The sequence below is a fragment of the Pristiophorus japonicus genome, chromosome 12, assembly GCF_044704955.1.
Source record: "Pristiophorus japonicus isolate sPriJap1 chromosome 12, sPriJap1.hap1, whole genome shotgun sequence".
NCBI lineage: Eukaryota > Metazoa > Chordata > Chondrichthyes > Pristiophoridae > Pristiophorus > Pristiophorus japonicus.
The window spans coordinates 108,026,753-108,170,931 of NC_091988.1; the positions used below are offsets into that span (position 1 = coordinate 108,026,753).

Genomic DNA, 144,179 nt, shown 5'->3' on the forward strand with positions numbered 1-144,179 from the left:
CTCGCACCCATTCCCACTCACCCATCACTCTGTGCCCTAACACACCCAGTCCCGCTCACCCATCGCCTTGTGTCCTAACGCATCAGTGCCACTCACCTATCACCCTGTGCCCTAACTCGCACCCATTCCCGCACACCCATCACCCTGTGCCCTAACTCGCACCCAGTCCCGCTCACCCATCACCCTGTGCCCTAACACACCCAGTCCCGCTCACCCATCACGCTGTGTCCTAACGCACCCAGTCCCGCTCACCCATCACCCTGTGCCCTAACACACCCAGTCCCGCTCACCCATCACCCTGTGCCCTAACACGCCCAGTCCTGCTCACCCATCACGCTGTGCCCTAACACACCCAGTCCCGCTCACCCATCACCCTATGCCCGAACGCACTCAGTCCCGCTCACCCATCACGCTGTGCCTAAACGCACTCAGTCCCGCTCACCCATCACGCTGTGTCCTAACCCACCGAGTCCTGCTCACCCATCACCCTGTGCCCTAACTCGCACCCATTCCCGCTCACCCATCACTCTGTGCCCTAACACACCCAGTCCCGCTCACCCATCACCTTTTGTCCTAACGCACTCAGTCCTGCTCACCCATCACGCTGTACCCCAACGCACCCAGTCCCGCTCACCCATCACCCTGTGTCCTAACACACCCAGTCCCGCTCACCCATCACCCTGTGCCCTACCTCGCACCCATTCCCGCTCACCCATCACCCTGTGACCTAACTCGCACCCATTCCCGCTCACCCATCACCCTGTGACCTAACTCGCACCCAGTCCCGCTCACCCATCGCCCTGTGCCCTAACACACCCAGTCCCGCTCACCCATCACCCTGTGCACTAACACATCCAGTCCCGCTCACCGATCGCCCTGTGTCCTAACGCACTCAGTCCCACTCACCCATTACTCTGTGCCCTAATGCACCCATTCCCGCTCACCCATCACCCTGTGTCCTAACACACCCAGTCCCGCTCACCCATCACCCTGTGCCCTAACTCGCACCCATTCCCGCTCACCCATCACTCTGTGCCCTAACACACCCAGTCCCGCTCACTCATCACCCTGTGCGCTAACACACCCAGCCCCGCTCACCCATCACCCTGTGCCCTAACGCACCCAGTCCCGCTCACCCATCACCCTGTGCCCTAACGCACCCAGTCCCGCTCACCCATCACCCTGTGCCCTAACACACCCAGTCCCGCTCACCCACCACCCTGTGCCCTAACTCGCACCCATTCCCGCTCACCCATCACCCTGTGCCCTAACGCACCCAGTCCCGCTCACCCATCACTCTGTGTCCTAACTTGCACCCAATCCCGCTCACCCATCATCCTGTGCCCTAACGCAACCAGTCCCGCTCACCCATCACCCTGTACCCTAACGCACCCAGTCCCGCTCACCCATCACCCTGTGCCCGAACACACCCAGTCCCGCTCACCCATTACCTTTTGTCCGAACGCACTCAGTCCCACTCACCCATCAGGCTGTACCCTAACGCACCCAGTCCCGCTCACCCATCACCGTGTCCTAACTCGCACCCAATCCCGCTCAACCATCACTCTCTGCCCTAACACACCCAGTCCCGCTCACCCATCACGCTGTGCCCTAACGCACCTAGTTCCGCTCACCAATCACCCTGTGTACTAACTCACACCCAGTCCCGCTCACCCATCACCCTGTGTCCTAACTCGCACCCATTCCCGCTCACCCATCACCCTGTGTCCTAACTCACACCTAGTCCCGCTCACCCATCACCCTGTGTCCTAACTCACACCCAGTCCTGCTCACCCATCACTCTGTGCCCTAACGCACCCATTCCCGCTCACCCATCACCCTGTGCCCTAACTCGCACCCAGTCCCGCTCACCCATCAACCTGTCTCCTAACTCACACCCAGTCCCGCTCACCCATCACCCTGTGCTCTAACACACCCAGTCCCGCTCACCCATCACCCTGTGGCCGAACACACCCAGTCCCGCTCACCCATCACCCTGTCTCCTAACTCGCACCCAGTCCCGCTCACCCATCACCCTGTTACCTAACTCGCACCCAGTCCCACTCACCCATCACCCTGTGCTCTAACACACCCAGTCCCGCTCACCCATCATCCTGTGCCCTAACTCGCACCCATTCCCGCTCACCCATCACCCTGTGTCCAAACGCACCTAGTCCAGCTCGCCCATCACCCTGTGTCCTAACGCACCTAGTCCCGCTCACCCATCACCCTGTGCCCTAACGCACCTAGTCCCGCTCACCCATCACCCTGTGTCCTAACTCACACCCAGTGCCACTCACCCATCACCCTGTGCCGTAACACACCCAGTCCCGCTCACCCATCACCCTGTGCCCTAACACACCCAGTCCCACTCACCAATCACCCTGTGCCCTAACACACCCAGTCCCGCTCACCCATCACCCTCTGCCCTAACGCATCTAGTCCCGCTCACCCATCACCCTGTGCCCTAACGCACCTCGTCCCGCTCACCCATCACCATGTCCTAACTCACACCCAGTCCCACTCACCCATCACCCTGTGCCCTAAGGCACCTAGTCCCGCTCACCCATCCACCTGTGCCCTAACGCATCTAGTCCCGCTCACCCATCACCCTGTGTCCTAACTCACACCTAGTCCCGCTCACCCATCACGCTGTGCCCTAACGCACCTAGTTCCGCTCACCAATCACCCTGTGTACTAACTCACACCCAGTCCCGCTCACCCATCACCCTGTGTCCTAACTCGCACCCATTCCCGCTCACCCATCACCCTGTGTCCTAACTCACACCTAGTCCCGCTCACCCATCACCCTGTGTCCTAACTCACACCCAGTCCTGCTCACCCATCACTCTGTGCCCTAACGCACCCATTCCCGCTCACCCATCACCCTGTGCCCTAACTCGCACCCAGTCCCGCTCACCCATCACCCTGTCTCCTAACTCACACCCAGTCCCGCTCACCCATCACCCTGTGTCCTAACGCACCTAGTCCCGCTCACCCATCATCCTGTGCCCTAACTCGCACCCATTCCCGCTCACCCATCACCCTGTGTCCAAACGCACCTAGTCCAGCTCGCCCATCACCCTGTGTCCTAACGCACCTAGTCCCGCTCACCCATCACCCTGTGCCCTAACGCACCTAGTCCCGCTCACCCATCACCCTGTGTCCTAACTCACACCCAGTGCCACTCACCCATCACCCTGTGCCGTAACACACCCAGTCCCGCTCACCCATCACCCTGTGCCCTAACACACCCAGTCCCACTCACCAATCACCCTGTGCCCTAACACACCCAGTCCCGCTCACCCATCACCCTCTGCCCTAACGCATCTAGTCCCGCTCACCCATCACCCTGTGCCCTAACGCACCTCGTCCCGCTCACCCATCACCGTGTCCTAACTCACACCCAGTCCCACTCACCCATCACCCTGTGGCCGAACACACCCAGTCCCGCTCACCCATCACCCTGTGCCCTAAGGCACCTAGTCCCGCTCACCCATCACCCTGTGCCCTAACACACCCAGTCCCACTCACCAATCACCCTGTGCCCTAACACACCCAGTCCCGCTCACCCATCACCCTCTGCCCTAACGCATCTAGTCCCGTTCACCCATCACCCTGTGCCCTAACGCACCTCGTCCCGCTCACCCATCACCGTGTCCTAACTCACACCCAGTCCCACTCACCCATCACCCTGTGGCCGAACACACCCAGTCCCGCTCACCCATCACCCTGTCTCCTAACTCGCACCCAGTCCCGTTCACCCATCACCGTTACCTAACTCGCACCCAGTCCCACTCACCCATCACGCTGTGCCCTAACGCACCTAGTCCCCATCACCCAGTCCTGCTCGCCCATCACCCTGTGCCCAACGCACCTAGTCCCGCTCACCCATCACCCTGTGCCCTAACACACCCAGTCCCACTCACCAATCACCCTGTGCCCTAACACACCCAGTCCCGCTCACCCATCACCCTCTGCCCTAACGCATCTAGTCCCGCTCACCCATCACCCTGTGCCCTAACGCACCTCGTCCCACTCACCCATCACCATGTCCTAACTCACACCCAGTCCCGCTCACCCATCACCCATCACCCTGTGCCCTAACGCACCTAGTCCCGCTCACCCATCACCCTGTGCCCTAACGCACCCAGTCCTGCTCACCCATCACCCTGTGCCCTAACACACCCAGTCCCGCTCACCCATCACCCTGTGTCCTAACTCGCACCCATTCCCGCTCACCCATCACCCTGTGCCATAACTCACACCCATTCCTGCTCACCCATCACCCTATGTCCAAACGCACCTAGTCCCGCTCACCCATCACCCTGTATCCTAACGCACCCAGTCCCGCTCACCCATCACCCTGTGCCATAACGCACCCAGTCCCGCTCACCCATCACCCTGTGCCATAACGCACCCAATCCCGCTCACCCATCACCCTGTGCCCTAACACACCCAGTCCCGCTCACCCATCAGCCTCTGCCCTAACGCATCTAGACCCGCTCACCCATCAACCTGTGCCCTAACGCACCAAGTCCCGCTCACCCATCACGTTGTGTCCTAACTCACACCGAGTCCTGCTCACCCATCACCCTATGCCCTAACGCACCTAGTCCCGCTCACCCATCACCCTGTGCCCTAACACACCCAGTCCCGCTCACCCATCACTCTGTGCCCTAACGCACCCAGTCCCGCTCAACCATCACCCTGTGCCCTAACGCACCTAGTCCCGCTCACCCATAACGCTGTGCCCTAACGCACCTAGTCCCGCTCACCCATCACCCTGTGCCCTAACGCAGCTAGTCCCGCTCACCCATCACCCTGTGCCCCAACGCACCTAGTCCTGCTCACCCATAACTCTGTGCCCTAACGCAGCTAGTCCCGCTCACCCATAACTCTGTGCCCTAACGCAGCTAGTCCCGCTCACCCATCACCCTGTGCCCTAACGCACCTAGTCCCGCTCACCCATCACGCTGTGTCCTAACATACCTAGTCCCGCTCACCCATCACCCTGTGCCCCAACGCACCTAGTCCCGCTCACCCATCACCTTGTGCTCACTGACTTTCATTGGCTCCCGGTGAAGCACTGCCTCAATTTCAGAATTGTCCCCTTGCTTTAATACAAAGTGACTATTTGTGCTGTGCTTTGGCTGTGGAATCCCCGCCCGATGCTCAATCATTCCGCCCACGGTGCCCGCTGAGCCCCCGACCGTCAGCCCTGAGCCTGAAGATCATGTCTCTCTTTCTCGAGCCGCTATTTCCCCGGTGATTTAGCGGCCCCAAACCCCGCACTTGGTGGCTTCAGGAAGTCACAGTGGACCGAGTTACTATTTGCGAAGTCTGAGACCTTCGGCTGGGCGGTCCCAGTGACACATTGCTGTCACACTTCAGGGTGTGTCTTATCCTGCAAGGGGACCAATCAGAGACAAGCAGCGGCCTTTGAACAGTAAAATATACTCCTCCCTAAACCACGCCCAACATGGCCTCGTTCCACAACCAATGTTCCCTCTCTGTTTTTTACGTACGTGTCCCCCTTAAATTTGCTGTTTTTCTGGGTGAGCAGCCTGCAGTCGATGCACACACATGCACCTTACGGGAAACATTGCTCCCGGGGCAGGTACAGGAGGTTAGATACAGAGTAAAGCTCCCTCTACACTGTCCCATCAAACACTCCCAGGGCAGGTACAGCACGGGTTAGATACAGAGTAAAGCTCCCACTATACTGTCCCATCAAACACTCCTAGGGCAGGTACAGGGGGTGAGATACAGAGTAAAGCTCCCTCTACACTGTCCCATCAAACACTCCCAGGGCAGGTACAGGGGGTTAGATACAGAGTAAAGCTCCCACTACACTGTCCCATCAAACACTCCCGGGGCAGGTACAGCACAGGGTTAGATACAGAGTAAAGCTCCCACTACACTGTCCCATCAAAGACTCCCAGGGCAGGTACAGGTACAGCACAGGGTTAGATACAGAGTAAAGCTTCCACTACACTGTCCCATCAAACACTTCCAGGGCAGGTACAGCACGGGTTAGATACAGAGTAAAGCTTCCACTACACTGTCCCATCAAACACTTCCAGGGCAGGTACAGCACTGGTTAGATACAGAGTAAAGCTCCCTCTACACTGTCCCATCAAACACTTCCAGGCAGGTACAGCATGAATCATACACAATTCTTACAGAGCTTGACAGGGTGGATGCAGGGAGGGTGTTTCCCCCTGGGCTGGGGAGTCTAGAACCAGGGGTCACATTCTCAGAATAAGGAGTTGGCCATTTCGGACTGAAAGAGGAGAAATTTCTTCACTCAGAGGGTGGTGAATGTTTGGAATTCTCTGCCCCAGAGGGCTGTGGAGGCTGAGTCTTTGAGTATATTCAAGACAGAGATCGATAGATTTTTGGATATTGAGGGAATCAAGGGATATGGGGATCGGGCAGGATAGTGGAGTTGAGGTAGAAGATCAGCCACGATCTCATTGAATGGTGGAGCAGGCTTGAATGGCTCACTCCTGCTCCTGTTTCTCATGTGCTTATAAATGTCTGTAAATGAAGGAGAAATGGAGATTGTCAGGGAGTGTCTGTAAATGGGGGGAAATGGTGACTGGTCAGGAAGTGTCTGTAAATGGGGGGAAATGGTGACTGGTCAGGAAGTGTCTGTAAATGGGGGGAAATGGTGACTGGTCAGAAAGTGTCTGTAAATGGTGACTGGTCAGGAAGTGTCTGTAAATGGGGAGAAATGGTGACAGGTCAGAAAGTTACTGTAAATGGTGACTGGTCAGGAAGTGTCTGTAAATGGGGGGAAATGGTGACTGGTCAGAAAGTGTCTGTAAATGGTGACTGGTCAGGAAGTGTCTGTAAATGGGGAGAAATGGTGACAGGTCAGGAAGTGTCTGTAAATGGTGACAGGTCAGGAAGTGTCTGTAAATGGGGAGAAATGGTGACAGGTCAGGGAGTGTCTGCAAATGGGGAGAAATGGTGACAGGTCAGGGAGTGTCTGCAAATGGGGAGAAATGGTGACAGGTCAGGGAGTGTCTGCAAATGGGGAGAAATGGTGACAGGTCAGGGAGTGTCTGTAAATGGGGAGAAATGGTGACAGGTCAGGGAGTGTCTGCAAATGGGGAGAAATGGTGACAGGTCAGGGAGTGTCTGTAAATGGGGAGAAATGGTGACAGGTCAGGGAGTGTCTGTAAATGGGGAGAAATGGTGACAGGTCAGGGAACGTCTGTAAATGGTGACTGGTCAGGGAGCGTGTGAGAAGGAAGGAGAAACATTAAATTGTTAGGAGGATAGTAATAGACCTCAGGGGGACGCAAACAGACTGGTGCAATGGGCAGATGAAGATTAACACAGAGAAGTGTAAAGTAATGCATTTTTGGAAGGTAGAACAAGGATAGGCAATATAAACTAAATAGTACAATTCTAAATGGGGTGCAGGGATCTTTGAAAATGACGGGACAAATTGTTAAACTAGTATACGGGGTCATTGGCTTTATTCACAGAAGCATAGAGTAAAAAAGCAATGCTAAACCTTTATGATTCACTGGTTAGTGGATTGTGTCCAATTCTGGGCACCACACTTTAGAATAGACTACAAGGCCTTAGAGAGGTTGCAGAGGAGATTTATCAGAATGGGGTTTCAGTTATCTGGAGAGACTGGCGAAGCAGAGATGGTTCTGCTTTGTGCAGTGAAGGAAAGGGGGTATTTAATAGTGTTGTTCAAAATTATGAGGAGTTTTTGTGGAGTAGGTAGGATAGTAGATGTTTCCACTGGCAGGAGGGTCAGTAACCAGAGGACACAATTAAAATAATTGGGCAAATAGCCAGGGAGCAGTTGTGGAGAGATTTTTAAAATCAGTGACTTGTTATGATCTGGAATGCATTGCCGGAAAGGCTGGTGAAGCAGATTCACCAGCAACTTTCAAAAGGGAATTAATAAATACTTTCAGAGGAATATTTTCCAGGCCTATGGGGAAAGAGCAGGGAGTGGGACGAATCGAATGGCTCTTTTAGAGAGCTGCACAGGCAACGTGCTGTATCAGTCAATGAAATAGTGATGGTCAGAGAGTGTCTGCATAAGGTGCTGAAATGGAGAGTGGTCAGGGAGAGCCCATCACCAAAACAGGGAGATATTAGACGGGGAGGGCTAGTGTTGGAAAGAAGATAAGAAAGCACAGACACCCAGCCAGAGTCAGACCTTCAGGGAAGGAGCAAACGTTGACCAAAATGAAAAATGTTGGAGATGGTGTGCTGAATGGAGTGTGTGTGATGTGGATGTGAAGGCTGTGAGTTTGCGGCCTGTAAATGCTGCCCCCCTTCTCTCACAGCCTGGAAGAAGAGTTTACAAAAGCCCTGACTGTGAGCCCAGGATAGAAACTCACAACATTCTCTCCTCCTGGTTCCTGGCCCAGTGAAAGGCCGCGCATGCGCCCTGCTGCCCCTGCCCCAGCAAGATGGCGGCCGCTCCCCGGGCCTGTCACCGGGAGAAAGCCCCGCAGCTGCCCCTCCCCCGGGGGCCCCGCTCGGGGCAAAGGCCGGAGGCCCACAGCGGGTGTGTGTGAAGCGGATAATGCGGAGTTTGCTGTGGGGCCTGGGCCGCACTCGGTGTGTGTGAAGCCCGCATCCCCCCGGGGTTTATTAACCCGCTCCCTCCGCCCATCCCTCACCCGCGGCTCCGCCCACAGTCACCACCACCACCTTTATTAGCCGAGGCATAAAATCAGAGCAGAGAGGTTATGCTTGAACTGTATAAAACACTGGTTAGGCCACAGCTGGAGTAGTGTGTGCTGTTCTGGTCACCACATTAGAAACATAGAAAATAGGTGCAGGTGTAGGCCATTCGGCCCTTCGAGCCTGCACCACCATTCAATGAGTTCATGGCTGAACATGCAACTTCAGTACCCCGTTCCTGCTTTCTCGCCATACCCCTTGATCCCCCAAGTAGTAAGGACTTCATCTAACTCCTTTTTGAATATATTTAGTGAATTGGCCTCAACAACTTTCTGTGGTAGAGAATTCCACAGGTTCACCACTCTCTGGGTGAAAAGTTGCTCCTCATCTCGGTCCTAAATGGCTTACCCCTTATCCTTAGACTGTGACCCCTGGTTCTGGACTTTCCCAACATTGGGAACATTCTTCCTGCATCTAACCTGTCTAAACCCGTCAGAATTTTAAAAGTTTCTATGAGATCCCCTCTCATTCTTCTGAACTCCAGTGAATACAAGCCCAGTTGATCCATTCTTTCTTGATATGTCAGTCCCGCCATCCCGGGAATCAGTCTGGTGAACCTTCGCTGCACTCCCTCAATAGCAAGAATGTCCTTCCTCAAGTTAGGAGACCAAAACTGTGCACAATACTCCAGGTGTGACCTCACCAAGGCCCTGTACAACTGTAGCAACATCTCCCTGCCCCTGTACTCAAATCCCCTCGCTATGAAGGCCAACATGCCATTTGCTTTCTTAACTGCCTGCTGTATCTGCATGCCAACCTTCAATGACTGATGTACCATGACACCCAGGTCTCGTTGCACCTCCCCTTTTCCTAATCTGTCACCATTCAGTTAATTGTCTGTCTCTCTGTTTTTACCACCAAAGTGGATAACCTCACATTTATCCACATTATACTTCATCTGCCATGCATTTGCCCGCTCACCTAACCTATCCAAGTCACTCTGCAGCCTCATAGCATCCTCCTCGCAGCTTACACTGCCACCCAACTTAGTGTCATGCGCAAATTTGGAGATATTACATTTAATCCCCTCGTCTAAATCATTAATGTACAGTGTAAACAGCTGGGGCCCCAGCACAGAACCTTGCGGTACCCCACTAGTCACTGCCTGCCATTCTGAAAAGTACCCATTTACTCCTACTCTTTGCTTCCTGTCTGACAACCAGTTCTCAATCCATGTCAGCACACTACCCCCAATCCCATGTGCTTTAACTTTGCACATTAATCTCTTGTGTGGGACCTTGTCGAAAGCCTTCTGAAAGTCCAAATATACCACATCAACTGGTTCTCCCTTGTCCACTCTACTGGAAACATCCTCAAACAATTCCAGAAGATTTGTCAAGCATGATTTCCCTTTCACAAATCCATGTTGACTTGGACCTATCATGTCACCTTTTTCCAAATGCGCTGCTATGACATCCTTAATAATTGATTCCATCATTTTACCCACTACTGATGTCAGGCTGACCGGTCTATAATTCCCTGTTTTCTCTCTCCCTCCTTTTTTAAAAAGTGGGGTTACATTGGCTACCCTCCACTCCATAGGAACTGATCCAGAGTCTATGGAATGTTGGAAAATGACTGTCAATGCATCCGCTATTTCCAAGGCCACCTCCTTAAGTACTCTGGGATGCAGACCATCAGGCCCTGGGGATTTATCGGCCTTCAATCCCATCAATTTCCCCAACACAATTTCCCGACTAATAAGGATTTCCCTCAGTTCCTCCTTCTTACTAGACCCTCTGACTCCTTTTATATCCAGAAGGTTGTTTGTGTCCTCCTTAGTGAATACCGAACCAAAGTACTTGTTCAATTGGTCTGCCATTTATTTGTTCCCCGTTATGACTTCCCCTGATTCTGACTGCAGGGGACCTACGTTTGTCTTTACTAACCTTTTTCTCTTTACATATCTATCGAAACTTTTGCAGTCCGTCTTAATGTTCCCTGCAAGCTTCCTCTCGTACTCTATTTTTCCTGCCCTAATCAAACCTTTTGTCCTCTGCTGAGTTCTAAATTTCTCCCAGTCCCCAGGTTCACATTACAGGAAAGATGTGACCGTACAAGAGAGGGTACAGATTAGATTTACAAGGGTGTTATCTGGACTGGAGAATTTTAACTATGAAGAAATATTGGATAGGCTGGGGTTGTTTTCTTTGAAACAGAGGAGGCTGAGGGGAGACCTTATTGAGGTGCATAAAATTATGAGGGGCTTGGATAGAGTGGATAGGGAGGACCTGTTTCCCTCAGCAGAGGGGCCAATAACCAGGGGACATAGATTTAAAGTAATTGCTAGAAGGTTTAGAGAGGATTTAAGGAAAATTTATTTCACCCAGAGGGTGGTGGGGGTTTGGAACTCACTGCCTGAAAGGGTGGTAGAGGCAGAAACCCTCATAGCATTGAAAAAGTACTTGGATATACATTTGAGGCTCTGTAACTTACAAGGCTCCGGACCAAAAGATAGAAGCTGGGATTAGGCTGGATAGCTCTTTGTCGGCGACGCGGACACGATGGGCCAAAAGGCCTCCTTCCGTGCTGTAAATTTCTATGATCGAGATCTGACAGAGTCACTCGATTTGTCAGGGACCCAATATCAGCGGCCTTTCACTGTGGAAGGAGAAATGTTTGTCTGTTCTGTCTGTGGGGAAAGATTTCAAACATCAGTGTGACTGGAGAAGGCTCGAGACACACACACCCGAGTGAGAGTGTTCCAGTGCACTGACTGTGGAAAGAGCTTTAACCAGTTACACAGCCTGAAAACATCACCATTCACAGCGGGGAGAAACCGTACACGTGTTGTGTGTGTGGACGAGGCTTCGACTGATCATCCAACCTGGAGAGACACAAGGACACCCGCACCACGGAGAAACTGTGGGAATGTGGGGACTGTGGGAAGGGATTCAATTATCCATTTGAGCTGGAAACTCATCGACGCAGTCACACTGGGGAGAGGCTGTTCACCTGCTCAGAGTGTGGGAAGGGATTCACTCAGTCATCCCACCCGTTGACACACCAGCTAGTTCACACGGGACAGCAGGGGTTGGATTCTGCTGTCAGTGGTGCTGCTAATCACATACAGAAAGAATTGCATTTAAATAGCGCCTGTGGCCTCAGGGCGCCCCAATGTACTTTACAGCAAATGATGTACTTTTGACGTCTCGTCTCCGTTGTGATGTAGGAACCACAGCAGCCGATTTGCGCACAGCAAGCTTCCACAAAGAGGAATCTGATAATGACCTGATAATGTGTTTCTATTCAGGACTGAACCATGTTCATTCTGGCAGTTGTGGTTTGTTTGTGATGTTAGTGGCTCGTATCACTGTGCTGGAGTTTAATTTTCTGCATATTTGTCCATAAATCAGCTTTGTGTCAAACAGTGTGTCGCGTCCTTGATGTCTCCAAGATAAGAGACTAATTGGTGCCCTGTTACCCACTGGTCCATTTTTGGGCCTTTTCTCTTCTCTAACTCGAGATTATTTCAGTTCTCATACCTTTGGTTACTCTCATGGACAAGTCCCAGCTCCCCATACCTCCCAGAGTGCCTCCCCCAGCCTTGGGATCAGTGAAGGTCCTGGTAACACGCCCAGGATCACGAAACACAAAACCCAGTCTGTTAATCACTTTCAGCGACTGGACTTAGCGTGTGCCCCACAGCATCTCTCTCACTTTCGACGTGTGAATCATGCCTGAAAACCTGGTTTCAATTTAAATTCACTCGGCAAATGTATTGAACAAAAGATGAACAAGGAAATACATCACTGCCGATTAATGCAAACAGCGTGTGATCGGGACTCGCGGCAGTGATAAAAGAGCGGGAGAGAGACGACCAGCGGGACTCCAAGCAGCCAGCCCGGAGCAGCACCAACTCACCTGGGAGGGTAAGAAATAAAAAGAAACCAAAGTGTGACGTCACAGGGTCCGTATTAAGCTCTTTCTCTTGGGCATTGGTTTAATTTAAGAGCAGGATTAAAAACTAAATATTCAAAACTTCAAAACTTAATTAATTAAATAAAATACATTAGAGATGGCAGGGCAGGCGATGTGTTGCAACTGCAGCATGTGGGAGCTGGTGGACACCAGTGTGATCCACATTGACCACATCTGCAGTAAGTGTCTGCAGCGCGAGGAACTTCTGCTCCGTGCTGATGAGCTGGAGTCTGAGCTTCAGACACTGCGATACATCAGGGAGGGGGAGAGTTACCTGGACGCTGTGTTCCAGGAAGCAGTCACACCCCTTAGATTAAATAATTCAAAGTTGGTCTGTGGTCAGGGACAGGAGGGTGTGACTGCGAGTGAGGAAGGTATGGGAACCCCGGATGTAGTGATGGGAGGAGCCTCGGCCCTTGCTCTTGTCCAACAGGTTCGAGGCTCTTGCTCCCTGTGTGGACGAGAGCAGGGATGCAGGGAGGATGAGCAAACTGACCACAGCAACGTGGTACACGGGGCCATTCAAGTTTGGGGAATAAAAAGAATTGTTGAATGGGTAGGGGTCAATATAGTCAGGGGGATAGATACTGTTCTCTGCAGCCGAGAGCGTGAGTCCTGAAGGCTGTGTTGCCTGCCAGGGTTAAGGATATCTCCTCTGGGCTGGAGAGGAAATTGGAGTGGGAGGGGGAAGATCCAGTTATTGTGGTCCATTTAGATACCAACAACATAGGTAGGACCAACAAAGAGGTTTTGCTGAGGTAGTATGAGCAGCTAGGGGCTAAATTAAAAAGCAGAACCACAAAGGTAATAATCTCTGGATTACTACCTGAGCCACGAGCAAATTTGCATAGGGTAAATAAGATCAGAGAGTTAAACACGTGGCTCAAAGATTGGTGTGGGAGAAATGGGTTCCAAACCATGGGGCACTGGCCCCAGTACTGGGGTAGGAGCGAGCTGTTCCGTTGGGATGGGTTTCACTTGAACCAGGCTGGCACCAGTGTCCTGGCGAATCGAATAACTAGGGCTGTAGAACGAGCTTTAAATTAAATATTTGGGTGGGGGGGGGGGGAGGGATTAGGTGAATGGAAATTTTAAAAAGTCAAAGAAAAAGGAGAGGGCAAAAGTGAAGGGTGGCGATAGGGGAAATGATAACCAGAGCGTGACAGGAAGGGACAGAGCATATACACATAAAACAAAATGAAAAGCTCTTTATCTGAATACACGCAGCATTCATAACAGGATAGATGAGTTGACGGCACAAATAGAAATAAATGGGTATGATCTGATATCCATTACAGAGATGTAGTTGCAAGGTGACCAAGGCTGGGAACTGAATATTCAGGGGTATTTGCCATTTTGGAAGGATTGGCAGAAAGGAAAAGGAGGTGGGGTAGCTCAGTTAATACAGGATGAGATCAGTGCAGTAATGAGAAATGATATTGGCTCAGAGGATCAAGATGTAGAATCAGTTTGGGTGGAGATAAGAAATAATAAGGGAAAAAAAGTAACTGGTGGGCATAGTCTACAGGCCCCCTTAACAATAGCCACCCTGCAGGACAGAGTATAAATCAAGAAATAATGGAGACTTGTAAGAAAAGTACGGCAATAATCATGGGCTATTTTAATCGTCATATTGATTGGAGAAATCAAATTGGCAAAGGTAGCCTTGAGGACGAGTTCATAGAGTGTATGCGGCATGGTTTCTTAGAATAATACCTTGTGGGACCAACCAGGGAGCAGACTATTTTACATCTGGTAATGTGTAACGAGTCTGGATTAACTAATGATCTTGTAGTGAAGGATCCTCTTGGGAAGAGTGATCATAGCATGTTAGAATTTCAAATTCAGTTTGAGGGTGAAAAAGCTAGGTCTCAAACTAGTGAACTGAACTTAAATAAAGGCAATTATAAAGGTATGAAGGCAGAGTTGGCTAAAGTGGACTGGGAAAATAGATTAAAGGGTAAGACTGTAGATGAGCAGTGGCAAACATTTAAGGAGGTATTTCATAACTCTCAGCAAAGATACATTCCAGTGAGAAATCAAGACTAAGAAGGATGAACCATCTGTGGCTAACTAGGGAAGTAAAGGATGGTATCACATTGAAAACAAAGGCATAAAATGCTGCCAAGAATAGCGGATTGGGAAATGTTTAGAAACCAGCAGAGGACGACTAAGTAAGCAATAAAGAGAGAGTATGAGAGTAAACTAGTAGGAAATATAACAACAGACAGTAAGAGTTTCTACAGGTATATAAAAAGGAAGAGAGTAGCTAAAGTAAACGTTGGTCCATTAGAGGATGAGACTGGGGAATTAATAATGGGAAACAGAGAAATGGCAGAGACTTTGTTCAAATATTTTGTATCAGTCTTCATGGTAGAGGACACTAAAAACATCCCAATAATTGATAATCAAGGAACTATTGGGAGAGGGAACTTAAAACTATCAGTAGAGAAAAAGTACCAGGCAAACTAATGGGACCAAAGGCAGACAAGTTCCCTGGTCCTGATGGCCTGCATCCTAGGGTATTAAATGAGGTGGCTACAGGGATAGTGTTTGTAATCTGCCAAAATTCCCTGGATTCTGGGGAGGTCCCAGCGGATTGAAAAACCGCAAATGTAACGTCTCTACTTACGAAAGGAGACAGAAAGCAGGAAACTATAGACCAGTTAGCCTAACATCTGTCGTTGGGAAAATGCTGGAGTTCATCATTAAGGAAGCAGTAGCAGGACATTTAGCAAATCATAATGCAGTCAAGCAGAGTCAGCATGGTTTTATGAAAGGGAAATCATGTTTGACAAATTTGTTGGGAGTTCTTTGAGGATGTAACGAGCAGGGTGGATAAAGGGGAACCAGTAGATGTCATGCATTTGGATTTCCAGAAAGCATTCGATAAGATGCCACATAAAAAGGTTACTGCACAATGGTTGGGGGTAATATATTAGCGTGGATAGAGGATTGGCTAACTAACAGAAAACAGAGAGACGGGATAAATGGGTAATTTTCAGGTTGTCAAACTGTAACCAGTGGGGTGCCGCAGGGATCAATGCTGGGGCCTCAACTACAATCTATATTAATGACTTGGATGAAAGGACCGAGTGTACTGTGGCCAAATTTGCTGATGGTACAAAGATAGGCGAGAAAGTTGTGAGGACGCAAAGAATCTGCAAAGGGATAGAGATAGGCTCAGTGAGTGGGAAAAAAATTGGCAGATGGACTATAATGTGGGAAAATGTGAGGTTATCCACTTTGGTAGGAAAAATAAAAAAGCAAATTATTCTTCAAATCAGAGAGGTTACAATATGCTGCATTACAGAGGGATCTGGGGGTCCTTGTGCATGAAACGCAAAAAGTTACTATGCAGATACAGCAAGTGATCAGGAAGGCAAATGGAATGTTGGCCTTTATTGCAAGGAGGCTAGAGTATAAAAGTAGGGAAGTCCTGCTACAACTGGACCACACCTGGACTACTGCAGACAGTTTTGGTCTCCTTAGTTAAGGAGGGATATACTTGCATTGGAAGCAGTTCAGAGAAGGTTCACGAGGTTGATTCCTGAGATGAAGGGGTTGTCATATGAAGAAAGGTTGAGCCTATACTCATTGGAGTTTAGAAGAATGTGTGATGATCTTATTGAAGATGATCTTATTGTAAGATTCTGAGGGGGCTTGACAGGGTAGATGCAGAGAGGATGCTTCCCCTCGTGGGGGGATCTAGAACTAGGGGGCATAGTTTCAGAATAAGGGGCCGCCCATTTAGAACTGAGATGAGGAGGAATTTTTTCTCTCAGAGGGTTGTAAATCTTTAGAATTCTCTGCCCGAGAGAGCTGTGAAGGCTGGGTCATTGAATATATTTAAAGGGGAGATAGACAGATTTTTGAGTGATAGGGGAACTAAGGGTTATGGGGAGCGGGCAGGGAAGTGGAGTTGTGGCCAGGATCAGATCAGCCATGATCTTATTGAATGACGGAGCAGGCTCGAGGGGCCAAATGATCTACTCCTGCTCCTATTTCTTATGTTTTTATATTCATAGAGGAAGGTCTGTTATCTAACTCAAGTGGACAGAATAAAGAAAGCTCCAACTCCTAAAACCTCTCGAATTCATAAGAACATAAGAATTAGGAACAGGAGTAGGCCATCTAGCCCCTCGAGCCTGCTCCACCATTTAACAAGATCATGGCTGATCTGGCCGTGGACTCAGCTCCACTTACCCGCCCTCTCCCCGTAACCCTTAATTCCCTTATTGGTTAAAAATTCAATGTAAGAACATAAGAATTAGGAACAGGAGTAGGCCATGCTGCCCCTCGAGCCTGCTCTGCCATTCAATAAGACCATGGCTGATTATCGACCTAAAGTCCACCTTCCTGCCTGATTCCCATATGTCTTGATTCCCTTAGTGTCCAAAAATCAATCTATCTCTGACTTGAACGACTGAGCACCCAAAGCCCTCTGTGGTATAGAATTCCAAAAATTCACAGCCCTCAGTGAGGAAATTCTTCCTAATCCTGAGGCTATGCAACCTCGTTCTCGACTCCTCAGCCAGGGAAAACAACCCACTGGCCTATTCCTGCTCCTATTTACTATGTTCTTTAAATTATTCTCATTCTGCACATGGAAGTTGAAGTTTTCAAGATATTAATTGGAACTGGTAGATATTTGGTTGGAGAATCTCAGGCTAGGGGACTTAGCCTAAAAATGAGAGCCAGGCCTTTCAGGAGTGGTTGGGAAACACTGCTACACACAAAGAGTGGTAGGAGTTTGGAACTCTCTTCCGCAAACAGCTGTTGATGCTGGGTCAATTGTTCATTTTAAATCTGAGATTGAAAGATTTTTGTCAACCAAAGGTATTAAGGGATATGGGGCAAAGGCAGGTATATGGAGTTAGGTCGCAGATCAGTCATGAATCATAGACATTTACAGCCCACTGTGCCTGTGCTGGCTCTGTGACACACTTCTTTGTCCGTAACCCTGCAGGGTCCTGATCCTCAAGTCCAACTCCCGGTTAACATTAGTAATGGAATCAGCTTCGACCACCTTTTCAAGTAGAGCATTCCAGATCTCAACAGCTCTCTGTTGGTACAGAAATTGTTGAACTCGATGTTGAGTCCAGAAGGCTGTAAAGTGCTCAAATTGAAAGATGAGGTGCTGTTCCTCGAGCTTGCGTTGAGCTTGATTGGAACAGTGTAGGAGGCCGAGGACAGAGGTCAGAGTGGGAGTTGGATGGAGAATTAAAACGGCAAGCGATCGGAAGCTCAGGGACATGCTTGTGGACTGAAAGGAGATGCTCAGCAAAGCGGTTACACAATCTGTGTTTGTTCTCCCCAATGTAAAGGAGACTGCATTGTGAGCAGTGAATACAGTATACTACATTGCAAGAAGTAAATCGCTGTTCGGTTTCATCCCAAGAAACCTGAGAATAGCCCGAAGGGATTGACTTTATTTGAAGAGTAAAGCTTAGAGTAAAGTAAACAGATTGCCAGAATATTAATCTCCAGCCCATTTATAGGGATTATCAGCAGAAACAAACCCCAACTGTCAGAATGAACATGGTTCAGTCCTGGATGTGATTAACAGCAGCAATAACAGCAGAATCCAACCCCTACAGTCACTTGTGAACTTGTTGGTGTCTCAGCACGTGGTGAGAGAGTAAATCCCTTCCCACACACGGAGCAGGTGAACGGTCTCTCCCCAGTGTGACTGCGTTGGTGTCTCAGCAAAACATTAGTGCTTTTAAAGCTCTTCTCACAGTAAGATTATTTAAACGGTCTATTTTCAGTGTGAACTCGCTGGTGTGCCAGGTTTGATGAAGCATTAAATCCCTTCCCATATTCAATGCAGGTGAATGGTCTCTCCCCAGTATGAACTTCCTGGTGTGTCACAAACTGCGATGACTGAGTGAATCCCTTCCCATACACAGAGCAGGTGAATGGCCTCTCCCCGGTGTGACTGCATCGATCTTGATGTGATGTTTGCTTTGAGTTTCCAGTCTACAAATCTTCCCCTTCTAATACCCTATAAAAGGAGTTTACAAAAGTAATCACTAAGTACAGGAAATTCAGAACAGTAGTAGTGAGGTTGGGGACAGCATCAAACAAGAAATAAGGGATGCGTGCAATAAAGGTACAGCAGTTATCATGGGCGACTTTAATCTACATATCGATTGGGCTAACCAAACTGGTAGCAATGCGGTGGAGGAGGATTTCCTGAAGTATATTAGGGATGGTTTTCTAGACCAGCATGTCAAGGAACCAACCAGGGAGCTGGCCATCCTAGACTGGGTGATGTGTAATGAGAAAGGACTAATTATCAATCTTGTTGTGCGAAGCCCCTTGGGGAAGAGTGACCATAATATGGTAGAATTCTTTATTAAGATGGAGAGTGACACAGTTAATTCAGAGAATAGGGCCCTGAACTTAAGAAAAGGTAACTTCGATGGTATGAGATGTGAATTGGCTAGGATAGACTGGCGAGTGATACTTAAAGGGTGGACGGTGGATAGGCAATGGCAAACAGTTAAAGATCACTTGGATGAACTTCAACAATTGTACATCCCTGTCTGGAGTATAAAGAAAACGGGGAAGGTGGCTCAACCGTGGCTAACAAGGGAAATTAAGGATAGTGTTAAATCCAAGGAAGAGGCATATAAATTGGCCAGAAAAAGCAGCAAATCTGAGGACTGGAAGAATTTTATAATACAGCAAAGGAGGACAAAGGGTTTAATTAGGAAGGGGAAAATAGAGTATGAGAGGAAGCTTGCTGGAAACATAAAAACTGACTGCAAAAGCTTCTATAGATATGTGAAGAGAAAAAGATTAGTGAAGACAAATGTAGGTCCCTTGCAGTCAGATTCAGGTAAATTTATCAAGGGGAACAAAGAAATGGCGGACCAGTTAAACAAATACTTTGGTTCTGTCTTCACGAAGGAAGGCACAAAGAACTTTCCGGAAATACTAGGGGACCGAGGGTCTAGTGAGAAGGAGGAACTGAGGAAGGACGTTCTTGCTATTGAAGGTTCACCAGACTGATTACCAGGATGACATATGAGGAGAGACTGGATCGACTGGACCTGTATTCACTGGAATTTGAAGGATGAGAGGGGATCTCATAGAAACATATAAAATTTGGACGGGACTGAACAGGTTAGATGCAGGAAGAATATTCCTGATGTTGGGGAAGTCCAGAACCAGGGGACATAGTCTAAGGATTAGGGGTAAGCCATTTAGGACTGAGATGAGGAGAAACTTCTTCACTCAGAGAGTTGTTAACCCGTGGAATTTCTTGTCGCAGAGTTGTTGATGCCAGTTCATTGGATATATTCAAGAGGGAGTTAGATATGGCCCTTACGGCTAAAGGGATCAAGGGATATGGAGAGAAAGCAGGAAAGGGGTACTGAGGTGAATGATCAGCCATGATCTTATTGAATGGTGGTGCAGGCTCGAAGGGCCGAATGGCCTACTCCTGCACCTATTTTCTATGTTTCAGACAATTCTACTTTCTATGGAACATTCTTTGGAACGAGGGGCCGTATGGCCTATTTCTGTTTCTATTTCTTATGCTCTTTCCTCTCATATTCCCACAAACATGTAATCCAATCAAACTAAATGAAGCCAAAATAAGCAACAAAAGCAAAGGGAACCTTCCCAACTCAGCCAGAATATTGTCACTCGTGTCCACGAGACACTCTGCACCCTGAGGTGTCACTGGTCGCGGAAGGCATTAAGTGAACTTGTGGACAGAGCAAGCTCCCTCTCCACAAGACAAAAGAATTAGGAGCAGGAGCAGGCCATTCGACCCCTCGAGCCTGCTCTGCCATTCAATATCATGGCTGATTTTTCTACCTCAATTCCACTTTCCCGCCCTATCTCCATATTCCCTGATTCCTCTAGAGTTCAAAATTCGATCTATTCTATCCTTGAATATATTCAATGCCTCAGCATTCACAGTCCTTTGGGGTAGAGAATTCTAAAGATTCACTACCCACAGAGTGAAGATATTCCTTCTCATCTCAGTCTTATATGGCCGACCCCTTATCCTGATACAGTGACCCTTGGTTCCAGACTCTCGAGCCCGGGGGAAACAACCTCTCAGCATCTACCCTGTCAATCCCCTCAGAATCTTATATGTTTCAATGAGATCACCTCTCATTCTTCTAAACTCCAGAGAATATAGGCCTGATCTACTCAATCTCTCCCCTTAGGACAATCTCCTCAACCCAGGAATAATTCTGGCCAGGTAGGTTGTAATTTACCAAAATTCCTGGATTCTGGGGTGGTCCCAACAAATTGGAAAACTGCAAATGTAACGCCCCTATTTAAAAAAGGAGGCAGACAAAAAGCAGGAAACTATAGACCAGTTAGCCTAACATCTGTGGTTGGGAAAATGCTGGAGTCAATTATTAAGGAAGCAGTAGCAGGACATTTGGAAAAGCATAATTCAATCAAGCAGAGTCAACATGGTTTTGTGAAATGGAAATCATGTTTGACCAATTTGCTGGAGCTCTTTGAGGATGCAACAAGCAGGGTGGATAAGGGGGAACCAGTGGATGTGGTGTATTTGGATTTCCAGAAGGCATTTGATAAGGTGCCACATAAAAGGTTACTGCACAAGATAAAAGCTCACGGGGTTGGAGGTAATATGGATAGAGGATTGGCTAACTAACAGAAAACAGAGAGTCGGGATTATTGGGTCATTTTCCGGTTGGCAAACAGTGACTAGTGGGATGCCGCAGGGATCGGTGCTGGGTCCTCAACTATTTACAATCTATATTAATGACTTGGATGAAGGGACAGAGTGTAATGTAGCCAAGTTTGCTGATGATACAAAGATGGGTGGGAAAGTAATTTGTAAATTGTTAGTATGCATGTACAGCAAGTAATCAGGAAGGCAAATGGACTGTTGGCCTTTATTGCAAGGGGGATAGAGTATAAAAGCAGAGAAGTCCTGCTACAACTGTACAGGGTATTGGTGAGGCCACACCTGGAGTACTGCGTACAGTTTTGGTCTCCGTATTTAAGGAAAGATATTGGAAACTGTTCAGAGAAGGTTCACTCGGTTGATTCCGGAGATGAGGGGGTTGACTTACAAGGATAGGTTGAGTCTATACACACTGGAGTTCAGAAGAATGAGAGGTGATCTTATAAGATAATGGTGGATGCAGAGAGGATATTTCCAATCATAGGGGAAACTAAAACTAAGGGACATAGTCTTAAAACTGAGATGTGGAGAAATTTCTTCTCATAAAACTGTAAATCTATGGAATTCTCTGCCCCAGAGAGCTGTGGAGCTGGGTCATTGAATATATTTAAGGCGGAGATAGACAGATTTTTGAGCGATAAGGGAGTAGAAGATTATGGGAAGCGGGCAGGGAAGTGGAGCTAAGTCCATGATCAGATCAGCCATGATCTTATTGAATGGCGGAGCAGGTTCGAGGGGCTGAGAGGCTGACTCCTGCTCCTGTTCTTAATCTAGTGAACCTTCGTTGCACTGCCTCCAAGGCAAGTATATCCTTCCTCAGATAAGACGACCAAAACTGTGCCTAGTATCCAGGTGTGGTCTCACCAAGGCCTTTTACAATTGTCGCAAGACTTGTACTCCAACCACATTGCAATAAAGGCCAACATGTCTTCCTCATTGCTTGCTGTACCTGCATGTTAGCGCTTTGTATTTCCTGTACGAGACCTAAATCTCGCTGAACACCAACAGTTATTAATTTTTCACCATTTTAAAAACTATTGTTTTTCTATTCTTTCTAGCAAAATGAATAATCTTACATTTACCCACATTATACTCCATCTGCCTGTCTATATCCCTTTGCAGGCTCGTTGTGTCCTCTTCGCAGTGTACTTTCTCACCTAGCTTTGTATCATCAGCAAACTTGGATACATTACAATTGGCCCCTTTATAGAAACATAAGAAATTTACAGTGCAGAAAGAGGCCATTTCGGCCCATCGTGTCCGCGCCGGCCGACAAAGAGCCGCACGGCCCTTGGTCAGCAGCCCTAAAGGTTACATATAAACCTATGAACAATGATGGAAAGGCAAAGAGCACCCAGCCCAACCAGTCCGCCCCACACAACTGTGACACCCCTTATACTGAAACATTCTACACTCCACCCCAACTGGAGCCATGTGATCTCCTGGGAGGCGCAAAAACCAGATTAAAAACCCAGGCCAATTTAGGGAGAAAAAATCTGGGAAAATTCCTCTCCGACCCTTCCAGGCGATCGAAACTAGTCCAGATCACACTGGCTGTATTCTATTCCCTGCAGTACTTACCATTATATCTGCGCCGTCCAACAAAAGGTCATCCAGTCTAATCCCAATTACCAGCTCGAAGTCCATAACCCTGCAGGTTACTGCACTTTAAGTGCCCATCCAACCATCTCTTAAAAGTGGCGAGGGTTTCTGCATTCACCACTCTTCCAGGCAGCAATTTCCAGATCCCCACAACCCTCTGCATAAAGAAGCCCCTCCCCCTCAAAACCTTCCATCAATCACCTTAAAACTATGCCTCCTCGAAATAGCCCCCTCCGCCAATGGAAATAGACCCTTACTATCCACTGTGTCCAGGCCCCTCATCCAAGTCATTAATATAGATTGTAAATAGTTGAGGTCAAAGCACAAGCATCCAACATGACTCTGTTTTCTGTCCATTAACCAATCCTCTATCCATGCTATTCCCCCCCAACTCCATGAGCTCTTACCTTGCATAGAAACCTTTTACGCGGCACCACATCAAATGTCTTTTAGAAATCCAAAAATATTACATACACTGGTTCCCCTTCATCCATCCTGCTATTTACATCCTCAAAAAACTCAAATAAATTTGTTAAACGCGATTTCCCTTTCATAAAACCATGTTGACTCTGCCTGATCATATCATGATTTTCTAAATGCCGTTATCACTTCTTCAATAATGAGTTCCAGCATTTTCAGGCTAACTGGTCCCATTTTCTCTCCCTCCTTTCTTGACGGCAGAAGAGAGGCAGGCAGCCAGAGTGACTCCGGCAGGGCTGGGCCGGAGAGCAGGTCCAGGAGCTGCTCCTCCGTCTTACCCACCCCGCTCGGCTCCGGGTGGTGAAAGATTAGGAACGAGGGGCTTAAGTGTAACCAGGAGTTGAGGAGCAGGCCCTTCAGGTAACTATCCAGGGGCTGCAACCTCTCACACTGAATATCTACATGGCCCATGGACCCCTCTAGGCCGCAAACATCACCTGCGGCCTGGGAGTGGGTGGAGGGGACCAATAACCTTTTGCCCAGAGTGCTCCATCTCCCGGACGCTGGGACCCGGTTGGGAACAGACACCCTGAAGCCCCGCCCACTCTTTGTTCCAGCAACAAGACAGCGCATACGCCGTGACCCCGCCCTGTCCAAGATGACGGCCGGGCCTGTCCCCGCGGGACAAACACAGGTCCTGAGGCCGACACCGGGTGTTTATAAAGATTCCCGGCCCACCTGCCGGTCCAGTTCCTCCCCACCGCCCACAATCTCCCGGAGCCGCCTGTCCTACCGAAGTCTGTCTCCGTCGCCCGCGCATGCTCAGACAGTGAGGAAGAGCCGGGCTCAGCCCCGCCCACACACACTCCGATTGGTTGGAGGACCAACCGCCCGCTCGGTCCTCCAGCCCCGCCCCCGCTCTCCCTATTGGTAGGGATCTGCCGTCAGTCACCCGGGCAGTGTGAGCTGAGCATGCGCGGAGGGGTGGGGCCGTGGGTGAGGGATGGGCGGAGGGAGCGAGTTAATAAACCCCGGGGGGACGCGGGCTTCACACACACCGAGTGCGGCCCAGGCCCCACAGCAAACATCCGCATTATCCGCTTCACACACACCCGCTGTGGGCCTCCGGCCTTTGCCCCGAGTGGGGCCCCCGGGGGAGGGGCAACTGCGGGGCTTTCTCCCGGTGACAGGCCCGGGGAGCGGCCGCCATCTTGCTGGTGCAGCAGGGCGCATGCGCGGCCTTTCCCTGGCCCAGGAACCAGGAAGAGAGAATGTTGTGAGTTTTTATCCTGGGCTCACAGTCAGGGCTTTTGTCAACTCTTTCCAGGCTGTGAGAGAAGGGGGGCAGCATTTACAGGCCGCAAACTCACAGCCTTCACATCACACACACTCCATTCAGCAGGGACCCAATATCAGCGGCCTTTCAATGTGGAAGGAGAAATGTTTGTCTGTTCTGTCTGTGGGGAAAGATTTCAAACATCAGTGTGACTGGAGAAGGCCCGAGACACACACACCCGAGTGAGAGTGTTCCAGTGCACTGACTGTGGAAAGACCTTTAACCAGTTACAAGCCTGAAAAGTGGTGTAAAAATGTCAGATTTCCAGCATCCGCAGTAATTTTCTGTTGTTTGATTGCCCGTGTTGCTCATAGAACGGAGTCCGGAAACACAGAAGGAACAATTCAGAGCTGTTTTGCATCGTGGTGGGCGCTGGATGCGGAAGTCGGTCCCTGACCTGTCTGGGTCTGTTTGTTGCATCAGTTTGAGCTGCAGTGGAGATGGAACAGAAGCTGCTGGGTTTCACCCCCACTACTGCTGAGCCCAGTGGTACCAACAGTTATCAATGTGAGACTGTCGACAGAGGTAAGTTCTAGGGGAGATAAAAGTGTTTTCTGAAAAGTATTTCATTAGAAGCTTTTATCAATTTTAAATATACAGCTTTGTTTCAATTCATTCTTGGGGATGTGGTGTCGCTGGCAAGGCCAACATATATCGCCAATCCCAAGTATTCCCACAATGCTCTTCGGGAGATAGTTCCAGGTTGTTCACTCAGCGATGATGTAGAAATGGCGATTATATGTACACGTCAGGATGGTGTGTGGCTTGGGGGGGAACTTGGAGGTGACAGATTTCCCATGCACCCGATGCCCTGGTCCTTCTAGGTGGTGGAGGTAGTGAGTTTTGGAGATTCTGTCAGTTATGGTCAAGTTGCAAATGGCTAAAGTCCCTCTACTTCGTCTCCTCCCATAGAGGTGAAAATATTGTGTAGGCCCAGACCAGGTGGCAGATTCCTTCCCTGAAGGACATTAATGAACCAATTGGGTTTTTACAACAATCTTGCAGCTTTCAGGATCACCTTTTTCTAGTGCTGGCCCTGCAAATGACCAGATTCACTCAACTCCATTTCATAACCTGCCTTTTTATGTGGGTTCTCTCACACACTTTTTTACATGTTTTAAATTCATTTTACAGGGCGTTAGAAGGAGAAGATTTGCAGACGGGAAACTTAAACCAAACATCACATCAACATCTGACAGAGTCGCTTGATTCATCAGACCTGAATATCATCGGTCTTGAAACATGGAAGCAGAAAGCACTATTCACAGCGGGGAGAAATGGTACACATGCTCTCTGTGTGGACGAGGCTTCAGTCGATCATCCAACCTGGAGAGACACAAGCGCAGTCACACCGGGGAGAGACCGTTCACCTGCTCTGACTGTGGGAAGGCATTCACTCACTCATCTGACCTTCTGAAACACCAGCGAGTTCACACTGGGGAGAGGCCATTCTCCTGCTCTGTGTGTGGCAAGGGATTCACTTGTTCATCTCACCTGCTGAGACATCAACGAGTTCACACTGACGAGAGACCTTTTAAATGCCCGGACTGTGGGAAATGCTATAAAAGTTCCGGGGAACTGACGTGCCATCAACGTGTTCACACCGGGGAGAAATCGTTCAGGTGCTCTCGCTGCGGGACTGGGTTCAGGCGGTCATCTGAGCTCACTGTACACCAGCGAGTTCACACTGGGGAGAAGCCGTTCACCTGCTCCGTGTGTGGGAAGGGATTTGCTCAGTCATCTGACCTTCTGAGGCACCAGCATGTTCATGCTGATAAGGGACCTTTTAAATGTTTTGACTGTAAGAAGAGATTAATGAGCAAAAGGAATCTGCTGAGACACCAGCGCACTCACACTGGGGAGAGGCCGTTCACCTGCTCAGTGTGTGGGAAGGGATTTATTCAATCATCCCACCTGCTGACACACCAGCGAGTTCACACCGAGAGACCTTTTAAATGTCCTGACTGTGAAAAGAGATTAATAAGCAAAAAGGATCTGCTAAAACACCAGCGAGTTCACACTGGGGAGAGGCCGTTCATCTGCTCTGTGTGTGGAAAGGGATTCACTCAGTCATCCGACCTTTTGAGACACCAACGTGTTCACTCTGGGGAGAGGGCGTTCAGCTGCTCCGTGTGTGGGAAGGGATTCACTCAGTCATCTGACCTTCTGAGACACCAGCGAGTTCACACTGGGGAGCGACCGTTCACCTGCTCCGTGTGCGGGAAGGGATTCACTAATTCATCCCACCTTCTGAGACATCAGCGAGTTCACAAGTGTAGGAAATAGCTATTGGATCCAAAAATGGGGTTTTAATTCTTAAGGAACAGAGAAGGATAATAAACTGAAGAAATGCAGCTAGGAACAAATGGCAGGAATGTCCGTGAGGACAGATAACAAGCAGCAAAGACAAATGGCTGAGGCCAGGGCATGGAGAGTGATAAAGTCGCAAAATACAAGACAGCACAGAATGGTAGAATAAATAAGAAACTCCTCCAAGACCTAAAAACTAAACAATATGGAGCCACAAGTCATAAAATGTCCTTAAAGAAACATAAGACATTTCCCAGAAAGATGAGAAAAGGCCTTGTCAGCTCGGCCAGGAAGGGACCATGAGAAATGCATAATATTTTTCAGTTAGAGCATCGACGGTGAATCACATTTCTCAATTTGATTATCGATGAGAGACAAATGATTGACACCAGGTAATCACCAGCCCACCGCGATAAAGTATAAAAAGAGGACTGAACGTGAAATAGTTCACGTAAGGGGTGAAGATTTCCTCGGGGTGGAAATCAATGCTGGCCAACACCTGATCAAGTTTAGCCTCGGATGAATCGATGCTGGTTAATAACCTAGCATCTCCAACAGCTCGAGAGACAGACCAGGAGAAGTGACTGTTGCTGCAGGCTGCAGAGATTTTCTGACCTGAGACCTCCGCGCTGTCTCATTGGGCATCTAACAGTCTGTCTGTCTGTTGTCAAGGAAATTTTAGCTTAAATTAACTCAGGCGGAGACTTTCAGAGTTGCACTTCGAGAAAATTTTATTTTCTAACAAGATATCTTGACGAGTCCGCTCAGTCCGCACTGAGGCAAAACTCTGAGTTTTACAAGCAAACCCGCTCTATATTTATACAGTCAAAACAGGAACTTTATCTAAAACACACCACACATGAACATTAATCATACATTCTGTAAATGCAATCAAAGCAGGAACTTTATCTAAAACACCTCATATGAGCATTAATCATACATCCTGTAAATACAAATGTCATTTCAGGAGACAGACTTTTATCTTGTCCTTGCATAGTTTCTCCCTGTCCGTATTCCGATAAGCAGGGTATCTGGAAACTCATGTAAACACTAGATAGTCATGTATTTGCAACATGCTTTGTTCCAAGATCTGAGAGGTTTGGGTGTTTTTTTTTCTAGCTCCACTAATTTAATTAACTCAGCAAGAAGTGAACTTAACCCTTTCCTTAAAAATAGGGCTTAGATCATTTTCTTCCACAATTCCCTCCTTGTTGATCTTTTACTAGATCAACACAGTTTCTTATATATTCTTTTCTTGTTCAAAAGGGGGTTCATACCCCTCAGGGTAGGGTCGCATTTTAAGACATTCCTCTTCATTGTAATCATCTACTTTTCCCTCTGCAATTTAACCTTCCTTTTATGGACACACTTTTCCTTTCTACTTGGGATACCAGGCTCATTACTTGACTAATTAATTTTTTCAACTTTATCCATATTCCACAAATGATTATTAATAATGTAAGCATCACTACACCCACGATTATTATGGGGTGTACAGCTAGCTTCAGTACTGCTGAAGCTTTTGGGGACCATCCGAAAAACACATCCCACCAGTGGTGTACTGTCAAAGAGGTGACTTCATCTGCGATTCTTACTAGTTGCCCCTTCTTGTAACTCATTTCGACTCTAAATTGGTGGATGTCTCTGCCTCGTTTTGCTTGTCATTACTTATCAAATTGTGCAGTCTGGTCAAATTAATTACAGGGGGTAGGGGTTCAATCTTGTGCACAGACAGATATTTTTCTACATTTTGCCATTGCCCAAAGGTATAAGTTCTTTTTTTTTCTTCTGAGTATGTAAAGTTATCTTGCTGCCTTGCCTTATCTCTTTTCCCCCACTCCATAATCTCCCTTCCATACTTTTCCTTCTTCAAGTAATTCTTCTTCCTGTCTGGCTCTCACTGCTAAAATGATCAGAACGCCCAATGTCCACTTATAGTTTATCCAAGAGTTCCGCCTCATCTTCCCTTTTCTGTTTACTTCTATAACACTCTTGAACTAATTCGTTACAATAACAACACGCAAGCACGATAGTAACAGTAACCCAAATAATAAAGGCCCAAACTGGCATACAAATGAGTTCTGACATTCGTCCCTGGACTTTTGGGTAACTATAGATACTTTTAAGTCCAAAATACACAATGAGTGAACACAAAATAAGAGCAGGTCCAGTTCTTCAGCGAGAAGATGGCTGTTTTCTTAGTCGGGCAACCGTAGCTCGTCCTGGTTCAATGCCTTTTCTTTCGGCTGTAATTCGTCGGGGAAATAATATTTACAGCGGGTTGCATGCACCCAGTTTGGGTGCTTTTCCAACTTCAAAGCGGTTCGATTTGTAAGAATTATCTGATACGGTCCTTTCCACCTAGGAGAAAAGGATTCTTTAATGTTTTTACTAACACTTGATCTCCAGGCCTGAAAGGGTGCATATTTCCTTCTGACGGGGGCACCTGTGTCTGCTTTATTTGTTCGTGCACACTCCTCGCTATTTCACACATGGCTTGAGCATACTTTAGTGATTTTTCATAATTCCAAATTAATGCTATTTTTTCAGCCACCAGTGGTGGTTTTACGCCGGTAGGCATGGGTCTTCCCAACAAGGCTTCATGTGGTGTCAAACCAGTGTTTCGGTTTTTTTTGGTCTCTAATTGTATACAGTACCAATGGTAAGGCATCTGGCCACTTTAGTCCTGTCTCCTGACATACCTTGGTGAGGGTAGATTTTATTATCCCATTTACTCTCTCTACCATTTCCGAGGACTGTGGTTGATATGGTATATGTAACTTCCACTGGAAACCTAATGCTTCTGCAAGATTTTGCACTATTTTTCCTTTGAAGTGTGTTCCCCCGTCACTGTTGATTCCCATAGGTATCCCATATTTTGGTACTATTTCTTTAAATAGAATTTTTACTACTGTTCGGGCATCGTCTCTCCTAGTGGCGTACGCTTCTATCCACCTTGTGAACATATCTACTATGACTAATAGGTACTTAAGACCTGATACTGGAGGCATGTGGACAAAATCAATTTGCAAATTCTCAAAGGGCATACTTGGCTGGGGTAGATGATCATATTCGGCAGGTGTTTTACCTCTGTTATTTTGTTGACAAATTTGGCATGTTCTAGCAACTTTCTCAATTACTACTGTTATTCCTGGTGCATACCACTGTGTATTAATAGCATGTATCATCCCTCCTTTGCCCATGTGAGCCTGACCGTGTGCTAGGCGAGACAGGGGCAAAAATAGAGATCTAGGGCAAACAGTTCACCCATCAGGGTGACACCAAATGTCGTTTTTGAGAAAACAACCCTGGTTTTCCCAAGTTCTTTTTTCTTGTATAGTAACTTGTTGAGCTGTTTTAAGTTGTTGGATGTCGAGTATCTGTGGAGGGGGGACTGCGACTGCTTGAAGGCAATCTACTTGCGCCGAAGCGGCCTGTTTGGCTGCTTCGTCAGCCCTCCTATTTCCTACTGATACTTCATCCTCACCGGTTGTGTGAGCTGTACATTTGATAACGGCTACCTTACTTGGCAACTGAATGGCATCTAATAGATTAAGCACCAGTTGAGAGTGCTTAATATGCTTTCCACCAGAGGTGATAAAGCCTCTGTTTTTCCACAGTTGTCCAAAATCATGGACCACACCGAATGCATATCTAGAATCAGTATAGATATTAGCAGTTTGATCTTTAGCTATTATACAAGCTCTAGTGAGGGCAAACAATTCAGCAGCCTGAGCCGAGGTTCCGGAAGGCAGGGCGAATGCTTCAACAGTTTCGTGGGGGTTTACAATAGCATAGCCTGCCAAAAGCAAATCATCCGATGATCCATCCGTATAGAGAATAAGATCAGGATTATCCATTGGCTCTGAGAGCAGATCGGGTCTTGGTAAGGTGGCTATTTCCACTGTTAACAGACAATCTTGCTGGTCTGGATCCTCTACTTCTCTAGTAGGAAGAAAGGTGGCTGGGTTTACTACCGGTGCACGTCGAAAGGTATAGTTAGGGTGTGACAGCAGTAATACTTCATAACCTGTTCTTCTAGACGCTGTAACGTGTTGTGTGGCAGCTGAATTCAAAAGTAACAACACAGCATGGGCTGTAATGACAGTACATGGATAGTCCAAAACAATAGGTACCGACTTCTCCACCATGACCGCAGCAGCAGCTACAGCACGTAGACACGCTGGCATTCCCTTACTACTGGTGGCAGCAAAACCGAATAATAAGCAACTGGTCTATTTCCCCCACCATGTTCTTGGGTTAGTACTGCTGTTGCAAATCCTTCTTTCTCATTCACATACATCTGAAAAGGTTTACCATAATTCGGAAGTCCCAACGCCGGAGTATTAGTAATGGCTTTCTTTAACTGTTTAAATGCCTCGTCTCTCTCTGGGGTCCACTCCACCTTGGGTGGGGCATCATTTAGGGCAGCTGATCTTAGGACCGCATCCCATTCTCGATAATCAGGGATCCATTGTCTACAGTACCCAACCATCCCTAAAAATGACAAGATATCCTTCTTTGTCTTCGGTATGGTGGCACTTTGTATTGTCTGAATTCTTTCTGGTCCTAGCTGCCTCTGCCCTTGAGATATGTGAAAACCCAGGTACTGGACTTGAGTCTGACAAAATTGTAACTTTTGTAACGACACTCGGTGCCCTCTTTCACATAGGTGCTGTAACAGTTTTAGGGAATCTTGCATGCACCTGTATCCGTGGCTAGAAGCCACAAGCAAATCGTCCGCATACTGCAACAGCACAGACTGGTCCGATAATGAACAATCTTCGAGGTCTCTTTTTACTGCTGCTGCATATACTGCGGGGCTTTCGGTGTATCCTTGGGGCAACCTGGTCCATGTGTACTGCTGTTTCTTGTAGGTGAAAGCAAACAGATACTGACTCTCTTGATTTAATGGGATGGAGAAAAAGGCTGAACACAGATCTACCACAGTAAAGACAGTTGCTGTTGGTGGGATAGCAGATAGTATAATGTTGGTGTCCGGTACCACAGGGGTGATAGGGACTACTATCTTATTAATAGCTCTCAGATCTTGCACAAATCTCCACTCATTCGGCCTATTAACCTTTGTTATGGGCAGTATCGGAGTGTTACCCGGGCTCTGTGTCTTTTCTAAAACTCCTTGTTCCAACAATGCAGAAATGACTGGCTCTATCCCATTTTCTGCCTCTGGAGGCAGTCTGTACTGCCTAATGCTTGGTAACACGGCGTTCTTTATCAATTGTACCCGATGGGGTACTGCAGAATGTACTTGCCCAACATGATTCTTATGCTTTGCCCAAAGTTCAGAAGATACTTGATTCAATGCCATTGGCAGCTTAGGGCTTGGTTGTTCCGGGGGTTGCTGTTTTTCAAAAGTGGAGGCATGACTTTTACCTTTCCACTGGAGAATCCCCCTGTTGTGGGTGATAAATTCTATCTCCGCATTTTGCAATTTTATTACTGCCCAAGGTTGATAGCCTTGTTGCTGTTTTTCTTTTTCTATTCCTACAATTATCGGACCCATATCTTTAGGTTTCGCTGGCGGTTTTACAGCCAATGTCAGATCCTTCTGGTCCAAAATAAATGCGGGGCGAAGCTTCTACTATTCTTTTTTTTTAAAAAAGGATTGTACCAGACACTGGTAAGTTTCAGCTTTTTGTCGAGTGTACCAGGCTGTACAGTGAAGCTGAACTGTCTCAAAGCTTGTCAAAATTATATACATCAATTCTTCAGTATTAGGGTCGATTTTAGCTTTTAAATTTTGTGTAACTTCATGTATCAAAGGGGAGTAGAAGTTACCATTCAATTGCCAACAATAGAGGGCAGCCTTTTCTTTGTTACCCTCCCTTTTCTCCTCTTCAATCCCATTAAAGAACTGATGGATTTTATTTGGAGGGAACTCCATGAACATCCCTTCCTTTGTGTAATAAATTGTGGCTCCTAGTTTGCACAAAGTCTGTCTTCCTAATAAAGGGAGAGGTGTTGTTTTAGAGACTATCAAAGTCTCATTATTAACTTGTCTTTATAGTTGAATAGTCCCTCCCTATCTGTATTGGCCAGTACTGTAATTGTCTCTTTCCAATCTTTTCCTTGCCAGTCCAAAACCATTATCTTGTATGTTCTGGCTTGTTGTGGCAACATACAATTTATCAAGGTTTGTGCTGCCAAAGGTTCATTTTGATCCATCGGTATTCCTGCATGTTCGTCCCAACTGTTTTTCCATCTGCCTGCAAAATCTATCATTGATTCTTCTGCTTTCTGCAAGCAGCGGGTGACTTCCCCTATATCCCCATGCCTTTTAGCCCCTTGCAGAATTGCGTTCTTTCCTCGGTGTTTCAGCCAATGGGTTAATGACTCATTGCCGTTATCCAGCAAGTCATCATTAACTCTCCAGTCTCCATTTTCCCTAGTGGGATGGGGAACATATCTTTTACTCCCTGCCAGGAAGAACCATAGGCCACTTGCAATAATAATTTAACATCTCCTGGGAGTGGATTGTAAATTGTACACGTTTGCTCAAGCCAGTTGTGAAATGCTATTGGTTTCTTTACCGGATTTGGGGCGGCTGAGATCATATCTCTGGCTTCTCCAGGGGACCAGGGTTTCAGAACTGCTGTAGTTCCTATCATTACCCTAGGATTTTGGTGGACGGTAGAGTCGGCTGCTTCTTTTGCCGTTTGTCACCTTGTTTGGTGAGGACCTCTTTTCCCTGTGTCCTGGTTTGCTACCCCCCCTCTCCTGCTTAGGCTTCCCCTGATCCTGATGCTCCCGGATCTCATCCACCGGCTCCTCCATTAGATGGCTGATCCGGAGGGGCTGCTAGTTCCCTCGGAACTTGATTTCTATGGGCAGTGATTATTTCTATAATTTCCTGCCAACTATCTTGTTTTGGGGGTTCTATGTGGGGATAGAGTCCTACTGCTGGTGCTGAGGGGATAGGAAGGCCCAGAGGACTATAAGAGGGAGGTTTTTCATTTTCCCTTTTTTCCTTTTCTTCTGATCTTAGGGGGTTGGTGCCTTTTAGCAAGCTCTGTCCATTTTTTAAAACAGTTTTCCATATCGTCCCTATCCCAAGTAGGGTCTCCCCCTCCTTCCTTGGTTGTTTTTCTCCATTCCTCAATCAAAGATAACTTAAAACTTCCTCCATATGGCCAATCCTCATCAGACCAACCGTACAAATCGCTGCTAAACGTTACCGCATATCTGTCATCTCCTGTTTCCTTAATTACAGTGTCTGCCGGCGAGCCGGGCGGCACAATGGGATCTCCTACCTTCTCTCGTTGCTTTACTACCTTACGGATTCTTTTCTTGGTCTTAGGATGTACTTTCATTCTTTCAGTCGAGAGGTCGTCTTTCTTTCCTTTTCTAGGAGCTGGGTGCGAGCGCCCTGCTCGACTAGAGCCGTTTCCCATTCTTCCGGGTGCAATGTCTCGCGATCTTTTCTGAAATGAGAGTTGGGACACTCCTACAAAATATACAATAATTTACAAAGCGCTCACTGGTGTTCTCTCTCCCGCTCAGCTCGGGGTCTCCTTTTGCCTTTTTGTTACTTTAGCTTCTTTACGGTAGCTACCTTAAATGCCTCACCCCCCGGGGATCTCGGCGGCTCGTCCCCCTTCTAGCTAGGACGGCCTAGGCACCTTCCTCCTTTTGGCTAGGAAGGTCCTTAAAATTCCTCTTTTCTTTTTAAAAGTTAAATTTAGTTCTTTCGGATCTCGTTTTTTAGAGATCCTGCCGACTACGCCAGAATCTCGAGGAAATTTTAGCTTAAATTAACTCAGGTGGAGACTTTCAGAGTCTCACTTCGAGAGAATTTTATTTTCTAACAAGATATCTCGGAGAGTCCTCTCAGTCCGCACTGAGGCAAAACTCTGAGTTTTACAAACAAACCCACTCCATATTTATAAAGTCAAAACAGGAACTTTATCTAAAACACATCACACATGAACATTAATCATACATTCTGTAAATGCAATCAAAGCAGGAACTTTATCTAAAACACCTCATATGAGCATTAATCATACATCCTGTAAATACAAAGGTCATTTCAGGAGGCAGACTTTTATCTTGTCCTTGCATAGTTTCTCCCTGTCCGTATTCTGATAAGCAGGGTATCTGGAAACTCATGTAAACACTAGATAGTCATGTATTTGCAACATTCTTTGTTTCAAGATCTGAGAGGTTTGGGTGTTTTCTTTTCTAGCTCCACTAATTTAATTAACTCAGCAAGAAGTGAACTTAACCCTTTCCTTAAAAATAGGGCTTAGATCATTTTCTTCCACAATTGTGCTTCGGGATCGTAGATCGCTCTACTGACACGGGTTGTATGTCTATTATACTTATCTTAACCACATGGAATATCGGATTATGCTTTAAACTGTAGCTCTTTAATAAAGTACCTTAAAACTCCTAAGACCCTTTGGGTGTCTGTGATGAATGATCCAAATCTTATACAAGTGAGTGCAGGCGTTGGATTCAGCTGTTATTGTTGCTGCTAGTCACATCCATGTTCACACTGACTGTTGTGGTTTGTTTCTGCTGATAAACTCCAGCCCAGTTATAAGGTTATTAATATATTTGACATATATCCAGAATATTATCATGGCTTTCAACACAATGTTGTATATTTTTGTTTTCCCCACCCCCTGAGTGTTTAGCATCACCTGGCTGGAGCTCAGCGAGGACAATCTGAGGGAGGATCGTACGGCGGGGGGAGGGGGGGGGGGGGTGGAACAGAACTTCTGCTGGACACGGTCCTTCAGGGCCACACTGAGAGGGGCAAACGGCACTTTGGTCTTTCTCATTTCTGCACTGATGGAAAAGTTGCTGTGCGAGTTAATCTCGAAGCACTCCACGTCCAGGTGATATTCACCCAAGGGTATTTAGAGAGATGTGACGAGTGCTCTGTGAGCCCCTTGCTCGTATGTTAAACAGCTCGATAGAGTCCGGGATTGTTCCTGAGATGGGAAGGTAGCTGATCTAGCTCCACTTGACCAAACTGAGTGACTCCTGCCAATGAACCAGAAGCTGCACAGAATCTCACTGGTCCTAATTTTACAAATACCGTTCACCACAACAGATGGGAGATCTGTGATGTGCTGATCTTATCACTAATTAACGTCTCATTAATGTGACTGTGGATGGATTCACTTAACCTTCTTTCAGTATTGTTACTATAGTTTGATTAAGAACATAAGAAATAGGAGCAGGAGTAGGCCATTTTACCGCCCGCCGCTGTTTTGACCATTTGGATGACAGAAATCGTCATGCATCGCTGCACGAGAACACTCGACTTCAGGCCATCGTGTGGAGGAGGAGGAGGAAGAGGAACCTGGCGTGGAACCCATGCCACCACCAGCACAACCACAGGGGAGGCATCATGGAGATTTTGCTGCTGCAAAAGCCTGATATCGGCAGCTCATAATTATCCACCGTTGTCTGGCCACTCTATCCCACCATGTTGACTCTTCCCACTCTTATTCTGCAAATGCGACACTACACAGGAATGGTTAAGGTGAACAAAATAATTTATTAAGCATTGTAAACTTTGTCAACTTTGTAAACTTAATTGTGAAACTTTAAAATAACAAATGAACTGAATCCAGCATCAACAACACAATCCAGAGCATCGTCATACAACATCAAACATAGGATGCATCGAGCATCAGCAACACAATCCAGCAACCCCTGCCCCACTATCCTTTACCACCAGCTTTTGCCAACCTTCCCCTTATCCCTCTCCCTTACCTGCTGCTCCTAACCCAAGTGGTACCGAGATGGTGTGCAGCAAGGCTGCCAGTCTCTGCTGTGTTGGTGGTGGGGGGGGGGAGAGAGACAATGGGGATGCCGCCTCGGGATACACTGGAGCAGCTCGTGGCGTGGAAGGCCCGGCTTATGACTGGCGAGTCTCTTCATCGGCGTTGACAATCACAGGTGGTTGGGATCTGGGTGTGACAGAGGGGAATGCAGAGAGTATGGCGGGAGCGTTTATGGACTGCATCACCTGCCCAAGCTGAAGCAGAGCTTGTGCCTGTGATGCGCCATATTTCGCAAGGCTTCGCGCCACAATCTCCGGGATTCCAGTATCATTGCTGGATGCTACCAGCCTTGTGTGGGCAGTGATGGTCTCGCAGGTTTCTCGGCTCGCACCGACAATTTGTGACCTTACCTCCGTAATGGTCGCAGTGAGACTCTCGATGCTTGCGGGAATCCTACCCAAGACATCAAGGAGCTGACGGGTGACCTGGATGCTCTCCCTGGACATTCCCACCATGTCCAGCTCAGCGTCTGCCTATCTGTCAGCAGACCGACTTTGTCATCTCACCCCTCCGGAGAAATAACATACGGGATTCGACCCCAGAACTGCGTTGATGCACGCCACTGGTCCTAGGAGCCCCGGATTCCTCAAACCCTGAGAACGTCATGTCGTCCCCAGAGGAGCTGAGTGCTGATGGTAAAACGGATGGATTGCAGCTGTCCCGGAGCCAGCTGATTGGTAAACTCCTCCTCCACACCATGGCCTGATGTGGAGTGTTCTCTTCAGGGAACAGATGAGAGGTTAGCAACAGGGGAGGGGACAGGGTGACGTGAGGAAGGTCACATAGCACAGGCTCATTTGAAGGACCGCCGCTACTCCATTATATCTAGTCCAGGACATTGCTCCAACCCCAGTCCACAGAGAGTGCATCACATTGCCCTAACCCAACCCAGGGAGTGTACAGGACGTACTCTCAGTTTCCGAGTGGGGATCAGTGTCCCCAGTGACAACTGCCCGACCTGAGACACCGATGAGGCCTGTCACTCGCTCCTTGATGTCAGTGAGTGGCAGGGTCTGAGACGGACCACCACCTGTCCACACCTGCTTCCACCAATTGTGTAACTTCTTTGCCTGCAAAGATGAAAATGGGAATGCTTACAAGAGGGTCCATCCGCTCTTGTGGCATAGATAGCCACCAAAGCACTTATGCCATACGGTGTATGTAATAGAGTCCTCTGTTTAATGGCCTTGGAAGTTGCACTTTGTTCATTAGGAGGACATTGAAGTGCGGAGACATCTTATGAGATCTCAGAAAGCAATCTTAATAATGTGTAAAGATCACTCATGGCAAATAGGGTGTTAAACTAAGCCTGCCTATGTGTCATGCATTTTAGGAGGCAACCCACAGAGTGCTGAGAGACAGCAACAGCATGAGAACAAATAGTGTGTCAGATTTATAATTGAAGTAATGAAGGAGTGCATCAATTAAAATGGTACCCACTCTGACCACCCTCGAAAGATCACCTGAGGTTCTCTCGGCACTGTGTGCCACTGCTGACTACAGTGTCTGAGGCAGAGACCTCGTCAGTGATGCACTTGAATATTGATGGCAGTGGTCTAGATCCACCCCGAAGATGCAACTCCTGCCATGTTCTTTCCACAGCCCCCACTCAAGCTTCATTAACCTTGTGGCTGAATCGCTTAGCACGCTGTCTGGAATTGTCGTCCTCCATTATCAAAATCCAAATGTAGAATGGCTGATTCAGCCCCGGGTGTACTGCGTGCATGTGGCCGTGGCCATGCCCTGCATTAGTGTCTGTGATCGGACAGCACATCAGAAGCACGGGAAGAAAAAGAAATTGCGCATGCGCAGAACGGCCAATTTATTTAGCGTTGGAACTTGGCTCTGGTGCAAAAATTGTGTGGTGCAACGCCAGAGTTAGCGCGAATGCTCATGAACTTTCATTTGGCGAAAGTTGTGCTAACGTTAACCCGGCACAAAATCTTTGAATCCGCCACAAATTGTGCCTGCAAACAGCCAAAAACGCAAACAGCCGAAAGTCCAGCCCTATACAGTATTATAAGGTTTAGATTAGCTATGGAAAAGGACAGGCAGGTAAAAATGCGTAATTGGAGGAAGGCAAATTTCAGTGGGTTCAGAACAGATCTGGCCTAGGTAAAGTGGAACGAAAGATTGGCTGCCTTTATAGGGGTGATGGTTCCGATATACTCGAGGTACTTTCCCACGAGGGGGAAACATAACAAAAGTAAAAGAAAAGCAGGAGTCGGCCATTTTGCCCCTCGAGCCTGCTCTGCCATTCAATAAGATCATGGCTGATCTGATCATGGACTCAGCTCAACTTCCCTGCCTGCTCCCCATAACCCTTTACTCCCTTATCGCTCAAATATCTGTCTAAAGTAGGGCAACGAAAGCCAGAGCTACCTAGATGATGAAAGAGAGAGTATGAAGCAGCAAAAAGAGGCGTATGACAGACGTCAGGTTGAGTAAACAAGTGAGATTCATAGAAACATAGAAAACAGGTGAAGGGGTAGGCCATTCGGCCCTTCGAGCCTGCATCACCATTCAATAAGATCATGGCTGATCATTCACCTCAGTACCCCTTTCCTGCTTTCTCTCTATACCCCTTGATCCTTTAGCCGTAAGGGCCATATCTACCTCCCTCTTGAATATATCCAATGAACTGGCATCAACAACTCCCTGTGGCAGGGAATTCCACAGGTTAACAATTCTGAGTGAAGAAGGTTCTCCTCATCTCAGTCCTAAATGGCCTACCCCATATCCTAAGACTGTGTCCACTGGTTCTGGACTTCCCCAACATCGGGAATATTCTTCCCGCATCTAACCTGTCCCGTCCCATCAGAATCTTATATGTTTCTATGAGATCCCCTCTCATCCTTCTAAACTCCAGTGTATAAAGTCCCAGTTGTTCCAGTCTCTCCTCACATGTCAGTCCAGCCATCTCTGGAATCAGTCGGGTGAACCTTTGCTGCACTCCCTCAATAGTAAGAACATCCTTCCTCAGATTAGGAGACCAAAACTGAACACAATATTCCAGGTGAGGCCTCACCAATGCCCTGTACAATTGCAGTAAGACCTCCCTGCTCCTATACTCAAATCCCTTAGCTATGAAGGCCAACATGCCATTTGTCTTCTTCACCGCCTGCTGTAGCTGCATGTCAACTTTCAATGACTGATGAACCATGACACCCAGGTCAGGTTGCACCTCCCTCTTCCTAATCTGCCGCCATTCAGATACTATTCTGTCTTTGTGTTTTTGCCACCAAAGTGGATAACCTCACATTTATCCACATTATACTGCATCTGCCATGTATTTGCCCACTCACCTAACCTGTCCAAATCACCCTACAGCCTCTTAGCATCCTCCTCACAGCTTAGTGTCATCTGCAAACTTGGAGATATTACACTCAATTCCTTCATCCAAATCATTACTGTATATTGCAAAGAGCTGGGGTCCCAGCATTGAGCCCTGCAGCACCCCACTAGTCACTGCCTCCCATTCCGAAAACAACCCGTTTATCCCAACTCTCTGCTTCCTGTCTGCCAACCAATTCTCTATCCATGCCGATACATTACCCCCAATACATGTGCTTTGATTTTGCATACCAATCTCTTATGTGGGACCTTGTCAAAGGCCTTTTGAAAGTCCAAATACACCACATCACTGGTTCTCCCTTGTCCACTCTACTAGTTACATCCTCAAAAAATTCGAGAAGATTTGTCAAGCATGATTTCCCTTTCATAAATCCATGCTGACTTGGACCGATCCTGTCACTGCTTTCCAAATGCGCTGCTATTTCATCCTTAATAATTGATTCCAACATTTTCCCCACTACTGATGTCAGGCTAACCGGTCTATAATTACCCGCCTTCTCTCTCCCTCTTTTTTTTTTAAAGTGGCGTTACATTAGCTACCCTCCAGTCCATAGGAACTGATCCAGAGTTGATAGACTGTTGGAAAATGATCACCAATTCATCCACTATTTCTAGGCCCACTTCCTTAAGTACTCTGGGATGCAGACAATCAGGCCCTGGGGATTTATCGGCCTTCAATCCCATCAATTTCTCCAAAACAATTTCCCGCCTAATAAGGATATCCTTCAGTTCCTCCTTCTCACTCGACCCTCGGTCCCCTAGTACATCGGGAAGGTTATTTGTGTCTTCCTTCATGAAGACAGAACCAAAGTATTTGTTCAATTGGTCTGCCATTTCTTTGTTTCCCATTATAAATTCACCTGAGTGCGACTGCAAGGGACCTACGTTTGTCTTCGCTAATCTTTTTCTCTTCACATCGGTGCTGGAGTGGACCATTTGGCCTTTCGAACATGCACCACCATTCAGTAAGATCATGGTTGATCATTCACCTCTGTACTCTTTTCCTGCTTTCTCTCCATACCCCTTGATCCCTTTAGCCGGAAGGGCCATATCTAACTCCCTCTTGAATATATGCAATGAACTAGCATAAACAACTCACTACGGTAGGGAATTCCACAGGTTAACAACTCTCTGAGTGAAGAAGTTTCTCCTCATCTCAGTCCTAAATGGCTTACCCCTTATCCTTAGACTATGTCCCCTGGTTCTGGACTTCCCCAACATCGGGAACATTGTTTCTGCATCTAACCTGTCCAGTCCTGTCAGAATTGTATATGTTTCTATGAGATCCCCTCTCATCCTTCTTAACTCCAGTGATTCCAGGCCCAGTCAATCCAGTCTCTCCTCATATGTCAGTCCTGCCATCTCGGGATTCAGTCTGGTAAACCTTCGCTGCACTCCCTCAATAGCAAGAACGTCCTTCCTCAGATTAGGAGACCAAAACTGAACACAATATACCAGGTGAGGCCTCACCAAGGCCCTGTACGACTGCAGTAAGACTTCCCTGCTCCTATACTCAAATCCCCTAGTTATGAAGGCCAACATACCATTTGCCTTCTTCACTGCCTGCTGTACTTGCATGCCAACTTTCAATGACTGATGTACCATGACATCCAGGTCTCGTTGCACCTCCCCTTTTCCTAATCTGCCACCATTCAGATAATATTCTGCCTTCGTGTTTTTGCCCCCAAAGTGGATAACCTCACATTTATCCACATTATACTGCATCTGCCATGCATTTTCCCACTCAGCTAACCTGTCCAAGTCACCCTGCAGCCTCTTAGCATCCTCCTCACAGCTCACACCACCACCCAGCTTAGTGTCATCTGCAACTTGGAGATATCACACTCAATTCCTTCATCTAAATCATTAATGTATATTGGAAATAGCTGGGGTCCCAGCACTGAGCCCTGCGGCACCCCATTAGTCACTGCCTGCCATTCCGAAAAGGACCCAACACACCAGGCAGCCCAGCGAGGGCCCAACAAATGATTCAATACTATCAACTTTCACACCGAGACGATCAACCAGGGCAAGAAGGTTGTAAATAGTTACACTATTGACTTTGGGGGGGAGTGTTGTTATATATGTAAACTTATATTTACTCTGTACAGCCACCAGAGGACTCATCCCCTGGAGTCCCAAGGAATCCCATAATCCCCTGGAGTCCCAAGGGATCCCATAATCCCTTGGGAGCACAGGTATTTAAGGAAGCTTCACAGGTTGGAGAGGTACTCTGGAGACCTGCAATAAAAGACTAAGGTCACACTTTACTTTGAGCTCACAGTGTTCAGTCTGACTCTTTCTCCATACACAACAACTGGCAACGAGATACAGATAGCGAATCCAAAGATAAAGAGAACAGTGGGCATCCTGGAGAAATTCTCGGAGGGAGATGATTGGGAAACTTTCGTAGAGCGACTCGACCAATACTTCGTGGCCAACGAGCTAGATGGGGAAGAGAGTGCTGCCAAATGCAGGGCGATCCTCCTCACCATCTATAGAGCACCAACGTATGGCCTCATGAAGAATCTGCTCACTCCAGCGAAACCCACGGAGAAATTGTACGGTGATATGTGCACACTGATCCGAGAGCATTTGAACCCGAAGAAAAGCGTTCTGATGGCGAGGTACCGGTTCTACACCTACAAAAGGTCTGAAGGCCAGGAAGTGGCGAGCTAAGATGCCTTGCAGGACATTGTGAATTTGACGGACATTTGGAGCACATGCTCAGAGACTTTTTCGTACTTGGCATTGGCCACGAAACCATACTTCGCAAACTTTTGACTGTCGAGACCCCAACCTTGAGTAAGGCCATAGTGATAGCCCAGACATTCTTTGCCACCAGTGACAATACGAAGCAAATCTCTCAGCACACAAGTGCTGCTACAAGTACTGTGAATAAAGTGATGTTGTTTTCAAATCGTAACATACAGGGCAGATCACACATACCTTCAGCTACACGTCCGCAGATGTCTCAGAGCCCACCATCAAGGGTCATGAACGCAAGGCCATGAACATCTTGATGGCGCTGTGGGGGTGATCATCATTTCCATTCATGCCGATTCAAAGAGTACGTTTGCAAGGGCTGTGGAACAATGGGACACCTATAACGAGTGTGCAGGTGAGCTGCTAAGCCTGTTAAATGTGCAAACCACCATGTTGCAGAGGAGGCCAGATCCACGGAGGATCACGACGAACCAGAGCCTCAGATCAAGGAGGCAGAGGTACATGGGGTGCACACATTCACCATGAATTGTCCTCTGATAATGCTGAATGTTGAATTAAATGGACTCCCGGTGTCAATGGAGCTGGACACGGGCGCGAACCAGTCCATCATGGGCAAAAAGACTTTCGAAAGGTTGTAGTGCAACAAGGACTCAAGGCCAGTCTTAACTCCAGTTCACATGAAACTAAGAACTTGCATGTAAGAATTGATTCCTGTAATCGGCAGTGCTACAGTGAAGGTCTCCTATGATGGAGCAGTGCATAAGCTACCACTCTGGGTGGTATCGGGCGATGGTCCCATGCTGCTCGGCAGGAGCCAGCTGGGAAAGATATGCTGGAACTGGGACGACATTCGAGCGCTATCGCCCGCTGACGACACATCGTGTGCCCATTTCTTAAACAAATTTGCTTCGCTGTTTGAACCAGGCATCGGGAAATACCAAGGAGCAAAAGTGCAGATCCACCTAATTTCGGGGGCACGACCCATCCATCACAAGGCGAGAGCAGTACCGTACATGATGAGAGAAAGGGTAGAGATCGAGCTAGACCGGCTGCAAAGAGAGGACATCATTTGCCTGATCGAGTTCAAGGAGTGGGCCAGTCCTATCATCCCAGTCCTATCGTCCCAGTCCTCAAGGGAGATGGCACCGTCAGAATCTGTGCCGATTACAAAGTAACTATCAATCGTTTCTCCCTGTGAGACCAATACCCACTACCAAAAGCCGACGAATTTTTTGCAACGCTGGCGGGAGGAAAGATGTTCACGAAGCTGGATCTAACTTCAGCCTACATGATGCAGGAACTGGAGGAATCATCGAAGACCCTCACTTGCATCAACACGCACAAGGGTCTTTTTGTTTATAACAGATGCCCATTTGGAATCCGATCGGCGGCAACAATATTCCAGAGAAACATGGAAAGCTTACTGAAGTCTGTCCCGCACACTACGGTCTTCCAGGACGACATCTTGGTCACAGATCAGAACACAGTCGAGCATCTGCAGAACCTGGAGGAGGTTCTTATTCGACTCAACCACGTGAGGCTCAGGTTAAAATTCTCAAAGTGCGCTTTCCTGGCACCTGAAGTGGAGTTCCTGGGAAGGAGGATTGCGGCGGACAGCATCGGGCCCACCAAAGCAAAGATGGAGGCAATCGAGAACGCACCGAGGCCACAGAACGTGACGGAGCTGCGGTCGTTTCTGGGACTCCTGAACTACTTTGAACTGAACTTCTTACCAGGTCTCAGCACACTGTTAGAACCACTGCATGTCTTACTTCGAAAAGGGGAATAATGGGTTTGGGGCAAAAGCCAAGAAAATGCCTTTGTAAAAGCGAAAAAATTGTTATGCTCAAACAAATTGCTTGTGTTGTATGATCCGTGTAAGCATTTGGTACTAGCATGTGATGCGTCGTCATATGGCGTCGGGTGTGTATTGCAACAAACTAATGATTTTGGGAAACTGCAACCAGTTGCTTATGCATCCAGGAGTCTGTCTAAGGCTGAGAGAGCGTAAGCATGATTGAGAAAGAAGCATTAGCGTGTGTTTATGGGGTAAAGAAAATGCATCAATATCTGTTTGGGCTAAAATTCGAATTGGAAACTGACCATAAGCCACTTATATCAATGTTCTCTGACAGTAAGGGGATAAATAAGAATGCATCGGCCCGCATCCAGAGATGGGCGCTCACGTTGTCCGTATACAACTACGCCATCCGCCACAGGCCAGACACAGAAACTGTGCCGATGCTCTCAGTAGGGGTGGAAATGCTCTCAGTAGGGGCAGATCTAGCCATGGTTATGGAAGCAATTGAGAGTGAGCAATCACCCGTCACTGCCCGGCAGATCAAAACCTGGACAAGCCAGGACCCCTTATTATCTCTAGTCAAAAGCTATATGCTTCACGGGAGCTGGTCCAGTGTCCCAGTGGAAATGCAGGAAGAGATTTAGCCGTTCCAGCGACGCAAAGATGAAATGTCTATACGGGCAGACTGCCTTCTGTCGGGCAATCGAGTAGTGGTCCCCAAGAAGGGCAAAGACACCTTCATCTATGACCTCCACAGTACCCACCCAGGCATCGTAATGATGAAAGCAATAGCCAGATCCCACGTGTGGTGGCCCGGTATTGATGTGGACTTAGAGTCCTGCATTCACAGATGTAATACATGCTCGCAGTTAAGCAATGTACCCAGGGAGGTGCCACTAAGTTTATGGTCTTGGCCCTCCGAGCCGTGGTCTAGGGTCGACTATGCAGGCCCGTTCTTGGGTAAAATGTTCCTCATGGTTGTAGACGCATACTCCAAGTAGATTGAATGTGAGATAATGTCGGCTGGCACGTCCGCTGCCACTACTGAAAGCCTGCGGGCCATGTTTGCCACACACGGCCTACCCGATGTGCTGGTGAGCAACAATGGGTCATATTTTACCAGTACTGAGTTCAAAGAATTCATGACCAATAACGGGACCAAACACGTCACATCTGCCCCGTTTAAACCAGCGGTCAGGCAGAGAGAGCAGTGCAAACCATCAAGCAAGACTTGAAGAGGGTAACTGAAAGCTCACTGCAGACTCGCCTATCCCGAGTCCTGTTTAACTACCACATGAGACCTCACTCACTCACTGGGATCCCACCTGCTGAACTGCTCATGAAAAGAGCACTTAAGACAAGGCTCTCGCTAGTTCACCCTGATCTCCATGAACAGGTAGAGAGCAGGCAACTTCAACAAAGTGCATACCATGATAGCGCAAATGTGTCACGCGAGATTGAAATCAAGGATCCTGTATTTGTATTAAATTATGGACAAGGTCCCAAGTGGCTTCCCGGTACTGTCATGGCCAAAGAGGGTGTTTCAGGTCAAACTTTCAAATGGACACATTCACCGGAAACACTTGGACCAAATCAAACTTAGATTTACGGACTATCCTGAGCAACCCACCTTGGACCCTACTTTTTTTGATCCCCCAACATACACACCAGTGGCAACCGGCATCACGAAGCAGAACCCATCATCCACAGCAGCCCAGCAGGGCCCAACACACCAGGCAGCCCAGCAAGGCCAGCTGCACAACAGCCCAGCGAGGGCCCAACAAATGATTCAACAAGACCAGCTTTTACACTGAGACGATCAACCAGGGCAAAGGCCCCAGATCGACCCACATTGTAAATAGTTACACTATTGACTTTGGGGGAGGGGGAGTTTTGTTATTTCTGTAAACTTGTATTTACTCTGTGCAGCCACCAGAGGGCTCATCCCCTGGAGTCCCAAGGAACCCCATAATCCCTTGGGAGCACAGGTATTTAAGGAGGCTTCTCAGGTTGGGGAGGCACTCTGAAGACCTGCAATAAAAAACTAAGGTCACACTTTACATTGAGCTCACAGTGTTCAGTCTGACTCTTTCTCCATACACAACAGTGACCATTGTTTAGAAAGGGAGGAAGGGATAAACCAAGTAATTACAGGCCAGTTAGTTTAACCTCATGGTGGGCAAATTATTGGAATCAATTCTGAGGGACAGTATAAACCTTCATTTAGAAAGACACAGATTAATCAAGGACAGTCAGCACGGATTTGTTAAGGGAAGGTCATGTCTGACTAACTTGATTGAATTTTTTGAGAATTTAACAAGGAGGGTCGATGAGGCCAGTGCGTTTAATGTAGTGTATATGGATTTTAGCAAGGCTTTTGACATGGTGCCAAATGATAGACTGATCGAAAAAGTAAAAGTCCATGGGATCCAAGGGAGAATCATAGATTCATAGAAATTTACAACACGGAAGGAAGCCATTTCGGCCCATCATGTTCGTGCCGGCCGACCAAGAGCTAGCCAGCCTAATCCCACTTTCCAGCTCTTGGACCATAGCCCTGTAGGTTACGGTACTAAGTGCACATCCAAGTACTTTTTAAATGGGGTGAGGGTTTCTGCCTCTATCTCCCTTTCAGGCAGTGAATTCCAGAACCCCACCACCCTCTGGGGGAAGAAATCTCCCCATATCTCCTCTAAGCCTCCCAATTACTTTAAATCTATGCCCCCTGGTTGTTGACCCCTTGCCAAGGGAAACAGGCTTCCTTCCTATCTGCACTATCTAGGCCCCTCCTAATTTTATACACCTCAATCAGGTCTCCCCTCAGCCTCCTCTGTTCCAAAGAAAACAGATCCAACATCTCCAATCATTCCTCACAGCCAAACTTCTCGAGTCCAGGCAATATTCTTGTAAATCTCCTCTGCACCCTTTCCAGTGCAATTTCCAGTGCAACCTTCAGGGATCTTCATGCACTCCAAGGTCCCTCTACACTTTTCAATGTTGTACCATTTAATGTGTATTCCCTTGCCTGGTTAGACCTCCCCAAATGTATTACCTCACACTTCTCTGGACTGAATTCCATTTGCCACTGTTCTGTCCACCTGACCAGTTCATTGATATCTTCCTGCAGTCTACAGCTTTCTTCTTCAATATCAACCATACAGCCGATTTTAGTGTCAACTGCAAACTTATTAATCATACCCCAACATTCAAGTCCAAGTCATTGATATATACCACAAAAAGCAAGGGACCCAGCATTGAGCCCTGTGGAACCCCACTGGATACATCCTTCCAGTCACAAAAACACCCATCAACCATCACCCTTTGCTTCCTGCCTCTGAGCCAATTTTGTATCCAACTTGCCACTTTGCCCTGGATCCCATGGGCTTTTACTTTCATGACCAGCCTGCCACGTGGGACCTGTAGGGGGTGGTTGTGGGGTCAGGTTCACCTCTGGCCTTCTGAGCGGTTCGAATCGCTCCCACTCCCTGGGTTCTAGACTTTGGATTTATTTGGGGATGTGACAAAGTGCAGCAGACAACTGGTTTTGGTGCAAGAAACTTTGATTTTATTCAGGGAAGAAAAGTAAACTGTCAAAACTTACAATCTCTAGAATAAGGAACACTTTATTGCACATACAACAGGGGTTACAGAAAATAATACACCTCCCACCTCCCAATGCCTAAATCTGACGAGGTTACACTCTAGGACAACAGGGATAATGCTCACCAATCCTCTTATTCACAGTTAGCGGTGGTTCGTGGTTTCGGGGTTCACTGGACTCTGTAGTTCTGCTTGCCGTACCCCGAACGTTGTGTAGTCTTTAGTTGGGTTGAGTCCGCTGATGCGGTAAGGTGCGATTTGGATTTATGGGGTGAGGAGTAGGGCTTTGGGTTACTTTAGGTAATGTTTCACCTGTTGTAAGCCAGGAATAGATTGTAGAGTGCAAAACTTTTGGATATTCGGTTTCTTCTCGAGTAGTTTCTTTCTTAGGATTTGTCGATCGCAGTGGTTCGATGTTACTTCGTTGGCTGTGGTCAGTTGTTGCCGCGATGAGTTGGTGATGTCCGACATCACTGGGAACTGCTTTTCTCTGCCTTTTTTGATGATGTTCTTCCTTCTTCTTCAGTAGCAGAGTAGTGTAACCCAGGAGTGCCGTCGAGGCCGAAGACACGGATGGATTGGATAGTGCAGTGAAGGTTCTAATTGCTCAGAGGTTCATCAGAAGGTTCCTCAACCCGTAAAACAGGGCCGCAATTATACTTTGAGAGCCTTTCTAATCTGGACGCCAAATCAAACCTGATTCTTTGTCTTAGTTTTGACGGGCTTGATAATTCTTTGTTAAATTTTGGCGGGTTCATTAACGATAACTTGTTTAAGATGTGTTGATCTATTGGATTTGACTTGCGATTGTAAAAATTAGTTTTGGTGTTTCCGTTGTCTGCCTAGGCCTGGGTTTTCCATGCAGGCCGGATAGGTGATTAACATTATGCATGTGCTGGATGGGCTTCATGCTTAGAGCTATGGCTGGCTATCTCTGGGTCAATTGTTGAAATGTTAATGTCTCCTAGGGAGCAGAGTTTTTAAGTTTACACAGTTCCCCAGACAATTTGATTAGCTCCAATATCCCAGACAGCTCCAATACCCAAAGACTGGCTTTTTCAGAAGTTTTGCAGCCCTTTCCCCTCGCATCTTTAAAAAATCCCGAAGTACATTTAAAGCGAGTCCAAAATGATCCTTCCTCAGGGTTTCTTCACATAGAGGGGGAATCTTTGAATTTTGAGAAAACTTCGAGTTTTACAGTCCCCCCCTGTGATACTCTACATGCTAGAGTCTCATGCTAAGTGAGCAAAATTCTTGATTCCCGAGAGCAACCTTCCCCTGTATTTACCTAGCTAAAACTTAATGCACATCCCTCTTTTGAAATGTAATGCAGTTTACAGGCAAATACAGTCCTTCCGATTACATTACAGCATAGAGGGGGGTCCCACGCCCCTCCATTACTCCAGTTTTACAGAAAAAGTACACAGTCAAAACACACAAGTAAAGCTCTTAGAACACTTGACCTCTGCGTTTTTACAGCAGGTAAAATCACAAAAACAAATCAGACATTACAATATGGTGTTTTCCTTCCTGATGCGATCCCCAAGTTTGGCCAGGGCGCATACAGCACCCTTTGGTGCCAGACTCGACGGCCTCTGCCTCTCACTCGGCAAGTGCTATACCACAAATAAAGAATAATCGCGAGTTGACAGACAACTAAAACATGGGAAGCTATTCTGACCCCGGCTGAGACTTCTATGTTTCTGAAAATGTCCCACCAAGGCGGAATTGTGATCTCCAGAATTTTCCTCCCTATCTCAATTGCTTTCTGTTCTAGAGTGTAGAAATGTTTCTGTGAGATTACTACAGCTTTTAGCAGAGCGGTAAGATGTTCGGGTAGAGGGGGGATTTCGTAGCCAAACTGTACAACATAATCCTGCAGGTTTGTAATGTTTTCTTCACAGTGAGGTGGACAGTGAAGGGTTCAGGAATGGGGACAATCCGTTTCTGGGCCACTTGAACTGATACCTCAGGTTTGAAGCAAAAACTGCTGTCACTCACCGGACACCAGAAGTGTCCATGTTGGTAGTGGGGTGCACTGGTGGTGACACAATATGTCCCAGCCCCTATGTATGCTACCTGTGGAGGGACATGGTCTTGTGTCATTACTTCCATGGTGCAGTTAATAGACTGTGTACCAGCAGCTTTAAACCCACACTGTGGTTTAGAATAGGTGTTCAAGTACTGGGGACACAGTATTACGTGTGCACCCCAACTCCGGCACCCGGAGAGGTCAGTACCCATTACAGCGTGCTCCCACTTTATGTCATAGCGTGCTCCCACTGCGAAACGAATGTGTGCACCTCCTTGAATGACTCCAATGTTCTCCACCTGGTATACCGGTGCAGGTCGGGCTGTCCCACCCATGATCGACATCCTTAGTACTATTCCCATAATGGTGTGGTTAGATTTCCCACAATCTACTGGGACAGGGTAGGCTTCAGAGGCTAGGCAGAGCTGGCATGGGCTTAGTGAATTGCTATATGGGTGGAGGGCTGCGAGGTGCTTGTTGCTGATTCAGGAGGGGTCTAAACCTTGTTTTAAATCCTCCAGGTTGTTATGGCCCTCGCACAACAACCATGCCCCATACAGCACGCACACCTCGTTCTGTGCAGCCTGGTCTGAAACGTTTCTTTCCTTCTGTATGAGTGCATTCACCGTTTGGGCGTGCCTTTCCAGCTCAGCGATAATCTCCTTTAAATGGTCCATCATAGCCTGGTCCTCATGTAGCTCTGAGCCTACCACTATGTTTTCCTCTTTTAGGATCTTTCGTAGTTGGTTCTTTAGACCATTTATTTGTGTTTACAATTCTATATCGTCCATGCTATTTATCACAGAGGATCCTGTATTATATGCAGTAAAAATGTCGTTCCAGATTCCCCTTCTTTGTCTCCCCGTGCCCATGGTATCCCTAGTGTGTAGCGTGTATAAATCTGCTTTGTCTACATTGCCAAAATCTAACTCGTAAAATTTCTTGAACATTTCTCTGAATAGGGCCTGGTACAGCTGCTCTATTTCCTTCGGGCACCAGTCGGGTAAGTGTACCTCGGTAAGGTTTAAAATAACTGAAGCTACTGCATAGTGTATCCCCTGGTATAACACCTTTTCGGTTCGTACCAATACTAATCCATTCCCTGGTCCCTTGGTGGTGGTAGGACACCTCTCTATTACTGTCCGTACTGGCGGGGTCGTGGGCAGGGGCTTCTTAATGCGTGCTACAAGTTCGGTGGCGTTGATTGGGAGCGGGGAGTGTGGGATTGTACAAGCTTGTAGGCTGGAATCCCACCCCATCCCTTCCCCGACATCTTGCCATTGCCTGGCGAAGGCAATCGACCCTCTCTGACCCCCACATGCAAACGTAAATCCCCTGTTCAGACTCCCAACACTTGTTCCAACACACGCTCACTCCTCCCTGTGTTCCCGTGATGGTCCGGTAAGTATCGTTACCGAGTCGTTCCCAGTCAGTTCCCTGCTCCCCCGAATCCTTGCTCAGCTTCCTGAGCCACCACCATCTATCCAGTGGAATCTGTCCTTTACAAGTCAAACACACACGTTTTCCCTCCGTAACACTGGGCTGCGCAGCAGCGACCCACATCCTGGGGCATGGGAAGGAGGCCTCCCCGAAGGTGAATCCCGCCTGGCTGGAGTATCGAGTGGAGTTAGACCCTGGCCACACTGGTCACCTTCCCTTGTGGAAATAAACGGCGAGCTCTTCCACACCCGGGGTGCCACCTCCTGCAGTCACGATCGGTGCTTTCTCTCCCGAGCACCCATAAGTGAGGGATTCTTCCACATCACCTCGGTCACCGATGCTCACCACCATCAGGACGAGCAGGAACAGGACCCTTTTCATGTCGATCTCCTTCTTGTAGGGACACATAAAATAGATAGCCCAGCCCTGAGAAAAGCTCTCCGGCTTGACAAAAGGTGATTGAGTTCCAACTTAAGCTTATTTCATAAAAAGCCCATTGTCATGTTTGTAACTACATGTAACACCACTGTATCACTGTATACACTCAACTTAGATGCACACCTTGACCCCAAGGGGTGAACTTGTGGGAGACATTCCTTACCTGATCACGCAGGTATATAGAGGGAGGTCCCACGCAGGGTCATCACTTCTGGAGTCCTGTAATAAACAGCTACAGTCACAGAGTGGCCTTGTCCCTGGAATGTGCCTTGTGTGGTTTCATTCTGTAGAGTAAGGACTTTACATTGGCGACGAGAAACGGGAATTCACGACCCACGAGAATGCCACCAATAGCACAGAGGAACGGTACTGTGTTGGGGAAGACTGGGATGATTTTGTCGAGAGGCTTCAGCAAAGCTTCGTAACTAAAGACTAGCTAGGGGATGAAGCAGCGACAAGCGAAGGGCTCATCTCCTGACCAGCTGCGGGCCAAAGACTTACGCGCTCATGAAGAACTTACTAGCACCCGAAAAGCCGTCGGACAAAACCTTTGAGGAGCTCAGCAAATTAATCGGGGAGCACCTCAAACCGGCGAGTAGCATACATATGGCCCGACACAGATTCTACAGCCACCGACGTCGTGAAGGACAGAGCATACTGGACTTTGTAGCGGACCTCCGGCGTTTGGCCAGTCTCTAAGTTCACAGATGCCTGCAGGGGGGAGATGCTAAGGGACTTCTTCATCGAAGGTATCGGTCATGCGGGAATTTTTTGCAAGTTAATTGAGACCAAGGACTTGACCTTGGAAGCGGCGGCGTTGATAGCTCAAACTTTCATGGCGGGGGAGGAAGAGACAAAAATGATTTACGCGCGCAATTCAGCCTCTAACGCGGCTATGGATCAGGGAGTCAATATCATAAATGCTACTCAGAGCCCCGCAGGCAGGCAGGGGCAGTCCGACATTTACCAGGCAGCAATAGATCCCAGAGCAGGATCCCAACAGAGACAATGGCAGGTTGAACAGACATTGACGCCATCACAGTGGACAATGCGGCCCGGGATGGGGCCATTGACACCCACTAATAGGGTACTTAAGAGCAGTCAAAGGGACAGTCAGCGCGGAATGCCTGGCCATAGTCCCTTTGTCCCCAACAATGGAAACTTTAACTCATACTGGAGGTGTGGGGAAAACATTCAGCCAGATCTTGCAGATTCCAACATTTTGTCTGCAGAAGCTGCAATCTCAGTGGCCATTTGGCTTGAATGTGTAGAAAACCTGAAACCAGACTAATATATGAGACAGATAGACCAGAAGAGGGTTCTGTGAGGCAGGATGATTTTTGGGGCAAATCTTTGGACGCCGAGGTTCAGCGGATCCAGGTGGCGAATATTCACAGTTCATACAGCAAAACGCCACCAATGATGATGAGGGTTTTGTTGAACGGTATCCCAGTACGCATGGAGCTGGACACTGGGGCCAGCCAGGCACTCATGGGCGTTCAGCAATTCAAGAAGCTATGGCCACTCAAAGCCAGTAGACCAAAGTTAGAACGTATTGAGACACAATTACGAACTTACACCAAGGAAATCATTCCAGTGCTAGGCAGTGCAATGATGGCTGTCACACACAATGGGTTATGAACCGGCTGCCACTCTGGATAGTCCCGGGCAATGGTCTCTCACTGTTGGGGAGGAGCTGGTTAGCCGAGATGAACTAGAAATGGGGGGATGTTCACGCAATGTCCTCGGTGGAGCAAAGTTCATGCTCACAAGTCCTACAACAATTCGAGTCACTATTTCAACCGGGCATCGGGACTTTCAAAGGCACTAAAGTGGTGATACACATCACCCCGGACGCCAAGCCAGTGCATACAAGGCCAGAGCGGTGCCGTATATGATGCGGGAGAAAATCAAGAGCGAATTGGACAGGCTGTTGCAAGAGGGCATCATCTCGCCTGTTGAATTCAGCGACTGGGTGAGCCCCATCATTCCCATTCTAAAAGCGGATGGCTCTGTCAGGATCTGTGGTGACTACAAGGCCACCATCAATCAGGTGTCCCTACAAGACCAATACCCGCATCCAAGAGCGGAGGACCTCTTCGCCACGCTGGCAGGCGGCAAGCTGTTCACCAAGTTGAACCTCACTTCAGCCTATATGACCCAGGAACTGGCCGACGAATCCAACTACTGACCACCATCACCACGCACAAGGGACTGTTTGCATATAACAGGTGCCCATTTGGCATTCGATCAGCGGCCGCAATTTTTCAATGTAACATGGAAAGCCTGCTTAAATCCATTCCTGGAATGATCGTATTCCAGGACGACATCCTCATCATGGGTCGAGACACCGAGGAACACCTCCACAACCTGGAGGAGGTGCTATGCCAACTGGACCGGGTAGGCCTGTGACTCAAGAAGTTTAAATGTGTGTTTTTAGCTCCTGAGGTTGAATTTCTGGGCAGGAGGGTTGCTGCAGATGGGATTTGGCCCACCGAATCCAAAACAGAGGCGATTCGACGAGCCCTGCAACACATTGGAGCTGTGTTAATTCCTGGGACTGTTGAACTATTTCGGGAAATTTCTGCCGAACTTGAGCACGTTGCTGGAGCCGCTACACGTGCTTCTGCGTAAGGATTATGATTGGTTTTGGGGGAACTGTCAGGAACAGGCTTTTGATCGAGCGCAAAATCTACTTTGTTCAAACAAATTGTTGACCCTATACGACCCCCGTAAATGTTGAGTTCTGACATGTGATGCATTGTCCTATGGAGTTGGGTGCGTGTTGCAGCAGGGTAATGCTGAAGGTCAGCTACAACCTGTGGCTTATGCCTCCAGGTCGCTCTCTCAAGCAGAATGGGGATATGGCATGGTCGAGAAGGAAGCGCTTGTATGTGTCTATGGTGTAAAAAAAATGCATCAGTACCTCTTCGGTAGGAAGTTTGAATTAGAGACAGAACACAAGCCAATCACATTCCTGTTGTCAGACAGCAAGGCTGTCAATGCCAACGCATCAGCTCACATACAGCGGTGGGCCCTCATGCTAGCTGCTTATGACTACTCCATCCGGCACTGGCCCAGCACTGAAAACTGCGGCGACGCACTTAGCAGGCTCCCACTGGCCACCACCGAGGGGGCAGCGGAGGGAAGTGTTGAGATGGTCATGGCTGTCGATGCCTTTGACAGCGCAGGCTCCCCCATTACAGCCCGCCAGATCAAAATCTGGACAAACAGAGCTCCCCTCCTATCCTTGATTAAGAAATGTGTCCTGACTGGGGATTGGGCGCCCGCACACGGAGCACGCCCAGAGGAGGTCAGACCGTTCCACAGACGGATGGATGAGCTCTCCATCCAAGCCGACTGCCTACTATGGGGCAGCCGGGTAGTTATGCCCCAGAAGGGCAGGGAGGCATTCATCAGGGAACTCCACAGCGAGCACCCAGGCATTGTGATGATGAAGGCCATTGCCCGGTCACACGTTTGGTGGCCTAGAATTGATTCAGACCTGAAACACTCTGTTCGCATTCACGTTGACTACGTGGGCCCGTTCATGGGGAAGATGTTCCTCATTTTAGTAAATGCATACTCGAAATGGATCGAGTGCATCATCCTGAATTCATGCACGTCATCCACCGCCTACGTGCGATTTTTGCAACCCATGGCTTGCCGGACATCCTGGTTAGTGATAATGGCCCGTATTTCACAAGCTATGAATTCTGGGAGTTTATGTCGGGTAATGGCATCAACCATGTCAGGACTGCGCCGTTCAAGCCAACCTCCAGTGGCCAGGCAGAACGTGCGGTCCAAATCATTAAGCAAGGTATGCTCAGGATTCAAGGACCCTCCCTACAATGCCACCTATCGCGTCTCCTGCTGGCCTATAGATCCCGACCGCACTCGCTCACGGGGGTCCCGCCCACAGAGCTACTAATGAAACGGACATTGAAAACTCGGTTGTTCCTCATCCACCCAATCCTGACCGACATAGTTGAGGGCAAGCGCAAGTCACAAAACGAGTACCATGACCGTAATGCGAAGGGGAGATGTATAGAAATAAATTACCCTGTATTCATCCTCAATCACGCCTTGGGGCCCAAATGGCTTGAGGGCACTGTAATTGACAAAGAGGGGAATAGGGTCATCGTGGTAAAACTCAGCAATGGCCGGATATGCCGTAAGCATCTGGACCAATTAAAAAAAAGGTTCAGCATCGACACGGAGGAACCTGAAGAAGACCATGAGATGGAGCCAGTGAACGAGCAACAAGAGCAATCAGAAGAATGCACAGGCCCTGCGGTCAGCCCAGACAGGCCGGAATCACCACAGGTGACAGACACTCACGTCAGTGTCCAACAACCAGAGCCCCAACTGCGGTGCTCCACGAGGGAGCGTAGACTACCTGAAAGACTAAACCTATGATCCCAGTAAGACTTGGTGGGGAGGTGATGTCATGTATGTAACTACAATATAACACCACTGTATTACTGTATACACTCAACTTAGATGCACACCATGACCACAGGGGGTGAACTTGTGGGAGACACTCCTTAACCTGGTCACACAGGTATATAAAGGGTGGTCCCACGCAGGGTCATCACTTCTGGAGTCCTGTAATAAAGAGTTAAGATCACAGAGTGGCCTTGTCCCTGGAATGTGCCTCGTGTAGTTTCATGCCGTAGAATAAGGACTTTACACCCATGATTTCTTCATGGAAACTTAATAAAGTCTTTAATAAACTGAGCTGTCTTCATCCCAGTTTCTACATTGGAACTGGTGTCTGTTCAACTTATGTCTCTTGGTCAGTTAGCTTCATAATCAGCACTGTAGCTTTGTCCAGAATTTTAATAGAGTATGGCATAGCAATTTTTCGTCTTCGTAGTGCCTCCTCTAATAGCTGCAAAGATGGGTTCTTTCATACCCCCAAATACTACCAGGTCTAGGTCACTAGCCCATCAGCTGCCGACAAAATTTCTTCACAACGATTTTTATTCTTTACGCATGGTTTCTTCTTGAGGTCGTGATGAACTGAAATTCCTAAAATCTTAACTTAAACTAAAACTAAAACTAAAACTAAAAGATAAACAAACCTGAAACATTCTTAAAATCATATCGTACCATTATATACATCTGCCACCCATCTCCGGGTGGCCAGGTTAATCCCTGTTCTTTTGCGGCCTCTGTGCCGCCTGAATGGCTGGCAGTAAGGCGGCAGGACCTGGAGTGTTCTAACCGGAGGTGTGTCTGAGTCCCACATTATCGGGGGAATGGCTCCTCCGGTGCTGCAGAACACTGCTCCTTTAGGTGTGGCTGCTTTCATTTCGTTCACTGAGGCTTCTGCACAGCCGGGGCCTGCAGCCTGGGGACTCTCAGTTAGTGGCTGGCCCACCACTACTTCTCCCGCCGAAGGCTCCTGGCTGAGGGTCCCTGTCCGTAGACTGATCCCTGATCTTGGGTATCCTTTTACGGATGGCCAACCTCCCTGGACTGACCCACTGAAACTGGGGCGTTGGTGACCACTGTGTCTTTGGCCATGGTGTGCGGGGAGTCCTTCTTAAGGCTCTGGCTACTGGGGGTGCATCCGAGTCCCAAATGATTGGGAGGACAGCTCCTCCAGAAACACAGTTCACCGCCCCTCTCGGTATGGTCTGTGAGTCTGCAACGTCCCCTGTGGGCTTTCCACAGTCGGAGGCTGCTGACTGAGGATCCCTGTCCCTAGAACGGTTCACTGTTCCTGGCTGTCCCTTGTGCTTAGCAGCTATCCCGGGGTTAAACAGTTTACATTGGTTTATGTGGAACCACTTTGTACGGTGGGGCATCTTTACGACATAGACCATGGGCTTTGCCTTGTCGACAATGTGGTATGGTCCCGTGTACAGTGCCTCAAAAGCCCATACACTAGCATAGTTCCTCACCATAACCTGGTCCCCTATCTCCCACTCGTGGTGCTTGCGGGGTTCCAGCAGCAGTCGGTTGCTCCGATGCTGTTTTCCCATGTTGTTAGCAGCCTGCCAGTGAATCTGTTTAAGGTGTTCAAACAGATTCCTGACAAAGCTGTCCCAGTTCGCTTCCCTGAGCTGACCTGTCATGAGTACCGGGGCTATCACATGGGTGGGGGTTCACATGGCTCTGCCGGTCATGAGTTTGTATGGGGAGTACCCCGTGCTCTTTGACTGGCTGGCCCGGATCCCCATGAGGATCAGTGGCAAGACCTCCAGCCACTTCTTGAGTGAGTCCCCCGTCTCTTTTCGTAACCTTTCCTTTATAGTGCGGTTTAAACGCTCAACAGGCCCGGAAGACAGCGGGTTGTGGGCGACATGCCATTTCCCCTTGATGCCGAGCACCTTAAGGGTCTCCTGCATCACCTGCTGGGGTAGTCCCCATCGGGAGAACACTTCCCTGACCAGGATGCTAGCTGTTCCCAGGGCGGTGGCTGTTCGACATGGGAAGGCTTCCAGCCACTTAGTGAACACTTCCACCAACACTAGAGGCCCGATGTAATCGACCTGGATCGACTGCCAGGGTCCCTCTACCCTCCTGATGTGTCCCATAGACACTTTCCTTTTCTGGGGGTCGGGGTTGTTGGCCGCACACACCAGACAGCTAGCACAGAACTCGCGGACGTCTTCCCTGAGTCCTGGCCACCACCCTGCCTGTTCCAGTCGTTGCCAGGTGGTCTCAGGTTCCGGGTGTCCTGCTCCTAGACCCTCGTGGGCCAGCTGGAGGAATTCTCTCCGGTGTTGTTGCGGTACTACCCATTGCTCCCCCCTGAACAGCATGCCTTCTTTAATGGCAATTGCTGTGGTGCCGTATGGGCCGTCTACCTTTTCCCCTTTAGCTAGTGCATTCAGGACACTTTTGCGGATGAGGCCTTGGGTCAGAACCGTTTTCAGGTCCAGGGGCAAAGCTACCCCTGCCCTTCCTGTCGTCCCAATCCCGCCCCTAACTGCTGCAATGGATTCTGGGTTGTACTGGTCCCAGAGCTTGCCCATGCGGGCACCTTGCTTGGCTAACATATCAGCCTGCTTGTTTCCCTCGCTACGGGGTTCAGTGGTTGAATGTGCCTTCACTTTGTGTATATAGATCTTCCCTTCCTCCCCTACGGCTGCCATGATCTTTTCCATTAAAGGCTTAATTGCCAGGGGTCTCCCGTCTGCATATGTGTATTCGCAACGGGACCAGATAGCCAGGTATTCCATACACGAATTGCATGTGAACATACCTCAGAGTGTGTGACTACATACACCACTGCAGACAGTTCAGTATGCTGGGCACTCATGGTACTGGGGAGTTTAATCGCCAGAAAATGCCTGTCTCTGCGTCATAAACTCCACAGCCTGTGAGTCGTTCACCCGCAGATATTGTCCTTGAACTGTCCACATAGATGTCTCGGCCTGTGGGGTGTAACCCAGCCCGAAAGCCTATGTTAACTTCCCATACCCCTTATATGGAACACTGGTGGGCTGTCCCTGGATACATCAAGTTGGCTGCGAATCTTGGCTCGCAGAGACCCTTTACCCTTAGGTCCATTTGAGAGAGGAGCAGGATCCAGCGAGCAATGCGGGCACCGCTCACTGTCCCGTCCTTGATTCTCCCATCCAAGAGCATTTGGATGGGCATATGGTGGGTAAGGAGTGTGATAGGGGACCCCCCTGTGAAGATCAGTGATCTTTTCACAGCCCAGTGAGTGGCTAGGAGGTACCGCTCACAGTTGGAGTATCCCTTCTCCACGACTGTGAGTATCCTGGAGGAGTAGACCACTGGTCTCAGCCGGCCGTGCCGCTCTTGGAGCAGTACTGCACTAAGACTGTCCCCACTGGCTGCTCCCTCCAGGAAAAACTCTTTACCCCCATCGATAGCCCCTAGAGCTGGCGCGGTCTGCATATCTTTCTTGAGTTGGATAAATGCTGCCTTGCAACCTTCGTCCCATTCCCACTCCACTCCCTTGTGTAGGAGTCGGAGCAGAGGGGCTGCGGTGGCTGCATAATCCTCAATGAAATCTCTGCAGTACCCAGTTCGCCCTAGAAAAGATCTTACACCTGTTACTGTGTTGGGGGCGGGTAACTTCTGCACTGCTTCCCTTCTAGCTTTGTCAATGGCCCTTTCCCCAGCGCGCACAGCCAGTCCCAGGAATTTTACTTCCTTCAGGCCGATCTGTGCCTTCTTGGGATTCACTTTAAATCCTTCTTCTTTCAGCAGCTCCAGCAGTTCAGCCAGCAGTGGGCCATGCTCCTCCCCCTCATCGGTGAACAGGAGCAGATCATCCACACACTGTTCTAGCTGCTGGGGTCTGCTGAAACTCTTTAAAGAGTTGGCCATACACTGATGGAAAATACTGGGGCTGTTGTGGGAGCCCTGAGGGAGACCGTTCCAAGTGTATTGCTGCCCTTTAAAGGTAAAAGCAAACTTGTGCTGATTTTCCCTTCTTAAAGGTATGGACCAGAACCCGTTGGAAATATCCAGCACCGTGAAGGTGGTCGCGGAGGCTGGGATACTTCCAGTGAGGTCAGCGACAGCAGCAACGGTGGGTGCATAGGTGGGGATGTTACAGTTGAGTACTCGATAGTCCACAGTGGCTCTCCAGGAGTTGTCCGGTTTCTGAACCGGCCACAATGGAGAGTTCACATAGGAAGCTATTGGTCTCAATACCCCCTGTTTAACCAGCGAACCCAAGGCTGTTTCCATGTCTGCCTCCGCCTCCCTGGGGAAGTTGTACTGTTTCTGTGGTCGGGTCATGGGGTCCCCATCTATGCTAACCTCAACCCCATTTATTCTCCCACAGTTGTGTTTGTGAGTGGCAAAAGCTGCAAGGTTTTTCTTCACATGCTCTTGGTATTCTACAGGGGTGTTACTGACCAGTGATTCAAGGTCGTAACCCTCCTTTGGTTTCATGGTGCACACCGTCCCTTTGCCCTGTTTTCCCGGGATAACCATCACCTCACTCTCCTGTCCCGTACAGACTGACCCCCAAAGATAGTGGTTCCTTAAATCCACCAGGATCCTGTGGCCTAGGATGAAGTCAGCCCCCAGGATCCCTCTCCCTTCCTGCTCCCACTTCATCAGGACATGACCACTTAGTGTGGAGTGTTCCTAAACGAATAGAGAGCGAAACGGAGAATGAGCCAACCTGTTCAGTGCGTGTGAACCCCACCAAGCTGTAGGGGACCCCGTTAGACAGAGGTGAGGCGGTGGGGTTAGCTGAATAGACGAGGGTGCTTGAGGCCCAATCCAGTGCCCACTCTTCCTGCATCTGAAGCAGGTACGCTTCGTATCGGAAGGGTTACCCCCCCCCCCCCCTCCCCCACCTCCTGGTGCCATTCCCTCTTATCCTGAGTAGGTCTGATTTCGTGGACCTTTCCTTTGGGTGGGGGCTCTTCCGTTCCTCTGCCGTTCCGGTAAGCTAGGGTCAGTTGCCTGACCACTACTTCCTCAGTAGCATGGGGATCTCTTGGCTCAAACCAGGCCTCAGCCTTTGCTTTGATCCGTGGTGAACTGTTTGCCACCAGGCTTCAGAGCCAGCGGGCTCTCTCGTCCCGGGTCAGGTTATCTCGGTTGAGAGCCCCACCACAGGCGCTCTGGTACACAGGCCACAGTCTGTCTGCAAAAGCCTGTGGGGTTTCCCCTGTGAGCTGCACTGTCTTCTCCACTCGGGAGAAGGGACTCCTGTCATTACAACCCATGGCATCCAAAATGTCCTCCCGGATGGCAGCATATGTACTCTGCCCCCTTTTGCTCTCGGCAGAGAGGGACTGATACAGCTTGCCATCCAGTGAGAGGAGGAGCATTTTTGCTATCTCGGCATCATCGCACCCGTTAATATCCCCTGCCTGTTCTCCTTCCATAAAGTGGACCGAAGGGTCTCCCTTCTGAGTGAGCTTACCCAGGTGGCCTATCATAGCCCTAAACTGTTGGGTAGTGTGGGTGACCACAAACTGACTTTCTAGGGGCCCCTGACCCCCACCACCGACGGGTGGGCCAAACTTTTGTTGCCGGACCGGGCACATCGGCCCCGGGTCTGGCCCTTCTTGCTCTAGCTCGCCCACCTCTCCCTGCTGCCAAACCGAGCTGAAACTCGATGCCACAGGTGGTGGTGGTCTGCTATCTCTGTCCACCCCGCAATTCATTTGCCCCTCCTGCTGCCGAGCTGGTAACCCCGGTGCCACAGGTGGTGGTTGAACAGTTTCCCCTTCTCTTCCAGGTGGCCCGGGTTTATTAGACATACCATGCCTTTGGCCTTGGACAGAGCAAGGGTTAAACTTTTGATTTATTGCTGGCAGGGACCGTGGTCTCCCAACTCAAACCCACTAGTGCTGGCTACTTTTTAAGCTGCCTGTACGTCTCTTAACCTTTCCTCCTGCTCTTTTACTTGCTTGATAAGGCGGGCGTTCTCTTCCCGCAGTATCAGTATTAGCCTCAGTGACCTGACACTGAAAGTAATTCTGGCTGTTCCTGAACCTCTCCATTAGCTGCGTCATAGCCATAGCCCTTTCATGTGATTTTTCTGCACATTCCCACAGTTCTGCTTGCAGTGCCTCAATGCTTCTATCGAGGAGCTGGACCTGTCACTGCAAGCAGATCAACCAGATTGCTTTCTCCATTGATTCCTTATGGTCTTTGCTCGCAGTCCACTGGGCTGCAGCGTCTCCCGGACGCTCAGCACGCAACAGATCAAGCACCCATTTCTTAGTGACATTTACTTTCTTATACACATAAGAGGAAATGCTCTCTTCCATCTTAGATTTTTCCTCCAAAACAGTATTCTCTGTATCACATCCTTTGTACCAAAGTTCTGCCGCGGTCGCCATTCTGTAGGGGGTGGTCAGGGGGTTAGGTTCACTTCTGACCTGAGCAGTTCGAATCGCTCCCACTCCCTGGGTTCGAGACTTTGGATTTATTTGGGGATGTGACAAAGTGCAGCAGACAACTGGTTTTGGTGCAAGAAACTTTGATTTTATTCAGGGAAGAAAAGTAAACTGTCAAAACTTACAATCTCTAGAATAAGGAGCACTTTATTACACATACAAAAGGGGTTACAGAAAATAATACACCTCCCACCTCCCAATGCCTAAATCTGACTAGGTTACACTCTAGGGCAACAGGGATAATGCTCACCAATCCTCTTATTCACAGTTAGCGGTGGTTCGTGGTTTCGGGGTTCACTGGACTCTGTAGTTCTGCTTGCCGTACCCTGAACATTGTGGAAGACTTTTTGCTGCGTAGTCTTCAGTTGGGTTGAGTCCGCTGATGCGGTAAGGTGCGATTTGGATTTATGGAGTGAGTACCCACTTTCTTCTTGCAGGAGTAGGGCTTTGGGTTACTTTAGGTAATGTTTCACCTGTTGTAAGCCAGGAATATATTGTAGAGTGCAAAACTTTCGAATCTTCGGTTTCTTCTCGAGTCATTTCTTTCTTAGGATTTGTCGATCGCGGTGGTTCGATGTTACCACGTTGGCTGTGGTCAGTTGTTGCCGCGATGAGTTGGTGATGTCCGAAGTCACTGGGAACTGCTTTTCTCTGCCTTTTTTGATGATGTTCTTCCTTCTTCTTCAGTAGCAGAGCAGTGTAACCCAGGAGTGCCGTCGAGGCCGAAGACACGGATGGAGTGGATAGTGCAGTGAAGGTTCTAATTGCTCAGAGGCTCATCAGAAGGTTCCTTAACCCGTAAAACAGGGCCGCAATTATACTTTGAGAGCCTTTCTAATCTGGACGCCAAATCAAACCCGATTCTTTGTCTTAGTTTTGGCGGGCTTGATAATTCTTTGTTAAATTTTGGCGGTTCGTTAATGATAACTTGTTTAGGATGTGTCGATCTGTTGGATTTGAGAAAGCTTCAAGTTTTACAGATCCTATCAAAAGATTTGCTAAAATCCATATACACTACATCATATGCAATTCCCTCATCAACCCTCCTTGTTACCTCCTCGGAGAGTGGCAAATTGGATCCAAAATTGGCTCAGTGGCAGGAAGCAAAGGGTAATGGTTGACAGGTGTTTGTGACTGGAAGGATGCTTCCTGTGGGGTTCCACAGGGCTCAGTACTCGGTCCTTTGATTTTTATAGTATATATTAATGATTTAGATTTAAATGTAAGGGGTATAATAATGAAGTTTTCAGATGATACAAAAATTGGCCGTATGGTTGACAGTGAGGAGGAAAGCTGTAGATTGCAGGAAGATATCGATGGACTGGTCAGTTGGGCAGAACAGTGGCAAATGGAATTCAATCCAGAAAACTGTGAGGTAATGCATTTGGGGAGGTGCAACAAGGCAAGGGAATACACAATAAATGGTCGGACACTGAGAGATGTGGAGGAACAGAGGGATCTTGGAGTGTATGTTCACAGATCCCTGAAGGTAGCAGGACAGGTAGATAAGATGGTTAAGAAGGCATATGGAATACATGCCTTTATTAGTCGAGGCATGGAATACAAGAGCAGGGAGGTTATGCTTGAACTGTATAAAACACTAGTTTGGGCCACAGCTAGAGTACTGTGTGCAGTTCTGGTCACCACATTACAGGAAAGATGTGATTGCACTGGAGCGGGTACAGAGAAGATAATAAGAACATAAGAACATAAGAAATAGGAGCAGGAGTAGGCAATATGGCCCCTCGAGCCTGCTCCACCATTTAATACAATCATGGACTCAGCTCCACTTCCCTTATCAGTTAAGAAGCTGTCTATCTCTGTCTTAAATTTATTCAATGTCCCAGTTTCCACAGCTCTCTGAGGCAGCGAATTCCAGATTTACAACCCTCTGAGAGAAGAAATTCCTCCTCACCTCAGTTTTTAATGGTCGGCCGCTTATTCTAAGATCATGCCCTCTAGTTCTAGTCTCCCCCATCAGTGGAAACATCCTCTCTGTATCCACCTTGTCAAGCCCCCTCATAATCTTATACATTTCGATAAGATCACCTCTCAGTCTTCTGAATTCCAAAGAGTAGAGGCCCAACCTCCTCAACCTTTCCTCATAAGTCAACCCCCTCGTTATATATGTAAACCTGTAAATACCTTGTTTAACCACCAGAGAGCTCATCCCCTGGAGTCCCAAGGGATCCCACAATCCCTTGGGAGCACTGGTACTTAAGGAGGCCTCACAGGCTGGAGATGCACTCTGGAGACCTGCAATAAAAGACTAAGATCACACATTACTTTAAGCTCACAGTATCTGGTCAGACTCTTTATTCATACACTACAACTGGCGATGAGATACAGATGACGAACCCCACCGCAACGATGCAGAGAACAGTGGGCATCCTGGAAAAATTTTCGGAGGGAGATGATTAGGAAACCTTCGTGGAGCGACTCGACCAATACTTTGTGGCCAATGAGCTGGAAGGAAAAGTGAACTCTGCCAAATGAAGGGCGATTCTCCTCACCGTTTGCGGGGCACCAACATATAGCCTCATGAAAAATCTGCTTGCTCCAGCGAAACCCACAGAGAAATCATATGATGATTTGTGCACACTGGTCTGGGAACATCTTAACCTGAAGGAAAGCGTTCTGATGACGAGGTACTGGTTCTACATGTGCAAGAGGTCTGAAAGCCAGGAAGTTGCGAGCTGTGTCGCCGAGCTAAGACGCCTTGCAGGACATTGCGAACTTGAAGGACACTTGGAGCACATGCTCAGGAACTTCTTTGTACTTGGCATTGGCCATGAAGTAACACTTTGCAAACTTTTGAATGTAGAGACCCCAACCTTGAGTAAAGCCATAGCAATAGCCCAGGCGTTCATCGTCACCAGTGACAATACCAAACAAATCTCTCAGCATACGAGTGCTGCTACAAGTACTGTGAACAAAGTAACATTGTTTTTGAATCGTAATATATAGGGCAGGCCGCACATGCCTGCAACTGCACATCCGCAGATGTCTCAGAGTCCACCATCAAGGGTGATGAATGCTAGGCCATTAACATCTTGTTGGCGCTGCAGGGGGTGATCATCATTTCCATTCATGCCGCTTCAAAGGATACGTTTGCAAGGGCTGAGGAACAATGGGACACTTCCAATGTATGTTGAAGGAATGCAAAATTCACCAGAACCCCCCCTGTGTTTGGACTCATTCGAAAGGAAATTTAATTTGAGACTATCTACCGAAACAGTTGGGACTCTAAAGTGCTTATGGAAGAAACTACGAACTTTAATAGAATTATGAACTTTTACAAGTCAAATTCAAGTCTGTGGGCAGACCTAGGGAACAAAAGAAGCCCACTTGATTATTGGAACTGTCTGGGTGTGAGGACTGAGTAAACCTGTCTGGAAGAATGAGTATTTGAAAATCTTCCTCCACAAGAGACATTACCATCACAAAATCACCCAGAGGTAGCTCCCCATCAACATGGGTCTGGACAAATCATTTCAGTATATACATCACAAAGAGGCCCAATACAGCCTGTATGCGAAAGACTAAGCACAAAAGGACATTGTAATTACCAAACTAATATTTCCATCAGGAAACAGTTTTCGAACATCAACCCACCCAAGACATATCAACTTTAACGAGCCCAACAAAATATTACAAAGAAGAACCGAGCCCGCCAAAATTATACAAAGGATTTTGAAGAGATTTGGTGGCAAGATTAGAACACTGAAATCGTATAACTGCCCATTGTTTTCAACAGAGGTTGGGGAGAGAGGTGGTTGCTACTACCTCATCAAGACAAGGAGAGAAACCAACATGACAGTTGTAAACTAACTTCTCCAGCCGCGAAGTCTTGAAGTCCTGAAGGAAGGAAAAACATCACCTTCTACCATTAACTATCAAAAGGATTGGTAAGCATAAGTCCCTGCCTGCCCTGGAGTCTAACCTAGCTAGAATTAGGTATCGGGAGGTTGGACGTATAATTTTACTGCAACCCCCTTTGAATGTGTAGTGTAAGGTACTTTATTAGAGTAATTGTAAGTTTGACCTTGATCCTTTCCTTGTATTGTTCTTTATTAGAGTGATTGTAAGTTTGGCCGTGTATTTTCTTACTAGAGTAATAAGCCTGCATTACTTTGACTGTAATAAAAACAAAGTTCTTTGCATCAAACCAGTGTCCTGTGCACTTTTGTCACACCCCACCCCCAAATAAATCCAGAGTACAGAACCCAAGGGAGTGGGAGCGATTCGAAACTGCTCAAGCTGGTCAGAAGGGAACCTGACCCCCTCATAGAGATCACACACAACCCCCCCCTTACAAAATGACGACCTCGGCAGGACTCTGGTACACGGGGTGTGATGTAGAGAATGCTGGTTTGGGGCAAAGAACCAAAATGGAAGAGAGGATTTCCTCCTATGTGTATAAGAAAGTGAATGTAACTAAGGAAAGGGTGTTTAGTCTATTGCACGCTGAGCGTTCGGCTGACGCTGCAGCCCAGTGTACAGCAAGTAAAGATCACAAAGAAGCAGTAGAGAAAGCAATTTGTTTGGTCTGTCTACAGCGGCAGGTCCAACTGCTAGACAGAATGAATGAAACATTACAAGCAGAGTTATGGGAATGCGCAGAGAACTATCAGGAAAGGGTTATGTCAGAAGAAAGATTATCAGGAGACCTCCGTAAGCTAAAACAGAAAAGGACCCAACGAATAGAAAGGTTTAAAAACAGTCAGGACTATTTTCAATGTCAGGTTACCGAGTCCAAAAGTAATGAAAAGTCACAGAGGGAGGAAAGCACTCGCCTCACCCTACAAGTAAAAGAGCTCCAGGAAAGATTAAAAGATTTGCAAGCAGCGTATAAAGTAGCTAGCACTAATGGGTTTGAATCGGGAGACCACAGTCCCTGCCAGCAACAAAGTAAAAGTTTAAAACTTGCTCTGTCCAAGACAAAAGGCATGGTATGCCTAATAAGCCCGGGTACACCCCAGGTAAACCGGAAGAGAAGGAAGAAACAACCCGGCCACCACCTGTGGCACTGGTGACTACACCGGTTCAGCAGCAGGAGGCAAATCAGTTGCGGGGCGGACAGGGATAGTGAACCACCACCATCTGTAGCACCGAGTTTCAGCTCGGCTTGGCCGCAGGGAGGAGAGGGTGGCGAGCCAGAACAGGGAGATCCAGAACCAGGGCCAATGTGCCCGGTCCGGCAACAGAAGTTTGGCCCGCCCACCCTTAACGGGGGTCCAGGGCCCTTGGAAAGTCAGTTTGTGGTCCCCCACACTCCCCACCAGCTTAAGGCTATGATAAGCCACTTGGGAAAGCTAACTCCAAAGGGAGACCCCTCGGTTCACTTTGTGGAAGTGGAACAGGCAGGGGAAATTAATGGGTGCAATGATGCAGAAATGGCAAAGATGCTTCTCCTACCCCTAGATAGCAAACTGTACCAGTCCCTCTCTACTGAGAGCAAAAGAGGATAGAAAACACTTGCCGCCATCCAGAAAGACATTTTAGAAGCCATGGGCTGCAATGACGGGAGTCCCTTCTCCAGAGTAGAGTAAACGGTGCAGCTCACCGGGAAACCCCACAGGCTTTCGCAGACCGACTGTGGCCGGTGTACCAGGGCGCTTGTAGTGGGGACATCGACTGAGATCACTTAAGCCCGGACGAGTTAGCCCACTGGCTCTGAAGCCTAGTAGCTAACAGTTTACCCCGAATAAGAATCAAGGCTGAGCCCTGGTTTAACCCCAGAGATCCCCAAACAACAGAACAGGGAGTGCTCAGGCAACTGACCCTAGCTTACAGAAACGGCAGAGGGACAGAAGAGCTCCCACAAAAGGGAAGGGTTCACGAAATCTGACCGAACCAAGACAAGAGGGGATGGCACCACGAGGGGGGCAACCCCTCCGATACAAAACGTACCTGCTTCAGGTGCGGAAAGAGTGGGCACTGGAGAAAGGATTGTGGAAATCCTTGAAAGAATAGCGCAGGAAAGAATTCTCCAGCCCCTGCCCAAAAGACCGAGACAGATAAGCCAGTCCCTCCTCGTTTTAGACCTTTTTAACTGCGCTCTGAACCATCTTAGATGGCCCTAGAAAGGTAGCCACCGCCACCGGTACTGAAATCCCATCTGCCTCCACCCAACCAAAACCGTGACTAGGACATGCGCAGTCTGTCTACCTGTGTTCCCTCGAGTATGATGCGTGGGGGAGACCGACCGTACAGATGGAAGTGGAAAAGGTGAAAGGGACTTACCTGCTGGACACCGGTGCCTCAAGCACCCTCGTCTATGCAGTTAACCCCGCCACCTCACCTCTGTCTAATGGGGTCCCCTACAGCTTGGTGGGGTTCACACGCACTGAACAGACTGGCTCGTTCTCCGTTCTGCTCTCCATTCATTTAGGAACACTCCACACTAAGTGGTCGTGTCCTGATGAAGTGGGAGCAGGAAGGGAGAGGGATTTTGGGGGCTGACTTCATCCTAGGCCACGGGATCCTGGTCGATTTAAGAAACCACTGTCTTTGGGGGTCAATCTGTACGGGACAGGAGAGTGAGGTGATGGCTATCCCGGGAAAACAGGGAAAAGGGACGGTGTGCACCATGAAACCAAAGGAAGGTTACAACCTTGTATCACTGGTCAATAACACCCCTGTAGAATACCAAGAGTATGTGAGGAAAAACCTTGCAGCTTTTGCCATTCACATTCACGACAGTGGGAGAATAAACGGGGTCGAGGTTAGCATAGATGGGGATCCCATGACCCGACCACAGAAACAGTACAACTTCCCCAGGGAGGCGGAGGCAGACATGGAAACAGCCTTGGGTTCGCTGGTTAAACAGGGGGTATTGAGACCAATAGCTACCTATGTGAACTCTCCATTGTGGCCAGTTCAGAAACCGGACAACTCCTGGAGATCCACGGTGGACTATCGAGTACTCAACCGTAACATCCCCACCTGTGCACCCACCGTTGCTGCTGTCGCTGACCTCATTGGAAATATCCCAGCCTCCGTGACCACCTTCACAGTGCTGGATATTTCCAACGGGTTCTGGTCTATACCTTTAAGAAGGGAAGATCAGTACAAGTTTGCTTTTACCTTTAAAGGGCAGCAATACACTTGGAACTGTCTCCCTCAGGGCTCCCACAACAGCCCCAGTATTTTCCATCAGTATATGGCCAACTGTTTAAAGTGTTTCAGCAGACCCCAGCAGCCAGTACAATGTGTGGATGATCTTCTGTTCACCGATGAGGGGGAGGAGCATGGCCCACTGCTGGCTGAGCTGCTGGAGCTGCTGAAAGAAGAAGGATTTAAAGTAAACCCCAAGAAGGCACAGATCGGCCTGAAGGAAGTAAAATTCCTGGGACTGGCTGTGCGCGCTGGGGAAAGAGCCATTGACAAAGCTAGAAGGGAAGCAGTGCAGAAGTTACCCGCCCCCAACACAGTGACAGGAGTAATATCTTTTCCAAGGCTAACCGTGAACTGCAGAGATTTCATTGAGGATTATGCAGCCACCGCAGCCCCTCTGCTCCGACTCCTACACAAGGGAGTGGAGTGAGATTGGGACGAAGGTTGCAAGGCAGCATTTATCCAACTCAAGACCGCGCCAGCTCTAGGGGCCATCGATGGGGGTAAAGAGTTTTTCCTGGAGGTAGAAGCCAGTGGGGACAGCCTGAGTGCAGTACTGCTCCAAGAGCGGCACGGCCGGCTGAGACCAGTGGTCTACTCCTCCGGGATACTCACGGACGTGGAGAAGGGATACTCCAACTGTGAGAAGCACCTCCTAGCCACTCATTGCGTTGTGAAAAGATCACTGATCTTCACAGGGGGGTCCCCTATCACACTCCTTACCCACCATACGCCCACCCAAATGCTCCTGGACGGGAGAATCAAGGACAGGACAGTGAGCGGTGCCCGCATTGCTCGCTGGACCCTGCTCCTCTCTCAAATGGACCTAAGGGTAAAGGGTCTCTGCGAGCCAAGACTCGCAGCCAACATGATTTATCCAGGGACAGCTAACCGGTGTTCCGTAGAAGGGGTATGGGAAACTAACATAGGCTTTCGGGCTGGGTTACACTCCACAGGCCGAGAGATCTATGTGGACGGTTCATGTACGGCATCTGCGGGTGAACGACTCACAGGCTGCGGTGTTTATGACCCCGAGGCAGGCATTGCCCTGGCGATTAAACTCCCCGGTACTATGAGCACCCAGCATACTGAACTGTCTGCAGTGGTGTATGTAGTCACACACCCCGAAGAATTCCCTACCCCACACACGATTTGCTCGGACACTATGCTCACATGCAATTCGTGTACGGAGTACCTGGCTGTTTGATCCCACCGCGGATACATATCCGCAGACGGGAGACCCCTGGCAATTAAGCCCCTACTGGAAAAGATCATGAAAGCCATAGGGGAGGAAGGGACTATCTACATACATAAGGTGAAGGCACATTCCACCACAGAACCCCGTAGCGAGGGAAACCAGCAGGCTGACATGTTGGCCGCACGGGCAAGCTCTGGGATCCGTACAACCCAGGACCCATCGCAGCAGTCAGGGGCAGGATGGGGACGGCAGGGAAGGCAGGGTAGCTTTGCCCCCGGACCTAAAAATGGTTCAGACCCAAGACCCCATCCTCAAAACTGTCCTGAACACGTTAGCTAAAGGGGAAAGGATAGACCGCAGCAATTGCCATTAAAGAAGGCATGCTGTTCAGGGGGGAGCAATGGGTAGTACCGCAACAACACCAGAGAGAATTCCTCCAGCTGGCCCACGAGGGTCCAGGAGCAGGACACCCTGGACCTGAGACCACTTGGCAACGAGTGGAACAGGCAGGGTGGTGGCCAGGACTCAGGGAAGACATCCGCGAGTTCTGTGCTTGCTGTCTGGTGTGCACGGCCAACAACCCTGACCCCCAGAAAAGAAAGGTGTCTATGGGACATATCAGGAGGGTAGAGGTCCTACCACTAGTCCTCATGGGGATCCGGGCCAGCCAATCAAAGAGCACGGGGTAATCCCCGTACGAGCTCATGACCGGCAGAGCCATGCAAACCCCCACCCATGTGTTAGCCCCGGTACTCTCGGAAGGTTAGCTTACGGAAGCGAACCGGGACAGCTTTTTCAGGAATCTATTTGAACACCTTAAACAGATTCACTGGCAGGCTGCTAACAACATGGGAAAACAGCATCGGAGCAACCGACTGCTGCTAGAACCCCGCAAGCATCACGAGTGGGAGATAGGGGACCTCGGCTTTGAAGTTCTCGTCCTTGTTTGTGGGTCCCTCCGTGGCTTCGCCTCTTCCTGTCTCTGTAGTCTCCTCCAGCCCCGCAATCCTCCCGAGATGTCTGCACTCCTCTAATTCTGCCATCTTGGGCGTCCCTGATTGTGGTCGCTCGGCCGTTGGTGGCCGTGCCTTCTGTTGCCTGGGCCCCGGGCTCTGGAGCTCCCTTCCTGGACCTCTCAGCCTCTTTATCTCTCTTTCATCCTTCGGGACGCTGCTTGGGGCCGTCCTCTTTGACCAAGCTAATTTCTCCTTGTGCGGCTCGGTGTCAGATTTGTTGTCTCGTGGTGCTCCTGTGGGGTGCCGTGGGGCATTTCGCTGCGTTCAACGTGCTGTATGGATACAAGTTGTTGCTGTTATATCCATAGATAATAGTGAAATGCAGTGAGTTATTGGTTCGTTGTCATGTCAGGCATTTCCAAACGTGAGGTAGTTTACTTTGGCCATCAAAGCCCCTGAGGCTTATTTTGCACCCCATTAAAGTTACGAGCCTACGCACAGACTATGCACTGGCTCAAAGGTATTTTAGATTAAGGACCTCCCCTTAATGTGATCCAGAGGCTTGAGGAGCACCTGCCTAAATGACTGAGCATCCATATGTAATGTATTTGCTTCATGGGTTCTTTGCTTAAGAAATCATAGCAACATATTACTATTAAGAACTAGTTGGTTTATGAGCAAAAGGTTTAACAATCACACTACACATTACTAGTTCATCTACCAGGATCACAACTACCTGCCTCATCATGGATTCCCCTGAACCCAACTGGCTGGGGCTTTATTGAGTCTTGTGAACATCATGTGACCAGCTAAGCCACTCACAACCCAACAGCTCTACAACTATTTTGAGCATACTCACAGGTGTACACATTACACCCATAGAAAACAGGTGTGGCAGGGGAAGCCAGCCCGTTCACTTCAGCTTGTTAAAGGTATATTGCTGTATCGCTCAGCAATTGATGGGTTTTTGCACCATTTTGTCGGATAAAAGAAGTAAGGGAAATTTTGGGAGCCTTCCTGACAACGCTGCCTTAAAAAAAACCTGTGATTGGCGCATATTTCGGCACACCGCTTTATTTGCATGCGCTGGAGGGTGAGGGAACAAGTTGGCAGAGCTCTGTCGCATCTCCCTGCTTTCAGCGCACAATCGCAATCAATTGTTACAGGAGTGCGGCCTAATGGTTTATGGTACTGGACAAGCAACCAACAATCCCAGCATGGCAAGTGGTAAAACTGAATCTGAAAATGGGTCCGGTCCCGGATAATGATCTTTCTGAAAGCTGACGGATTGTTGTAAAAGTGCACGTGGTTCACAAACGTACGTTAGGGAAGTGAACCTGCCACACTCTACCTGGCCTGGCCTACATGTGCCTCTAGCTCCATTCCGTGCGGTCGGCTCTTGGGGCACCCAGGGACAGGCAACAGGCGCAGCTTTGCTGGTGTAACCCATGTCCCCCGAGAACAAATGAGGAAAATGAAGCATTACCAATGCATTGTTTGGCGGGACCGGTGATCTCAACATTTTCCTTGTGGAAAGCAGCCTGCAACAAGAAAGGGCCCTATACTTCCACCATGTAGCAGCATTCCCATAAGTGCATGGAGTGTGATTGGCTGCACTCATGGGGCCATACATTCCCCCTCCCCCAACCCCACCCCCCACCCTTTCAGAAGAATGAGAGGGGATCTCATAGAAACGTTTAAAATTCTGACGGGTTTAGACAGGTTAGATGCACGAAGAATGTTCCCAATGTTGGGGAAGTCCAGAACCTGGGGTCACAGTCTAAGGATAAGGGGTAAGCCATTTAGGACCGAGATGAGGAGAAACTTCTTCACCCAGAGAGTGGTGAACCTGTGGAATTCTCTACCACAGAAAGTTGTTGAGGCCAATTCACTAAATATATTCAAAAAGGAGTTAGATGTCGTCCTTACTACTCGGGGGATCAAGGGGTATAGCGAGAAAGCAGGAATGGGGTACTGAAGTTGCATGTTCAGCCATGAACTCATTGAATGGTGGTGCAGGCTAGAAGGGCCAAATGGCCTACTCCTGCACCTATTTTCTATGTTTCTATGTTTTTATAACCAGGTCATGGTAAGGAACTACGCTAGAGTAGGGATCTTTGAGGCACTGTACATGGGACCGTACCATATTGTCGACAAGGCAAGCTCCATGGTCTATGCCATAAAATTGCCCCGTCGAACAAAGTGGTTCCACATAAATCGGTGCAAACTTTTCAACCCGGGGGCGGCAGCTAAACGTAAGGGACAGCCAAAACCTGTAAACCGCACTAAAGACAGGGACCTCCAGCCAACAGCCTCCGACTGTGGAGATCCCACAGGGGACGCGGCAGACCCACAGACTGCACCTAGAGGGGCGGTGGACTGTGTTACTGGAGGAACTGTCCCCCCAATCAATTGGGACTCGGACACGCCCCCAGCAGCCGGAGCCTTAAGAAGGACTCCCTGCACACCATGGCCAAAGACACCGTGGTCAGCAGCGCTCCAATTTAAATAGTTCAGCCCTGGGAAAGGGACCTGCCGCAAAAGGGCACCTAAGGTCAGGGACCAGCCCGCGAGCAGGGACATCCAGCCGGTAGCCTCGGGTGACGAGGGACCCCCAGAAGAGATAGCGGTGGACCAGCCACCAAGTGAGAGTCCCCAGCCCGTAGCCCTCAGCCAGGCAGAACCCCCAGGGGAAGAAACGAACCAGGCAGCCACCCCCAAAGGAGCGGTGTGCTGCAGCACCGGAGGGGACATTCCCCCGATAGTGTGGGACTCAAACCCACATCCGGTCAGGGTACTTAGGTCGGTCTGCACAGCCTAACCCTATCACCTACCTCGCTGGACACCCAGCGGGAGAAGAAGAAAGAGAGAAGGCAGGAATTAACCTGGCCACCCGGAGACAGGTGGCAGTTGTACCTATGTGAATTTAAGTATGTTTTGTGAATAAGTTTAGAATAGTGTAAGGTTTATCTGTGTAATGATAAGTATCTATGTATTAGTTAACAGGGGTAAGGAAAATAATCTACCTGTGCAGCTGTTAAAAGAAGCACAGGCCGGGTAACACCCGGGAGTAAGGAGAATCTACCGGTATGGCTATTAAGGAAGCGCCGGTGAGATAACAAGCAGAACGACTGTGAGATAAAGTTAAAAGCAGGAATCAGTCCACAAGGAGCTGAATAAGACAGCCAGTCAGTTGAAGACTATGAGCCCAAATTTGGAACTCGGTCACCTTTGTTAAACCAGAGAACTTTCTCAGGGCTAGACAATCAGTTTTATGAGCCCATACAGGAGAGAGAGCAGCATGAGCAGTATCCTGTTCCTGCTTGCCCTGATAGGGATGAGCAGCAGCGACCAAGGAGACGTTCAGGAGGAAGAGCACCAATCATAACCGCCGGGGGTGGCCCCCGAGACATGGAAGAACTCACCGTTTACGCCCACGAGGGAAGGTGGCCAGGGTGGCTGGGATTAATTCTACCCGCTACTCCAGCCTTTTACCTACGGGGAGGCCTCACTTCCATGCCCCCGGATACGGATCAACGCTGCCCGAGTCAGTGTTACTGAGGGAAAACGTGTGTGTTTGACTTGCAAAGGGAACAATCCCCTGGGAAGATGGTGATGGCTCAGAAAACTCAGCAAGGATGCATGGGACCAGGAATCGGACTGGGAAAGACTGGGTAATGATAGGTACCACACCATCACGGGGACACGGAGAGGAGTAAAAGTGTGTTGGGACAAATGGTGGGAAGCCGAACAAGGAATTTACGTTTGCATGTGGGGATCAGAGAGTATTTGTCCCGCAGGCATATCGATCACCTTCGCCAGGCAATGGCAAGATGAAGGGGAAGGGATGGGGTGGGATTCTAGCTACACGGGTGCGCGGTCCCACACTCCCCACTCCCAATTAATGTCACCGAACTAAGAGCACACATTAAGAAACCCCTGCCCACAACCCCGCCAATACGCACAGTAATAGAAAGGTGTCCTACCACCACCAAGGGGCCTGGGAACGAATTAGTATTGGTATCGACCGAAAAGGTGTTATATCAGGGGTACATTATGCAGTAGCTTCAGTAATTTTAAACATTACCGAGGTACACCTACCTGCATGGTGTCCGAAGGAAACAGAGCTGCTATACCAGGCCCTACTTAGAGACATGTTCAAGAAATGTTATGAGTTAGACTTTGGAAATGTAGACAAAGCAGACCTATACACCCTAAACGCTAGGGACACCATGGGTTCAGGGAGACCTAGAAGGGGAATCATAAACGACGTTTTCACTACTTACAATACAGCATCCTCTGTAATAAATAGCCTCGATGACATAGAGCTGCAAACACAGATAAACAGTTTAAAGACCCAATTGAGGAAAATCCTGAAACAGGAGAATACCGTAGTAGGATCAGAACTACATAAGGACCAGGCTTTGACGGTCCATTTAAAAGAAATTGTGGCTGAGCTGGAAAAACATGCACAGATAGTGAATGCATTCATACGGGAGGATAGAAACGCTTCTGACCAGGCTGCAGAGAATGAGGTGTGCGTATTCAGGAACAAGCACCTCGCAGCCCTCCACCCGTATAGCAATTCACTAAGCCTGTGCCAGCTCCACCTAGCCTCTGAAGCCTACCCTGTCCCAGTAGACTGTGGGAAATCTAACCACACTATTATGGGAATAGTATTAAGGATGGGACAGCCCGACCCGCACCAGTATACCGGGTGGAGAACATTGGAGTTATTCAGGGAGGTGCACACATTCGTTTCGCAGCGGTCCCACCCTATGTCATAAAGTGGGAACACGCTGTAACGGGTACTGACCTCTCCGGGTACTGGAGCCGGGGTGCACACGTAATACTGTGTCCCCAGTACTTGAGTGCCCATTCAAAGTCACAGTGTGGGTTTAAAGCTGCTGGTACACAGCCTATTAACTGCACCATGGAAGTAATGACACAAGACCAGGTCCCTCCACAGGTAGCATACATAGGGGCTGGGACATATTGTGTCACCACCAGTGTGCCCCACTACCAACATGGACACTTCTGGTGTCCGGTGAGTGACAGCAGTTTTTGCTTCAAACCTGGGGCATCAGTTCAAGTGGCCCAGAAACGGATTGTCCCCATTCCTGAACCCTTCACTGTCCACCTCACTGTGAAGGAAAACATTACAAACCTGCAGGATTATGTTGTACATTTTGGCTATGCAATTCCCCCTCGACCCAAACATCTTACCGCTCTGCTAAAGGCTGTAATTATCTCACAAAAACACTTCTACACTCTAGAACAGAAAACCACTGAGATAGGGAAAAAGATTCTCGAGATCACCATTCCACCTTGGTGGGACCTTTTCAGAAATATAGAGGTCCCAGTCTGGATCCGAATTGCTTCCCACACTTTAATTATCTGTCAACTCGCGATAATACTTTACTTATGGTGTCTCACTTGCTGAGTGAAACGCAGAGGCCGTCAGGTCAGGCACCAAAGGGTGCTGTACGCTCCTTGGCCGAACTTGGGAATCGCACAGGGAGGGGTGACACCATACTATCATGTTTAATTGGTGTCTGGTTTTACCTGCTGTAAACCGCAACATCGCAAGTGTTGTAAGAGTGTTGCTTAAATGTTTTGACTATGTACCTTTATTTTACTGAACTTTGGACCTTTATGCTATTTGAGAATGTGTTACTATGTGTTTTTATTTTACTTTACTTAAAGTTGTGTTTGACTGTATACCGTTATTTTACTGTGAAAACCGAGTAAAAGAGGGACATCATACCCCCTATATGCTGTAACCGAATTGTAACGACTGTATTCGCCTGGATATTGCATTGCATTTCAATGGGGGGATGCAGGGTAATGTTTAGCTGGTATAAATGCGGGGAAGATTGACTCTCGGGAGCAGGAATTTTGCTTACCTTGATTGACACTCAAGAGTGTGGAGTGTCAACAGGGGGGACTGTAGAGAGCAAAATTCACCAGAACACCCCCCCCCCCCCCCGTGTTTGGGCTCATTCGAAAGTAAATTTAATTTGAGACTATCTACTGAAACGTTTGGAACTCTAAAGTGCTTATGGAAGAAACTACGAACTTTAATAGAATTATGAACTTTTACAAGACAAATTCAAGCCTGTGGGCGGACCTAGGGAATAAAAGAAACCCACTTGATTATTGGAACTGTCTGGGTGTGAGGACTGAGGTAACCTGTCTGAAAAAATGAGTATTTGGAAATCCTTCTCCACAAGAGACATTACCATCACAAAATCACCCAGAGGTAGCTCCCCATCAACATGGGTCTGGACAAACCATTTCAGCATATACATCACAAAAAGGCCCAATCCAGCCTGTATGCGAAAGACTAAGCACAAAAGGACATTGCAATTACCAAACTAATATTTCCATCAGGAAACAGTTTTCGAACATCAACCCACCCAAGACATATCAACTTTAACGAGCCCAACAAAGAAGAACCAAGCCATAAAAATTATACAAAGGATTGTGAACACATTTGGTGGCAAAATTAGAACACTGAAATCGTATAACTGGCCACTGTTTTCAACAGAGGTTGGGGAGAGAGGAGGTTGCTACTACCTCATCAAGACAAGGAGCGAAACCAACATGACAGTTGTAAACTAACTTCTCCAGCCGCGAAGTCTTGAAGTCCTGAAGGAAGGAAGAACATCACCATCTACCATTAACTATCAAAAGGGTTGATAAGCATAAGTCCCTGCCACCCTGGAGTCTAACCTAGCTAGAATTAGGTATTGGGAGGTTGGAGGTATAATTTTACTGCAACCCCCTTTGAATGTGTTATGTATGGTACTTTATTAGAGTGATTGTAAGTTTGGCCTTGTATTTTCTTACTAGAGTAATAAGCCTGTATTACCTTGACTGTAATAAAACCAAAGTTCTTTGCATCAAACCAGTGTCCTCTGCACTTTTGTCATACCCCCCAAATAAATCCAGAGTACAGAACCCAAGGGAGTGGGAGCGATTCGAAGCCACTCAAGTTGGTCAGAAGGGAACCTGACCCCCTCATAGAGATCACAACACCACCCCCCACCCCTCGCCCCCGTCTTACAATGTGCAGGCGAGCTGCAAACCCTGCTAATCTTGCAAACCACCATGTTGCAGAGGAGGACAGATCTACGACGGATCATGATGAACCAGAGCCTCAGACCAAGGAGGCAGAGGTGTATGCGGTGCACACATTTACCACAAAGTGTCCCCCGATAATGTTGAAGGTTGAATTAAATGGACTCACAGTGTCAATGGAGCTGGACACGGGCACGAGCCAGTCTATTATGAGCAAAAAGACTTTCGATAAATTGTGGTGCAGCAAGGCCTCAAGGCCAGTCCTGACTCCCATTCACACTAAACTGAGAACTTACATGAAGGAACTGATTCCCGTAATCGGCAGTGCTACTGTAAAGGTCTCCTACGATGGAGCGGTGTCAGAGTTACCACTCTGGGTGGTACCGGGCGATGGCCCCACGCTGCTCGGCAGGAGCTGGCTGGGGAAGATATGCTGGAACTGGGACAACGTCCGAGCGCTCTCGCCCGTCGATGGCATTTTGTGTGCCCAGGTCCCCTCGCTGTTTGAACCAGGCATCGGGAAGTTCCAAGGAGCAAAAGTGCAGATCCATCTATTTCCGGGGGCGCGACACATCCATCTCAAGGCGAGAGCAGTACTGTACATGATGAGAGAGAGGGTGAAGATTGAGCTGGACCGGCTGCAACGAGAGGGCGTCATCTCACCATCGAATTCAACGAGTGGACCAGTCCGATTGTTCCAGTCCTTAAGGGAGACAGCACTGTTAGAATCTGTGGTGATGACAAAGTAACTATCAATCATTTCTCCCTGCAGGATCAATACCCGCTACCAAAGGCAGACGGCCTTTTTGCGATGCTGGCGGGAGGAAAGACGTTCACGAAGCTGGACTTGACCTCGGCCTACATGACGCAGGAGCTGGAGGAATCATTGAAGGGCCTCACCTGCATCAACATACACAAAGGTCTCTTTATTTACTCAGGTTAAAATGCTCGAAGTGCATTTTCCTGTTGCCTGAAGTGGAGTTCCTGGGGAGAAGAATCGCGGCGGACAGCATCAGGCCCACTGATTCGAAGATGGAGGCAATCGAGAATGCACCGAGGCCACAGAATATGATGGAGCTGCGGTCGTTTCTAGGACTCCTGAACTACTTTGGTAACTTCTTACCGGGTCTCAGCACACTGTTAGAACAACTGCACGCTTTACTGCGTAAAGAAGATGAATGGGTTTGGGGTAAAAGCCAAGAAAATGCCTTTATAAAAGCTAGAAAATTGTTATGCTCAAACAAATTGCTTGTGTTGTATAATCCATGTAAGCGTTTGGTACTAGCATGTGATGCGTCATCGTCAACCAGTAAACAACCTTCCCTTAAGCATAACATACCCCTGTGTCACGTACAGACGGTCTGCTGGGACCTGCAAGGTGTCTCACCTGCGGGACAGCAGCTACAGCCGCCTGGTCGCAACAACATTTAATCAACATAAACAAACAATATAAAAGTAAAACAATTACAACAAATAGAATTAAACCTTCCACCAATGAAGTTCCTATTGAACCTAGCCATTCAGTGGCTCCGCTCCACAAAGTGAATGATGGGGGTTGCTTAAGTTTTTCTACCTTCTTTTGGATATGCTCCGCTAAGTGGGTAATTTCTTCGGAGCTATCTGGGATATATGTGCAACACTCAGTTCTGAGTAGGGCACAAGTACCTCCCTTTTCAGCCAGGATGTAATCAAGGGCCAATCTATTCTGTAGGGCTACTGTGCGGATTGCTACCATTTCTGCATTGATTTTAACTAGAGCCTCTGAAGTATCATTGACTACCCGTTCCACAACGGATGCCATGTTAATGTCTGGCGGTCCCATACCTGGGGATCAGAATGGCAAAGAACCTCTCTGTTTCTGTGATAGCTCTCTTAGGACGGTGTAGATGTTCCGACAATGACTTTATATGATATATATATGGCACAATGTAGGCTAAATAGCAGGATCCTGTCCAATTCTGGGGCAGCCAAGGGTAGGCCTTGTGACCACACACCCAATAGGTGCCATTATAGGCAATGAATGTTAGCTGTTTCTTTGTCAGCAACACTCCGGGGCCTGTCCAGGCTTTTCCATCTGTTTTATTCAGAATCCCCGTTACGTTAAGAACTCCCACATTGGCCCAGTTTGGATGGTGGTTCCGTGGCTTGATTATATTATAATTCCGGGAGCAGTTATTATACCCCATATTTTTGCCTCCTTTGATGTTTCTAATCAGACAGACCGATTTCCCCGGTCTTCCTACCCCCGTTGTATTAGTGATAACAAAAAATGGGGCTGTTTGGAATTATTGTAGCACGGTTGGTACCCCCCGCTTCAAAGGTAGTCAGATTGTAACCTGCTGACTTCCATTTACGTGCCCAGTTTTGTTTTGATTAATTATCCACTCAGCCATTTCCGAGATATTCAAGGGAACTGGCCTCAAGGGAATCCCTCCCTTTGAGTGAATAGGAATATGCGCACACACCCAACAACTAGAAATGTTACCTTGTTTGGCATAAATGTATGACATATGTAAAAAGGTATTTACATGTAATTCCCTAGGTACTCTATTATTTCCCTTTGGTGCAGAGGGTCGGCAAATGTCTAGAATACCTACAGTCAGTCGTACAGTAAATTTATACATTTTGGCAAAAAGTAATTGTCCTTATTAGATTTCAGCTTCAGTTACGGGTGCTCGTTTAACGTATGAAGCATGGATCCAGGCTTTCTTTCCTTGGACTTTAACAGCTGCCTGGATGGTCAATAACACTTGATAAGGTCCCTCCCACTTGGCACCCAAAGTTTCTTTATGCAACTTTTTCACATACACCCAGACTCCCGGGATGATATTGTGTCCTCCTTCGGGTGGATTACCCCAAGCTGCCGATACCTGTTGGGAAACAGAACTAATAGCATTGGTTAAGTTCTGACAGTATGATAACAAAGTGTCACTTATTAAGTGAACATCAGCTTTCCGTAAATCGATAGTTCCTGGCAGCGACATGGGTCTTCCTGTTATAATTTCAAATGGGCTTAGACCTGTAGTTCTGTTCGGGGTTGCCCTAATGCTACATAGCACTATTGGTAGTGCCTGGGGCCATGGTGTTCCTTCTTGGTGATATTTGGCAAGCTGTTGTTTCAGAGTTCGATTCATTCGTTCTACTTGTCCTGATGATTGTGGATGATAAGGACAGTGTAAATCCCACGTAATGTTCAGTAACCTACAGACTTCTTGGCAGACAGCACCTGTGAAGTGGGTTCCCTGATCTGAGTCAATACTACTCGGGACTCCCCATCGAGGAATGTAATCCTTACACAAGACCTTTGCAGTGTGATTGGCTGTGGCTCTTTTCGTTGGGACAGCTTCTACCCATTTAGAGAATCTGTCGACCATGACAAGAATGTTAGTGTATCCTTGGCATGAAGAAAGAGATATATAATCAACCTGCAGATGCTGGAATGGTCCGACAGGGGCAGGGGGCCTCAGTTGGGGCATTACCGTGATGGGTCCAGAATTATTTTTCTGGCAGACCACACAGCGGTCTGTTACCAGCTGGGCATGTTTTTTAAATCCCCGACCCCACCAGCTTTTCTGGAACCGTGCCGTCATCTGTTGTGAGGCCAAGTGTCCCCACGAGTGGATCTGTTGGGCTAAAAATGGCATAAGCGCTTGTGGCGCGACTGGCTTGTCGGTAACTCTTTGTCTCCAGACACCATCTTCACATAGCTTAATTCCTGCCTCAATCCATGTCCATTTTTCCTCTCGGTAGCACTCGCCTTGCATTGTTTGAAGGTCTCGTGTCAGAGTCCTGAGTGCTTTCAATCTGCACATCTGTGTTGGTTCTCCTGGTCGGCTAGGGCATTTCCCTGTGCTTCTGTGGTATTTTCCTTGGTATGGGCCTTACACTTCAGGATGGACACTTCCTGAGGTAATTGTATGGCCTCTAGTAAGTCTCAGACTTCTTTTCCATTTCGGATAGGTATACCAGCAGCAGTGAGGAATCCTCTTTTCCGCCATAACAGACCAAAATTGTGAACGACTCCAAAAGCATATCGTGAATCTGTGTAGACATTAGCTGTCTGTCCTTCTGCTATTCGACATGCTTCTGACAGGGCCCGTAACTCGGCCTGTTGTGCTGACGTTCCTGAGGGTAAACATCCTTTTGCCACTACCTCATATAAGGTTGTAACTGCCCATCCTGCTTTTCTGGTACCATTGTCAACAAAGGTGGAACCATCTGTAAACAGGATGAGGTCTGGGTTGTGTAGAGGCTCTTCTGCTGCTAAGGCTGCTTCTTCTGTTTCTTTTAAAATCTCCACACAGTCATGCTCTTCACATTCTCCCCCCTCTTGCTCCCTCGATTCTGACATCGGGAGCACAGTTGCGGGATTAACCGGGCTGGTCCGGATGATATGGAGATTAGGAGCTTCCAAAACTGCTGTCCAGCGGGTCCATCTTACTGCTGTCACCTGAGACATTCTATTCATAGACAGCAAAGCATGTACGGTGTGGGGACACTTGACCATCAGCTTTTGGTCGAGGACTAGACCCGCAGTGATCATTACCGCTCGACATGTAGCTTCCATGGCCCTTAGGCAACTTCCCCATCCGAGGGCTGCCGCATCCAGTTTTGCCGAATAATAGCCAATAGGTCTTTGCCGATCCCCACGTTCTTGTGTCAGTATAGCTGTCATATATCCTTCTTTCTCATGGACAAACAGGGTAAATGGCTTACCACTGTCGGGGATTCCCAGAGCTGGTGCCGATCACAAAGCCTTTTTCAAACTCAGGAAGGCCTCTTGCTGTTCCTTAGTGAGGGTGATGGCTTCTTTAGAGGCACGTTTCCCCTTTAAAATATCATTCAATGGCTGAGCAAGCTGTGTGAAGGAGTCAATCCAATTTCTGTTAAAGTTACACAATCCCAAAGAAGACCTTAGTTCCTGAATAGTGGTGGGCTTTTTAGCAGCCCGAATGGCTGCAGTTCTATCCTGGGTAAGTTCTCTCTTTCCTTGTGAAATCTTTTGTCCCAGGTATACAACCTCTTCTTGGGATATTTGTACTTTGTCGATGCTGGCTTTATGTCCTTTCAGCCAAAGATGGTCCAGCAGAGCTCGTAGATCTTATTCATGCTGTTCTTCCGTGTTTGAAGCTAGCATTATATCGTCTACATATTGGATGACTGTGGATGACAGGGGAGGTAATTCTCGCAAATGGCTTTATAAAGCCATGTGGAATACTGTAGGGCTGTTGTGGAAACTCTGCGGTAACCGGGTCCAAGTATACTGTTGTCCTTGGACTGTGAAAGCAAACCACTGTCGAACCTCCGGTGCCAGAGGCACCGACCAAAATCCGTTGGCCATATCTATAACTGAGAAATATTTATGTTCCGGTTTGAGGGCATTAAAAATGGTGGAGGGATCTGCGACCAAAGGAGCTTTTTGATCAATACACTGGTTAGCTTTCCTATAATCGACAGTCAAACGTCAAGTCTCATTAGATTTCTGTACCGCCAACACGGGGCTATTGGAGGAGCTATGCATTTTAATAAACACCCCTTGTTTCTCCAATTGCTGAATAACCGGTAAGATTCCCGCGATGGCAGTTGGACTGATGGGATACTGTTTAGTGCATGGAGGCTTGGTCCCGGTAAATGTCGCAGGCTCCATCTGGAGTAGGCCACAATCGTTCTTATCTTTAGCCCATATCGGGTGTTCCTTCAATTCTTCTTTCTTCAAAGTTCTAATTGACCATGTCACCCGACCATCCTCGAAATGCAACGATGAATCTACTTGGATTAGAACGTCCATTCCCAAAAGGGGTTGATCTACTGGGCCTATCCAGACCGGTGTGGTTAGTTCATGTGGACCCAGCCCTATAAGTACCGGTGTTGTCCTTTTAATTTCCATTTTATGGCCCCCAACTCCATAGGCTGTACGTGCCTTACCATCCAACAGCAAAAAGTCTCCATATTGTAGGGGTAAGCATGTTAATTCCGTCCCTGTGTCTAAAAGACAGTCCACATCCTTATCACCCACCCTCACAGTTATATATAGCCCATCTCCCCTCTGTTGTATTAGTGCGAGGAGGAGGGCCAGGGTGGGCTCTAACCGTTTTTTGCTATCCCAAGTAACTCCTTCTGTTGTTGTATTGTCAGTCGCTTAAATGCTTCTATGAGGTCGTTATCTTGTGACAAGCCTGGCTTGTTGGCTGAATTGTATCCCTGGCTGCGTCCTCTTCCCCAGCCGCGACCTTGCTGTTTCGCCCTGCACGTCTTGGCCCAGTGACCTCCTATCCCACAATAATGACATTTTCCGGGTAATTTTCCGAATAACTGTTTATCAGAATCCTGGGATTTCCATCCCATAGCCTGTACAGCTTGGACTTTAGCTCCCATATCCCGATCTAATTGGTTACATCGATCCACCAATGCTGCAAAGGTAGTTTCTCTACCTTCCCAGTCCGGTAACACTACCTTAAGCAATTTGGACAGTTCTGGCTTTAGACCTGCCACGAAAGCTGATTTCAGGGGTCCAAACATTTGTTCATCCATTTCCTCATCCGTATCATTCATACCTGAATGTTCTAGCCACGTGCATCTAAACCGCTCGTCATACTCCAGGACCTCCTCTGTTCCTTTCTGTTGGTAATTTTTCCCCAGTCTGTCTTGGCTGGACTGAAGGCTTGTAGCCAGTGTTTAATTGCCTCCCATCCTGTGTTTAATTCTTGCTCATCCCGCCCCAAAGCTTCTTCTACCTTGTCGTGCAATTTTCTTCCGTGTTTTTGGCACCATTATGGTCAAAATTTGCACTCCGTCCCAGGGATGAAGTTGATAGATATTTCTTAAGCGGTCCAATTGGTCCCACGTTTTCACTCCCCCTTTCTTTTGGATTGGGCAATTCCTTGGACCATTTATCAATTTTCTTTGGGTCTGCCGGATCATGAAATAAGTATTTTTCATACAGTCTTTTCTTCGTTTTTTGGTTCCGTCCTCATCCGCAGTCTCTTCTGATTTGACAACAGCTCGTTTTTTTTTAAACGGGGCAAATCGCACCCCTAATTCTTCATCCTCCGACCCTGTATCATCGGAGGATTCAGAATCCGTATCTATTCCTCGGTCGTGTCTTCGGGTTTGCGCTTTTAATTTATCCAAACATGGGTACCCTGGGAATTGACCGATACATTTTCCTTTTCCTTTTACTGTCTCTTGACCTAATGATTTTTTTCATTTTTTAATTTCACCTTTAAAATCTCTAACTTCCACTTCCAACTTTTCAAGTTCAAGTTTTTTCTGTCTCAGTTGTTCACAAACCGCTTGCAATTGGTCCTTTGTACTGGTCAGGTCCCTATCTTGTTGGGATAGTGTCATTATCTTATTCGGCTGTCGGATCTGTCTCATAACGGCTAGGGACCATCTGGTTTGTTCTTTATTTTTCATACAGGTCGTTTTTCCCCAGATCCTTTTGATCTCGTCCAAGGACCATTGTCCTTTGGAGGTACCGTACTTTCGTTCGATCTTAATACAGGTTTTAAATAAGTTGAATTGTTGCTCTATGTATTCTTTCAACTGTTCGAGGATTTCAGGTGGTGGTGCCTGCCCACCTTTAACAGTTGTAGTCAATTCTTTGCTCTTATCTCCTGCTGCCATAATACTTATTTCTTTACTGGGGTCTCGAGTCGTAGGCTTTCCAGCCGATCAGTGGGTCGGTGATGAATTAACTAACACACCGCCGAAGTTTAGACGTCTATGGGACCTCGAGCCAACTACCAACCGGAGGGTTCGCAAACCGGAGGCTTTCGGAATCGCGTAGAAGGGGAGGTGAATATAGACAATTGACCGAGGAGTTTTTATAAAGAGCCCTTACCTCAGTATGTAGGTCCGATGTCCAAAATTCAGTTTCTTCCCTCAGCGATCCTCTTCGTGACACCAAAATTGTTAGATCTCTTAATTTTCAATGAGATGCGAAATCCGATTGTAGATTTAATTTAACTTTATTCTGGCAGCTGCAACAAACTGCTGACTGATTGCCAACCCTTTGTCCTTCTGAAATACATGGCAAAAAATGGCTATACTTATCCTGGATCAATTTACAATCGTGAGCTCGCCCCCTTTAAGCTTATTGGCTCAATTGATCCAACAGTATGTGTTGTTGGCCCATAATTGGCTCCCAGCATAAAGTCCTGAAATGTCAAGTTGATTGATGCTTAAAGCATCGTGCTATCTCTCACGTAGGCAGGGGTCTGTGGCTGGGGTCTGTGTTTTCTCACAGACCCTTGTAACCTGCTTGAATTCTCTATCAGATTGAATGTGAGATAATGTCAGCAAGCACGTCCGCTGCCACCACTGAAAGCCTGCAGGACATGTTTGCCGCACACGGCCTGCCTGACGTCCTTGTGAGTGACAATGGGCCGTGCTTCACCAGTGCCGAGTTCAAAGAGTTCATGACCCACAATGTCACATTTCCCCCATTCAAACCAGCATCCAATGGTCAAGCTGAGAGAGCAGTGCAAACAATCAAGCAGAACTTGAAGAGGGTAACTGAAGGCTCACTGCAGACTCACCTATCCCAAGTCCTGCTTAGTTACCGCACGAGACCCCACTAACTCACTGGGATTCCACCCGCTGAACTGCTCATGAAAATGGCACTTAAGACAAGGCTCTCATTAGTCCACCCTGATCTACATGAACAGATAGAGAGCAGGCAGCTTCAACAAAGTGCATATCATGGCAGGACAGCTCGGACACATGTTATGCTCCTCCTGTACTATGTGGGAAGTTAGGGACGCTTCCGGTGTCCCTGACGACTACGTATGCAGGAAGTGCATCCACCTGCAGCTCCTGACGGACCACATTGCAGCACTGGAGCTGCGGGTGGATTCGCTCTGGAGCATCCATGATGCTGAGGATGACGTGAATAGCACGTTTAGTGAGTTGGTCTTACTGCAGGAAAAGGGTACACAGCCAGATAGGGAATGCATGGCCAACAGAAAGAACAGTTCAAGGAAGGTAGTGCAGGGGTCCCCTGTGGTCATCCCCCTGCAAAACAGATACACCGCTTTGGGTACTGTTGGGGGGGATGAGACATCAGGGGAGGGCAGCAGCAGCCAAGTTCATGGCACCATGGGTGGCTCTGCTGCACAGGAGGGCAAGAAAAAGAGTGGGAGAGCTATAGTGATAGGGGATTCAATTGTAAGGGGAATAGATAGACGTTTCTGCGGCTGCAACCGAGACTCCAGGATGGTATGTTGCCTCCCTGGTGCAAGGGTCAAGGATGTCTTGGAGCAGGTGCAGGGCATTCTGAAAAGGGAGGGTGAACAGCCAGTTGTCGTGGTGCATATAGGTACCAACGATATAGGTAAAAAATGGGATGAGGTCCTACGAGACGAATTTAAGGAGCGAGGAGCTAAATTAAAAAGTAGGACCTCAAAAGTAGTAATCTCAGGATTGCTACCAGTGCCATGTGCTAGTCAGAGTAGGAATCGCAAGATAGCTCAGATGAATACGTGGCTTGAGGAGTGGTGTAGAATGGAGGGATTCAAATTTCTGGGACATTGGAACCAGTTCTGGGGGAGGTGGGACCAGTACAAACTGGACGGTCTGCGAAAAGTAAAAGTGGAGGGCAGAGAAACCTAAGGCAAAAAGTAAAAAGGGCCACATTACAGCCAAATTCTAAAAGGCAAAGTGTGTTAAAAAGAGAAGCCTGAAAGCTCTGTGCCTCAATGCAAGGAGTATTCAGAATAAGGTGGAAGAATTAACTGCGCAGATAGCAGTTAACGGTTATGATGGGCTAACCAAACTGGTAGCAATGCAGTGGAGGAGGATTTCCTGGAGTGTATTAGGGATGGTTTTCTAGACCAATATGTCGAGGAACCAACTCGGGAGTTGCCCATCCTAGACTGGGTGATGTGTAATGAGAAAGGATTAATTAGCAATCTTGTTGTGCGAGGCCCTTGGGGAAGAATGATCATAACATGGTAGAATTCTTTATTAAGATGGAGAATGACACAGTTAATTCAGAAACTAGGGTCCTGAACTTAAGGAAAGGTAACTTCGATGGTTTGAGGCGTGAATTGGCTAGAATAGACTGGCAAATGATACTTGAAGGGTTGACAGTGGATAGGCAATGGCAATCATTTAAAGATCACATGGATGAACTTCAACAATTGTACATCCCTGTCTGGAGTAAAAATAAAATTGGGAAAGTGGCTCAACCGTGGCTAACAAGGGAAATTAAGGATAGTGTTACATCCAAGGAAGAGGCATATAAATTGACCAGAAAAAGCAGCAAACCTGAGGACTGGGAGAAATTTAGAATTCAGCAGAGGAGGACAAAGGGTTTAATTAAAAGGGGGAAAATAGAGTACGAGAATAAGCTTGCCGGGAACATAAAAACTGACTGCAAAAGCTTCTATAGATATGTGAAGAGAAAAAGATTAGTGAAGACAAACATAGGTCCCTTGCAGTCGGATTCAGGTGAATCTATAATGGAGAACAAAGAAATGGCAGACCAATTGAACAAAGACTTTGGTTCTGTCTTCACGAAAGAAGACACAAATAACCTTCCGGAAGTACTAGAGGATAGTGGGTCTAGTGAGAAGGAGGGAAATTGTGTTAGGGAAATTGATGGGATTGAAGGCCGATAAATTACCGGGGCCTGATAGTCTGCATCCCAGAGTACTTAAGGAAGTGGCCCTAGAAATAGTGGATGCATTGGTGATTATTTTCCAATAGTCTATCGATTCTGGATCAGTTCCTATGGACTGGAGGGTAGCTAATGTAACACCACTTTTTAAAAAGGGAGGGAGAGAGAAAGCAGGTAATTATAGACTGGTTAGCCTGACATCAGTGGTAGGGAAAATGTTGGAATCAATTATTAAAGATGAAATAGCAGCTCATTTGGAAAGCAGTGACAGGATCGATCCAAGTCAGCATGGATTTATGAAGGGGAAATCATGCTTGACAAATCTTTTGGAATTTTTTGAGGATGTAACTAGTAGAGTGGACAAGGGAGAACCAGTGGATGTGGTGTATTTGGACTTTCAAAAGGCTTTTGACAAGGTCCCGCACAAGAGATTGGTGTGCAAAATCAAAGCACATGGTATTGGGGGTAATATACTGACGTGGATAGAGAACTGGTTGGCAGACAGGAAGCAGAGAGTCGGGATAAACGGGTCCTTGTCAGAATGGCAGGCAGTGACTAGTGGAGTGCCGCAGGGCTCAGTGCTGGGACCCCAGCTCTTTACAATATACATTAACGATTTAGATGAAGGAATTGAGTGTAATATTTCTAAGTTTGCAGATGATACTAAACTGGGTGGCGGTGTGAGCTGTGAGGGGGACTCTAGGAGGCTGCAGGGTAACCTGGACAGGTTAGGTGAGTGGGCAAATGCATGGCAGATGCACTATAATGTGGATAAATGTGAGGTTATCTACTTTGGGGGCAAAAACGCGAAGACAGAATATTATCTGAATGGCGGCAGATTAGGAAAAGGGGAGGTGCAACGAGACCTGGGTGTCATGGTTCATCAGTCATTGAAAGTTGGCATGCAGGTTGTCGAAATCTCGACTCTCAATTTAACTAAAAAATATGAAACTCTGACACAAACAGCTCTGGTCGATGTCCCTTTAATAGTTGTACTTGCTGCAAGGAAAAGTCTCACTAAGTCAAAGGCTCAGCGAAGACTTCTACAGGGTTTTAAAATCACATTATCTTTATACAGGAGAACAAACAAAGAATTTATGATTCCATCACGTGTATCAGTTCTGCCCTTGCGGTCAGCAAATACAGATAAGGAGTTCTTCAATCACTTAATTAACATTACATCCTTGTTTTAATTCTCTACATATCTATACAGCCTTTATCTAATACTTCTAAGGTTTAGCACAGCGACAGTTATTAGTAGGGAGTATAATTCTAACAGGACATTCTTTCTGTTAGGGAGGGTAAATTCAAGGTTCCCTCACTCACACAGATGGCTCCTGCCTTTCTTTAATTAGCTATCAGTCCAGGTTGGCATGTTTATGCAGAAGCAAATTGTCTGCTGCAGGGGCTTCTGGTAGAACTGAGACTCCATTTTGTTTTATTACAAAAGGGTATATTTAACAGGAAATGTAACTTCTAAAAGTAAATTTCCACAAGGTACAGCAGGCGGTGAGAAGGCAAATGGTATGTTGGCCTTCATAGCTAGGGGATTTGAGTATAGGAGCAGGGAGGTCATACTGCAGTTGTACAGGGCCTTGGAATATTGTGTTCAGTTTTGGTCTCCTAATCTATTGAGGGAGTGCAGCGAAGGTTCACCAGACTGATTCCCGGGATGGCTGGACTGACATATGAGGAGAGATTGGATCGACTGGGCCTGTATTCACTGGAGTTTAGAAGGATGAGAGGGGATCTCGTAGAAACATATAAGATTCTGACGGTACGGGACAGATTAGATGCGGGTAAAATGTTCCCAATGTTGGGGAAGTCCAGAACCAGGGGACAGTCGTAGGCTAAGGGGTAGGCTATTTAGGACTGAGATGAGGAGAAACTTCTTCACTCAGAGAGTTGTTAACCTGTGGAATTCCCTGCCGCAGAGAGTTGTTGATGCCAGTTCATTAGATATATTCAAGAAGGAGTTAGATATGGCCCTTCCGGCTAAAGGTATCAAGGGATATGGAGAGAAAGCAGGAAAGGGGTACTGAGGAAATGATCAGCCATGATCTTATTGAATGGTGATGCATGCTTGAAGGGCGGAATGGCCTACTCCTGCACCTATTTTCTATGTTTCTATAGCGCAAATGTGTCACGCGAAATTGAGATTAATGATCCTGTAAATGTGTTGAACTATGGACAAGGTCCCAAGTGGCTTCCCGGCACTGTCGTGGCCAAGAGGGGAGTAGGGTGTTTCAGGTCAAACTTTCAAATGGACACATCTACAGGAAACACTTGGACCAAACCAAACTCAGATTCACGGACTATCCAGAGCAACCCACCTTGGACCCTACCTTTTTTGACCCCCCAACACACACCAGTGGCAACCGACCTATCAGTTGACCATGAAGCAGAACCCATCACCCACAGCAGCCCAGCAGGACTCACCACACCAGGCAGCCCAGCAAGGCCAGCTGCACAGCAGCCCAATGAAAGCCCAACAAACGACTCACCAAAACCAGCATTTGCACCAAGGCAATCAATCAGGGAAAGGAAGGCCCCAGATCAACTCACCTTGTAAATAGTTACACTATTGATTTGGGGGGGGGGGTGTTGTTATATATGTAAACCTATAAATACCTTGTTTAACCACCAGAGGGCTCATCCCCTGGAGTCCCAAGAGATCCCACAATCCCTTGGAAGCACCGGAATTTAAGGAGGCCTCACAGGCTGGAGAGGCACTCTGGAGACCTGCAATAAAAGACTAAGGTCACACATTACTTTGAGCTCACAGTATCTGGTCAGACTCTTTACTCATACACTACACCTCTCATCCCCGTAATCAACCTAGTGAACCTTCTCTAAACTGCTTCCAAAGCAAGTAAATCCTTTCATAAATATGGAAACCAAAACTGCACGCAGTATTACAGGTGTGGCCTCACCAATACCCTGTATAACTGTAGCAAGACTTCCCTGCTTTTATACTCCATCCCCTTTGCAATAAAGGCCAAGATACCATTGGCCTTCCTGATCACTTGCTGTACCCGCATACTATCCTTTTGTGTTTCATGCACAAGTACCCCCAGGTCCCGCTGTACTGCAGCATTTTGCAATCTTTCTCCATTTAAATAATAACTTGCAATCTGATTTTTTTTCTGCCAAAGTGCATAACCTCACACTTTTGAACATTATAATGCATCTGCCAAATTTTTGCCCACTCACTTCGCCTGTCTATGTCCTTTTGCAGATTTTTTGTGTCCTCCTCACACATTGCTTTTCCTCCCATCTTTGTATTGTCAGCAAACTTGGCTATGTTACAGTCGGTCCTTTTACGAGATTTACGAGGATGTTGCCAGGACTGGAAAATTTTAGCTATGAGGAAAGATTGGATCGGCTGGGATTGTTTTCTTTGAAACAGAGGAGGCTGAGCGGAGATTTAATTGAGGTGTATAAAATTATGAGGGGCCCAGATAGTGTGGATCGGAAGGACCTATTTCCCTTAGTAGAGGGGTCAACAACCAGGGGGCATCGATTTAAAGTAATTGGTAGAAGGTTTAGAGAGGATTTAAAGGGAGAATTCTTCACCTAGAGGGTGGTGGGGGTCTGGAACTCACTGCCTGAAAGGGAGGTAGAGGCAGAAACCCTCATCACATTTAAAAAGTTTTTGGATATGCACTTAGTGCCGTAACCTACAGGGCTACGGACCCAGAGCTGGAAAGTGGGATTAGGCTGGGTAGCTTTTTTTCGACTGACATTGACACAATGGGCCGAATGGCCTCCTTATGTGTCATAATTTTGTATCACTCTTGCTGGGTTCAGTTCTACACTCACTGGTTCCCCTCCCCTGAAGGTGCTGACTCTGGCTGGGTGCAGTTCTACACTCACTGGTTCCTCGCCCTCCCCTGAAGGTGCTGACTCTGGCTGGGTTCAGTTCTACACTCACTGGTTCCTCTCCCTCCCCTGAAGGTACTGACTCTGGCTGGGCTCAGTTCTACACTCACTGGTTCCCCTCCCCTGAAGGTACTGACTCTGGCTGGGTTCAGTTCTACACTCACTGGTTCCTCTCCCTCCCCTGAAGGTACTGACTCTGGCTGGGTTCAGTTCTACACTCACTGGTTCCCCTCCCCTGAATGTACTGACTCTGGCTGGGTTCAGTTCTATACTCACTGGTTCCTCTCCCTCCCCTGAAGGTACTGACTCTGGCTGGGTTCAGTTCTACACTCACCCGTTGCTGTGCACAGTGTGACCTGTGTGCTTAATTGCCATGTGGAAACTCCCTGGGAACTTGACCGAATCCTGAGTCTCTCTGGGGACCGGAACCACCCTCCCCTCCTCCACCCCCGGCCCGAATCAAAGATTTCAGGAGAGGAGAAATATGAAAAAGGATTTAAAAGGTTTGGTGGTGAAATGTTGGGCAGGTGTGTAAGATGAGGATTCCCCACGGCTTGATGCATTTCATTGGGTCCCTGATTTGGGCATGTGGTGAGCTGGCACTTATCCCATTGTAGCGAGTTAGTGTAACAGCAGAGCCTGGGATCGGGATAGTGGGACAGGAAGCTCACAGCACCAATATTACCCTGCAGGTGGGATATGTGAGAGTGTTAGTGAGGGCTTTGGTCACTTTATTAATCACACACAGCAGAAGCACATTACTGTGATGGGAGATCACTGACAACCGAGCAGCCAGCGGCACCTTTACAGGCAGTATTTACAGGAGCTGGGACACAGAGTCTCATTAAAATCTACCGCGACTTGAGCACATAAAATCTAGGCCGACATTCCAGTACCGAGGGAGCACCAAACTGTCGGAGGGGCAGTACTGAGGGTGTGCCACACTGTTGGAGGGGCAGTACTGAGGGAGCGCCGCACTGTCGGAGGGGCAGTACTGAGGGAGTGCTGCACTGTCGGAGGGGCGGTACCGAGGGAGTGCCGCACTGTCGGAGGGGCAGTACTGAGGGAGTGCTGCACTGTTGGAGGGGCAGTACTGAGGGAGCGCCGCACTGTTGGAGGGGCAGTACTGAGGGAGCGCCACACTGTCGGAGGGGAAGTACTGAGGGAGTGCCGCACTGTCGGAGGGGCAGTACTGAGGGAGTGCCGCACTGTCGGAGGGGCAGTACTGAGGGAGTGCCGCACTGTCGGAGGGGCAGTACTGAGGGAGCACCGCACTGTTGGAGGGGCAGTACTGCGGGAGTGCCGCACTGTCGGAGGGGCAGTACAGAGGGAGCGCCGCACTGTCGGAGGGGCAGTACAGAGACAGGGCCTTATGGGCCGTCTTATATACAGTGCTCCCAAGGGATGCTGGGATCCCTTGGGACTTCAGGGGATGCGCTCCCTGGTGGCAGAACATGGGAGTGTATGCTTTACAGATACACAACACTGGCTACAGGATTTTTAGACAGGATAGGAGGGTAAAAGGGTTGGGGCGGGGGAGGCGGGCTGGTTGTGGTACTAATTAAAGAAACTATTATAGCGGTGAGGAGGGATGATGTGTTAGAGGGATCATTAACTGAGGCCATATGGGTAGAATTGAAAAATAAAAAAGGGGCAATCACACTGCTGGGAGTGTATTATAGACCCTGAAACAGTGGGAGGGAGGTAGAGGAGCAAATATGTAGGCAACTTGCTGTGAAGTCCAAAAACCATAGGGTAGTAACAGTGAGGGAATATTTGTCCCAAATATTGATTGGGACAAATTTAGTGTGAAGGGTATAGAGGGTGCGGAATTCGTGAAATGCATTCAAGAGAACTTTTTGAGTCAGTATGTAGCAAGCCCAACACGAGAGGGGTTGGTCTTGGATTTATATTTGGGGAATGAAGCTGGGTGGGTTGAAGGGGTATTAGTGGGAGAGCACTTGGGTGCCAGTGACCATAATTCAGTCAGATTCAAGTTGGTTATGGATAAGGACAAGGATAGGCCTGGAATAAAAGTTCTGAATTGGGGAAAAGCTAATTTTGCTAAGTTAAGGAGAGATATGGCCCTAGTGGACTGGAAAGAGCTACTTGTGGGTAAATCAGTGTCGGAACAGTGGGAGGCATTCAAGGAGGAGATCCTAAAGATTCAGGCCAAACATGTGCCCTTGAAGAAAAAGGCTGGGAAAAATAATTCTAGAGCCCCCTGGATATCTAGGGACTTACAGGGGAGGATTAAGAAAAAAAGGGATGATTAGGTCACATATCAACGGCTAAATACTTTAGAATTGTTAGAGGAATAAAGAAAGTTAAGAGGTAAAATTGAAAAGGATATTAGGAAAGCTAAGAGAGAGCACAAGAAATTCTTAGCCAGTAAAATTAAGGAAAACGCTAAGATGTTCTATAAATATATTAAGAGGAAGAAAGTAACTAAGGAAAGGGTAGGGCCTATTAGAAACCATGATGAAATGCATCCCAGGTTGTTGAGCGAAGTAAAAGAGGAAATAGCAGAGGCCTTGACCATCATTTTCCAGTCCTCTTTGTATATGGGCATGGTGCTGGAGGATTGGAGGACTGCTAATGTAGTACCCTTATTTAAGAAGGAAAAAAGGGATAGGCCGAGTAATTACAGACCTGTCAGCCTAACGTCAGTGGTGGAAAATTTATTGGAAAAAATCCTGAAAGACAGGATAAATCTGCATTTGGATCAGCAAGAATTAATTAGGAACAGTCAGCATGGATTTGTTCAGGGAAGATCGTGTTTGACTAACCTGATTGAATTTTTTGAGGAGGTAACCAAGAGGATCGATGAGGGTAGTGCGTACGATGTAGTATATATGGACTTTTGTTAAGGTAGACTGGTCATGAAGGTTAAAGCCCATGGGATCCAGGGAAAAGTGCAAGTTGGATCCAAAATTGGCTTGGAGGTAGGAAGCAAAGAGTAATGATTGATGGATGTTTTTGTGACAAGAAGGATGTTTCCAGTGGGGTTCTACAAGGTTCAGTACTGGTTCCCTTGCTTTTTGTGGTATATATCAATGATTTAGATTTGAATATAGGGAGTATGATTAAGAAGTTTGCAGACGACACTAAAATTGGCTGTATGGTTGATAATGAAGAGGAAATTCATGGACTGCAGGAGGATATCAATCTACTGGTCACATGGGCAGAGCAGTGGCAAATGGAATTTAATTCAGAGAAGTGTGATGCACTTTGGGAGTGCTAATAAGGAAAGGGTATACACATTAAGCGCTAGGCCACTTAATAGTGGAGATGAACAAAGGGACCTTGGAATGCTTGTCCACAAATCCCTGAAAGTAGCAGGCCAGGTGGAAGGTGGATAAGAAGGCATACGGAATGCTTGCCTTTATTGGCCAAGGCATACAATATAAGAGCAGGGAAGTTATGCTTAAATTGTATAATACTTTGGTTAGGCCACAGCTGGAGTCCTGCGTGCAGTTCTGGTCACCGTATTATAGGAAGGACGTGATTGCACTAAAGGGTGCAGAGGAGATTTACTAGGATGTTGCCTGGAATGGAGAATCTTAGTTACAAGGACAGCTTGGATAAGCTGGGTTTGTTCGCATTGGAACAGAAGAGGTTGAGAGGAGACCTCATCGAGGTGTACAAAATATTGAGGGTCCTGGACATAGTGGATAGTAAGGGTCTATTTCCATTGGTGGAGGGGGCTATTACGAGAGGGCAAAGTTTTAAGGTGGTTGGTGGAAGGTTTAGAGGGGATTTGAGGGGGGACTTCTTTACGTAGAGGGTTGTGGGGATCTGAAACTCGCTGCCTGGAAGGGTGGTGGATGCAGAAACCCTCAACACTTTTAAGAGATGGTTGGATGAGCACTTGAAGTGCCGTAACCTGCAGGGTTACAGACCTAGAGCTGGTAAGTGGGATTAGTCTAGATGATCTTTTGTTGGTCAGCGTAGATATAATGGTAAGTACTGCAGGGAATAGAATACGGCTAGGATGATCTCCTGGACTCGTTTCGATCGCCTGGATGGGTCGGAGAAGAATTTTCCCAGATTTTTTTCTCCTTAAATTGGCCTGGGTTTTTATCTGGTTTTTGCCTCTCCCAGGAGATCACATGGCTCCGGTTGGGGTGGGGTGTAGATGTTTTTAGTATAAGGGGTGTTGCAGTTGTGTGGGGTGGACTGGTTGGGCTGGGTGTTCTTTGCCTTAACGTTATTGTTCATGGGTTTGTATGTACCTTTAGGGCTGCTGATGAAGGGCTGTGCGGCTCTTTGTCGACCAGCACAGACATGATGGGCCGAAATGGCCTCCTTCTGCACTGTAAATTTCTCTGTTTCTATACTCCATCCCTTTGTAGTAAAGGTCATGCAGGGAGGATGATTCCTCTGGCTGGGGAGTCTAGAACCAGGGGTCACAGTCTCAGAATAAGGGGTCGGCCATTTAGGACTGAGATGAGGAGAAATTTCTTCACTCAGAGTGTTATGTCTTGGAGAAGGAGTTAGACTAGATGCTGCAAGCTCAAAAGTAAGGTGTGAACGTAGTCCTTTATTACAGATCTCAGAGTGCCTCTCCAGCCTGTGAGGCCTCCTTATGTACAGTGCTCCAAGGGATTGTGGGATCCCTTGGGACTCCAGGGGATGAGCCCTCTGGTGGTTAGACATGGTAATTACAGGTTTACTTACATAACATAGAGGCTGCTGAATCTTTGGAATTCTCTACTCCAGAGGACTGTGGATGCTCAGTCGTTGAGTATATTCAAGATAGAGAGTGACAGATTATGGGATACTAAGGGAATCAAGGGATATGGGGATAGTGTGGGGAAGTGGAGTTGAGATCGATCAGCCCTGACCTTTTGAATGGTGGAGCAGGCTCGAAAGGCTGAATGGCCCACTCCTGCTCCCATTGTGTTCTGATCCAATGTTCCCCATTCACACAGCAGGGGCCAGCGCGCAAGCGCAGTGGCGACCTACATTTGGAGCGTGCGCAGTGTGACTTTGAGCAGAACGGTGCGGGTGGTGGAAACGGACGGAAGCTGGAAATGTTGTTTTGCAGCCGGCGTGAGGCGGCGGGGCGCAAGGGAGTAATGGACTCGGTGGGTGGGCTTTATGAGCAATTGGTGTAGGCCACAAGCCCCGAATAAGAACCGGTAAGCTCCACGTTTGGAGCTCCGGGGTCTTTTCCCTGAAATAGGCCCAGGTTAACGGACGCTCTCTTTGTAAAGGAAAGATGGCCGGTTGAGCGCATTGTCATTTTAATTGATTGAGTTATGGAGCGCATGCGCGGCCATCTTTGTAAAGGGCCCCATTGACCAGGAGAGAAAATACTTTTATTCTCAGGTCAGGCAGCATCTGTGGGGAAAGAAAGAGTTACATTTATATAGCGCCTTTCACAACCACTGGATATCCCAAAGTGCTTTACAGCTAATTATGTCGTTTTTGGAGGGTAGTCATTGTTGTAATGTTGGAAAGGCAGCAACCAAATTGTGCACAGCAAGCTCCGACAAACATCAATGTGATAATGACCAGTTAATCTGTTTTTTTTTTAGTGATGTTGATTAAGAGATAAATATTGGCCAGGACACCAGGAATAACTCGCCTGCTCTTCACAATAGTGCCATGGGATCTGTTTCATCCACCCAAGAGAGTAAACGGAGCCTCGGTGTAACGTCTCACTGCACCGTACTGCACTGGAGTGTCAGCCTACATTTTTGTGCTCAAATCTCTGGAGTGGGTCTTGAACCAACAACTTTCTGGCTCAGAAGTGAGAGTGCTTCCCACTGAGCCACAGCTGTCAAAGAGAGAGAGTTAACACTTTAGGTCGATGACCTTTTGTCTGAAATGCAAGAGGTTAAATATGTAATGGGTTTTGGGCAAGTACAGGGGGAGGGGAGGAAAGAACAAAAGGAAAGGTCTGTAATAGGGTGGAAGGCAGGGGAGATTGAGTGACAAAAGGTCTGGTTGTACAAGGCAAAAGAAGATGGTAATGGAGCAAGTAAAGAAACACAAGATGAGTCTAGAAGAGGTGTAAATGGGAATGGCAGAATTATCAACAGCTGCTGTCCAAAAAGATGGAGGCAGAGATTCCGATCTGAAATTGTTGATCTCGATGTTGAGTCCAGAAGGCTATAAAGTGCCTAATCGAAAGATGAGGTGCTGTTCCTCGAGCTTACGTTGAGCTTCATGAGGACAGTGTAAGAGGCTGAGGTCAGAGTAGGAGTAGAGCAGAGAATTAAAGTGTCAGGCGACCGGAAGCTCAGGGTCATTCTTGCGGACTGAACGGAGGTGTTCCGAGGCGGCCACCCAATCTACATTTGGTCTCCCCAAAGTAGAGAAGACACCAATGTCAACAACTTGTATTTATATAGCGCCTTTAACACAGTGAAACGTCCCAAGGCGCTTCACAGGGATATTATGAAATAAAAATTTGACACCGAGGTGCATAAGTAGAAAATAGCGCAGGTGACCAAATGTTTGGTCAAAGAGGAGCGCCTTGGAGGAGGAAAGAGAGATAGAGAGATAGAGAGGCGGAGAGGTTTAGGAAGGGAGTTCCAGAGCTTGGGGCCCAGGCAACAGAAGGCACGGCCACTGATGGTTGAGCGATTATAATCAGGGATGCTCAGGAGGGCAGAATTAGAGGAGTGCAGACATCTCGGAGGGTTGTAGGGCTGGAGATTAGAGATAGGGAGTGGCGTGGCCACGAACGGATTTGAAAATGAGGATGAGAAATTTGAAATTGAGGCGTTGCTTCACTGGAAGCCAATGTAGGTCAGCGAGCACAGGGGTTATGGGTGAGCGGGACTTGGTGTGAGTTAGGACATGGGCTGCTAAGTTTTTAATCACCTCTAATTTACATAGGGTAGAATGTAGTAGGCCAGCCAGGAGTGCGTTGGAATAGTGAAGTCTAGTGGTAACAAAGGCATGGTGTGTGTTTCAGCAGCGGAGGAGCTGATGCAGGGGGTGGAGACGAGTGATGTTATGGAGGTGAAAATAGGTGGTTTTAGTTATGCCGCAGATATGTGGTCGGAAGCTCATTTCAGGGTCAAATATGACACCTAGGTTGTGAACAATCTGGTTCAGCCTCAGACAGAAGTTGGGGAGAGGAATGGAGTCAGTGGCTCGGGAACGCAGTTTGTGGCCGGGATCGAAAGCAATGGCTTCGGTCTTCGCAATAAATATTTCTGCTCATCCAGAGACAGCATCGTGAGCAGCGATTACTGTATATTAAATTGCAAGAAGTACAAGTAAATTGTTGATTCACCTGGAAGGAGTGTTGGGGCCCTGGATAGTGGGAAGGGAGGAGCTAAAAGGGCAGATGTTGTAGCTCCTGCATTTGCATAGAAAGGAGCCGTGGGAAGGGGTTTGTGGGTGTGGCCATTGCTAGAAAGGCCAGCGATTATAGCCCATCCCGAGGATCTTGACCCAGCGATGATGAAGGAACTGCAATATATTTCCAAGTCAGGAAGGTGCGTAACTTGGAATGGAACGTGGAGGTGGTGGTGTTCCCATGCTCCTGCTGACCTTGACCTTCTAGGCGGTAGAGGTCACGGGCTTGGGAGGTGCTGCTGAAGAAGCCTTGGCGAGCCACAGTGCGCCGGTGGTGGAGGGAGTGAATGTTTAAGGTGGTGCATGGGGTGTCAATCAAGCGGATGCTTTGTCCTGGATGGTGTTGAGCTGCTTGAGTGTTGTTGGAGCTGCACCCATCCAGGCAAGTGGAGAGTATTCTATCACACTCTTGACTTGTGCCTTGTAGATGGTGGAAAGGCTTTGGGGAGTCAGGAGGTGAGACACTCACCGCAGAATACCCAGCCTCTGACTTGCTCTTATAGTTACAGTATTTATGTGGTTGGTCCAGTTAAGTTTCTGGTCAATGGTGACCCCCAGAATGTTAATGGTGGGCGATTCGGTGATGGTAATGCCATCGAATGTCATGGGGAGGTATTAGACTCTCGCTTGTTGGAGATGGTCATTGCCTGGCACTTGTGTGGCACGAATATTACTTGCCACTTATCAGCCCAAGCCTGAATGTTTACCAGATCTTGTTGTATTGGGGAATGGACTGCTTCGTTATCTGAGGAGCAGCGAATTGAACTGAACACTGCAGTCATCAGCGAACATCCCCACTGCTGACCTTATGATGGAGGGAAGGTCATTGAGAAAACAGCTGAAGATGGTTGGGCCTAGGACACTGCCCTGAGGAACTCCTGTGTTGGAGGTGATTAAAGAGTGGACCAGGGTGTAAATGCCCTTCGCCACTTTACCAGTTTCTTGGCCCCAAATTTTCACTGGATGGCCAAACTGTCCACCTCCATCCCTCACCAGGATGGCCTGAGAGCGCTCCATTTCTTCCCTGAAGGGAGGCCCAACCAGTCCCCATCCAACACCCTGATCCCCCTAGCTGCACTTGTTCTCACAATCAACTATTTCTCCTTTGATTCCACTTGCTTCCTTCGTGTGTCCTACCACTGCCTGCATTTTCATGAGATGTGTGGATCATTCTTTGTCCTCGCCAGGTCCCCATCCCTCACCTCTTTTTCTGCCACATTGATGACTGTAACAGGGCTGTTTCCTGCTCTCGTCCCGAACTGGAAAACGTCATGAAATTATCTTCCAATTTCCACCCTTCTCTCGCCTTCATGCGCTCCGTGTTAAAAGCAGTTACATTCCTAACATTTACCAGTTCTGTCATTGACCTGAAACATTAACTCTGTTTCTCTCTCCACAGATGCTGCCTGAGTATTTCCAGTATTTTGTGTTTTATTTCAGGTTCCCAGCAACCGTAGTATTTTGCTTTTGTACAAGTATAGAACTGAACCCAGTCATAGTAAATGTGCTCGGCAAGTAGTGCAGGAGACTACCCCGTGAGTCCATCTCGCTTTCAAACCAATATTCACTTCTGAGTATCGGTAAGGACGATGGTGCCTCTGGGGAGTGCAGCCAGAGCCAAGTCCAAGGCACCACGGGTGGCTCAGCTGCACAGGGGGCAGGGACGAAGAACAAAAGAGCCCTAGTGATAGGGATTCTATAGTTAGGGGAACAGACGGCATTTCTGGGGCCGTAGACGTGACTCCCGAATAGTTTTGTGCCTCCGTGGTGCCAGGGTTAAGGATGTCACAGAGCGGACGCAGGGCATCCTGGGGCGGGGGGGGGAGGGTAAACAGCTAGAGGTCGTGGTCCATATCAGGACCAACGACATAGTTAAAATGAGGGATGAGGTCCTACAGGAAGAATTCAGGGAGCTAGGAAGAAAATTAAAGGGTAGGACCTCCAAGGTAGTAATCTCCGGGTTACTACCGGTGCCACGTGCTAATGAGTATAAGAATAGAAGGATAGAGAGGATGAACACGTGGCTGGAAAGTTGGTGTAGGAGGGAGGGCTTTAAATTTTTGAGGCATTGGGACCGCTCCTGGGGGAGATGGGACCTGTATAAACCGGACGGGTTGCACCTCAACAGCGCTGGGACCAATATCCTCGCGGGGAGTATTGCTAGTGCTGTTGGGGAGAGTTTAAACTAGCTTGGCAGGGGGATGGGAACCTGAGAACAAATTCAAAAGGGAAGAAGTAAAGCAGGAGTTGGATCGCAAGAATCTGTAAGACAGAGGAACAGGGCTTAGTATGTAGTAAGTAAGGAGGTCTTCCTGTGCTGAATGGGATATACTTTAATGCAAGGAGTATAGCGAATAAGGCGGATGAGCTAAGAGCACTTGGGAGTATGAGATTATAGCCATTACAGAAACACGGCTGATCAATATTCCTGGCTACAGGATTTTTAGACAAGATAGAGAGGGGGGTAAAAGGAAGGGTGGGGGGTTGGGGGTGGGGGGGGTTGTTTACTAATTAAATAAACTATTACAGCTGTGAGGAGGTATGATATGTTAGAGGGATCATCAAATGAAGCCATATGGATCGAATTGTAAAATTAAAAAAAGGGGCGTGTATTATAGACGCCCAAACAGTGGGAGGGAGATAGAGGAGTAAATATGTCGGCAAATTACTGTGAAGTCCACAAGCCATAGGGTAGTAATAGTAGGGGATTTTAGCTATCCAAATATTGATTGGGACAAATTTAGTGTGAAGGGTATAGAGGGTGTGGAATTCTTGAAATGCATTCAAGAGAACTTTTTTTAGTCAGTATGTAGCAAGCCCAACACGAGAGGGGGCGGTCTTGGATTTAGTTTTGGGGAATGAAGCTGGGCGGGTGGAAGGGATATTAGTGGGAGAGCCAGTGACCATAATTCAATCACATTCAAGTTGGTTATAGATAAGGACAAGAATAGGCCTGGAATAAAAGTTCTCAATTGGTAAAAGCTAATTTTGCCTTAAGGAGTGATTTGGCCACAGTGGACTGGAAACAGCTACTTGTGGGTAAATCAGTGTCGGAACAGTGGGAGGCATTCAAGGAGGAGATCCGGAAGGCTCAGGCCAAACATGTGTCCTTAAAGAAAAAGGTTGGGAATAATAATTCTTGAGCCCCCTGGACTTACAGGGGAGGATTAAGAAAAAAAGGGACACTTAGCTCATATACCAACAGCTAAATACTATAGAATCTTTAGAGGAATATAGAAAGTTAAGAGGCAAAATTAAAAAGGATATTAGGAATGCTAAGAGAGAGTTCTTGGCCAGTAAAATTAAGGAAAACCCTAAGATGAACTAAAGAAAGGGTAGGGCCCATTGGAGATCATGAGGTAATCTTTGTGTGGAGGCGGAAGATGTTGGTAGGGTTAAGAAACAAATACTTTGCATCTGTTTTCACAAAGGAAAGGGGCAATGCAGATACTGCTATCAAGGAGCAGTGTGATATTCTGGATGTAATAAATATAATGAGAGAGGAAGTATTAAGGGGTTTAGCAACTTTGAAAGTAGATAAGTCCCCAGGCCCGGATGAAATGCATCCCAGGTTGTTGAGCGAAGTAAAAGAGGAAATAGCAGAGGCTTTGACCATCATTTTCCAATCCTCTTTGGATCTGGGCATAGTGCTGGAGGATTGGAGGACTGCTAATGTCGAACCCTTGTATAAGAAGGGAGAAAGGGATAGGCCGAGTAATTACAGGCCTGTCAGCCTAACCTCAGTGGTGAGAAAATTATTGGAAAAAATCTTGAAAGACAGGATAAATCTGCATTTGGAAAGACAAGGATTAATTAGGGACAGTCAGCACGGATTTGTTAAGGGAAGATCGTGTTTGACTAACCTGATGGAATTTTTTGAGGAGGTAACCAGGAGGGTCGATGAGGGTAGTGCCTATGATGTAGTATAGATGGACTTTAGCAAGGCTTTTGATAAGGTCCCACATGGTAGGCTGCTCATGAAGGTTAAAGCCCATGGGATACAGGGTAAAGTGGCAAGTTGGATCCAAAATTGGCTTGGAGGTAGGAAGCAAAAGGTAATGATTTTTTTCTCCCTAAATTGGCCTGGGTTTTTATCTGGTTTTTGCCTCTCCCAGGAGATAGCTCCGGTTGGGGTGGAGTGTAGAATGTTTCAGTATAAGGATGTGTGGCAGTTGTGGTGAGGCGGACTGGTTGGGCTGGGTGCTCTTTGCCTTTCCGTCATTGTTCATAGGTTTATATGTAACCTTTAGGGCTGCTGACCAAGGGCCGTGCGGCTCTTTGTCGGCCGGCGCAGACACGATGGGCCGAAATGGCCTCCTTCTGCGATGTAAATTTCTACGTTTCTATGATTGGATGTTTTTGTGACTGGAAGGATGTTTCCAGTGGGGTTCCGCAGGGCTCAGTACTGGGTCCCTTGCTTTTTGTGGTATATATCAATGATCTAGATTTGAATATAGGGAGTATGATTAGGAAGTTTGCAGACAACACTAAAATTGGCTGTGTGGTTGATAATGAAGAGGAAAGTCATGGGCTGCAGGAGGATATCAATCTACTGGTCAGGTGGGCAGAGCAGTGGCAAATGGAATTTAATTCAGAGAAGTGTGAGGTGATGCACTTTAGGAGGGCTAATAAGGAAAGGGTGTACACATTAAGCAGTAGGCCACTTAATAGTGTAGAGGAACAAAGGGACCTTGGTGTACTTGTCCACAGATCCCTGAAAGTAGCAGGCAAGGTGGTTAAGAAGGCATATGGAATGCTTGCCTTTATTGGCTGAGGCATAGAATATAAGAGCAGGGAGGTTATGCTTAAATTGTATAATAATCTGGTTAGGCTACCGCTGGAGTACTGCGTGCAGTTCTGGTCGCTGTATTACAGGAAGGACATGATTGCACTAGAGAGGGTGCAGAGGAGATTTACTAGGATGCTGCCTGAAATGGAGAATCTTAGTTATGAGGATAGATTAGATAGGCTGGGTTTGTTCTCATTGGAACAGAGGAGGTTGAGAGGAGACCTCAGTGAGGGGTACAAACAGGGCCTGGACATAGTGGATAGTAAGGGTCTATTTCCATTGGTGGAGGGGTCTATTACGAGGGGGTATAGTTTTAAGGTGGTTGGTGGAAGGTTTAGAGGGGATTTGAGGGGGGGCTTCTTTTTGCAGAGGGTTGTGGGGATCTGGAACTTGCTGCCTGGAAGAGTGGTGGATGCAGAAACCCTTACCACTTTTAAGAGATGGTTGGATGAGCACTTGAAGTGCCATAACCTGCAGGGTTACAGACCTAGAGCTGGTAATTGGGATTAGACGGGATAACTTTTTGTTGGACGGAGTAGATATAATGGTAAGTACTGCAGGGAATAGAATACGGCCAGGGTGATCTCCTGGACTAGTTTCGATTGCCTGGATGGGTCGGAGAGGAATTTTCCCAGATTTTTTTTCCACAATTGGCCTGGGTTTTTATCTGGTTTTTGCCTCTCCCAGGAGATCGCATGGGTCCGGTTGGGGTGGAGTGCAGAATGTTTCAGTATAAGGGGTGTTGCAGTTGTGGTGAGGCGGACTGGTTGGGCTGGGTGCTCTTTGCCTTACCGTCATTGTTCATAGGTTTATATGTAACCTTTAGGGCTGCTTACCAAGGGCCGTGCAGCTCTTTGTCGGCCGGCGCGGACACGATGGGCCGAAATGGCCTCCTGCGCTGTAAATTTCTGTATTTCAGAGGAGGGAAACCAGTGAATATAAAACTGAACTCAGGGGTGAAAACTAGGAGTGGAGAACAAACTGTTGGAGCTAGTGTGATGGGTTTAGATTTCAGCACAGAGAGGGTGGGAGAGTGGGATGGGGAGGGGAGAGTGTGTGAAACAGGGAGGGGGGGAAGAGTGTGTGTGTGTGTGTGGGGAGGGGAGGGGGAGGGGAGAGTGTGGGGGGGGAGGGGGAGAGTGTGGGGGGGCGGAGGGGGAGAGTGGTGGGGGGAGGGGGAGAGTGGTGTCGGGGGAGAGTGGTGGGGGGGAGGGGGAGAGTGGTGTAGGGGGAGAGTGGTGTGGGGGGGGAGGGGAGGAGAGGAGAGAGTGTGGGGGGGGGAGGGGGAGAGAGTGTGGGGGGAGGGAGAGTGGTGTGGGGGGGGAGGGGGAGAGTGATGTGGGGGGGGAGGGGAGAGTGGTGTGGGGGGGGGGAGGGGGAGAGTGGTGAGTGGGGGGAGGGGAGAGTGTGTGTGGGGGGGGAGGGGGAGAGTGTGTGTGTGGGGGGGGAGGGGGAGAGAGTGTGGGGGGGGAGGGGGAGAGAGTGTGGGGGGGGAGGGGGAGAGAGTGTGGGGGGGAGGGGGAGAGAGAGTGTGGAGGGGGAGAGAGTGTGGGGGGGGAGGGGGAGAGAGAGTGTGGGGGGGGAGGGGGAGAGAGTGTGGGGGGGGAGGGGGAGAGAGAGTGTGGGGGGGGGAGGGGGAGAGAGAGTGGGGGGGGGGAGGGGGAGAGAGTGGGGGGGGGGAGGGGGAGAGAGTGTGGGGGGGGAGGGGGAGAGAGTGTGGGGGGGGGAGGGGGAGAGAGTGTGGGGGGGGAAGGGGAAGAGAGTGTGGGGGGGGGAAGGGGAAGAGAGTGTGGGGGGGGAGGGGGAGAGAGTGTGGGGGGGGAGGGGGAGAGAGTGTGGGGGGGGAGGGGGAGAGAGTGTGGGGGGGGGAGGGGGAGAGTCTGTTGGGGTGTGTCAGGGGGGAGGGGAAGAGTGTGTGTGGGGGGAGGGGGATTTACAGCTTTGGGGGAATGAGAGGAAAGAATGTTCCCGAGAAACTAGAAAGTCTGTTTTGAATTTCTTTGCTGTAGCTGCAGTGATGACTTTTGCAAATTAATTTTACAGGGTATTAGAAGGGAAACTCAAACCAAAGATCACATCAAGTTTTGACAGTCAAGTGACACATTAGGTCCTGAATATCAGCGGCCTTTCAGTGTGGAAGGAGAAATGTTTGTCTGTTCGGTCTGTGGGGAAAGATTTCAAACATCAGTGTGACTGGAGAAGGCCCGAGACACACACACCCGAGTGAGAGTGTTCCAGTGCACTGACTGTGGAAAGAGCTTTAACCAGTTACACAGTCTGAAAACATCACCATTCACAGTGGGGAGAAACCGTACACGTGTTGTGTGTGTGGACGAGGCTTCAACTGATCATCCAACCTGGAGAGACACAAGGACACCCGCACCATGGAGAAACCGTGGGAATGTGGGGACTGTGGGAAGGGATTCAATTATCCATCCAAACTGGAAACTCATCGACGCAGTCATACCGGGGAGAGGCCGTTCACCTGCTCCGAGTGTGGGAAGGGATTCAATCAGTCATCCAACCTTCTGAGACACCAGCGAGTTCACACTGAGGAGAGGCCGTTCACTTGCTCTCGGTGTAAGAAGGGATTCACTGTGCAATCCAACTTGCTGACACACCATTGCATTCACACTGGAAAGAGGCCATTCACCTGCTCCGAGTGTGGGAAAGGATTCAATCAGTCATCCACCCTGCTGACTCACCAGCGAGTTCACACTGGGGAGAGGCCGTTCACCTGCTCCGTATGTGGGAAGAGATTCACTCAGTCATCTGGCCTTCTGAGACACCAGCGAGTTCACACTGGGGAGAGGCCATTCACCTGCTCTGTGTGTGGGAAGGGATTCACTCAGTCATCCAACCTGCTGACACACCAGCGAGTTCACAAGTGACTGAAGGGGTTGGATTCTGCTGTTATTGCTGCTGTTAATCACATCCAGGACTGAACCATGTTCACTCTGACAGTCGGGTTTGTTTCTGTTGATGATAACCCTATAACTGGACTGCAGTTTAATATTCTGGATATGTAGCTTATCGTGTTGTCGGGGCTGCAGTGTCCCTTTATGAACCGCTGTCTGTGATCTTTCCCCTTAACTTAGGAACTCTCGTCGCAAATTATTTTACAATAAAATGATGAACTTTTACTTCAATCCTAAATTGATCTTTGGTACAAAATCCACAATTCAGTGTCTGAAAGGTTTCACTGATTAACGTCTCCAATGAGAAAGTGCTGATTAATCCTCGCTGACAATTCTTACTGATTTGCACATTATACTCAGTGGCCCCTCCATTATCCCCCAGAAAGAGGAATGGGAATTGGTGAGGAATCAGTGTCCCCAAATGTTGGCCCTCCCGTCGGGTACAGCAATCCCCTCGGCACAGGAATGGAGTCCAGTCCCAGTAACCGGCTGAGGTTAATCTTTCTGGGCCTGTGGGGTGGGTTTATATCAGACAGGCGAGGATTGGTGTCAGTGACTGTGGGGTGGGTTTATATCAGACAGGAGGAGATTGGTGTCAGTGACTGTGGGGTGGGTTTATATTAGACAGGAGGAGATTGGTGTCGGCGACTGTGGGTTGAGAGAACTATCTGTGGTTAACTAAGGAAGTAAAGGATAGTATCAAATTGAAAACAATGGCATACAATGTAGCCAAGATTAGCGGTAGACCAGAGGATTGGGAAATTTTTAATAACCAGCAAAGAAGGACTAAAAAAAGTAATAGGGAGAAGATGGATTATGAGAGTAAACTAGCCAGAAATATAAAAACAGACAGTGAGAGTTTCTACAGGTATATAAAAAAAGAGCGTAGCTAAAGTAAACGGGGGCGCTAAGAGGCTGCAGGGTAACCTGGACAGGTTAGGTGAGTGGGCAAATGTATGGCAGATGCAGTATAATGTGGATAAATGTGAGGTTATCCACTTTGGGGACAAAAACACAAAGACAGAATATTATCTGAATGGTGGCAGATTAGGAAAGGGGGACGTGCAGCGAGACCTGGGTGTCATGGTACATAAGTCAAAGAAAGTTGATATACAGGTACAGCAGGCGGAGAAGAAGGCAAATCGGGAACATTCTTCCCGCATCTAACCTGTCCAGTCCCATCAGAATCTTATATGTTTCTATGAGAACCCCTCTCATCCTGCTAAACTCCAATGTATAAAAGCCCAGTTGATCCAGTCTCTCCTCATATGTCAGTCCAGCCATCCCTGGAATCAGTCTGGTGAACCTTTGCTGCACTCCCTGAATAGCAAGAACGTTCTTCCTCAGATTAGGAGACCAAAACTGAACACAATATTCCAGATGAGGCCTCACCAAGGCCCTGTACAATTGCAGTCAGACCTCCCTGCTCCTATACTCAAATCTCCTAGCTATGAAGGCCAACATACCATTTGCCTTCTTCACTACCTGCATGCCAACTTTCAATGACTGATGTACCATGACACCCAGGTCTCGTTGCACCTCCCCTTTTTCTAATCTGCCGCCATTCAGATAATATTTGCCTTCGTGTTTTTGCCCCCAAAGTGGATAACCTCACATTTATCCACATTATACTGCATCTGCCATGCATTTGCCCACTCACCTAACCTGTCCAATTCACCCTGTAGCCTCTTGGCATCCTCCTCACAGCTCACACCGCCACCCAGTTTAGTGTCATCTGCAAACTTAGACATATTACACTCAATTCCTTCATCTAAATCATTAATGTATATTGTAAAGAGCTGGGGTACCAACACTGAGCCCTGTGGCACCCCACTAGTCACTGCTTGCCATTCTGAAAAGGACCCGTTTATCCTTCCTGTCTGCCAACCAGTTCTCTATCCACGTCAGTACATTACCCCCAATACCATGTGCTTTGATTTTGCACACCAATCTCTTGTGCGGGATCTTGTCAAAAGCTTTTTGAAAGTCCAAATACACCACATCCACTGGTTCTCCCTTGTCAACTCTGCTAGTTACATCCTCAAAAAATTCCAGAAGATTTGTCAAGCATGATTTCCCCTTCATAAATCCATGCTGACTTGGACCGATCCTGTCACTGCTTTCCAAATGAGCTGCTATTTTGTCCTTAATGATTGATTCCAACATTTCCCCCACTACTGATGTCAGGCTAACCGGTCTATAATTACCCGTTTTCTCTCTCCCTCCTTTTTAAAAAAGTGGTGTTACATTAGCTACCCTTCAGTCCATAGGAACTGATCCAGAGTCGATAGACTGTTGGAAAATGACCACCAATGCATCCACTATTTCTAGGGCCACTTCCTTAAGTACTCTGGGATGCAGACGATCATGCCCCAGGGATTTATCGGCCTTCAATCCCATCAATTTCCCAAACACAATTTCCCGCCTAATAACGATATCCTTCAGTTCCTCCTTCTCACTAGACCCATTGACCCCTAGTACATTGGAAGGTCATTTGTGTCTTCCTTCGTGAAGACAGAACCAAAGTATTTGTTCAATTGGTCTGCCATTTCTTTGTTTCCCATTATAAATTCACCTGAATCCGATTGCAAGGGACCTACGTTTGTCTTCACTAATCTTTTTCTCTTCACATGTTTATAGAAGCTTTTGCAGTCAGTTTTTATGTTCCCTGCAAGCTTCCTCTATTTTTCCTCTCTTAATTAAACCCTTAGTCCTCTTCTGTTGAATTCTAAATTTCTCCCAGTCCTCAGGTTTGTTGCTTTTTTCGCCAATTTATATGCCTCTTCCTTGGTTTTAACACCATCCTTAATTTCCCTTGTTAGCCACAGTTGAGCCACCTTCCCCGTTTTATTTTTACTCCAGACAGGGATGTACAATTGCTGAAGTTCATCCATGTGATCTTTAAATGTTTGCCATTGCTTATCCACCTTCAACCCTTTAAGTGTCCTTTGCCAGTCTATTCTTGCCGATTCACACCTCATACCGTTGAAGTTACCTTTCCTTAAGTTCAGGACCCTAGTTTCTGAATTAACGGTGTCACTCTCCATCTTAATAAAGAATTCAACCATTTTATGGTCACACTTCCCCAAAGGGCCTCGCACAACAAGATTGCTAATTAGTCCCTTCTCGTTACACATCACCCAGTCTAGGATGACCAGTCCTCTAGTTGGTTCCTCGACATACTGGTCTAGAAAACCATCCCTAATACACTCCAGGAAATCCTCTTCCACCTCATTGCTACCAGTTTGGTTAGCCCAGTCGATATGTAGATTAAAGTTGCCCATGATAACTCTTGTACCTTTATTGCACACATCCCTTATTTCTTGTTTGATGCTGTCCCCAACCTCACTACTAATAATTGGTGGTCTGTATACAACTCCCACTAGCGTTTTCTGCCCATTGGCATTCCATAGCTCCCCCCATACCAATTCCATATCATCCAGGCTAATGTCTCTCCTTCCTATTGCATTAATTTCCTCTCTAACCAGCAACGCCACCCTGCCTCCTTTTCCTCTCTGTCTATCCTTCCTAAATGTTGAATACCCCTGGATGTTGAGTTCCCAGCCTTGGTCACCCTGGAGCCATGTCTCCATGATGCCAATTACATCATATCCATTAACTGCTATCTGCGCAGTTAATTCTTCCACCTTATTCCGAATACTCCTCGCATTGAGGCACAGAGCCTTCAGGCTTGTCTTTTTAACACACTTTGCCCCTGTAGAATTTTGCTGTAATGTGGCCCTTTTTGTTTTTTGCCTTGGTTTTCTCTGCCCTCCAATTTTACTATTCTCCTTTCTATCTTTTGCTCCTGCCTCCATTTTATTTCCCTCTGTCTCCCTGCATAGGTTCCCATCCCCCTGCCATATCAGTTTAGCTCCTCCCCAACAGCCCCCCTAGGACATTGGTTCCGGTCCTGCCCAGGTGCAGACCGTCCGATTTGAACTGGTCCCACCTCCCCCAGAACCGATTCCAATGTCCCAGGAATTTGAATCCCTCCCTTTTGCACCACTCCTCAAGCCATGTATTCATCTGAGCAATCCTGCGATTCCTGCTCTGACTAGCACGTGGCATTGGGAGCAATCCTGAGATTACTACTTTTGAGGTCCTACTTTTTAATTTAGCTGCTAGGTCTCTAAATTCGTTCCTCATCCCGTTTTTTACCTATATTGTTGGTACCTCTATGCATCAAGATCTTCTACTCTCCTAGTAAAAGATCCTCTCTCCTAGTAAAAGATCCTCTCGGAATGAGTGATCACAGTATGGTTGAATTTGTAATACAGATTGAGGGTGAGGAAGTTGAGTCAGAAATGAGTGTACTATTCTTAAACAAAGGGGACTACAGTGGGATGAGGGCAGAGTTGGCTAAAGTAGACTGGAAACACAGACTAAACGGTGGCACAATTGAGGAACAGTGGAGGACTTTTAAGGAGCTCTTTCATAGTGCGTAACAAAAATATATTCCAGTGAAAAAGAAGGGTGGTCAGAGAAGGGATAACCAGCTGTGGATAACCAAGGAAATAAAGGAGAGTATCAACATTCAGGAAGGATAGAATAAAAGGAAAAGGAGGTGGGGTAGCATTGCTGGTTAAGGAGGAGATTAAGGCAATAGTTAGGAAGGACATTAGCTTGGATGATGTGGAATCTATATGGGTAGAGCTGCAGAACACCAAAGGGCAAAAAACGTTAGTGGGAGTTGTGTACAGACCTCTAAACAGTAGTAGTGATGTTGGGGAGGGCATCAAACAGGAAATTAGGGGTGCGTGCAATAAAGGTGCAGCAGTTATAATGGGTGACTTTAATATGCACATAGATTGGGCTAACCAAACTGGAAGCAATACGGTGGAGGAGGATTTTCTGGAGTGCATAAGGGATGGTTTTTTAGACCAATATGTCGAGGAACCAACTAGGGGGGAGGCCATCTTAGACTGGGTGTTATGTAATGAGAAAGGATTAATTAGCAATCTCGTTGTGCGAGGCCCCTTGGGTAAGAGTGACCATAATATGGTGGAATTCTGCATTAGGATGGAGAATGAAACAGTTAATTCAGAGACCATGGTCCAGAACTTAAAGAAGGCTAACTTTGAAGGTATGAGGCGTGAATTGGCTGAGATGGATTGGCGAATGATACTTAAGGGGTTGACTGTGGATGGGCAATGGCAGACATTTAGAGACCGCATGGATGAACTACAACAATTGTACATTCCTGTCTGGCATAGAAATAAAAAAGGGAAGGTGGCTCAACCGTGGCTATCAAGGGAAATCAGGGATAGTATTAAAGCCAAGGAAGTGGCATACAAATTGGCCAGAAATAGCAGCGAACCTGGGGACTGGGAGAAATTTAGAACTCAGCAGAGGAGGACAAAGGGTTTGATTAGGGCAGGGAAAATGGAGTATGAGAAGAAGCTTGCAGGGAACATTAAGACGGATTGCAAAAGTTTCTATAGATATGTAAAGAGAAAAAGGTTAGTAAAGACAAATGTAGGTCCCCTGCAGTCAGAATCAGGGGAAGTCATAACGGGGAACAAAGAAATGGCGGACCAATTGAACAAGTACTTTGGTTCGGTATTCACGAAGGAGGACACGAACAACCTTCCGGTTATAAAAGGGGTCGGGGGGTCTAGTAAGGAGGAGGAACTGAGGGAAATCCTTATTAGCCGGGAAATTGTGTTGGGGAAATTGATGGGATTGAAGGCCGATAAATCCCCAGGGCCTGATGGACTGCATCCCAGAGTACTTAAGGAGGTGGCCTTGGAAATAGTGGATGCGTTGACAGTCATTTTCCAACATTCCATTGACTCTGGATCAGTTCCTATGGAGTGGAGGGTAGCCAATGTAACCCCACTTTTTAAAAAAGGAGGGAGAGAGAAAACAGGGAATTATAGACCGGTCAGCCTGACATCGGTAGTGGGTAAAATGATGGAATCAATTATTAAGGATGTCATAGCAGTGCATTTGGAAAGAGGTGACATGATAGGTCCAAGTCAGCATGGATTTGTGAAAGGGAAATCATGCTTGACAAATCTTCTGGAATTTTTTGAGGATGTTTCCAGTAGAGTGGATAAGGGAGAACCAGTTGATGTGGTATATTTGGACTTTCAGAAGGCGTTCGACAAGGTCCCACACAAGAGATTGATGTGCAAAGTTAGAGCACATGGGATTGGGGGTAGTGTACTGACATGGATTGAGAACTGGTTGTCAGACAGGAAGCAAAGAGTAGGAGTAAATGGGTACTTTTCAGAATGGCAGGCAGTGACTAGTGGGGTACCGCAAGGTTCTGTGCTGGGGCCCCAGCTGTTTACACTGTACATTAATGATTTAGATGAGGGGATTAAATGTAGTATCTCCAAATTTGCGGATGACACTAAGTTGGGTGGCAGTGTGAGCTGCGAGGAGGATGCTGTGAGGCTGCAGAGCGACTTGGATAGCTTAGGTGAGTGGGCAAATGCATGGCAGATGAAGTATAATGTGGATAAATGTGAGGTTATCCACTTTGGTGGTAAAAACAGAGAGACAGACTATTATCTGAATGGTGACAGATTAGGAAAAGGGGAGGTGCAAAGAGACCTGGGTGTCATGGTACATCAGTCATTGAAGGTTGGCATGCAGGTGCAGCAGGCGGTTAAGAAAGCAAATGGCATGTTGGCCTTCATAGCAAGGGGATTTGAGTACAGGGGCAGGGAGGTGTTGCTACAGTTGTACAGGGCATTGGTGAGGCCACACCTGGAGTATTGTGTACAGTTTTGGTCTCCTAACCTGAGGAAGGACATTCTTGCTATTGAGGGAGTGCAGCGAAGGTTCACCAGACTGATTCCCGGGATGGCGGGACTGACCTATCAAGAAAGACTGGATCAACTGGGCTTGTATTCACTGGAGTTCAGAAGAATGAGAGGGGACCTCATAGAAACATATAAAATTCTGACGGGGTTAGACAGGTTAGATGCAGGAAGAATGTTCCCAATGTTGGGGAAGTCCAGAACCAGGGGTCACAGTCTAAGGATAAGGGGTAAGCCATTTAGGACCGAGATGCGGAGGAACTTCTTCACCCAGAGAGTGGTGAACCTGTGGAATTCTCTACCACAGAAAGTTGTTGAGGCCAATTCACTAAATATATTCAAAAAGGAGTTAGATGAGGTCCTTACTGCTAGGGGGATCAAGGGGTATGGCAAGAAAGCAGGAATGGGGTACTGAAGTTGAATGTTCAGCCATGAACTCATTGAATGGCGGTGCAGGCTAGAAGGGCCGAATGGCCTACTCCTGCACCTATTTTCTATGTTTCTATGTTTCTATGTTTCTATGTTTCTATGTTTCTATGTTTCTAAATCAAAGACCAATGCGTATAAGGTGGCCAAGGTTAGTGGGAAACTAGAAGATTGGAAAAATTTTAAACAACAGCAAAGAATGACTAAAAATGCAATAAAGAAAGGAAAGATAGATTACGAAAGTAAACTTGCGCAAAACATAAAAACAGTAAAAGCTTTTACAGATATATAAAATGGAAAAGAGTGACTAAAGTAAATGTTGGTCCCTTAGAAGATGAGAAGGGGGATTTAATAATGAGAAATGTGGAAATGGCTGAGACTTTAAACAATTATTTTGCTTCGGTCTTCACAGTGGAAGACACAAAAACCATGCCAAAAATTGCTGGTCATCGGAATGTGGGAAGGGAGGACCTTGAGACAATCACTATTACTAGGGGGGTAGTGCTGGACAGGGTAATGGGACTCAAGGTAGACAAGTCCCCTGGTCCTGATGAAATGCATCCCAGGGTATTAAAAGAGATGGCGGAAGTTATAGCAGATGCATTCGTTATAATCTACCAAAATTCTCTGGACTCTGGGGAGGTACCAGCGGATTGGAAAGCAGCTAATGTAACGCCTCTGTTTAAAAAAGGGGGCAGGCAAAAGGTAGGTAACTATAGGCCGGTTAGTTTAACATCTGTAGTGGGGAAAATGCTTGAAACTATCATTAAGGAAGAAATAGCAGGACATCTAGATAGGAATAGTGCAATCAAGCAGACGCAGCATGGATTCATGAAGGGGAAATCATGTTTAACTAACTTACTGGAATTCTTTGAGGATATAACAAGCATGGTGGATAGAGGTGTACCGATGGATGTGGTGTATTTAGATTTCCAAAAGGCATTCGATAAGGTGCCACACAAAAGGTTACTGCAGAAGATAGAGGTACGCGGAGTCAGAGGAAATGTATTAGCATGGATAGAGAATTGGCTGGCGAACAGAAAGCAGAGAGTCGGGATAAATGGGTCTTTTTCGGGTTGGCAATCGGTGGTTAGTGTTGTGCCACAGGGATCGATGCTGGGACCACAACTGTTTACAATATACATAGATGACCTAGAAGAGGGGACAGAGTGTAGTGTAACAAAATTTGCAGATGACACAAAGATTGTGGGAAAGTGCTTTGTGTAGAGGACACAGAGAGGCTGCAAAGAGATTTAGAAAGGTTCAGCGAATGGGCTAAGGTTTGGCAGATGGAATACAATGTCGGAAAGTGTGAGGTCATCCACCTTGGGAAAAAAAAAGTAAAAGGGAATATTATTTGATTGGGGAGAAATTACAACATGCTGAGGTGCAGAGGGACCTGGGGGTCCTTGTGCATGAATCCCAAAAAGTTAGTTTGCAGGTGCAGCAGGTAATCAGGAAGGTGAATGGAATGTTGGCCTTCATTGCGAAAGGGATGGAGTACGAAAGCAGGGAGGTCCTGCTGCAACTGTATAGGGTATTGGTAAGGACGCACCTGGAGTACTGCATGCAGTTTTGGTCACCTTACTTAAGGAAGCATATGCTAGCCTTGGAGGGGGTACAGAGACGATTCACTAGGCTGACTCCGGAGATGAGGAGTTTACCTTATGATGATAGATTGAGTAGACTGGGTCTTTACTCGTTGGAGTTCAGAAGGGTGAGGGGTGATCTTATAGAAACATTTAAAATAATGAAAGGGATAGACAAGATGGAGGCGGAGAGGTTGTTTCCACTGGTCGGGGAGACTAGAACTAGGGGGCACAGCCTCAAAATACGGGGTAGCCAATTTAAAACTGAGTTGAGAAGGAATTTCTTCTCCCAGAGGGTTGTGAACCTGTGGAATTCTTTGCCCAAGGAAGCAGTTGAGGCTAGCTCATTGAATGTATTCAAGTCACAGATAGATAGATTTTTAACCAATAAGGGAATTAAGGGTTATTGGGAGCGGGCGGGTAAGTGGAGCTGAGTCCACGGCCAGATCAGCCATGATCTTATTGAATGGCGGAGCAGGCTCGAGGGGCTAGATGGCCTACTCCTGTTCCTAATTCTTATGTTCTTATGTAAGACAACTGGCTGTTCACCCTCCCTTTTCAGAATGTCCTGCACCTGCTCCGAGACATCCTTGACCCTTGCACCAGGGAGGCAACATACCATCCTGGTATCTCGGCTGTAGCCGCAGAAACGCCTATCTATTCCCCTCACAATCGAATCCCCTATCACTATCGCTCTCCCACTCTTTTTCCTGCCCTCCTGTGCAGCAGAGCCACCCACCCATCAGGGGGGAGCAGCAGCAGCCAATTTTTCGCCATTTAAATAATAACTTGCTGTTTGATTTTTTTTCTGTCAACGTGCATGATCTCACACTACCAAATTTTTGCCCACTCACTTAGCCTGTTTATGTCCTTTTGCAGATTTTTTGTGTCCTCACACATTGCTTTTCCTCCCATCTTTGTATCGTCAGCAAACTTGGCTGCGTTACACTCAGTCCCTTCATCCAAGTCGTTAATATAGATTGTAAATAGTTGGGGTCCCAGCACTGATCCCTGCGGCACCCCACTAGTTACTGATTGCCAACCCCGAGAATGAAACATTTATCCCGACTCTCTGTTAGTTAGCCAATCCTCTATCCATGATAATATATTACCCCCAACCCCATGAACTTTTATCTTGTGCAGTAACCTTTTACGTGGCACCTTGTCAAATGCCTTCTGGAAGTCCAAATACACCACATCCACTGGTTCCCCTTTATCCACGCTGATTGTTACATCCTCAGAGAATTCTAGCAAATTTGTCAAACGTGACTTCCCCTTAATAAATCTTTGCATTTCCAAATGTGCTGCTCTTGCTTCCCAACCACAGATGCTAGGCTAACTAGTCTATAGTTTCCTGCTTTTTGTCTGTTTCCTTTTTTAAATAGGGGCATTACATTTGCAGTTTTCCAATCTGCTGGGACCTCCCCAGAATCCAGGGAATTTTGGTAAATTAAAGCAATGCATTCACTATCCCTGCCATTACTTCTCTTAAGACCCTAAGATGCAAGCTCACTATCACTAAAGAAAAAGTACTCAGTAAAATAATGGGACTAAAAGCAGACAAGTCCCCTGGACCTGATGGCCTGCATCCTCAAAAGAAGTGGTTGCAGATTTTGTGGATGCATTGGTTGTAATCTACCAAAATTCCCTGGATTCTGGGGAGGTCCCAGCAGATTGGAAAACCACAAATGTAATGCCCCTATTTAAGAAAGGAGGGAGACAGAAAGCAGGAAACTATAGACCAGTTAGCCTAACATCTGTTATTGGGAAAATGCTGGAGTAAATTATTAAGAAAATAGTCGTGGGACATTTGGAAAAGCATGATTCAATCAAGAGTCAGCATGGTTTTATGAAGGGGAAGTCATGTTTGACAAATTTGCTAGTGTTCTTTGAGGATGTAACGAGCAGGGTGGATAAGGGGGGAACCAGTGGATGTGGTGTATTTGGATTTCCAGAAGGCATTCAATGAGATGCCACATAAAAGATTACTGCACAAGATAAACGTTTGCAGGGTTGGAGCAATATATTAGCATGGATAGAGGATTGGCTAACGAACAGAAAACAGAGTCGGGATAAATGGGTCTTTTTCCGGTTGGCAAACAGTAACTAGCGGGGTGCCGCAGCGATTGATGCTGGGACCTCATCTATTTACAATCTAGATTAATGACTTGGATGAAGGGACCGATTGTAATGTAGCCAAGTTTGCTGATGATACAAAGATGGGTGGGAAAGCAAATTGTGAGGTCATAAAGAATCTGCAAAGGGATATAGACAGGCTAAGTGAGTGGGCAAAAATTTGGCAGATGAAGTATAATGTGGGAAAGTGTGAGGTTGTCCATTTGGTGGGAAAAATAAAAAATAAATGTATTATTTAAATGGAGAGAGTTTACAAAATGCTGCAGTACAGAGAGACCTGGGGGTCTTTGTGCATGAAGTAATCAGGAAGGCAAATGCAATGTTGGCCTTTATTGCAAGGGGGATGGAGTATAATAGCAGAGAAGTTGTGCTACAAATGTACAGAGTATGGGGGAGATGACACCTCGAGTACTGCGTACAGTTTTTGTCTCCTTATTTGAGGAGGGATATACTTGCATTGGAGGCAGTTCACAGAAGGTTCACTCGGTTGATTCCTGAGATGAAGGGGTTATCTTTCAATGAAAGGTTGAGCAGGTTGGGCCTATACTCATTAGAGTTTAGAAGAATGAGAGGTGATCTTATTGAAATGTAGAAACATAGAAATCTGCAGCGCAGAAGGAGGCCATTTCGGCCTATCGTGTCCGCGCTGGCCGACAAAGAGCCACACGGCCCTCGGTCAGCAGCCCTGAATGTTACATATAAACCTGAACAATAAATAATGGCGGAAAGGTAAAGAGCACCCAGCTCAACCAGTCTGCCCCACATAACTGTGATACCCACTGCACAGCAACATTCTACACTCCACCCCAACCGGAGCCATGCGATCTCCTGGGAGAGGCAAAAACCAGATAAAAACCCAGGCCAATTGGGGAAAATAAATCTGGGAAAATTCCTCTCCGACCCATCCAGGCAATCAAAACTCGTCCAGGAGATCACCCTGGCCGTATTCGATTCCCTGCAGTACTTACCATTATATCTGCGCTGGCCAACAAAAGGTTATCATTTGTCTAATCCCAATTACCTGCAGGTTATGACACTTCAAGTGCCCAGCCAAGCAACTGTTAAATGTAGTGAGGGTTTCTGAATCCACCACTCTTCCAGGCAGTGAGTTCCAGACTCCCACAACCCTCTGTGTGAAGAAGCTTTCCCTCAAATCCCCTCTAAACCTTCCACCTTAAAACTCAGCCCCCTCGTAATTGACCCCTCCACCACAGCCTTTACTATCCACTATGTCCAGCCCCCTCAAAATTTTGTGCACGTCAATGAGGTCTCCTCTCGGCCTCCTCTGTTCCAATGAGAACAAACCCAGTCTATCCAATCTGACCTCATAACTAAGATTCTCCATTCTAGGCAGCATCCTCGTAAATCTCCTCTGCACCCTCCCAAGTGCAATCACGTCCTTCCTATAATACAGCGACCAGAACTGTACGCAGTACTCCAGCTGTGGACTAAGATATAAGATATTGACAGGGTTCGACAAGGTAGATGCAGAGAGGATGTTTCCACTTGTGGGGGAATCTAGAACCAGAGGGCATTGTTTAATAATAAGGGGTCGCCTATTTAAAACTGAGATGAGGAGGAATTTCTTCTCTCAGAGGGTTGTAAGTCTGTGGAATTCACTGCCCGAGAGAGCTGTGGAAGCTGGGTCATTGAATATATTTAAGGTGGAGAGAGACAGATTTTTGAAATAAGGAAGTGAAGGGTTTTGTGGAGCAGGCAGGGACGTGGAGCTGAGCCCAAGATCAGATCAGCCCTGATGGCTCGATGCACCAAATGGTCTACTGCTGCTCCTCTTTCTTATGTTCTTCTATCAGACAGGGAGGTATTGTTGTCAGGGACTGTAGGACTGGATTATATCAGGCAGGAGTAGATTAGTGTTGGTGACTGTGGGGTTGGTTTATATCAGACAGGAGGAGATTGGTGTCTATTAGACAAGATAAACTGGTCAATGTAGCAGAAGATATGTTATTTTTATATTTAATGACTGGTAGGAAATATTTTTTAAATTCAACCATGAGATGTGTGTGTCGCTCGCAAGGCCGGCATTTATTGCCCATCCCTAATTGCTCCTCGAGAAGGTGGTGGTGAGCCACCGACTTGAGCCGCTGCAGTCCGTGTGGTGAAGGAACTCCCACAATATAGTTAGGGAGGGAGTTCCAGGATTGTGACCCATGAAGGAACGGCCGATATATTTCCAAGTCAGGATGGTGTGTGACTTGGAGGGGAACGTGGAGGTGGTGGTGTTCCCATGCACCTGTTGCCCTTGTCCTTCTCGGTGGAGAGGTCGCGGGTTCGGGGGGTGCTGCCGAAGAAGCCTTGGCGAGTTGCTGCAGTGCAGCCTGTAGATCAGGGGTCCTCAACCGGGGTCCGCGAGAAGTTTTCAAGGGGTCCACCAAAAATTCTCTCCCTTTCGCTTGTTCTCTGTGATGACACGGTGCGTCGCAGGTCCCATTGTGGGAGCAGTCCCGGGGGGAGTGATGGGTGGAGCGATGGAAGAACCGATGGGCAATCGATGGGGGGAGCGATGGAAGAACCGATGGGCAATCGATGGAGCGAGTGATGGGAGATCGATGGGGTGGGGGCGATGGGAGATCGATGGAGCGAGCGATGGGAGATCGATAGAGGGAGCGATGGGGGATCGATGGGGGGAGCGATGGGGGATCGATGGGGGGAGCGATGGGAGATCGATGGAGCGAGCGATGGGAGATCGATGGAGCGAGCGATGGGAGATCGATGGAGCGAGCGATGGGAGATCGATGGAGGGAGCGATGGGGGATCGATGGAGGGAGCGATGGGGGATCGATGGGGGGAGCGATGGGGGATCGATGGGGGGAGCGATGGGGGATCGATGGAGGGAGCGATGGGAGATCGATGGAGCAAGCGATGGGAGATCGATGGAGGGAGCGATGGGGGATCGATGGGGGGAGCGATGGGGGATCGATGGGGGGAGCGATGGGAGATCGATGGAGGGAGCGATGGGGGATCGATGGGGGGAGCAATGGGAGATCGATGGAGCGAGCGATGGGAGATCGATGGAGGGAGCGATGGGGGATCGATGGGGGGAGCGATGGGGGATCGATGGGGGGAGCGATGGGAGGTCGATGGAGGGAGCGATGGGGGATCGATGGGGGGAGCGATGGGGGATCGATGGGGGGAGCAATGGGAGATCGATGGAGGGAGCGATGGGGGATCGATGGGGGGAGCGATGGGGGATCGATGGAGGGAGCGATGGGGGATCGATGGGGGGAGCAATGGGAGATCGATGGAGGGAGCGATGGGGGATCGATGGGGGGAGCGATGGGGGATCGATGGGGGGAGCAATGGGAGATCGATGGAGGGAGCGATGGGGGATCGATGGGGGGAGCGATGGGAGATCGATGGAGGGAGCGATGGGGGATCGATGGGGGGAGCGATGGGAGATCGATGGAGGGAGCGATGGGGGATCGATGGGGGGAGCAATGGGAGATCGATGGAGGGAGCGATGGGGGATCGATGGGGGGAGCGATGGGGGATCGATGGGGGGAGCGATGGGGGATCGATGGGGGGAGCAATGGGAGATCGATGGAGGGAGCGATGGGGGATCGATGGGGGGAGCAATGGGGGATCGATGGGGCGAGTGATGGGAGATCGATGGGGTGGGGGCGATGGGAGATCGATGGGGGGAGTGATGGGAGATCGATGGGGTGGGGGCGATGGGAGATCGATGGGGTGGGGGCGATGGGAGATCGATGGGGTGGGGGCGATGGGAGATCGATGGGGTGGGGGCGATGGGAGATCGATGGGGGGAGTGATGGGAGATCGATGGGGTGGGGGCGATGGGAGATTGATGGGGTGGGGGCGATGGGAGATCGATGGGGGGAGCGATGGGAGAACCGATGGGCAATCGATGGGGCGAGTGATGGGAGATCGATGGGGTGGGGGCGATGGGAGATCGATGGGGTGGGGGTGATGGGGGATCGATGGGGGGAGCGATGGGAGATCGATGGGGTGGGGGCGATGGGAAATCGATGGGGTGGGGGCGATGGGAGATCGATGGGGGGGGTGATGGGGGATCGATGGGGGAGCGATGGGGGATCGATGGGGGGAGTGATGGGGGATCGATGGGGTGGGGGCGATGGGAGATCGATGGGGGGAGCGATGGAAGAACCGATGGGCAATCGATGGGGCGAGTGATGGGAGATCGATGGGGGGAGCGATGGGGGATCGATGGGGGGAGCGATGGGAGATCGATGGAGGGAGCGATGGGGGGACCGATGGGAGATCGATGGGGTGGGGGCGATGGGAGATCGATGGAGGGAGCGATGGGGGATCGATGGGGGGAGTGATGGGGGATCGATGGGGGGAGCGATGGGAGATCGATGGGGGGAGCGATGGGAGATCGATGGGGGGAGCGATGTGAGATCGATGGGGTGGGGGCGATGGGAGATCGATGGGGGGAGCGATGGGAGATCGATGGGGGGAGCGATGTGAGATCGATGGGGTGGGGGCGATGGGAGATCGATGGGGTGGGGGCGATGGGAGATCGATGGGGGGAGCGATGGGAGATCGATGGGGGGAGCGATGTGAGATCGATGGGGTGGGGGCGATGGGAGATCGATGGGGTGGGGGCGATGGGAGATCGATGGGGGGAGCGATGGGGGATCGATGGGGGGAGTGATGGGGGATCGATGGGGGGAGCGATGGGGGGAGCGATGGGAGATCGATGGGGTGGGGGCGATGGGAGATCGATGGGGGGAGCGATGGGGGGAGCGATGGGGGATCGATGGGGTGGGGGCAATGGGAGATTGCTGGGGGATCGATGGGGGGAACGATGGGAGATCGATGGGGTGGGGGCGATGGGAAATCGATGGGGGAGCGATGGGAGATCGATGGGGTGGGGGCGATGGGAAATCGATGGGGGGGGGTGATGGGAGATCGATGGGGTGGGGGCGATGGGAAATCGATGGGGGGGGTGATGGGAGATCGATGGGGTGGGGGCGATGGGAAATCGATGGGGTGGATGCGATGGGAGATCGATGGGGTGGGGGCGATGGGAAATCGATGGGGGGGGGTGATGGGAGATCGATGGGGTGGGGGCGATGGGAAATCGATGGGGGGGGTGATGGGAGATCGATGGGGTGGGGGCGATGGGAAATCGATGGGGTGGGGGCGATGGGAGATCGATGGGGTGGGGGCGATGGGAGATCGATGGGGTGGGGGCGATGGGAGATCGATGGGGTGGGGGCGATGGGAGATCGATGGGGTGGGGGCGATGGGAGATCGATGGGGTGGGGGCGATGGGAGATCGATGGGGTGGGGGCGATGGGAGATCGATGGGGTGGGGGCGATGGGAGATCGATGGGGTGGGGGCGATGGGAGATCGATGGGTTGGGGGCGATGGGAGATCGATGGGGTGGGGGCGATGGGAGATCGATGGGGTGGGGGCGATGGGAGATCGATGGGGGGAGCGATGGGAGATCGATGGGGGGGGTGATGGGAGATCGATGGGGTGGGGGCGATGGGAGATCGATGGGGGATCGATGCGGGATCGATGGGCAAGCAATCGGGGGCGATGGGAGAGCGATGGGCAATGGGCGATGCGGGATCGATGGGCGAGCGATCGGGGGCAATGGGAATGGGGGGGAGATGGGCGAAGGCTGCGGAAGCTGCACTTCGCTCGCTGGGTTCAGATTCCCACCGTCACCATCCACCCTGCTTCTCCCACCTCCCCCAATACAGACCCGGGGGGGGGGGGGGTATTGGGGGATGGGCCATTCCCAATGATCGGGGGGGGGGAATTGGGGGATGGGCCATTCCCAATGATCGGGGGGGGCCATTCCCAATGATGGGAGCCCGTTGAACAAACTCCTCCCACTAAGACAAACTCCTCCCAGCGGGAGCTCGAGAGTCAGCGGCAGTTGGTGAGAAGTGGGAGCAGCGTCGGAGCGGCCTATAAAGGCCCAGTGGGAGCTCGAGAGTCAGCGGCAGTTGGCGAGAGGTGGGAGCAGCGTCAGAGCGGCCTCTCAAGGCGTACTTGTGCAGTTACAGCGGGAGAGAAAGCAAAAAAGAAGTAGAAAGGAATCAAAAGATGACGTCGCAGCCAATGGGGTAAGTGATTGGCTGGTGATTGATGAGTAGCTTTTCTTTTTCTTTTTATATCAGTAAGTAAACTGTAACATTGTTATTACCAATTTAAGGGTATCTAAGAGTTAAGGCATGGCAGGAGAGATCGGTCACGTGATATGCTCCTCCTGTGTCATGTGGGAACTCAGGGATGCTTCCGGTGTCCCTGACGACTACGTGTGTAAGAAGTGTATCCGCCTCCATCTCCTGATGGACCGTGTTGCGGAATTGGAGCTGAGGGTGGATTCACTCTGGAGCATCCACGATGCTGAGAATTACATAAGTGGCACGTATAGTGAGTTGGTCTTACTGCATGAGAAGAATCCACAGCCAGCTAGGGAATGGAAGACCAGCAGGAAGAGTAGTACAAAGAAGGTAGTGCAGGGGTCCCATCTGGTCATTCCCCTGCAAAACAGATACACTTGTTTTGAATGCTGTTGAGGGAGATGATTCATTAGGGGAGAGCAACAGCAGCCAAGTTCATGGCACCGTGGCTGGCTCTGTTGTACAGGAGGGCATAAAAAAGAGTGGGAGAGCGATAGTGATAGGGGATTCAATCATAAGGGGAATAGATAGGCGTTTCTGCGGCTGCAATCGAGACTCCAGGATGGTATGTTGCCTCCCTGGTGCAAGGGTCAAGGATGTCTCCGAGTGAGTGCAGGACATTTTGAAATGGGAGGGAGAACAGCCAGTTGTCGTGGTGCACATTGGTACCAATGACATAGGTAAAAAAAGGGATAAGGTCCTACGAGACGAATTTAAGGAGCTAGGAGCTAAATTAAAAAGTAGGACCTCAAAAGTAGTAATCTCGGGATTGCTACCAGTGCCACGTGCTAGTCAGAGTAGGAATTGCGGGATAGCACAGATGAATATGTGGCTTGAGCAGTGGTGCAGCAGGGAGGGATTCAAATTCTTGGGGCATTGGAACAGGTTCTGGGGGAGGTGGGACCAGTGCAAACCGGACGGTCTGCACTTGGGCAGGAACAGAACCAATGTCCTAGGGGGAGTGTTTGCTAGTGCTGTTGGTGAGGAGTTAAACTAATATGGCAGGGGGATGGGAACCAATACAGGGAGACAGAGGGAAACAAAAAGGAGACAAAAACAAAAGACAGAAAAGAGATGAGTAAAAGTGGAGGGCAGAGAAACCCAAGGCAAAGAACAAAAAGGGCCATTGTACAGCAAAATTCTAAAAGGACAGAGGGTGTTAAAAAAACAAGCCTAAAGGCTTTGTGTCTTAATGCAAGGAGTATCCGCAATAAGGTGGATGAATTAACTGTGCAAATAGATGTTAACAAATATGATGTGATTGGGATTACGGAGACGTGGCTCCAGGATGATCAGGGCTGGGAACTCAATATCCAGGGGTATTCAACATTCAGGAAGGATAGAATAAAAGGAAAAGGAGGTGGGGTAGCATTGCTGGTTAAGGAGGAGATTAAGGCAATAGTTAGGAAGGACATTAGCTTGGATGATGTGGAATCTATATGGGTAGAGCTGCAGAACACCAAAGGGCAAAAACGTTAGTGGGAGTTGTGTACAGACCTCCAAACAGTAGTAGTGATGTTGGGGAGGGCATCAAACATGAAATTAGGGGTGCGTGCAATAAAGGTGCAGCAGTTATAATGGGTGACTTTAATATGCACATAGATTGGGCTAACCAAACTGGAAGCAATACGGTGGAGGAGGATTTTCTGGAGTGCATAAGGGATGGTTTTTTAGACCAATATGTCGAGGAACCAACTAGGGGGGAGGCCATCTTAGACTGGGTGTTATGTAATGAGAGAGGATTAATTAACAATCTCGTTGTGCGAGGCCCCTTGGGGAAGAGTGACCATAATATGGTGGAATTCTGCATTGGGATGGAGAATGAAACAGTTAATTCAGAGACCATGGTCCAGAACTTAAAGAAGGCTAACTTTGAAGGTATGAGGCGTGAATTGGCTGGGATGGATTGGCAAATGATACTTAAGGGGTTGACTGTGGATGGGCAATGGCAGACATTTAGAGACCGCATGGATGAACTACAACAATTGTACATTCCTGTCTGGCATAAAAATAAAAAAGGGAAGGTGGCTCAACCGTGGCTATCAAGGGAAATCAGGGATAGTATTAAAGCCAAGGAAGTGGCATATAAATTGGCCAGAAATAGCAGCGAACCTGGGGACTGGGAGAAATTTAGAACTCAGCAGAGGAGGACAAAGGGTTTGATTAGGGCAGGGAAAATGGAGTATGAGAAGAAGCTTGCAGGGAACATTAAGACGGATTGCAAAAGTTTCTATAGATATGTAAAGAGAAAAAGGTTAGTAAAGACAAACGTAGGTCCCCTGCAGTCAGAATCAGGGGAAGTCATAACGGGGAACAAAGAAATGGCGGACCAATTGAACAAGTACTTTGGTTCGGTATTCATGAAGGAGGACACGAACAACCTTCCGGTTATAAAAGGGGTCGGGGGGTCTAGTAAGGAGGAGGAACTGAGGGAAATCCTTATTAGCCGGGAAATTGTGTTGGGGAAATTGATGGGATTGAAGGCCGATAAATCCCCAGGGCCTGATGGACTGCATCCCAGAGTACTTAAGGAAGTGGCCTTGGAAATAGTGGATGCGTTGACAGTCATTTTCCAACATTCCATTGACTCTGGATCAGTTCCTATGGAGTGGAGGGTAGCCAATGTAACCCCACTTTTTAAAAAAGGAGGGAGAGAGAAAACAGGGAATTATAGACCGGTCAGCCTGACATCGGTAGTGGGTAAAATGACGGAATCAATTATTAAGGATGTCATAGCAGTGCATTTGGAAAGAGGTGACATGATAGGTCCAAGTCAGCATGGATTTGTGAAAGGGAAATCATGCTTGACAAATCTTCTGGAATTTTTTGAGGATGTTTCCAGTAGAGTGGATAAGGGAGAACCAGTTGATGTGGTATATTTGGACTTTCAGAAGGCGTTCGACAAGGTCCCACACAAGAGATTAATGTGCAAAGTTAGAGCACATGGGATTGGGGGTAGTGTACTGACATGGATTGAGAACTGGTTGTCAGACAGGAAGCAAAGAGTAGGAGTAAATGTGTAATTTTCAGAATGGCAGGCAGTGACTAGTGGGGTACCGCAAGGTTCTGTGCTGGGGCCCCAGCTGTTTACACTGTACATTAATGATTTAGATGAGGGGATTAAATGTAGTATCTCCAAATTTGCGGATGACACTAAGTTGGGTGGCAGTGTGAGCTGCGAGGAGGATGCTGTGAGGCTGCAGAGCGACTTGGATAGGTTAGGTGAGTGGGCAAATGCATGGCAGATGAAGTATAATGTGGATAAATGTGAGGTTATCCACTTTGGTAGTAAAAACAGAGAGACAGACTATTATCTGAATGGTGACAGATTAGGAAAAGGGGAGGTGCAAAGAGACCTGGGTGTCATGGTACATCAGTCATTGAAGGTTGGCATGCAGGTACAGCAGGCGGTTAAGAAAGCAAATGGCATGTTGGCCTTCATAGCAAGGGGATTTGAGTACAGGGGCAGGGAGGTGTTGCTACAGTTGTACAGGGCATTGGTGAGGCCACACCTGGAGTATTGTGTACAGTTTTGGTCTCCTAACCGGAGGAAGGATATTCTTGCTATTGAGGGAGTGCAGCGAAGGTTCACCAGACTGATTCCTGGGATGGCGGGACTGACCTATCAAGAAAGACTGGATCAACTGGGCTTGTATTCACTGGAGTTCAGAAGAATGAGAGGGGACCTCATAGAAACGTTTAAAATTCTGACGGGGTTAGACAGGTTAGATGCAGGAAGAATGTTCCCAATGTTGGGGAAGTCCAGAACCAGAGGTCACAGTCTAAGGATAAGGGGTAAGCCATTTAGGACCGAGATGCGGAGGAACTTCTTCATCCAGAGAGTGGTGAACCTGTGGAATTCTCTACCACAGAAAGTTGTTGAGGCCAATTCACTAAATATATTCAAAAAGGAGTTAGATGAGGTCCTTACTACTAGGGGGATCAAGGGGTATGGCGAGAAAGCAAGAATGGGGTACTGAAGTTGAATGTTCAGCCATGAACTCATTGAATGGCGGTGCAGGCTAGAAGGGCCGAATGGCCTACTCCTGCACCTATTTTCTATGTTTCTATGTTTCTATTACAGAGACATGGTTGCAAGGTGGCCAAGACTGGGAATTAAACGTACAGGGGTATCTGACGATTCGGAAAGATAGGCAGGAAGGGAAGGGAGGTGGGGTAGCTCTGTTAAGGGATGATATCAGGGCAGTTGTGAGGGATGATATTGGCTCCAATGAACAAAATGTTGAATCATTGTGGGTGGAGATTAGAGATAGTAAGGGGAAAAAGTCACTGGTCGGCGTAGTTTATAGGCCCCCAAATAATAACTTCATGGTGGGGCGGGCAATAATCAAGGGAATAATGGAGGCATGTGAAAAAGGAACGGCAGTAGTTATGGGGGATTTTAACCTACATATCGATTGGTCAAATCAAATCGCAGGGGGTAGCCTGGAGGAGGAATTCATAGAATGCATACGGGATTGTTTCTTAGAACAGTATGTAACAGAGCCTAGAAGGGAGCAAGCCATTTTGGATCTGGTCCTGTGTAATGAGACAGGAAAAATAAACGATCTCCTCGTAAAAGATCCTCTCGGAATGAGTGATCACAATATGATTGAATTTGTAATACAGATTGAGGATGAGGAAGTTATGTCAGAAACGAGCGTACTATGCTTAAACAAAAGGGACTACAGTGGGATGGGGGCAGAGTTGGCTAAAGTAGACTGGAAACAAGGACTAAATGGTGGCACAATTGAGGAACAGTGGAGGACTTTTAAGGAGCTCTTTCAAAATGCGCAACAAAAATATATTCCAGTGAAAAAGAAGGGCGGCAAGAGAAGAAATAACCAGCCTTGGATAACCAAGGAAATAAAGGAAAGTATCAAATCAAAGACCAATGCGTATAAGGTGGCCAAGGTTAGTGGGAAACTAGAGGATTGGGAAGATTTTAAGCAACAGCAAAGAATGACTAAAAAAGCAATAAAGAAAGGGAAGATTGATTACGAAGGTAAACTTGCGCAAAACATAAAAACAGATAGTAAAAGCTTTTACAGATATATAAAATGGAAAAGAGTGACTAAAGTAAATGTTGGTCCCTTAGAAGATGAGAAGGGGGATTTAATAATGGGAAATGTGGAAATGGCTGAGACCTTAAACAATTCTTTTGCTTCCGTCTTCACAGTGGAAGACACAAAAACCATGCCAAAAATTGCTGGTCATAGGAATGTGGGAAGGGAGGTCCTTGAGATGATCACTATCACTAGGGAGGTAGTGCTGGACAGACTAATGGGACTGAAGGTAGACAAGTCCCCTGGTCCTGATGAAATGCATCCCAGGGTATTAAAAGAGATGGCGGAAGTTATAGCAGATGCATTTGTTATAATCTACCAAAATTCTCTGGACACTGGGGAGGTACCAGCGGATTGGAGAGCAGCTAATGTAATGACTCTGTTTAAAAAAGGGGGCAGGCAAAAGGTAGGTAACTATAGGCCGGTTAGTTTAACATCTGTAGTGGGGAAAATGCTTGAAACTATCATTAAGGAAGAAATAGCGGGACATCTGGATAGGAATAGTGCAATCATGGATTCATGAAAGGGAAATCATGTTTAACTAACTTACTGGAATTCTTTGAGGATATAACGAGCATGGTGGATAGAGGTGTACCGATGGATGTGGTGTATTTAGATTTCCAAAAGGCATTCGATAAGGTGCCACACAAAAGGTTAGTGCAGAAGATAGAGGTACGTGGAGTCAGAGGAAATGTATTAGCATGGATAGAGAATTGGCTGGCGAACAGAAAGCAGAGAGTCGGGATAAATGGGTCCTTTTCTGGTTGGAAATCAGTGGTTAGTGGTGTGCCACAGGGATCAGTGCTGGGACCACAACTGTTTACAATATACATAGATGACCAAGAGGAGGGGACAGAGTGTGGTGCAACAAAATTTGCAGATGACACTAAGATTAGTGGGAAAGCGGGTTGTGTAATATAGAAACATAGAAACATAGAAAATAGGTGCAGGAGTAGGCCATTCGGCCCTTCTAGCCTGCACTGCCATTCAATGAGTTCATGGCTGAACATGCAACTTCAGTACCCCATTCCTGCTTTCTCACCATACCCCTTGATTCCCCTAGTAGTAAGGACTTCATCTAACTCCTTTTTGAATATATTTAGTGAATTGGCCTCAACAACTTTCTGTGGTAGAGAATTCCACAGGTTCACCACTCTCTGGGTGAAGAAATTCCTCCTCATCTCAGTCCTAAATGGCTTCCCCCTTATCCTTAGACTGTGTCCCCTGGTTCTGGACTTCCCCAACATTGGGAACATTCTTCCTGCATCTAACCTGACGAATCCCGTCAGAATTTTAAACGTTTCTATGAGGTCCCCTCTCATTCTTCTGAACTCCAGTGAATACAAGCCCAGTTGATCCAGTCTTTCTTGATAGGTCAGTCCCGCCATCCCGGGAATCAGTCTGGTGAACCTTCGCTGCACTCCCTCAATAGCAAGAATGTCCTTCCTCAGGTTAGGAGACCAAAACTGTACACAATACTCCAGGTGTGGCCTCACCAAGGCCCTGTACAATTGTAGCAACACCTCCCTGCCCTTGTACTCAAATCCCCTCGCTATGAAGGCCAACATGCCATTTGCTTTCTTAACCGCCTGCTGTACCTGCATGCCAACCTTCAATGACTGATGTACCATGACACCCAGGTCTCTTTGCACCTCCCCTTTTCCTAATCTGTCACCATTCAGATAATAGTCTGTCTCTCTGTTTTTACCACCAAAGTGGATAACCTCACATTTATCCACATTATACTTCATCTGCCATGCATTTGCCCACTCACCTAACCTATCCAAGTCGCTCTGCAGCCTCATAGCATCCTCCTTGCAGCTCACACTGCCACCCAACTTAGTGTCATCCGCAAATTTGGAGATACTACATTTAATCCCCTCGTCTAAATCATTAATGTACAGTGTAAACAGCTGGGGCCCCAGCACAGAACCTTGCGGTACCCCACTAGTCACTGCCTGCCATTCTGAAAAGTCCCCATTTACTCCTACTCTTTGCTTCCTGTCTGACAACCAGTTCTCAATCCATGTCAGCACACTACCCCCAATCCCATGTGCTTTAATCACATTAATCTCTTGTGTGGGACCTTGTCGAAAGCCTTCTGAAAGTCCAAATATACCACATCAACTGATTCTCCCTTGTCCACTCTACTGGAAACATCCTCAAAAAATTCCAGAAGATTTGTCAAGCATGATTTCCCTTTCACAAATCCATGCTGACTTGGACCTATCATATTACCTCTTTCCAAATGCACTGCTATGACATCCTTAATAATTGATTCCATCATTTTACCCACTACCGATGTCAGGCTGACCGGTCTATAATTCCCTGTTTTCTCTCTCCCTCCTTTTTTAAAAAGTGGGGTTACATTGGCTACCCTCCACTCCATAGGAACTGATCCAGAGTCAATGGAATGTTGGAAAATGACTGTCAATGCATCCACTATTTCCAAGGCCACCTCCTTAAGTACTCTGGGATGCAGTCCATCATGCCCTGGGGATTTATCGGCCTTCAATCCCATCAATTTCCCCAACACAATTTCCCGACTAATAAGGATTTCCCTCAGTTCCTCCTCCTTACTAGAGGACTCAGAGAGGCTACAAGGAGATTTGGATAGGTTAAGCGAATGGGCTAAGGTTTGGCAGATGGAATACAATGTCGGAAAGTGTGAGGTCATCCACCTTGGGAAAAAAAACAGTAAAAGGGAATATTATTTGAATGGGGAGAAATTACAACATGCTGTGGTGCAGAGGGACCTGGGGGTCCTTGTGCATGAAAATCTTCTTTAGAGTCTACCTATAAAACATAAAACATTAAACCGTGCCACCCGACCTGGATGACACACCAGACATTTACAAGGCCCTTTTTTTTTTCTTTTTTTGTTTTTTTTTGTGTTTTTCTTTTTTTGGGGTTTTTTTTTTTGGGCACTAAAATCACCTTTTTTCCCCAGTGCCCCCTATAAAAGGGAAGGGGACACTAAAAACACCGGCAATTAAAACAAATTAAACTTTAAAACGTAAAATCAAATTAAAATTTGGTTGCCGGGCGTGATGATGCACTCCAGTCCCTCCGGTGCCCACCTCTCGCGGAAGGCCGCGAGCGTACCGGTGGACACCGCGTGGTCCATCTCCAAGGACAACCTGGACCGGATGTAAGAGCGGAAGAGAGGCAGGCAGTCAGGTTGAACGACCCCCTCGACCGCCCGCTGCCTGGACCGGCTGATGGCACCCTTCGCCGTGCCCAGGAGCAGTCTTACGAGGAGGCCCTCGGACCTACCCGCTCCCCTCCGCACAGGTTCCCCAAAGATCAGGAGAGTGGGACTGAAGTGCAGCCAGAATTTCAGGAGCAGCCCCTTCAAATAATGGAACAGGGGCTGCAACCTCGTGCACTCAATAAAAACATGGAACACGGACTCCTCCAGACCAAAGAAATTGCAGGCGGTCTGGGAGTCCGTGAACCAGCTTAAAAATTTGTTGCACGGCACTGCTCCATGCACCACCCTCCAGGCCAAGTCCCCGATGAATAGTGGGAGGAACCCTGCGTAGAGTGCCCTCCATCGGGGACCCCCGCCTCCTCCGGGCGGCAAGATGGTACGCCATGGCGTGTCCGGACGGCAGGCGAGGATGGCAAAGTTGAGAGTGTGCAGGAGCAGCCCATACAAGAAACCCCTCCGCGCGGAACTGAAAGGCACGGAGGGGATTTCCCCGAGGCGGCTCAAATTGTGAGGCGCCGGCCCCCGAGGGAGGTTCCAGGATTTGGCGCCGATGAGGAATTCCGTCCGGACGGGGGTCAGTTCGGACGGGATCTCCCCACGTGCTTGAGCCTCCTCGATGCACCTAACGGAGTCAGGGCCCAGAGCTGTTTTTAGCGACTCGATGGCATCGGCCACGTGGCGGACGTTGGCAGAATTTAGGCGCCGCGCCAGCGTGCCTGGCGCCATCCAGCCCGCTCCTCCGCCATCGAGTAGGTCCCTGACCCTGGTCACCTCACCAGCCACAGCCCTCTCTTCCGACCGCCACATAAAACCTCGGTCGTGGAGGTACGGATTCCCGAGCAGCAGCTCCTGCAGGACAGCCGCCACTCCAGCCGGCGGAGAGCTGCGCTAGGTGGAGACTTTGTTGCAGACCCTGATGAGGTCCCTGTAAAAGACAGGCAGCTCCCGGAGGGCGATCCTGACACCCCCCAAGTTCACAAACAGGAGCTGCGTGTCGTAGTTGAGGTCGCGCTGCTGGCGGAAGAAATACGTCGCCAGAGCGCACCACCTAGGAGGGGGCTCGACGTAAAGGTATCTCTGCAGGGTCTGAAGACAGAAAGTCACGAGCTGGGCGCTGACGCACACCAATGACTGACCGCCCTCCTAAAGCGGGAGACTCAAGACCGCAGCAGAGACCCAGTGCTTCCTGTTGTTCCAGAAGAAGTCCACCAGCTTCTTCTGTATCTTGGCGACAAACGCAGGGGGAGGGGTCAAAGTGACCAGCCGGTACCACAACATTGCGGCCACCAGCTGGTTTATGACTTGCGCTCGACCCCTGTAGGACAGCACTCGGAGCAGTCCTGTCCAGCGCCCTAGGCGAGCGGCGACCTTGGCCTCCAGCTCCTGCCAGTTCGCCGGCCAGGCTCCCTCGTCGGGGCTAAGGTAGACTCCCAGATAGAGGAGATGGGTCATGCTCCAGGCAAAAGGCCTGAGCTCCTCCGGCAGGGAGTCCACCCGCCACTGACCCACCAGGAGTCCGGAACATTTCTCCCAGTTGATCCTGGCGGAGGACGCGGCCGAGTAAATCTCCTGGCACTCACGCATCCTCCGCAGGTCAGCGGGATCCTCTACCGCGAGGAGCACGTCATCGGCGTAAGCCGAGAGGACGACCTCCATGCCCGGCCCTTGCAGAGCCAGTCCCGTCAACCTCGTCCGCAAGAGGCGCAGGAAAGGCTCCACGCAAACGGCGTATAACTGGCCGGACATGGGGCATCCCTGGCGCACCGCTCTCCCAAAGCGAAGGGGCGCCATCAAGGACCCGTTAACCTTAATCAGACACTCCGCGGCGGCGTACAAAAGTCGGATCCGGGCGACGAAATGCGTCCCGAACCCGAAAACGCACAGAGTTCCGAGCAGATAGTCGTGATCCACCCTGTCGAACGCCTTCTCTTGGTCAAGGGATAGGAAGGTGACCGACAGACCAGCCTCCTGGGAACAATGGATGAGGTCCCGGACCAGATGGATGTTGTCGTGGATTGTCCGGCCCGGGACCGTGTAGGACTGGTCGGGGTGGATCATGTGGTCCAGCACGGCACCAAGGCGAGCAGACATCGCCCTGGCGAAGATTTTGTAGTCCGTGCTGAGGAGGGAGACCGGGCGCCAGTTCTTAAGGAGGCGGAGATCGCCCTTCTTAGGCAGCAGGACGATGACTGCCCTGCGCCAAGAGAGGGGCATCTCCCCGGTCGCCAAACTTTCCACCAGGACCCGCGCGTAATCGCCCCCCAGGACGTCCCAGAACGCCCTGTGGAACTCCACGGTCAGCCCGTCCAGCCCCGGGGATTTTCCCCTCGAGAGCCGGTCGAGGGCACCAGTCAGCTCCGCCAGGCTTAGCGGAGCTTCCAAATTTTCGGCGCCCTCCGGGCTGACCTTCGGCAGGTCCTCCCACAAAACTCTACGCGCTTCCTCGCTGGACGGATCCGGAAAGAACAGAGCCCCGTAATATTCACGGGCCCTGTTGTTGACGCCCTCCGGATCCGAGACGAGAGAGCCGTCGTCGGCCAGCAGCGTCAAGAGCTGCTTACGGACACTCTGCCTTTTTTCCAGCGAGTAGAAGAAGGGGGAGCCGCGGTCCAGATCCCGCAGGAAACGGATCCGCGACCTCACGAACGCGTCTCGGGACCCGACGAGCTGCAGGTCCTTCAGCGCGGCCTTCTTCGCTTCGTACACCGTCCGTAGGGCCGGGTCCTGGACGACTTGACCGAGACGGGATTCCAGGTCGAGCACCTCTTTTTCTAGGCGCCCGACCCTGACCGCCCGCCTCTTGGTCGACCCCCTCGCGTACTCTTGACAGAAGACGCGGACTTGAGCCTTGCCCACGTCCCACCATAGCCTCAAGGAGGGGAAGCCCCCCTGCTTCCTTCTCCAGTCAGACCAGAATCGACGGAACGAGTCCTGGAACCGCACGTCCTCCAGCAGCCGGTTGTTAAAGTGCCAGTACGCGGACCCCGTCCTCGCTCGGAGCGAAGCGAGCTCCACCCACACCAGGTGGTGGTCCGAACACGGCACCGGCCGCATGGAGGCCACCGGAACGCAGGAAACGTACGCCCGAGACACGTAAAGGCGGTCGACTCTAGACCATCCTACTCCAGGCCTCACCCAAGTAAAGGCGTTGGAGTCGGGGTGGAGATTTCGCCAGACGTCCACCAAGTCGAAGGACCCGACCAGGTCCCTCAACTTCTCCATCGCCGTCATGCACTGCGGGGCACCAGAGCGGTCCCTCGCCTCGAGGTTGCAGTTAAAATCCCCCCCGAGGACAATGCAGTCGCCGACGTCGACGGAGCCAAGAAGAGCGGACACCTCTTCAAAGAAGCGCGTCTGCTGCGGGCCGGGCTGAGGGGCGTACACGTTCACGAGATGGAGTGGCACGTCCCCCAGGCGAACCGTTACGTGCAGCAAGCAGCCTGGCACGGGCTCCTCGACCCCCAAGATCTCCGACTGAAAATGCGGGCCCAGCAAGATGGCCACCCCACTAGAAGTGGCGGTGAGGTGGCTCATGCGGACCTCTCCTTGCCATTCCAGGAGCCACGTGGCTTCGTCTCCCGGAACGGTGTGGGTTTCTTGCAGGAAGCACACCGCATATTTCCCCTCCCGCAGGAGCGAAAAATTGTTAAATCTATGGCGTGCCTCTCTGCTGCCGTTGATGTTGAGGCTGGCTATGGTTATCTTCATGACTAGAGCATAGTGCAACCTCTACCTAACCTATTGTGGGGGGGGGGAGTGGAGTCGTTTGTTGACCTCCACTCCTTCAGCAGCCCAGCGAGGAACTTTTTGAGCTGGCGCAGCTCAAGGCCTTGAGCCTTTGACAAGGGCCCGCCTGCGGCCATGGTTTTAGCGGCGGCGCGGACGGACGCGACGAGCAGCCCCGGCTCGGACCATCTTTCCAGGGCCAGACGGGCTTGGTCGCGGCGACCCCGGCACTGGACCAAAAAGTCCCGGAGTTCCTCTGCGGGAATGAGGAGGGTCTCAGTGGCGGCCGCGAGCAGATCCACCGCCTCACTGGCGATGGACTCGAGATCTTCACCCGCGTCCTCCACCGAGTCCCCGTCCCCCTCCGGGAGGTCGCCGCAAGCAGCCGGCCCTTCGACCGCAGGAGGTACGGCAAACGGCCGGGCCGCTCCATCTGGCCCTGGCTCTGCCCCGATCCCACCCCCAGGATCGTCGGCAGAGGAGTCCCCACTGGGCTCTTTTAAAATTGGTGCTGGGTCGGGAAGCGACAGCGGAAGGGGTTCCCCCTCTGCCCCAGGAACCGGGGAACAGGGAGAGACCTGGTCAAAGTAATGTTCCAGGTCCTCCAATTCCCCCAGCTCCACAGTAGGGGGCGAGGGTGGTAGTTCTTCTCCCTCCCCGCCGCCACCCCCCAGCCCAGCGTGTACAGATTCATTAAAATTATTGACATTTTCAGTTTCTGCCGAGTCGAGCAAATCCCAGGGGAAGTTGGGTATTGGCTGGGCGGGCTCAGGTTCGGCCTTTTCGACCTCGCCCGCCTCAGTCCCCGGGATGCTCGACCCGGCAGCTACGCATTCTTCCGCTGGCCCCACGCCCCCCACGACAGGCAGATCTTCCACGCCATCCCCAGGAGGCAGCGGCTGGGCAGCCTCGACTGCCTCACTCTCCCCGGGGACAGACTCCTCGCGCCTGCAGCGCAATTTGGGGGCGTTGGTGGGGGACGCGGGACACGCGGCGGGCACCGCCTCCTCCGCGGAGGGATGTTGTTCCCCCTCCGCCTCATTGGGGCGGTGCCTCTTTTTGTTCCTGGGGGAGCGCGAAGGCAGGGAGACCTCCATGTCTGCCGAGGCCTCCCGCTCCGCCCCCCCCTTTTCCTTTTCTTGCCCGCGCCCGGGCCCCTCTGCGGTGTTGTTCAAGGGCTCGGGCACGGGCTCAGGGCACCCCGCGCCCGCCGGTGGCTGGGTTGGGCCGAGCGCGGTGGTCAAACTTTCTGCCGCACTGAGGGGACCCGCCTCTAGATGTTTCGCCTTGTTCCGCGCCTTCTTTCCGGTCGGACGCTCTCCCTCCCCCCCTACGGAGGCCCTGAAAACAAAGGCCTCCGACGATGCCCGCGCACCTACGTCTCCCGGCACGCGGATATAACTAGGGGGAGGGGTGGCGGCGGCGCCAGCCTTGGCCGCCTTCGGTGGTTTGGCGGCCTTGGAGGCGGGGCAGTTCTTACGAACGTGCCCCACCTCCCTACAGGCATGGCACCGCACGCCGTCCGACGTCCAGAAGACGCGGTAGGCAGTCCCCTCGTGCACCACATTAAATGATCCCTCCGTCGTCTCCTCCCGCGCCAGCCGGACAAAGAGCTGGCGGCGGAAGGAGAACACGTGGCGCAGGCTGTTCTCCCTGATGCCGAGCGGTATGGGGTTAATCCCTGACCTTACCTCCCTCAGTTGGTGCAGGTGAGGGAGGAGGAGCTCAGCGGGAACAAAGGGCGGGACGTTTGACACGATGACCCTCTGCGCAGTGGCCTCGAGAGGGTCCACCAGCAGGAACGTCCCGCCCACCGTGAGCCCCTTTTCGATGGCCAGGGACACCGCCTGCTCCGACCCCAGGAAGAACACAGCCTTCCCAGACATCTTGGAGGCTGCGACAATGGTCGAGGGGCCGACTACCCCAGCCATCGCCCGCACGCACTCCTCGATGCTCATTGTGGGGTGAGTGTAGCTCTTGACCCCGTGTTTTTTCGTGATGAGTGTAAAAGGTGGCAGGGCAGCGGGTGGCGCAGGAGGTGCCGTAGATGTGGACACCGCCTGCGCATATATCTTTGCTGGCCCTGCCACCGGCGTGGATGGGGTCGCCATCACGGGGTCCCTTTAAGGGCTACACCCACCCCAAAGTCACAGGCCTTAATGGTCTTAATTGGCCTCGTTTAATGTGACTGAGCAGAGGAGCTCTTAATGAGGCACACCTCTCCCCTCGTTGGCAATTGGGGAGGGGCCTTGCTCCCTCTGCTCAGTTGTCTCAATTGTTTTTTTTTCCAATTTGGGAGGAAGGGCTCTCAGAGAGAGAGGGGAGAAACAGAGAGTAACAGAGAAAGAGAGAGGGGGGTGGGGGTGGGAAGGTGGGGGTGGAGCTGCGAGGGCAGGTCTCCCCTCGCAGCTGTGAGTGCGTGCAATCCCCAGATGGCAAAACACAAATAGTTTTTGGGGTGGTCTTCGGGTGAGGGGAGAAGATGTCTTCACCTGGGGCAGCTGGAGCCACCAGGCACACACTCCTAACGATGTTAATTAGGTAGTGAAAGAAATCTCAGCCTGGTAGCTCCAGCTATCCCAGGCTAGGCAATGGGGGGGGGGAGTTCAATTGTGTGTGGGGCCTAGCTGTAGGCAAGACCCCCACACACACTATCCACACACACACATCCCCCGCGATGTTCCGGCCCTCAGTGATCTTCTTTCCTCCCCCCACCGATACAACAAAGTCTATTGGGGACTGCACCAATACACCCACCTGTCGAATGGTAGAGTCTCCCTCCTTCCACACTGGATGTTGTTGTTGGTCTTTCCCCCTCTCTTCAACTCTTTGTAGAATGGTAAGTTGGTAAAAGTTTTCTGCTTTCCTCCTCTCCCTCTGGGTGAAAGTTGGTGGTGAAGCCCCTTCCTTCCTTCCTTCTCTTCCTGGACTGTTCTCAGGGCTCTCCAGGCCTTCCAAGGCAGGAGCTAAGGTTGGTAGCTGCTCCTCTCACTGCAGCTCAGCTCCAACTGTGCAGGACACGCCTCCACTGCTCCACCATTGGTGCATGAAACACTTTTTGGAGTTTACCTGCAAGACAAAAACATTAATCGGTGCCACCCGCCCTGGATGACACACCAGACATTTACAAGGCCCTCTTTTTTTCCTTTTTTTTTTGGGCACTAAAATCAAATTTTCCTTTTTCCAGTGCCCCCTATAAAAGGGGAGGGGGACACTAAAAGCACCGGCAATTAAAACAAATTAAACTTTAAAACGTAAAATCAAATTAAAATTTGGTTGCCAGGCGTGATGATGCACTCCAGTCCCTCCGGTGCCCACCTCTCGCAGAAGGCCGCGAGCGTACCGGTGGACACCGCGTGCTCCATCTCCAAGGATACCCTGGACCGGATGTAAGAGCGGAAGAGAGGCAGGCAGTCAGGTTGAATGACCCCCTCGACCGCCCGCTGCCTGGACCGGCTGATGGCTCCCTTGGCCGTGCCCAGGAGCAGTCCTACGAGGAGGCCTTCGGACCTACCCGCTCCCCTCCGCACAGGGTGCCCAAAGATCAGGAGAGTGGGACTGAAGTGCAGCCAGAATTTCAGGAGCAGCCCCTTCAAATAATGGAACAGGGGCTGCAACCTTGTGTTGTGCACTCAATAAAAACAGGGAACACGGACTCCTCCAGACCGCAGAAATTGCAGGCGGCCTGGGAGTCCGTGAACCGGCTTAAAAATTTATTGCACGGCACTGCTCCGTGCACCACCCTCCAGGCCAAGTCCCCGACAAATAGTGGGAGGACGTCTGTGTAGACTGCCCTCCATCGGGGACCCCCGCCTCCTCCGGACGGCAGGATGGTACGCCATGGCGTGTCCGGACGGCAGGCGAGGATGGCAAAGTTGAGAGTGTGCAGGAGCAGCCCGTACAGGAAATCCCTCCACGCGGAACTGAAGGGCATGGAGGGGATTTCCCCGAGGCGGCTCAAGTTGTGAGGCGCCGGCCCCCGAGGGAGGTTCCGGGGTTTGGCGCCGATGAGGAATTCCGTCCGGACGGGGGTCAGTTCGGACGGGATCTCCCCACGTGCTTGAGCCTCCTCGATGCACCTAACGGAGTCGGGGCCCAGAGCTGTTTTTAGCGACTCGATGGCATCGGCCGCGTGGCGGACGTTGGCAGAATGTAGGCGCCGCACCAGCGTGTCTGGCGCCATCCAGCCCGCTCCTCTGCCATCGAGCAGGTCCCTGACCCTGGTCACCTCACCAGCCACAGCCCTCTCTTCCGACCGCCACATAAAACCTCGGTCGTGGAGGTACGGATTCCCGAGCAGCGGCTCCTGCAGGACAGCCGCCACTCCAGCCGGCGGAGAGCTGCGCTTGGTGGAGACTTTGTTCCAGACCCTGATGAGGTCCCTGTAAAAGACAGGCAGCTCCCGGAGGGCGGTCCTGACACCCTCCAAGTTCACAAACAGGAGCTGCGTGTCGTAGTTGAGGTCGCGCTGCTGGCGGAAGAAATACGTCACCAGAGCACACCACCTAGGAGGGGGCTCGACGTAAAGGTATCTCTGCAGGGTCTGAAGACGGAAAGTCACGAGCTGGGCGCTGACGCACACCAACGACTGACCGCCCTCCTAAAGCGGGAGACTCAAGACCGCAGCAGAGACCCAGTGCTTCCTGTTGTTCCAGAAGAAGTCCACCAGCTTCTTCTGTATCTTGGCGACAAACGCAGGGGGAGGGGTCAAAGTGACCAGCCGGTACCACAACATTGCGGCCACCAGCTGGTTTATGACTAGCGCTCGACCCCTGTAGGACAGCACTCGGAGCAGTCCTGTCCAGCGCCCTAGGCGAGCGGCGACCTTGGCCTCCAGCTCCTGCCAGTTCGCCGGCCAGGCTCCCTCGTCAGGGCTAAGGTCGACTCCCAGATCGAGGAGATGGGTCGTGCTCCAGGCAAAAGGCCTGAGCTCCTCCGGCAGGGAGTCCACCCGCCACTGACCCACCAGGAGTCCGGAACATTTCTCCCAGTTGATCCTGGTGGAGGACGCGGCCGAGTAAATCTCCTGGCACTCACGCATCCTCCGCAGGTCAGCGGGATCCTCTACCGTGAGGAGCACGTCATCGGCGTAAGCCGAGAGGACGACCTCCACGCCCGGTCCTTGCAGAGCCAGTCCCGTCAACCTCGTCCGCAAGAGGCGCAGGAAAGGCTCCACGCAAACGGCGTATAACTGGCCGGACATGGGGCATCCCTGGCGCACCCCTCTTCTAATGCGAAGGGGCGCCATCAAGGACCCGTTAACCTTAATCAGACACTCTGCGGCGGCATACAAAAGTCGGATCCGGGCGACGAAATGCGTCCCGAACCCGAAAGCGTGCAGAGTTCCGAGCAGATAGTCGTGATCCACCCTGTCGAACGCCTTCTCTTGGTCGAGGGATAGGAAGGCGACTGACAGACCAGCCTCCTGGGAACAATGGATGAGGTCCCGGACCAGATGGATGTTATCGTGGATTGTCCGGCCCGGGACCGTGTAGGACTGGTCGGGGTGGATCATGTGGTCCAGCACGGCACCAAGGCGAGCAGACATCGCCCTGGCGAAGATTTTGTAGTCCGTGCTGAGGAGGGAGACCGGACGCCAGTTCTTAAGGAGGCGGAGATCGCCCTTCTTAGGCAGCAGGACGATGACTGCCCTGCGCCAAGAGAGGGGCATCTCCCCGGTCGCCAGACTTTCCCCCAGGACCCACGCGTAGTCGCTCCCCAGGACGTCCCAGAACGCCCTGTGGAACTCCACGGTCAGCCCGTCCAGCCCCGGGGATTTTCCCCTCGAGAGCCGGTCGAGGGCACCGGTCAGCTCCGCCAGGCTTAGCGGAGCTTCCAGATTTTCGGCTCCCTCCGGGCTGACCTTTGGCAGGTCCTCCCACAAAACTCTACGCGCTTCCTCGCTGGACGGCTCTGGAGAGAACAGGGCCCCGTAATATTCACGGGCCCTGTTGTTGACGCCTTCCGGATCCGAGACGAGAGAGCCGTCGTCGGCCAGCAGCGTCAAGAGCTGCTTACGGACACTCTGCCTTTTTTCCAGCGAGTAGAAGAAGGGGGAGCCGCGGTCCAGATCCCGCAGGAACCGGATCCGCGACCTCACGAACGCGCCTCGGGAGCCGACGAGCCGCAGGTCCTTCAG

At 48.9% G+C, this 144,179-nt stretch overlaps 1 pseudogene; it reads left to right on the forward strand.

Annotated features, from left to right (window-relative positions):
• The first annotated feature begins 24,375 nt into the window (after positions 1-24,375).
• Positions 24,376-109,188, forward strand: LOC139277418 (zinc finger protein 271-like; annotated as a pseudogene).
• Positions 109,189-144,179: the final 34,991 nt, after the last annotated feature.